The sequence below is a fragment of the Tinamus guttatus genome, unplaced genomic scaffold, assembly GCF_059628265.1.
Source record: "Tinamus guttatus ecotype Peru unplaced genomic scaffold, ASM5962826v1 Tinamus_guttatus_pri_ptg000004l, whole genome shotgun sequence".
NCBI lineage: Eukaryota > Metazoa > Chordata > Aves > Tinamiformes > Tinamidae > Tinamus > Tinamus guttatus.
In genome coordinates, this window is record NW_028288538.1 from 8,099,425 (window position 1) to 8,225,440 (window position 126,016).

A 126,016-nucleotide genomic window follows, 5' to 3' on the forward strand; every position below is an offset into this window, starting at 1 on the left:
CACCTGATTTACTGAGCAATGTATACAGACTGTGGAGAAGTACAAAGAACAGCATTTGCTCAAAGCCTTTAGGAGACATTTAAAATTTAAAAGCATAGTCTCCCCCCCCAAAAAAAACTATCTGCTTGGTCATTGCAATGAAAAATAAATATACTGTAAAATAAATATCGCGTTTAAGGAACAGACTAATAAATACCCAGTAAGCACAGGATTGTCATTGTGTTGTTGAGAAGGGAAGTGGCAGAGACTAAGAAGCAGTGTTGTGCATGATGATTTAACTGAAGAGTTTTTCCAAGCCAGCTGGAGAGTATATTATATTTGCAAACTGCAGTGGGAGAGAATTGCATTTTAACCTTCCTGCTAGGGAAATATAAAGGGTTTATGATTGACTCTGGTCATTAATATTGAAGAGAGCCATATACCACGAAGCGCTTGTCCGTGGGAAAAGTAAACGAGTTCACATATGAATTTCTGTTTATCATAAATATATTTATTTGCCATAAATATATAAAGATTTATATATGAGCAACATCGTTGTGTCAAGAACAGCATCCATAAGCTTGAAAGAATTTTGGAGCTGCTTTTGTGAGATTACTTAGGTTATGCTGCAGGATGGGTTTATTGTGGCTGCATTTAACAGCCCCAGTAGCAGTCAGAATACCTTGAGCTAGGTATGATACAGCAGGCAGAAAGACATGGCCTGGGCAGGGGCAACTGAGATGGAGGCTACTGTTTGAAGAAAGGGCATTGTATCCCTTGTGCTTTGTGAGGGGAATGGAAAAGTGGGGAGGAAAAGACTGAGCAAAACCTGCTCAAGTCACTTGGACTCTTCAGAGAAATCAGGGAGTACAATGCCAGGCTTTAAAAAAACGATGGGGAACTTCTGGGCTTCTTTCTAAAGAGCTAAGCAGAAGCCCCTCAGTTATTTAAATAATATAGTGCCTTTCCAATTTGAAATATTCTCTTGCTTCATTATCTTTGAGCTGGCTTTGTGGGCAGCTACTCATTGTGACCCACAGAAATAAAGCGCTGGAAAAAAGGCTGCCTTACTACGTAAACTCCGTCTTATGATGATAATTAGTGGAAAATCTGCCTGATATTGGGTCTCAGAGGAAAGTGATTATAAAATTTTGATATTTGCATATTAAGGCTTAGAACACTAATACCTTGTTTGATGTGTAAGATCAGATTTGCATACATACTGCATTAAATACTTATCATTCCAAAAATACAAATCTGAATATGAATTGCTCAGTTAACTGTGGATCTGGACCAAAGATTTCTGCCTGTTCCAGAAAACTGTCTTTAATAGAGAATAGGGATAAGTGATGATATTTTAATCACTAAACCAGGAAAGAAAGAAATGAAAAAGATTCAAATGGCAATTCCCAGTTCAGCAAGGTTTCTAAATGCTGTGATCTAACATCCAGGGAGAAGTAAAACAGATTAAAAACATCTGTAGCTTGGAACAGAGGAGGAAATACCTGTGTGGGTCAAAGTACTGCTGACTTTTAGTGTGTTTTAGGTTTGTAAAGTGAATGCTGGCTCAAAAATATTGCTGGAATATTACTGTAATAGCTGAGGCCAGAAATAATCAGCCTATTCTTCTCACCTGCCTTGAAGATAAATGGAGGTGGTCAGGTGAAATGGAGGTACCCTTCATCAGTAAAATCCTATTAATCTGTTTAGTCTTATTCCAAAATAATTTAAACTAAGTTGAATGAATGAAATCCGTTAATTTTTGACAAAAGCATCCGGCCACTAAGTACAAATTTAGTGCAATTTTTAGGAACCTATTTTGAATATAAGCCTTTAGTTATATCAGGCATTTTTTTTTTTTTGTGAATATCCCTATATAATAAGACATTAGAAAAATGAATGCACAGGAGTCCTGCCCATTCCCCGAATAGGAGACCCCCAAATCTTTCTTAAGTTGCCTTCATTCTAGCTCATTTGAAATTCTACAGCCTGTGGAAATGAGGAAGAAAATGAACCAAGTATTTAAGCAGCACAGTATCTCAGTTGAATTAGGGACATGCTTTTTAATTTATTTTTTTTTCTCTCAAATTAGAAGGTTGCATATTTTTCTATCTTCCGCTTTATTTTTTATTTTCTTGATAGTCAGTGCTGTTGCTTATGCTGATTGTTGGATAAAAATAAAATGCATCACTTAATCCACAATTATTCATCTTTGTAAAGTCATGGTTTCAATTTTTAATTTACTCTTTTTTACCCTTTCTACCTCATACCTCTCTCAAGCCAAGATCAAGGTGCAAATCCTTCTTTCTGTCACTGGAAAATCCAGGGATGTCCCCAGTTAAACAGAAATTAGAATCATGAAATGTGGTCTAGCTTAAAACATTTGAGATCATTCTACAAGAACTGTAGTCTCTGTGTCCAAAAATGTATTTGGCATTTCATAGGTGACGAAAGGTTTGTCCCAGCCCCAAAAAGCCTTCAGTTTGGCAAAGACATGTGCTTTGAGAGGAGGTACTACGGAGCTGTGGGAAGCTGAAGGTTTTGTATTTCAGTGTGGGGGAAGAAGAGCATGGAGTGTGACCAGTGGAAAAAAGATGATATGAACAGAAAGGTATGTAGACAGCCCAGCTTGTGCAAGAGATCAAAAAGTGTCTTTTCTCATTTTCCATTTGGATTTTTTCCTTTGGATTTTGCAGAAACTGATTGATATCAAATTATGAAGGCTTATGCCTTCATTTTGAAGGTGTTTTCTTCTTGAGGACCAGCTTCATAGGCTGAAGGATAGGTGAAGTGATGCAGCGTTGATCATGCCCTCAAGAAGACAAGAACTCGAGGAAGTTGTGGTAGAGGCAGGAGCTACCCAAACAGAAACAGGGGGGTGCTGTGTGTGTGCATTTCAGAATAGAGTATTTTAGCTGCCCTTTGCTTAGGCTGAAGGAAAAAAAGGAGTGTGAGATGTGAACAAACCGTAGCCACTGCTACCACATCTGCGCTTGGACAGAGGCTGAACGTTCCCAGCTCTGGTGCAGGTGATGGCTGGAGCAGCTCAATGAACAGTTACTCATTGCACAGCCATGAGAGAGAATGAAGTTCCTTTTTCATTTGAACAGAGTTAATTCTATCTATCAGACTTCCTTTGATATTGAAAACTCAGAGATAAAAAACAAAATACTTCAATGTAGTATGATCCCAAAAGGCCCCCAAGTACAAACTTGAAAAAAACTCTTTTGAGAAATATTTCTTTCATTTTTTTTTTCCTGTACCTCTGGGAAAATGCATGATTTCTGTTGAGCTCCTTATCTATGCATCTTTGTTCTAATTCTCTCCAGAGTTCAAGTCAAACACTGAAAAGCCTGGGTCAAGAGAAATCCAAGAGTAAGGAAAACAATCTGGCTGCAAATGAAGGATTTTTTTTTTTAAATGCACCAGCTTTCCTGCAAAGAGGAAGGCCCATGCAATCCTATTAATGTTCTTTAGGCCTGACCTGGAGGAGCTGGGAGGAGAGAGGAATTCCATTCTGAGGGTTCATAACACTCTCCAAGACTGACATTGGCAATGGGGGCTTTGAGCAAGCAATACTTAAAAGAACCTGCCATCAGGCACTCAAGGGTAATGCTCGTCGGTTATCTTAGTGATCTAGGATTTCTCCAGGAGAAAACTGGATTGTTTGTTGTCTTTACAGCTTTCATATGATGTGGCAGTGACCTTTAGTGGGAAAGGTAATTCAGTCCTCATGAAAGCAGATACATCCTGCTATTTCTTGGTGGAAGTGGCTCACTCAAAACACCTGGGGTTCCTGTTCTGGAGGGAAGGTGACCCCAGGACTTACTCTAAATGATATTGAGGGGCAAGCTTCTTCCTTTTCTTTCAGATGGCTTCAGTGATTTGATTCACCACATCGGTTCAGCTTATTGGCTGCATCTCTGGATGCATCAAATGGATAATAGTTGGGTGTGAATCTATTATTAATGATTTAAGCTAAGCAGTAACTAAAAATTTATGTATTAAGATGTCAGGGAACAAAATTAAATCAAGACATAATGATTTAGACTTCCTTAAAATATGGAGACATTTTCAGTCCAAAAATAGATAATTGTAGGGCGGGGGGTGATAAGTCCCATGGGTAATGCATGACCGCAGGCTTCTTTCAGAATTTTGCCACTAAGCGTGTATTCCTTGGAACAGTGTTCAGGTAAAAATGCCTAATATGTGGAATGTGTAAGACAGATTGAGGAATAACAACTGTGAAGGAGCTCATTCATCTGTGCATAATTCCCAGATTCTGTTGTTACTCAGTATCACAAGACATTTATGATTGAGAGAACCAGGATGAAAAATACGGACTTGGAACATGAATTGGTTCATTATGCCAAGTGGAAGTTTTTTTGTGTTGAGAACAAATTATGCCTTCTTACCATGGATGCTATGGGGTTTCTGTAAAAGAAAGAGGTCTCTGTTTTGCTGTGACAACGTTTTCCTCTATAGCATTTTTTTAGCCTTATGAAAGGCCAAAAAATTACCTGTCCCAACCTTTCTTTTCAGAAAAAAACATTTTCCAAGCTTAGCCTGCATTATTTCCAATGAGCATTGCAAAACAGCACGCTGAGCTCCATTTAGACAAGAACTATAATCTCTGAAGTTTTTTTTATCTGATGTACTTGTATTAGATGGTATTTAAATTGCACCTGTGGGCTTATTAACCAACAACATCACAAACCTTGCTATGGTCCTGAGATAGTCGTATGAATAGAACTTTTATTTTTATTTATTTATTTATTTTACCTTAGTCTGTGCTATAATCATTGCTTTATTTGGCACAAGTGATGAACTCTGATCAGAACTGTAGATGTTGAGGGAAGAGCACAGATACTCCTTTATCTTAATTTACCTACTTCATGTAGCTCCTTATAAACACCAGCATAGCTGTAAAAATTAAGAGGCAAGGGAGGGAAAGACTCATTCAGATAATTAGTTTTCTAAGAGACAGAATGGGTGCATTAGGATTTCATTCATTTCACTGTCATTGCACAAGGTGCAAGACAAGCTTCAGGTACCAATTTCAATAAAATTAGCTCTGTTCAGAGGGAAAATAAATCAACCTCAGGCCTCAGACATGACTAAAAATTCCACCATGACTAGCAACAATTTCAACTGAGACATCCACTTCTGTATGAGAAAAATATCAGATATTACAGAAAGATCATAAACACATATTTTCTATAAGCAAAAAACATTAGTTATAATATCTGCCATCTTATCTTCTATGCCTGGTATATATTAGCAATGAAAACTACTAAATGCCTTTCCTTGGGAGAGAAGGTAAAAGGTAAAGATAAAAATAATAGAACGTCATTTTCTATTTTCTACAGAGAAGAATCTGGTTCTATCGCATGCATGTTTATTCTGCTGCAAGCATCTTTTTGAATCGGAATAAATCTCCATTTCTCAGCAGCTTACAAAAAGCTTTACGCCAGCAAAGTTGAGCTCAGTTCTAACACTTCATTAGAGAAAACAAAGAGCCATTCCCCAGAGAGGAATAACATTAAGAATGACAAGTTATTTGTTGTTTTATGGTCAAATGTCTATGAAAAGTTAATTTTTGCTCATATGAAGATTATTTGTCCTTTTCTAGAGTTGTTTTTAAATCTTGGCTGCAAATTGAAAGCCTGGGAAAAAAATTCTCTACACCTCAGCCTTGTTACTGAAAAATGATGTATTTTAGGATCTCAAGCTTTTATTCTTTTTACAATGATCTACAGCTTCCCACATTAAAAAGTGAGAATTGCTATTTATTAAATGCTGCTTCATATTTTGATTTTATGAAAATACAGAAAAGCTGAGTCCTATCTCAGCTGAAGGTGGGCCTGTTCCCATTGACGTAACCATCTTTGTGTGACTGCTGGAGCTCTTCCTGGGAATCCCTTCCCAGCCCTTCTTATTCCTTATTTAGCAAGGACAGGAATCAGAGGTGGTTCTGTTCTTCTCTGAAAAGCCTTACCTGTTGATACTAGCACCTTTTTACTTCACTGTCCTATACAAACCATGTTGCTGGAGCTAGTGAAAGAAAATGGAGTCTTTGCAGTGAGTCCTGTTGGCAGGGGGAATCTGCAGATGTAAGGGCAGACTTCAGAAGGCCATCCCAATTCCACATTCTGCCCCAAAACGTGCTCAGTAGAAAGCCTTTATGTATCAGAAAAGCAGGACTTTGCCCTGCCGTGGTATCAGTGCACCGATCTGGTCCGGAGTGCAACCAAAGCTGTTTCCGAAGTGCTGAAGTTGCCCATATGGCTTTTTTTGCGTCACCTTCTCTCAAGACAGCGAAGCCGTCAACCACACAAGGCTTCCCACGATGCCGGTGCCAAAGGTTTTATAGGATGCAGCTGCTGGACTATGCAGGAGGCAGGAGGTGAGCAAGGCCTGGCAGTCGGCTGCCTCAAGAGCTGCTTCATTCCCCCACCAGCGCTGCCGCCAGCCACTCTGCACCACTGTGCTCACACGTTCACGCTGTCTCTCGCACTCACCCACTCACTCGGCAGTGGATTAACATTCACATTCTTCTTGGAAAGAATGTGCTCTTCACAAGCTCGTGACTGCAATGTGCAGCTATTTATAAATATCAGCATGTTGAGTAGTTTTCCTGCATTGCAAAGGAACATTTCCTAATTCTGCAGTGAGACAGTGCATTTTATATAACAGTTGGACGTTTTGTCTGGATGAATTTTGCAACAGCTCCAGGGGTTTCTTATAACGCACCAGGGAACTGGGGTGGCATTTGCAATTCCACCTGTAGCGATTCCACCTGGGTGCTGAATTAGAAGAAAACTATTCAGTCTTGCATTCAGCAAGAAGAGAGTGCTAGGTGTCATTAAGAGATGTTAATGCTAATTAACTTGTGAATCCAGTCTACTTCAGGAAGGTTTTGTTTCCCTTTCCTCTCACTGCTTCTGTTGGTAGCATGCCACCATGTTAGCAGTGACTGGGGACACGGGTATATCCAAGGTATCAGAAGACACTCAAAATTTTAGTACTGTGTTATGTAGACCTGATCAGGATAGAGGCAACAACAGCAATTGTTTGCAGCCCATCTCTACTGTTCCCACTGCAGTTTTGCATGGTGCTGTTGGCAGTGTTCATTGTACAGTTCAACTCAGCTGTTTTCATAGAATCGGATATTAAAACCTGGTAGTGATGGTGATTTAACCTGCATTCTTTTCTAGAAAACTGGAAAAAAGATTTGAAAATTCCTTTTCCAGGTATTTATGCCTGTCTTCTTGCACACTAAGCGCATCTTACTTTACTATTATTTGGCCAAAGGACTAGATAATGAAGTAGGATGCAGTGCTCTTTGCTTTCAGTGCATTTCTCTGTCCAGAAATAATGCATTTTAAGAGGTCTTGAAAAGCATTTTCCATTCTGTGCTGAAAGTGTTCTCCTGTGTTTGATTCTCCCCACCTTTCAAAACAACTCCATAAAAGTAAAAGCCTTGAGACGCTCTTGTAAAAATATTCTTGGCTTAAAATAGGTTATAAACAGAAGAAATAGTATCAAAATATTATCAGTCTGGGGGAAGAAAAGAGAGGAGGAGAAACAGTGAGAAGTGTTGGAAAAGTAGAAAATGTTAAGCAAGGGGGAAATTTTAGCATATAAATTTATACAGCGTGAAAGTTCTCGTTGCTAGGATTCTTTTAAAAGAAGATACCTGCTTATGCAATAACTCACCTTATGGCCTGCCAGCCTCCTCAGCCCTCTATTCCCAGGAATAGCAGAAGGTAGAGAAGACCTAGAAAGGAAAGCAAATGCAAGAGTTGGAGACCCTGCAGCACAAAAGTCTTGCTGCTGATCTAACCTATAAATCTGGGAATTGTTACCATAATATTCTAGATAGCTGATCTTAACTACTGTGGTTTGGAGAAGCAGGGGAATTAAACATGCTGCTTTTACGAAGAGACTGTATGCCTCAATCTGTGCATGTGGAGATTATTTATACAGTTAAGTCCAAGAAAGTTATTTAGTCTGGGAGAAGATGGAAGCCGGCAACAAAGCAATGGTTGAGACATGATACCTGGGGTAAACAACCTCAAGGGAGTTAAAATCACAACAACTCCATTATCAGTTGGGAAAAGGCTGTTTTCCAGGCCCCAGGCAGTAGCACAGCTGTCTTGCCAAGGCTGAAAAGCCAAGGATCAAAAAGAATATGAAATTTAAAAAGACCTTGTTGGAACAAGAAAGGAAGGAGTGGGCTGCTAGCAGCTGTCTGGGGATGAGAAGAAGAGTGTGAGAAAGGAAGAGAAGGCAGCTGAGCCCAAAGACACATAACAGGCTGGAAAACGTGGGTGGAAGCTCAAGGCTGCATAGTGCTCTTTTCAGCAGCAGGTGGAAGTAAATCCTAGTGCACCTGGGTGCATGGAAACTGGAAATAGCTGCCTTAGAAAGGGGCACTGATACCCAGGCTTCTGCTGGGCTTTGCTGCGCAGTGCACATCGAAAAGGACAAACTCTGAAACTGGATTGTGGAGCTGAGATTTCACTTTTTTTTTTTTTTTTTTTGGTGGGTGTGTATGTGTATGTCTGCTGATCTTACCCTGAATTAGTCTCACTCTTTCTTATACACAGAGCACTGAAGAAATTTCTTGTCAGCTTTACTCAGAAGGAACCATTACGTGCTAATATCTTTGCCCATCAAATCATCATTTTTGGTGCAGTGCAATTGCAGGGTAGGGACATTCTTTAAAGAGAGGAAGAGATGTCCAACCAAGAAAGTGAAGCTACCTGTTACTTACTTGAAAGGAACTAGAACTTACATTGAACTAAGCTAAACTATATCATTTTTTTCAGATGGTGCCTTTTTCTATATATTGAGTAAACAATTAATTCAAATTTGAAGAAAGCTGCTGGTGTCTACTGAATGAAAGAGAAGCCTTTGGGAACTGAAGGACAACTAGTTGCTTGGTCTGAGTCCATTCCTTGATCTTGTGAATATAAGCAACTTGGGATTTAGCAAAATTCTTCTGGCATGTTTTATTAAGAAATTAAAACAGATATCAGACCGACAAATGATTTGAAGAACAGAAAGAAAATCTCCTCGTGGAAGACTCACTGGAGTTTCTTAAAGTTCGCTTCCTCTAGGCTTGGTTCACTCAGACATCAGAGTAACACGATAAAATACGAGTGCCTTAAGACTGTCTGACTTAACCTTCCCAATAATGTCTATTTGCTCTAATGCCTTGCCAGTTCTTTGTTGCTTTTGTTTAGTTTTCTGCTTTCATTTTTCTGCTGTTACAGCTATAAACATAACTTTTACCAGGAGCTGGAAACCTACAGAATTTGCTGATTAGTCATCCTTTCTGCCTACTCATTATGAAACATCTTCTACTCACTTCTCTCATTTTCTTTGCTATATAGATCAGATGAGACGAGTCTGTTTTAGCCATCTGAATTACCAAGAATGAATGTGAAATCACAAAATATGTACTTGTCTCTCGCCAGGGACTTTAAACACCAGGAGTGCCTACGCTTTCTGACTCCATTTATGCTTTTCTTAATCAAAAAATGCTTTAGCAATTGTTTTGAAATTTTCCCTTTGTGAAACTAGGTGAAGGACCATGATAACTGTTAAGAGGCCTCCTGCTGTTATTCTGATGACCAGTAGACCTGTACTTTGTATTACTGAGTAGCCGGCCCCGTTCTTTGGATTTCAGAATGGATAGGAAATTTGTAGTAAATTTTGATGTTTATTTAAACTACACTTTAGCAAGTAATATTAGGGAAGAGCAGCTCTTAAATAATACCCTTGCGTTGAAAGCTCATGAATTTATTCAGTTTAACAGAAAGAGAAGCACTAACAGCAGCAAATCTATAACAATGAATTTGTGTGACTAGACTGAGAAATATAAAGAACTAATTAATAAGGCCAGTTGAGAAAATATTAGCAATTTGCCTTTAGAAAAAACTTGGTCTTTTAAAGTTCAAGATATAGAAGCCAGAAGGAATTCCATCATAAGGACAGAGAGAGACTTGCAGGAAGTGCTTTGACCCCATGTTGATAAGTAGTTCAAATAGTAGTGCAAGTAGCATAAATGAAAAGGGGAAAAAATATATGATCTAAAGAGCTATTTCTTGGAAACCAAGATATTTAGCAATAGAGTAGGAATGCAAAAATGTGAAACTGAACAGTTTACCCTCTGTAAATTATTTCATAAACCTGTAACAGGCTACTGCACGTTGCTTTATCTACAGTTTTTATTTGTTACTGTTTACTATTGGCCAGTGGAAAAAGCAAAGTCTTCAAGGTTAGGTTAAACTTTCAGTCGAACTACTCTGGAAAATGCACTGTGTTTGAACATGATTGTGATTTTTTAAATTTAATTTATTTATTTTTTTATTTTTAGAACTCTGATGCTAAACCATACAGGCTAGGACAAGCCATACTCAGCGTTTTGGCAAATTAACTGTGATATTCCACAGCAGCAGTTCTCTGCAGTCACCATCATGTGTGCAAATTCAACTCTCGGCAACTGTATTCAAATGCAGTAAGGTTTTCTACTGAAAACACAAACTCACTGAGACAACAGCATGTAAGTACAAGCGCTGACTGTGTGGGATGGTAGTTTATGTTTGGAAAGATTCTTTTATCTTTGAAGCCTTGAAAACCTTAATAAATATTTTGGAACTGCTTCCCTAAATGGTGTCTGTTTGGGATTTTTTGGAATCCCATCATGCCTGTCTCCTATCCAATCCCACACATTTGTCTCATCTGTCTGCCACGGCTTCCCAGCCTGGCCACAGACTCCAGGGACCAAGGAGAGTCATTTCCCTCCGTAGGTCTCAGTCAGTAGGTCATTACAGGCTACAAAAGTATTTCCTACAAAATAACAACAGCCTGACCAAGTGGGATTCAGCTAAGCATTCTATTATTGCTTTTCAATCAGGAATTTCTTGTTGAAATCTCGAAGAAAATATTATGTTTTCTGAGAGAAAGTACCCTCTGCAGTATAAGAGCCATAGCACACAGCAAATAGAGGTTATTTGAAAATGATTTCTGTGTTGGAGTCTGTGCAGTTGGGGCAAAATGTCATAAAAATGTTTCAAACCTGCAGCAAAAGGTCACCACTTTGGTTCAGATCCTGGAATACAGGTGGATACTGGAATAAATGTTGAATTTGTATGGATACATAATGTTCTCCTAGTGGGCCTCAATTATAACTCAGTTTTCTGAGCAGTTACTTACAGAACCTCGTGGCAAGATTGAGTCCATTCCTTCTCTCCTTAATAAAGTGAGCATGTGCCAGTCGTGTTATAGGCACACATCTGCACACATCTGCCCCAGTTTGCATCCATGGGCCCAGATGTCAAAGACCACACGGGGGCTAATGTCAGCATAGAGGATCAAGCAATGCAGCAGCTCAAATTTTTCCATCTCCGCTCAGAACCAGCCTGATATTTCCAGTGAACATAAAACTGTGATGGCCCATATGACAGTGGTTTATAAAGTCTATCAGAGATACTGTGCCATAAAGCTTTCAGAGTGACATATATCCTTGTTCATCTGTCTCTTCAATTTAAGGGCCACCTAAGTAACTCCCCGCATCTTGGCTAAGCATCAACAATGTTCTCAACCCAAGGCAGGAAAAATGAAGGCTCAATCTCACTCCCCAGAAACTACCACCACAAATCAGCCATTGACAGCCTTGTGAAGCCCATGGGAAGACCAGGTCTTAAAGTGTCACAGATTTACAGTTCCAGATCACTACTCAACAGCATCTTTGCTGGCAGGAATCTGTGGACTTGGGAAAAGTGAGTCTTGAAGGGGGATTTGAAAAAAAAGATGACATCAGTGGTTCTGGCTCTGCACAATACTCATAAGAGCTTTCTTTGCCAGCTTAGAGGGCATGCTCAGCGAGTGCATAGGGATGTTGTTGTGAGCATGGCACTTTGGTTCAGAGCATTTAAGAGCACTTAAGTACTAGAAATAACCCTCAGTTGCCTTTCTCTGGGAGGGCCTCTGTTCCTGGGCAAAAAGAGGTGCTACTTTGAGAGACTTATGTATGGCCTATAAACACCCGAACGCTGCTTTTTTGCAGCACCAGTGCATGGCAGTGAAGGGATGCAAGAACTCAGAGCACCACAACTGGTTCCAGAGAAGTAGTGATTTCCAGGATTCCTGTTACATTTTTCCTTTGGCTCCATCTCCAGTTCTTGACCCTTTCCCATGAATTCCCTTGTTTTTTTCTCCCTCTTATTTAGCAAAACAGGACTCTGCACTGTGTTTGGTTTTCAAATGCGATTAATTCTTTGAACTTTCTACTAAAAAGAAAATATCTAGGGAAAAAACAACTACAAATAAATAGTGAAACATTTTTAATGATCAAAAGCTCATCTCTTCTCTGGCTGACGTCAGTTAGAATTTTGAGTATAGATTAAAAATATATTTTTTAAATCTCTGCATTGTTGAAGAATGACAAAGAACCTTAGAGCCACTGAGATGAGTTTTAAGTAAGTAAATAGATGATTAATAGTGATATGTTCAAAATTGTAGTATGAGTTATCAAGAACTTCATAATAGCTTTCTGGAGGTATTTAAGTATCTCTGTCTACTTTGTCATATAGGAAATGTGCCATGGTGGCTCAGATATGTCAGTGTGTACCAGGAGGCAGTACACAAGTAGGATTAAGAGGGTCAGCTTTTGTATCTATTTCACAGTGTCTCACTGAACATAGCACCTTGACTTATATGAAATATAAATTTCTTAATTTGGATCTATAATTCCATAGAGGAAGAGGGCAGTCCACCCTATGTCCAGTAGTTGGAAAAGGTATTTTTACATAGACACCTACAACTAACATTTGTTAAATGCATTTGCTCTAGCTTCTGGCAGCCATTCATGAAGAATGAACTCCACAGAAATAAATTATTTTCATCTAATTACATCATTTTGGTTATCCAGCTCCCCATTTTACTTATCTAAATCATTTTAATACAATCCATATGATAGAAGCATGGTGTTTCTGTATCTGTCCATACATTGTTTCCTTCTTTCAACATGTATCCCAACAGTGATGTAGTGTCATACCTAGGTATATAAAACCAATAATGTATATTTTTATCTCTTAGTGCTATGCGTCTGCTATTCATTATTTCATAACCATCTATGTTTATCAGGGGGATTTTAAAGAGGCATTTCTGGAAATGTTGGTCAGAAGTAATTCCACGGGACTGAAGGAAATATTTATTGACTTTGTGCTGTTCTGTGTCAAAGCCAGCTTCATGTTTGGGTGGATATTGTTTCTTAATTTTGCCAATAAGACAATAATGCAACAATACCACTGTCTCTGCCATCCTTATACTTAGGGATCACCAGTTTAAAAGAACAAGATGTGTTATTTGTCTCTTAGAAATATATGAGAGAGATGAAATAGCCAATATCAGAATTTTATTTGTTTTGTGGATCCTAAATTCTTTTTTAATAGAGTAGACTTCGGACAAAAACAAATTATATTGTCCTAAGCACTGCAACCGTCTGCTGTACCAGACATGATGCTCCTTGATTAATTCACAGGCAAGATGGGAAATGCAGTCAGTCCCTCTCTGCTGCTTCTTCCTCTGTGATCTTTGTCCAAGAGCATGGGACGGCCAACAGCTGAGCCAGGAATTAGAACTTCATTTTCTCACATGCCTCCCCAGTGCCCCGGCTGCCCAACCTTGCTGTCTCCCACACACAGATGTAAAAAAACACTGAGTAAGGGCCAGCTCTGTAACTCATATTCATGTGAGAAGCCACGCTGAGGCAAACAGGACTCTTTGTGAAACTGTATGAGTCAGGCTTTCAGGACCAATGTCTCCTTAGCTGCAAGCAAGATCTCTAATGAAAATGAAAAATGTGATTAAGTAAGTCTTGATACCTAGAATATCCCAATGCCACACAGCCACCAGCCAAATACACCGTGTGTGTTAACTGTGGGAACAGAAAGCATAAACATTAAAGGAAGTAAGGAATTGATATTAATAGTGTAGTAATGTTGTGTATTGTTTAGATATTTTGCTCAGTTTTTGGTGCCTCATATAGCACAAGTCTTGTGCACTAGATAGAATTTTCTTTTGGTGATTTAAATTATATTCAGTACTTTAAACTCATTTTGCTTTACATATACACACATTCACAGTGAGAAAGACATCAGCATAGTCATTAAATCCTCAGCACTTGCTCATTAGGGCCAGAATTGCAGAATTTACCTAAAACTAACAAGAAGCAGAGAAGATATTTTACAAAATCTAATGTGAAATTCTCATTTTTGTAAAACTATCTTTGTAAACAAGCTTAAATGGCAGGTTTATAAACAATGCAATCACATCTTCCCTGTACGCTGGGCATATATATATCCTTTTAAGGTTCTTATTTTGCAGACCAGAAATCTTGAAACAGAGAGAGTAAGACTGAACAGTAAGTATGAACATTTTTTCTACCAATGTGATCATTTCTGTAGCACATTACTGTGCTCTTTACAGACAACTTAATGCAGGCTTGTCTACATACTTTAGTTTGTTCTACTCCAAGATAAGCAGCATACCTTTCCATGTGCCTGGGTGTTTCCAGGTAATTTATCCAAGACATCAGCCTAAATTATCTTTCATACTTGTCAAGAAGTTGGTGGTACCTGCTGAAAGGCAGTGCTAGATCAAACAGCAGCATTCCTCTGATATGCCAAAGTTTCAGTGAAAGGGCTGGGGAGAAAAGACAAAGTCTTGGCTGCACTCAAGTCAGTGGATGTTTGCCATTGACTTTGCTGGATTTGAGGCTTTCCTGTAAACTCTGGCACTTAATTCCAGAAGGAATGAACTGTGGACATAACGAACAGGCGATGTTGGGAGTGGCTGGGCAAGAAGTCCCACTGTGCCTTGTGTTTGTCTATACAATAAATGGCTTCTTGCTACAGAAGCAAAAAGTCAGCCTACACCAGGAGATTGTCCTGAGGCACAGGAGAGTGATCCCATGCACTCCCTGTGTGAGGAGAGAACCGTTGAGTAGTTACTAGTTTCATAGAAAGCAACTGCAGTGGACTCTTCAGCCAAACAGCATGGGGTTGCAAAAAGCCCGTGTCTAAGCTCAAATGTATTCTTAGCAGTTCAATGTCCAGTCCTCAATCTTTAAGCATGAATCATTTGCAAAAGAAGGCCCTATACTTTGCTTGTTCACTGTTTCTGCTTTTGATTTAGAGCTCTGCAAATAATCCAGCAGTGGAACAGTTTAGTCTCCTCAGAAGTCCCGCAAGTCCTATGGAACTGATCCTGCAAATCTGCTCTTTCATATGAGGAAGGGACGTGGGAGTCTAGCATTGCTGCCTATCCACTCTGGTCTGATCATGCTACAGTCCACAGGTGAGTGAATTTTGAGAGTGACATAGTTCCACCTGTAATGCTACAGCTTGGCATTGTCTCCTTATATTTTGTTTATAATGAAAATGTTCATCGCGTGTGATGGATGGTGCAATCTCTGAGCTCTGAGTCATCTTAGCCCATTAAATTAATACATGCAGGAGCTTTTCTGAGTACAGTTCTTCTATCTGTAGAGTTAAACCTTGATTTTGGAGTAATGCCATGGTTGCAGTCACTCAGCTGAAAGATGAGTGTACAATCCAACATGTGCAATGAAATAAGAATCTTGGCATCTATTTACATGTGTATGATAGTTGTGTTATTTAAATAACCTCTCAAGCCCCTTGTGTTCATGTAATTACAGATAAAAATGAACCTGGTTATCAACCAATCGAACTGTGTATAAACCCTGCATGTTAGGGAGAAGGATTTTGAAATGTACTTCATATACAGAAGGAATATAACATGCAGAAGAAGTTATTCCTGCCATAAAAAGGTTGATTCACTGAGCCCTATTTAGATTTTAATTTATAACAAACTTGCATAATCTCAGCTTCTGCACCTTCTGTTAAAACATTAAATAAAATTATATGAAACATATCCCCTGTGACATTAGAGGAAATGGAAAACTTAGCTGTACATTAATTATTTCGCAAAATGTGGCATATAGCTTAATAAACTTGAAGAACCTTAGAACAATGACATTTATGCTTTAATTAGATCAAATGAAAGCTGTGCTCACACTTTTAGACAAGTATTTTTTCCTGTGGAGCCAGGCCTTTCTGACAACGCATACGATTCCCTGCAGCATGTCAAGTGTCACTCTTATTACACAGGCTAAATTGGCTTCCTGGGGATGGAAACTGGCAAAACAAGCACAAGAATAAAAAGTATTATGAAAAGCAAATAGACAGTAAAGGCAGCTTTAAAACATGGCTTTCTCAAGAAGAGATTGGGTTTTCCCAGGAAAGCATGTTATTTATTTCTGTTTAGAGAGAACACATTAAAAGGACCAGATATGTCCCAAGAATAACAACAAGACAATAAATGTTATTTTAACGATCCCTATCTCCTTTGGTATTCTAATCACAGCACATATGTTAAAAAAGCAGAAAACATCAAAATCTACAGAGAAACAGTTGAGATAAGAACGCAATTCAAAATGAGAGATAGATTAATAGATATAATTTAATTTAAAGATATTCAAAGTTGTTATAAAGAAACAGATTGCTCATAAGACTTAAAATTTTTACCATATGCACCTCACAGATTCCACGTTATATTCCTTATGCTGCCAAACTGACTAATGATTTCAATACTGCTCCCCAGACAAGAACAGGACAATTTATGTTTTGCGCATTACAGCTCACTGTGCCCTGCAGTAAAATGAAGCAAATCTTGCAGAAGAATTTAGAAGTTCTTTGGTAAGCTGGTCTTGTAAAAAAGAGATTCTGTAGCAGTTTAATACATATATCAAACTGGGACTTTTGCTGAATGTAGTTGAATGACGTAATAAGCAAACTATACTTCTGTTTACTTTGATTTTCATTTTGCCTTTTCAACATCTCCATGATTTCAGTATTTTATTATCTTCATTATCTTATGTTTTTTATTTTGATGTCTTCTGTAGACCATTTGACTGTTATCTTAGGTGCATCTAGACTTTCCTGCCGTCAGACAGAATTTGGAGACGGTAGTGAGCAAAGGATAAGCAGGGCAGCTTGGTAACCTGTTGAAATAACAGCAATTGAATTGTTCACTCTGCAACACAATGATACTAATTAAAAATGTCAATGCTGTCAGCAGCCCAATAGCATTATCAGCACTCATCACAGTTAGTTAGAAATAAAACCAAAATATATCAGAAAAGAAAATTGCCATTTCTTCAGGATTTCTAGCATCTCAAGGATTTTCTTTGCTTTTGGTTGGAATAAAAATAGTAACTTTTAGTGAGCTTGATGTGGCCAAACCACACTCAGATCTAGACAAATGGAATGACTTGTTAATACTGAAATGGGTTTCCTAAATGAGATGGAAGTATTTGATGCTGTTGACTTTTACAATCAATCCTTCTTTAACTTTTATACTAGAATATTATTAAATGAAATATAATGAAATAATAAATAAAATATATTACTAAGTCTAAGCCAAATACATAGGGATGGTATATAAAGCTAAATGTTTTGGTGCAGTTGAAATGAACTACTTTGATATGACTGAAATGAAATACAAAAGAAAAAAATGGTTCCAGCTTTTTTTCCATATGTTTTTGGCAAAGAAAGTGTTTTCCAAAGGAACACCTTGATGAAGCTGCAGGTTCCAGAAAAAAAAAAAAACGTTCCATGTAAACAATGTCAGCTGCCTCTAATCTTGGGCCTCATTCAGGCAGTGTAAAGATCACGACAGCTAACACTTTTTTTTATCCTAGAGACATGTATTTGAAAGGATAGTAAGTTTGAGAAAACTGTAGAACTGCAGAAACATAAGATGTATAGGGCATCATGCCAAATACTCGATGTTAGCTGTTTACTAAAACTCATATTCTTACCCCCTTTTGTGGACATGTTTGCCTGCAAACTGATCAAACCAAAATAGTTCTACTCAGGGCTGTAAGCCACAGAAGTTCCATATAATCTTTTCTACCCCTGATCAGGCCTAGTTAGTGAGAGGTATTTATCTGATTTCCAAGTCTTATTAGAATTAAAATTTAGAGTTCTTGGGCTGGGAAAGTCCCAAACATGTTAACAGAAAGCCAGGCTGCCTAGAAAACTCCTCTGCACGAAAGACAGGATGCCAGTGAGATAAGCAAAGGATGTCAGACCATTCGGGAGTGAAGCTCTAACCTCATGTGATCAGCTGGGGAGGGAAAGTCATGAATTTACCAAGTATTTTTTCTTTTTCCTGGCAGTGAAAACAGGAATAAATGAGCAATTACCAGTGAGTTTTCCTCCTCTATTTTAATCCTGAGACATGCCCTGCAGCATCACACTTAAGAAAAGAATTTGAAAACATTGAATCATGCTATTTAATTGTGGGTACTTAAACCTCCCTTTGACTGTGCCAGAGTTTGATTGTTAAGATATGACACAGAAAAACGGGACATTTAATCTGTATTTACAATTATGGGGTAAATACAGCATGAACTCTATAAAAAAAAATAGCATTTTAAGAAATGTCTTTTCTTTCTAATCTTGCCACTATTCTGTTGTAACACAACTGGTGCAGTGTGCTGTGCATACGGCTGTGTACTGCCAAGTGATGGCTGGATGATTAGAAGTAAATCAACTTGACTTTGAATTCTGTCACTTGCAAGCTGCTAACTACATAGTTTGTCTGTTTTGCTATTGCTTTGTGAGCAGGAAAGGATAGAAGGATTTGTCTTCTCATTGAGTGTTTTAGCAGCAGGCCAAATCTGATTCCATATGGTATTAATATAATTTCACTTTTTTTTTTCCATTTTTAATAAGCCCAACAATGTCTGAGAATAGCATTTGTTGTGAATATGAAAATACTGTGTTCATATGTTTTTCCATGAAAAATATTGCAAGAAAAGATGTATTGTGCACATGCTAGTCTTCAAAACAGTTTCCTACTATTCTGTTACCTGTGTTCCTGGTGAAAACCAGTGTCTGTTATATTAAATACCCCAAACACATTGCAGAGAACAGGCTCATTGGGAATGAGAAGCAAATGGCCTTCACTGTGAAACTCTGTGTTGAGGGCAATACTTCCCTGTTGTTCCTCGCTACTACTTAGGCACTGGCTGATGTCATTTCACGTAACTCCCTCTCGCACTCGATCAATGCTCATCTTTCTCCTCTGTGTCACTGCTGCAGATCCCGGCAGTGTGATTGCAGAATGGGAGAACACCTATTGGCATGTCCACACGGATATAACTGCACACCTTAACATCCTCCCTAGAGAGGGTTGGGTATTAGAACCATCTCTGTGGTCCTGTACAGCTCTAATGCACTAAGAGCATTTTTTTGAAAATCCTCTTCTCTGATTTTGTCTTCCGTCATCATTCAATACTCTAATTGATAGACTGTGACTTTGATGTGAAGCACAATGTCTTTAGAAGGGGAAATCCATGACAAAATCTCTGCGCATCCCATTAAAAGGTGATGGCTTAGGCATTGAAGAATCAGTCATCAATCCACTCTTCTTCTAGTCTCTTTATGTGTCATTCTGCCTCATAAGCATGGTAAAATACAACATGGAAGAGGCAGTATGAAAAGCTGAAACACCCCAGGACAAAGGGGCCCTTCCTTTCCAAGCCTGTTGTGAGCAAGCTGCCCTGGGGCGAACTGCTGGCATGGTCAAGGACACATGTGGCTCTGGAGCAGTAGTGAGTGGGTCTCCCTGAAGTCTGAAAGGTCCATTTGCCAAACAGGAAGAGCCCAAAGCAGCACGGCAGCTTCACAACATGCTGACTGCAGTGCAAAGCAGACAACCACTTCTTCTTTTTTTTTTTTTTTCTGAAACAAAGAAGATGAGCGTGAAAAGCAAAGGGTTTATTTTCCTACTACCACCCATGAAAAATTTCCCTAATATTATCCAGGAGCCTCATCTTCCTTATCTCCAATAAAACTTTGTGGATGTGACACATTAAGATGCAGTGAACACAGATATGATGAACATAATACACTTCTCTATCGAGATACCCAGGATGTTCTGCGATAGATTTCCCTGGTACTTTATCCAATTCAAAGCACAGCATTTGGGCATTGGTATTCCAGAGTCTTTTTCTTACAAGCTTTCATCTCGATGTGCCTTTCAGTGCTATTTGCACTGTATTATTATCTCATACCCCAAAAGATGCAGCTGCAATACAACAGTCTGTGTACCAGATTGATTTAAACAGCGGAGACCTCTCTCCACTGTTTAAAATCCTGACATTGAGCCTCCTCTTTCAGGGGATTAATACATGACCTAGTCCACCTGGATGGAAACTAATTGATGTGACATTTTACAATTAATTCAGAACACTGGGCTAATACTAAGATGAATTTTAATCATGCAGATGCAACCTCTTGGTTCAGGAATTCCAGCAAACTGGAAGCTGTGGGAGTACGGCAGAGCGAAGTATAACTCAGTATTTGCCTTGTCTTTATGCTCTTTTCTTAGACGCTGCTAAATTAGTGGATGATATCAGAAGTAAAATACCTAGCTAGGTGAATCTTTGGTTTGATTAACTTATATATTTTACAGTTTTTTAAGACAGCTATACTCATATATATTTTTATGTCCTAAAAAATACTGTAAAAATAGGCTATGTTGGAGGTGATTTGGAAGGCTGGATTAAACAAAGAAAAATGACATGTGACTACATATTCGGCTATTAAAATATTCAAGATGGTTGTTCCTTCTTTTTAAATGCAAATACAGGAACTATAAAGCATATGGTAAGGGATGTTCCATCATTTTTAAATGATGTTTTTGTTAATGTAGAGATGAATTATGCAGCTTTTCATAATTCAGAGATTAGATTTTTTTTTAACATAATTAAAGATATATTGTCTGGTCTTTGAGACATAGGTTCACAAGTTCACTTTGACTATTTCAGAAATAAAATCAGATGGGAAGCTACCAAAATGTTTTGTGCAAGCTCTTAAATGAAAGAGTCTACTCAGGATTTGCATAATATTTTACTTGTGAAATGCAAAACTAGTCATAAATCATAATTCAATTTATAAGACAATGAAATGCATGTGTTTCTGTTCTCTTTTATGGTTCTTGGAAGTTAGTACTTTATATAGCTGGAGAAAGAGGGACTGAAAAAAAGCAGAGATTGAGCACATTAGAAGAGAGGGCAAATATCAGGCAGCCGCTTCATTGGCATATTTGCTTTTTTCAGTTGGCCTGTGTTCAAATGAAATAGTGAAGCATGCATCAGATTCATCATCATTTCTTCTTTTCTTTAGGACACAGATTGTCTTTTGTATCTCAGGAGACTCAGATTGTTTTGCTGCAATTAATTCCTAGAGATTTTCTACCATTTTACTGTTATTGCAACTTATGATCCTCAACAAATCTCCCTGATGAGATAAAGAAAATTCTCCGAAGTGGACAGAATGTTGTTTATAAAACCAAACTATTCTTCATAAATTTTTATTTCAAACTAGGCAAAGGCCTCAACTATGTTGGCAGCAGCATTTTTGTAATATATGATGGTCTTAAAGTATACTTTTCAAACAGCATTCCCATAAATGTAAATTTGTTCTAGCCCTACTGTTGGTTTTGCTGTTGCACCAAAACGTCTCCATGTTTTGTGGATTACAGACAGATCAATTCTGGAAATACCCTTATAGATCTAGAAATCCTGAAATAATAACAAAATACTTCTGTGAAAATGTGTGGAATCTTTACATTTTCTATGAAAATGTATTTCATACATTTCTACTTTACATTGTATTCATAGACTGCAATAGAGCAGATGGGATGCTGCGAATCTGGGAAATCTGGGAAACAAACTGGCAGTTTGGTCCTACCTTGAGCAGTGACTATGGAAAAAAATGACACTTTTCCACCCAAAAGATGCTTCTGTTTTTACTATTATTAAATGGACTAAAGTAAGTTGTGACACCAGCCAGCACTGTAGGACTAGTGAGTTAGACAGATGTCCCATCAACAGAGTTGTCCCTGAAAGACTGCTGAAGTTCATGGAATGTGCATATTTGATTCACTAAAAGCTACATCAGACCCTTATTTCTGAAGGCGAAAAGGAAGATGCTCAGGAATATCTAATGACCTGGAAATCTGCTTTTATGACTCCAACTTAACAGGTCTGGATCACAATGTCCTGCTCGTATTACCACAGAAACACTTTTTGTTTTTTCAAATGGATAAGCTTTTATTTTATTTTGCAGTGGGAAACATGGCATTTTGGGGGTAGGAGGAGCTGTATAGAAATGAGCATTTTTTTTATTCCAATGATTTAGCCTTAGTTTAGAGTGCAGGACTGGAAAGAGAAATTTACTGCCTGCGAGCACTACTCCTACACAAATCTAGGCTTCAGTTTTCTAGTTCTGACCTCTGTGTCAGGTTTGATTCAAACCCTGGTGTTATTCCTGGGGTATAAATTTACGTTCACGTTTTGGTGAGTAGAACGTTATTGTGTATAACTTTATTTTCTTTTTTATCCCGTTGCTTCACATATCTGTTTCAGGGATATAACTAAGTATTCACAGAGAGAATTACAGTCATATGTGGCCAGTTCTGAGGTAATCAGTTTAATGATGTCCCTTCTTGATGACAATGCTTCTACTCATTCCAGAGAGTGATGCTAATGTGTTAGAAAAGTAAAATCTCCTCAGCAAGCCTGGTAGAGAAAACATATTATGTGTCAATGTGTTTGCACCCTCTACTCCTCTCTTATTGTTTTTATTTTGGATTGTTGCCTCTTGTGTGGTCAAATTCATACAAATTATACATGTGAAGGTAGTGTGGAGTACAGAAATATTCGTTCAGTATCAGTTACATTTCTCAGGTAACAGGGCTTCTGTCGCAGACATTTCACCTTTAGGAAGATTTCTCTAATACTCAATGTCATTTTCCCTAAAGGAAAAGCACTGTGGGATTTAATAGCAATAACTACAGTGAAAATCATGCAAAATGCAGTTCTGCACCTCCAGGACTGAGTAGTGATTAACAACTTCCACATTCTTCTGTATGTATCTTATTGCATTTTATAGGAAGAACACAACTTTCTCATAAATTTGAAGAGGTAGTTTAAAGAACAAGGTTGTAACTTCCTCAGAAATGCTTGAAATCCTTCCCATGCCTTATTGGGATGAATCTTCATGGTTTCAGACCTTGATTGCCAATTCTTTAAAGTATTATTGTCAGAAAAAGGCAAGAAAAGCTAAAGTACTTTATCCTTTCATGACACGGATCACTTATTCTAATACTCTTAAATTTATTACTTGTTTCTGTGTGATTCAGTTTCTGGATTTTACTGATTCAGATGGAGTAAAGCGTAATGGAAAGACCTCAGTTTTTAAAAGAGATTTCCTCCTTTTAAAAGAAAAAAAGATCTTTTAGACATTATTAGTTTTTGTCATGGGATGAAAACACACACAAGAAAGGTACAAGTTTAGATTTTCTAAGTTGTTGGCCAGTGCAGAACTTCCAAAGGAAACATGTTAATGAAAAGCAATTGTAGTTTAATTCTATCGCATTAAACCAATCTGCTTCCCGTACTAGCATCAAGATGCAGAGGATACATGTGTACTGAGCACTAGTATCAGCGATTGCAGCCCTCTAAATTGAAAATAATAAATGTAAAGACATCTGACATGCTTGCTCTTTGGTATATAATAACAAAATTGGGGTAAAATCACTTTTGTTAATTCGTTTGCATCATGTCAACACTTGTTTATAATTATATTAATACGGTAAGCGAAGCACCCCCTGTTGTGCCACATGAACAGTAAAAATTCTGTGAATTGCTATCTTGCATACGTATTATGTTTTGCACTTGATATTGATAAGGTGCTATTTAATCTCTCAGCTAGGTCAAGGGCAGATTCCAGTGTTGTCACTGCTTTTGTTGTGAAGAACCTCCGTTCCCTAAGAATTACGGCTTCAACCTGCAAAGGTGGGCATGAATTTGCAGAAACAGGTATTCAATGACTGCTTTGGTTTTAGGCTGTACTGCACACGTATTCTTTGTATTACAGTGAAAATAAAACACACAGCATGCACTGCCACTGTTAGTACAACATATTTTAATGGCAGTGATGAATTTTTTTCATCAGTTGCCAATGTTATAGGTCTTAGCACAGATACTGACAGGCTCAAAATTAAAACAGCAAGGAAACAGTTTATTTCAGATTAATGCAGAGGAGCTGTATTCATTTACACATTGTTTTAGGGATTATAAAAGATGCTGCTAATGCTATCTATTAATATTGAGAAGATGGGGAAAAAATGAAATGAATCTTATTTCTCAGTCTACCTAAGTAAGCAAAGAATTGCCTTCAAAACTGAAATGCATCATAGCTGACCAAAAAGACAAAAAGGCTGATTTTGCACAACTGTGTCTGAATTGCTGTAGATTTGCTGGAATGTTTACCATTCCCTCTCAGCCCTAAAACCTTATTTACATGGAGCACCATATTAAATATACTGACTGATATGTGTTCTTTCTGGGGTAAGGTGTCCTGGGATACTATTGCAAGGGGAGAACTTAGTTGAAAGGCGTCACTGGTTTCTATTCAGTTGCTGTTCAGCCTACTGGCATCAAGAGCTATGATGCTGGACAGTCAGATCTCTTCATGTTTGTTTATTCTTCAGCAGCCTCCTCATCTCTCAGACAGAAATTAAAAATATTAATGTGTTTCTGATAAGAGAGCTATAAGGTTTAACTCAAGGATACACGTAAAGTGCTTCAGAGGACACCTCAAAATGGCTAACATCATAAATCACTGTTTTATATTGTATTTTGTGGAGATGTAACTTGACATGATGGAGGCTTGTGGTCAGGCTTTCATTAGTAATATTACCTGCACAATTTGAGGGCACCATTTCATAAACACCTAGAAGAATTGAGCCATACCCCATTTTCTTTAGTACAGCAAGCTACTCCAAGGTTGTATTTCCTCCTAAAGTATATGAATCTAGAAATATCATGACCTAGACTCTCTAAAAGAACAAATATGCAGCTTTAGCTGCATGAAAATACAAAGATTTATAGCATTTCCAATACTAATTAACACAGTCTATCTTCTAGCTATTGGCAAATTAGGGAATTAAGAATTAAGAATGCCCATAGAGCATCCAAAACTCTACAACACCAAGAGGCATTAAAGTTTAAGATGCTTGGAAAAACAGCTCAACTTCTCATAGCCAACAGCATAATAAATCAAACAGAAAGTTCAAACTTTCTAGATAAGCTGGATCTGATTAAACCCTTACACAGAAAATGAGGAAACACAGGCTCCATGCTTTCTCCATCTTTCCTTCCAGTTTGTATCTTAATGACTAAACTGTTTCAGGTTATTTATTCAGCAAAGGAGGAATTGATTTGCAACCTTTCATTTTGAGCGGTTCCATTAATTCTGTGGGACTGTTCAGGGCAACTGAGCACAGCAATTTTACGTTTAAAGATTAACAGACCTTTGCAACATTCTAATATATGTATTTTGCATGTCGTGAATGCAGTTATTGCACTGGTTGCTTATAACAAATCTTGCAGTTTATTAATTCTGTGCTTCTGATTTTTTTTCACTTAATGAGATTATCAGAAAAGAACCACAATTTCATCTAAAAATGTACTTTTAGTCCTTGTGTTTGTTAAAAGGCTTAAAAAGGGAGCTGAATGAACTGTAAAGGGTTGGCTGTACTGCTTAAGCTTGATAGTGAGCACAGCTTAGGGTAAGCCAGGCTTTTTTTAAAGGATAGGATACAACCGTATTTTCATATTCACATATATTCGACCCTCAAGGGCCAGCTTTGCCGCTAAATTCCTAAGGTTTTATGACTTTGACTCAAAGGATTGATACATTTTCGTTAGTAATACCAGGAAAACAGCATGATTAATGAAGTACTTGGAGAAAGGGTTTTTTCTAGTCAGCATCATCCTTTTGAAGCACCCACTCCTCCATCAGACCTACCCACGGTTTCGCAGTAACGCGGCTCACTACAGCCCACTGCACTGACCCCAGCCCATGGGCAGCGTGCGTCCCCCAAGCAGCACCATGACCCCATGGCCGCCCGGGTCCCCCTTCCTCCCTCAGAGCCCGTCCCGCCTCGGGGCCTCGCCGCTAACGGCGCTTAACGGCTGCAAGGCCACGCCCCAACCGCCACCCGGCGCGGGCGCCCTCCCGCGCGGGGTGCTGCGGCCGCGGGTTCGAGCCCCGCCGGGGGCAGCGGGCGCGGGGCCCTTTTCCAGCGCCACCGCCGAGAGCGGAGGCCGGAGCCGGGCGGCGGGTGGGGGGTCCCGCTCTGGCGCAGCGCACATGTGCGGCCGCCCGGCACATGCTCACTGCGCGCGGCGCATGAGCAGAAGCGGCGCGGGGCCATCGGACATCTTGGGCCGCCCCGCACGGAGCAGGCAGCGCCGCCGGGCCCCGGGGCGGGAGCAGCCGCCGCCGCTGCCCGCGCCTCCCGGCTCGCCCGCCCCGGCTCCCCTCCCCCGCCTCCCCAGCGCATCCCTCCTCCCCCTCTTGCATTTGTCTTAATTCCGCCCAGAGACAAGATGGCAACGCCGGCGGCGGTAAACCCTCCCGGTGAGTAGCTGCTGCTGCCGGCGCCGCAGGGAGCCCGCCTGGCCCCGCCGCACCACACGTTCCTCCCCGCCGCCTCCCGCGCCCCCTTCTCTCCCCAGCGGGGCGGGCTCGGGGCCCACGCGTGCCCTGGGGGGGCGGCGAGTTGTGCATAAGCATCACCCAGGCGGGGGGCGAGCGGGGCAGGAGCCGCGCTGGAGGGCGGCGGGGCGGCCGCAGAGCCCTCCCTGCCCCGGCCGCTCCCGGGGTTTTGGAGCCACCCGCCCTTAGCGTCGGCAGGTGCCACCCGCGGGACACGCAGCCGCCTTCACGACGCCTCGCGCAGCGCCTCGAAACCACCCCCGAGCCCGCGTGGGCTCTGTGCTGTGTTGGGGGTTTTGTTTCCCAAAAGATGAAATAAATGCTTCCCGCAGGCAGCCCGTTTCTAAAGGGAAGTAACCTGCCAAAGTTTCCCCCTTGAATTTCTCATGGGGGCGGTCGTTCCTGGAGGTGGCGTTCGCCATGTGTCTGTGAGATGCAACACCTGCCTTTGGGGCCACATGTGCATGGCCAAATAAAATAGGTTTGTATGAAGCACAGGAGTCTGTGTTCTGGAGATGTTCTTTGGTCAACGTTCAGTATCTAATACTAAAATTCACTGCGTTCAGTACCAATATGAAGAATATTTTTGCCACCAGTAGACTGCAGTTTTTAGCTGTTTTAATGTGTGGCCATGTTTTGTTGTTTTTCATACAGTCAGATTCATTTCTGTCAGCTGAGGACGTGTTGGAGTAAATGAGGACCGATGTTTAAAGGTTGTTCTTTAAATTAAATCCTGCTGTGCTTACTCCTGTGAGTTGTCGTGCTGAAGCAGGTGTAATGATGGGCACAATTAGTTTGGTTCAGTGAGTGCCAATGAAGTGAGCAAGACCAGACCACATTAAGTTTTAATATCCAAGTTCTGCATATTGAATGGCAAACAATTCAATGAGAGGTTATTTAGTGGATACAATTTGGCTTCTAGGCAACAATGTCATGTATGATAACAGAATTTCATTGCACACATGCATAACTGAAGTAAGTGAGCTGTTATGCCAGCAAAGTGGAAGAGAAACTGCTGGCTTTGGCTTGGGTCTGGGTTGCTTTGCTCCTATCTGCTCTTCCAAGCTATGTGCTAGAGGAATAGCCATGACCCTTAGAGATGTTTGCGGAAACCACTGAATTATAGGAAAGCCACTGCATTGGACCTTGTCCACCTTCTGTGTTGGCCTGGTGTCACAGAAAAATGTGGTTGTGGGAGATGTGCTATGGAGGCATCGTAGAGCATCCTCAGAGCAGTGCAACAGAGCTCTAACCTGTGAGCCTAGAAATACAGAAATAGGCTAGAAATAAATACTCATCTTGTGGATTTGAGGTGCAGTACATGGAGTTATTGGTGTGGCATTAAACACCTGAGGGAAGCAGGAGCTGAGTGTGCTGATGTAGGCATCACTGGGCAGAGATTTGCTACTGTTAAAGCTGATTTACAGTGTGGTCCTCAGACTCTCTTAAACACAGACTGCCAGACCAGCGCAAGGATGAGGAGATGTGGCGATTTCCTGAAGTGAACCGATACACACGTCTGCGGGGTTGAGGTTACAGAGCATCCTTCCTCTCCAGGCACTTGGAACAGATTTGAGCTGAAAAGCAAATTTGCTGTTAATGATCCTCCCACGTTCTCAGCGTGAGAACGTTGCTGTCAGACAAATGTAGCTAAGCTTGGACAAAGTCAAAATGAGGAGTTTTGGGGCTGTGAAGAGACGAGAAGGGTACCCCCTCAACCTGTATTGTAGCACTGTGCTTGCTCTACCAAGGACAGCAGTCAATGAAACTGTATGAAATATCTTGATTTATGCTGCATTTTTTAAATATGATTGTCTGTTGCTTTTGTTATTTTTTTGGAGTAACTGCAAAACAGTCCAGACCAAAAGAGGGGAAAAAAAAAAAAAAGGCAAATTTTAAGACTGCTTTCTTTTTCTTTTTCCTTTTGGGTCTGGATCATCAGTTGAAGTAAATGAAAATAGCTCTATTAGTATTGGTGAAGCCGTGCTGTCTTGTGCCACCTGACTTTCTGCTCCAGAATGTTAGGGGAGCACAATAAAGAGATTAACTTGTTAGGCATCTTTAATGATGATTAGAAGTTACAATATGATTAAATTTTTATTAAGCAATTGTCTGGGGTTCTAATAACATTTGATAATTTAGGCAGGACATTAACCTACAGCTACCACAATACAAATACATGAGATTTTAGTCATATTCTAGGTAGCCGAACGAGCAGTTTCAGAGACAGAAAAACTGGGTATTCTGTAATTATGGATGTGGAAGTCTTTTAAAGGCAGGAGGTTCTGCAGGACCAGGCAGGACCACAGCTGCCTGCGTGGGGCTGTGTTTGACCTAAACCCATAGATCTTTGTGGTTAATACTCCATCTGCAGCTGCAACTAAACGTTGCCCTGACAAAGATGGGGCCTCCATTAGATCATCGTCTTTCTTCCTCTTCCCTCACGTTTGACCCTGGGAATGGGATCTGGTGAGAGGTGCTTTGTTCGTTTGTCGTAATCTGGGTGACTAACTGCAGAGTGAAACACAATACAGGTGTGTGGGAAGCTCATCTGCATTGGCACAAAGCATCGGAGTTAACTTATTTCCTCCTGAAATAAGATTGGCATGTTAAATGGGATTTAAGAACAAAACAAGTGTGGAGGTGTAGCAAGCATTTCATAAATTACTGCTTGCAGCAAAGTAACTTGGCGCCATGTCTGTTTTAAATGTGTATATTTTTGGGATGCAAACTTGTCCAAAACTGCTACTTTTGGGTTGCTCCTTGCTTCATTTGCAGTGAAGTACATGGTATGGTGATGTTTATATGAACCGATTTAGGATGAAAACGTAAAACTGTTTAAGAAATCAGTATTTTATTTTCCTGAGACATTACTTGCTTGGTCCGACAGTCCCAAAGGGGCTGCTTTCTCTCATGAAAAGTGTTGTGAAATGAGCTAGTTTTATCACTGTAGTTCTTCCTGATGAAGTATCCCATGTGGATCAGCCATCCCAGGTAGTTCCCACAGCTGTATAGCCAAATACAGACAACTTGTAAGTCAGATCTGAAGAAATGGTGAGATTTAACAGTTAGAGGTTATCTAGAGTTATATTAGAAGGCAGACTGTGTTGGATGTCGTTTTGTGACTCATTGGGATTGTATTCTTGGATTTAATTAAAAAATAAACAGTGAGTTGTTTACATAATTTCAGCAGAGAGCCTAAGGTCTAAAAGTTTGGAGAATAACATGCTGGCCAGCAAAGGCATCCACTGGAGATGTGTTGAACATCAAAGGAGAAAAACATTTTTAGTTTAAACCTCTCCTTACTTAATGAGTGGACAGTCATTAAGGTGACTTCTTTTCTCTTTTGATGTTCTATCTTTCTTTCTGTAAAATTGGTCTTTATTTCAGTCAGACTGTGGTAGCACCTCTTGAATTGTTCTAGAATAATGTTCACTTCAGAAGTGTGTGCAAAACAGTAACTTGCATTAAAGAAATGTAATTTTCTAGTACTTCTAATATACAGGGTACAACAGATTTCATTTCAAAGTAGCTCTTCGATCACAGACTGTTTCTTTAGATTCTTCGTATGCGGCATGTGTTTTGTTTCAAATATTGCTTCAAACTGAATAATGTTTCTCTGTGCCTCTTAATAGAATCACAAAACAAAACAGAGATACTGCTGATTTCTGCAATACCAGATGGCATTGCTGATTTTTCTTTCCAGTAAGAAAAATTGCTCTAGATATTAGGTAGACAAAGAAAAAATAGACATTTCAAAACAATCAAGGCAAAATAGCACTATTGATGTGGTGATCATTGTTATTAAGAGGACACAAATGGGGCTGTCATTATGAAGATGAATTCAGAGATTATGCTTAAATGGCTTGTGAAGATCAGATATGTTCATAGTTTAGGGTAATTTTTTTAGACTTAAAACTTCATAGCTGCTAAATAAGAGTGAAAAATGCATTAACTCAGTGCTAACTGGAGACAGCATAATGCTATTAAAATCTGCAGTAGTAATGTAAAAGAGGGGCCTTGTGGCACAGGGATTTAGACACGGGGATCTGAGGTCTTAGATGTTGTTCTAGATCACTTCAGATTTTCCTATCTAGCTAGCAAGGTCTTTTTGATGACCAGCAGTATTTGGAGATAGAAGATTCCTCTCTGGACAAGTTATTCTGTCTATCCAACACTACAAGAGAGGCTGTCTTGGGTGCAGAAGGGGGTAGACACTGAATCAGCTGGATTCTTCTGTTGACTGCAGAGTAGGCAAAGGTGTTTGGGGGAAGAAATCAGAAAAGATAGAGGTGCTTCTGCACCCTTTTGTAAGATAACTTGTGCAAAAATATCAGGTTTATTAGGTCAAATAGGGAAAAAAATGTAATTTCCAAAATCTGGAATGGTTATTTGGTATATAAACAGTTGATTCAATTTACTTGTTGCTCACAGTGCTTGCTTTGTTCAGATGTAAAACATTTCCTGCCACTCCATGTGTATCCAGCATTCTATCTGATGAAGAAAAAAACAGTTCTGTAAAGCTGCTTTTCTTCATTTCAGATTTGATTTTAATCCAAAAAGATAGATGAATGTTGTGAGTAAATGCATAAAGTTAGTTGTTTATCATCTTCCATTGTTAAAACAAATATCAAAATAAATCTGTACTAAATTAAGTAACAATTTATCCAGATTATTTTATGGAGTGTTTACTTTATGAAATAAAAACAATTTCTATGTTTAGTCATCATGGTCTTGGAAGATTTTAAACCTCATAGCTCTTTCTTCAGCTAACTTTCTTTTCAGCTACAAATGCTTTTTCCTCTTGACAATCTAGTAATCAAACTGAATTGACTAAATAAGCTAATAAAATGATATAGAGTAAATACCCACTTCTTGTTTGCTCCAGAGGAGCTATTTTGTCATGAAGGCTTGCAGGATTTCAGCCAAATCTGACCTTAAAAGTAGTTAAGTTGCATGGTTTGGCATTTTAATACCAAACAGAATGCCTATCTTTTTAGCAAGTGCTGATTCAAGCTAATTTGGCTAGTCAGGATTTCCAATGGATTTATGTTTAAAAAGACAACATGAATAAACTTGCTGTTATCCATTTTGCTTCTGTTGTTTACATGGATTGTTGACTGTAGTCATGCAATGGGTAATGCATTAGGAGGAGTTCCCAGGGTAGATATAATTTCCTTTTTCATGCCCAAACCACACAGTGGGCAAAGCAGGCCTCACATGGAGAAAGAGAAATCCTTTGTTGCTATACTCTATATTGAAAACTCTTTCTTAACTTTTTGCTTTCCTTTTTGTCTGCTTTTATTTCCATTCTGCCTGTCTTCTGCTTGTATTTCTGTCCTTGCTCTCAGTTCGTGTTCCAGTTGAGCGCCTCTCCCTTTCTTACAGCTTCCGCAGCTACCTCTTTTCTGCGGTGGTGCTGGGCTGAGCTAAGTTTTGGCTTCTCGGTTCTTATTGTGTGAGTGTAGATGAATACTGTCATTGTACTGCTACTTTTCTCAAGTCTTTAAACAACTTGTAAATTCAATCTCTCTTCTATAGGTACTGAGCTCTTACTTAAAGAACAGTGGCACTTTTTTTCTGTTCTAAGTAACTGTGCAGCCTTCCATGAAACCCAACAGGTGCTGCAAGGTATAATTGCTTTCAAATTAGGAACATGTATTATTCTGCATGGGGCCTATATGTATATATGTTGCTATTTTGTTCAAGGACAGCTCATAGTTTTAAATGTTTAGATTGGGGATGCTGCTGTTTATCTCAACTTAATGTCAACTGCATGTGACAAATAGAATTATACAAAATAATTCCATATTTTTCTCTAATCAAGCAAAAGGGGTGTTGAACTGTTTAATTACTGACTTTGCCAACACAGAGATGCAAAGGGTTTTCAGGTAAGTTGCTCATACAGAATGCCTGAAATGGATAGTAATTAACAACAGGCTCTTCATTGGTATGTTAATTATGCTGCTGTTTGTCGAGGTCCCTGTTCTTGTTTAAATATTCAGTTACACTGAACTGGAGCGTTCACTTCCTGGCAAACATAGAATGTATCAGAACAGTTTGCCTCTCAGATACGTGCAAATATTTTATGGGAGAAGACATGCCAGTAAATCATTGAGCTGCAAAGAACAAAAACACTGGATATTTGTATTCCTCAGAGGTAAAAGCAAAATCTGCTTTTATGGAATATGCAGGCATGACTTTGAAAAATGTTCCCCACTACTTTCTCAGTAATAATCAAGAAGCACAATTTTATCAATTTTATACAAGGAGATAATTTTAGGGTCTTGTTACTTCTGACTCTGTTCATTATTAAAGGAAGGTAAAGGCAGGCAATATCTGGATGCTGTAAAATGCCCTTGCAATTCATGTACTTGTAAAACTCCATTCTCTCTTACTAACTGGATGGAAAATCAGACTGAATTGGAAATGTTTTTAAAGATGGGGTAAGACAGATTGTTTTGAATGTAAGCAGAAGTAAAGTTACTTCTTATGATTAGATCATAAGTTAGTAATTTCAGAGTGTATTAGATTTTCAGTTTAATTCCTTTGAGGCTGCAGATTCTCTCTTATTATTTGTATGATGGTTTACCCAATGCTGCCCCAATGTCCTGTGCAACGTGCTCTAGGTGACCCTGCTTATGCAGGGGGTTGGACTGGGTGACCTCCAAAGGTCTCTTCCAGCCTCTGTCATTCTGTGATTTTACAAACTCCAGATACTCCTGCAATAAGTACTAATACGTGGCACCTGGCTTTGTTCTTTAAGCTGTTCAATAATGTTCTGAAGAGGGAAGGGGTGGTGAAGTTATGTTACTAACCAGCATGTCAATATGGGGAAAATACGTTAATTTTCTAAGGCTCAGTTGCATGGAACGTGGTTAATCTTCCCAAGACACAGTGACCCTCATCACATGGCAGAAGTCAGCAACCCCTGAAACAAGGTGCCAGTTGTAATAGTAGCTGTAGGAAGAAGATTAATAGTCATAAAATTCTCAATAAAATGGCACTAGCTACTGTGTCAGTGCCCTCTGGGTCATGTTTGATCTGTTTATTGACAAAAACAAAAACTTTCATTGCTGTCAGTACTGCAGAGCCACTACAGCTGTGGAAATAAGAGTTGGATTTGCGTTTATTTTTGTTGTTGTTGTTTTTGTTGCTGTTCAACATGCAAAGTTTCTATCTCAGGTCTCGATCCAGCTTTGAAAACTCCAAGGGCTGTCAGCTAGACTGCTTGGTTTGGAAATGCTGAATTCTTGTGTTCCTAACCACTCAAAGGCAGCCTGCGGAGCTGGCCCTGTGTCAGAGCCCAGAAAAAGAGGTCAGTCTGATGACTGCTTGTGAGTCACGGTCACGGCCAGGGTACCTTGCCTGCCTCTCCCTTCAGCATTACGGTCTGCGGAGCTGGAAGAGCTGGACGGGTTATGCTCCATCTCGGCTGCTCCACAGCCCTCGTGTAGTTTAAAGGCTAGGAGAGGTGGGCTTTGAGACGTGTCTTGGAGTAGCCATCAGCAATTGAGGTGTGAGGACACGTTCTGTTTTCCTTCCTCTCCTATGGTGGTGGTCATCTCCAGCAGAGAACAGTGGACTTCTATATTCCTGTGGCCTGGAGACAGGCATTCAAGCCACATGGATGCTGTCATCCCAGCCAGCTTTCTCCTTTGTTACTTTTCTCCTTCCAGTTTCCCTGTATGATTTTAAAAAGGAGACTCTGTAAATGTTTAAGCCGAGTTTGAGGTTAGACAGCTGTGGGATATCGCTGTAAAACAAAATCGTAATGCCAGGGTACAATAACCAATTTGAAAGATATGTGGTTTTGTGGGTTGGCATTTTGGTTGGGTAGAATCAGTTGGAAATGTGTGGGTGGAAAGAACAACATTAACATGAAATTCACACTGAATTATGTTTTGCTTGAGGAAAATTGGTCGTTACTTTTAGAGCCGGTAGATACTTTTTTTTTTTTTTTTTATTCCTTAGCTAAAGAGGTCGTACTTTAGTACTCGGATGGAAAGGCTGATCTGTCATTAAGGAATTGGTTCTGCCTCATCTGCTGATGATATGCAAGAACTTCTCTGCCCTTGGCAGGAGTGAGTAAGAGACGGGCAGGGTGCCAGCCCTCGTGTCGCCCTAGGAAGGGCACCTGTGTTGCAGAAGATGCAGGGTCAGGGCTTTATCTCTTTGCCCGTATCGTGTGGAGGTTAATAACACTGCCTCCGAGGTCAGCTCCAGAGCTCGTTTGTGTCTCCACCTATGCCCCTGTGTTGGGATTAGTTTTTCATGGCAGACTAGGACAAAATGTTCTTTCATCATCGCTCAGTTTAAAATGACTGTGGTAATTTATGAATAAGAATATCCGAGACCAATAAATTCTCTCTCTGCAGGAAAATTCTTGGCTGTTACAAGCTGCCCGCATTTTTCAGTTTTATTGCTGGCGGGCCGTCTCATGTCTGAGGACTGACCAAGAATAGAGGACAGTCTTGTGACACAATTCAAATTCACCACAAAGATTTTCTGCTTAACCTCTGCTTAACAAGTCCTATAATGCCCCAATCTGCAGTTTCTAATCACCTGAGTTTTGTTTCCATTTCCCGTGCCTTCAGTTTGCCTGGCCTAAGATCCTGTATTCTGGAATGGACTTTCCATGTGGATCTTGTGCCTATTGCATCATATGCAATGAAATAGATACAATTACAAGAGGACTATGAAGTGACCTGTTTGTGATCAAGACACATTGGTGACCTATTTCGTGGTCACAAACAGGTGGAGGGCCTGTCCTGGGGCAAAGAATATATATATGTTTTTTTCGTTGTGATGTATAACTGATACTATGTTGAATTAGTAAAGACTGTTTCTCCCCATGGGAAGAAGCAGAGATATAGAAGCAGGATAGGCAGTTTATTACTCCTTGGAAACCACTGTTATTATTTATTCCATGCACATTAATAACTGTTAATTTGTCTTTGCTCTATACTGTAGGTATGGTTTTCGGATGATGTATTTTTTTTAGTGTCTTAGTAAAATATATATCTAAGCGTAGATGGATAGCTATTTAGATACTGAACTACCAATGTAACAAGATCTTAATACAGGTTTTAAAACTCGATCTTTACTCTCTTGATTTATGATCGCTTTTGATGCTTAATCTGCCTTTGAAAACATGTTAGTTTTGTTTCAGCTAGATACAGCTTGAATTAAAATGGAGAGCAAAATATTCATTGCTTCTTACACAAAAGAAATGCTCAAACCATATGAAAAATACAGTTCGCACTGAAAATGAGGAAACATTTTTCAAATGTTTGTTGTGTATTTGAGAGCTGAATTTAAAAAAGAGGAAAAAGCATTTTGTGGGTTTTTTGGGGGTAATATGTTAACTTAAACTGCTCTTTAAATCAAATCAATGAGCTGTCACTGAAGGTAAATACATTTTCAGAAATGTCGCTTATCAAATCATAATTCTTTCTAATGTTGAAGTGGAATGGTAAAGTATTTGTGGAAATTTCTTAGTAAGTGCATTTGGCTGCTGTTTGCTCAGGCATGTAGAGTTCAGTTCCTGTAGTAGCTGAAACCCGCGTGCCAGCTCTGGCACTCAGAGTAATTTTGTTTGTCCTTTGTACTTGTCTGTGTGGCTTTTTGGTAAGCAAATATAGATGTTTAAAATTTAGTTTGGTTAATATTTGTAGACAAATACTTAACATGTTTTTAACAAACATCCAGTTTGTTTGTAGTGAGTCTTTTTCACTGTTGTTGTTTTGTTTCATGTTTGACATATCTGCAGCATTATGTACTTTTGGGAATGAGTGATTGCAATGGATGTCTCCTCATTTTTAAGATGCATATAGAGACATGGAAAATAATATTCTGTTATTGCATATTTTCATTTATTTAGTTGTTTACAGATAAACCTCTAGTAAATTCTTATATTTTGTAATTCAAAAAAAGCAATAATAGCATGGTCTTAACAGCTGACCATTTCGTATTGAACATCTAGCAAAGCTTACCTGGAAATATAATTGCCTTTATTTTAAAATGGAAAATTTTGACATAGGCAAAGTATAAGTTAAAGTATTATGGAAAGTATTCAGGAAATAGGTGTTGGTGAAGAAGTTAAGCAGAAACAAGTGTTGCACAATTTGGATTGTTGGGTGTGTAGTAAACGAAGAATAAAACTAAAACAAATCTTCTGCAGCAAAGCAGTATTTCTTATTTACTATGTGTCTATAAAGATTTCCCTTGTGCCATTTTCCCAGGCTGTTCCCTTTGGAGCATGCTTGAGACTAACACATTTTAGAAAGTAATGTTGGGAAATGTAGCTACCTTGTGATTTTCCAGAGGCCTGTGGGCATTCATCTCGTTGTTGTTTGCAGACATGAAAGATGCAATGCTTGAAAGTACCCAACGGAAAGAATGTTCCTACCATTGGGATTAATGATTCCGGGGCCGCAAAGGGGAGGAAAATCATTAAGTCCTTTATTTGGAACTTTTTTTAAAATTATTTTTTACGTAGAGAAAAATTTCAGCTTAGGAGGAGCTCAGCTGCAAAGATGAGGATAGCCAGCAGTAGGGTCTGGTGTGTCGGAGCAGGCAGAACCTCCGGAGAGGTTCCTAGGGCTGCCTCTGCGGAGGGAGGCTGAACATACCCAGGTGGCTGGTAGGGTGGGGGAAGGTGTCCTGTTGAAGTCCCGCCAGATTTGAACCCGTCATTTTCTTTCTCCCTGTCCTGTGATCTGAGGGGAAGGCCGTAGTGCTTCATAAACTGCACCAAGAGTTCAGAAAAATATGGTTAAAATAATAGCTTACTCAGCCAGTCGATACATTCGTATGTCGCTCTTAGGTCGTATGGGGGTTTTGATCCTTATCGCTGTTATAGGAAAGTGAGGTTACAAATCTGGAAGCTCTGTAAGATGTAAAGGAACTTAATATGCAGGACATGAGCTGGATTTTCAAAATTGGAGTTTAACGCGTCCTTGCCCTACCTCTTCCACCGCCCCCACCCTATTTTAAGCAGAGAACATAAATTTAAAAACCTCAAGGAAAGGAAGAAATGAGGAACCGCACTTTATTTTTAGATTATCTGGTGATAACTGCATAGTAATTTATTTTCAGGAAATTTCATGTAAATATTCTTGGTGATAGACTGGGAGGTAGAAACACCTGAAAAGCCAGTTAATTACCATAACATCAAGTAAACATCACTTGCTTGTTGATCAAGCAGAACTGAAGTCCTCAGTGCTATCAATAAAATATTGTTTAATGAAAACAGGAGAACTCTGATTACCCAGCAGTGCCCAAGGACACAGTAAATATACCGATAATTAAGTATTTGGTAATACAGATTGCTGTTCTGAATGAAATTTTAAATTAACATACCCTTCTGAAGCACATTTAAAAAAAAATCTTTGGAATAAATAACACGGGCTGGGTGTGTCTGTATGTGCAGAGACGTCTCAAGGGGCTCGGAAAGCCACCCAGCAGGGCAGATTGGGCTCGCAGCTCAAGAGCAGGCATCTGTTTAGGTAGTTTGGCCGTCATCACTTCTTCAAAAATATTGTTCAGCTCTTTCACGATCTTCCTTAGAAGCCCCCCCTCCATAACCTGGATCAGTGAAATGACCCCTGGAAATGATTCGTCTAGGTAGTCAACCAATACTCTGATGTGTCAGACCATTTATCACAAGTTACCACTTATGTCTCGGTCTGGCAGGGAATAAAATCTTGTATTCTGGAGGGAATAAAAGTGAAGTTTAAAATGATGATATGATAATTCTTCAATAGTTTGTCTGCAATTTCTGTTCTTATTTATTAAAAAGTAGTTATGTAGGAATTTATAAAAGCACCTGAGCTCGTAAACACCTTTGGACAATTACCTTAAAGGTAAGAGCGTAGAAGAGAGAAATGAACTGAGGAGTTTGGGAAAAGTCAAATAGTGATAATGGCATGAAACTTGTAATTTGTCACCTAGAGCAAGGACATACTCTGACAAATGTTTATTCTGATTGTTAATGAAATAATGTATTTGTGGTGGTGATTTAATTTCTTACCTTTGTGGAAGGAACAAATTTGAGGAAGGTTTTATGTCGTGCTCGTTATGTAAAAGCCTCCCTGGCTCCCCTGGGCGAGACCAAAGTCTCCCAACAGTTTCCTTTTACTGTTGAGGAGCAGAGAAGCTTGGGATGGTTCTGAAGAGGGCACAGACAATGCAATGGGGGAAATACTCTAGGTTTAGCCGTTCTGTTTTATCCTGTAGTTGCAGAGAACGCCAATAAAGGACATCACAGTGGTAAGACAGGAAATAAGGAATGGTTGGATGAGAGGGTTTTTAACTTGTAGGCAAATATCTAGTCTTAGCAAGTTCAGCAGTGTGCAGGAAGACACAACAGACATTGGCCATAAATGTGAATCACATGTGCAGTGGGTGTTTTGCTTTGCTTTTTTGTTTTATTTTTTTTCCCCCTCTACTTGCTTTTGAATTTGAAACAAGTTCTGAGTTACCCAGCTGGTGCCTTATTTTTTTTTTTTTCCCCTCATTCTACTGAGCAGCAACTGTCAGATTCCTACCAAGTCTAACTAATAGCTAGCAGTAAACTTCTGGGGCATATGCAGGTGTTTCCTCTAATTCAGTGTTACCATCTTATTGGGTATGATTGTGCCCGGCCTTAATGTAGCTTTAGCTTGTCTGAGAGCTTCCACTGTTCCTCCTGGTGTTTTACGGCATGAAATACAGCAAGCTTTCTATTTTAAAAAAGGAATAGATATCCAGTGCATGACTGAATGCCAACCAAAACAAGCTAAATGAAATAGACTTGTTAAACGATGAGTTAATGGACTGAGCATGATCTGTCTCAGCAAAACTTGAAGGAAACTCATTCCACTTCATTATTTTTTCTTCTTAGTATTTGTTTGCCCAGGCTGGGCGTATGCTGCTTCATTTTTGGTGAGTTCATTAATGGATTAGCTTGGGTCTCTCTTGCATAGCAGAACCGCCATATATTCTATGTTCTAGTTTTGACACAGTAAGTAAAAATTATGAAAAATAACTTTGAATGTTACCTTCTGTTTCGTGCACACAACTTATAATTATGCAGTTATTTTTGGCGAATACAAAATGTCAGAGGAGGAGGGAGGATCACCATTCATTTTAAGTGGAAATGATGCGTTGTGTGGGAAGTCTAATTTTTTTTGTAATACAGCATCATTTAATTAGTACTGTTGCCACGTGCCACTAATATTAATAAAGTAATACCTATAAAGCTAGGCAAGATGAAGGCAGAAAATATCTAAGTGAAGAATCCTCTTTAATCGGTGCAATGACCTAAGACCGTGTAGGGTCAGATTTAAGCACAGATCTGAACAAGTGATGCTACTGCATATTTGCACAAAGTACAAATGATGCTGCTGCAGTTTTACTGTGACTTCATGCAAGCTAAGGATCTGCCTCTCTAAATTCTCCATTAATTCCAGGAACGGTCTTTCAAAGCCAGGATTTATCCTCTCTGCAAACTGGCCTAGCACAAGGGACTACCCTACTTTTCTGCCCAGTTTGCTTATACACTTCTGCACCTGCAGCTCTGCCTGGTGACTACACTGTCACCAAGTGTTTGAAGCTCAGGTAATGTTTTTAATACAGGGTTAGTCCAGGTCTCTGAATTTGCTTCTACCCTGGCTTTGGCACACCTGCAGACTGTTGGCATGAGAAGGGCTTTCCTTCTAAAATGTTGCTGCTTTATAATATAGGGTGAAAACCTCAGTGATGTTCAACTTGAGTCAAGTTCTGCAGTACTTCTGCAGTGAGGATGGAAATTTGAATAGGTAGGTGTTGGCAGCCCTGCAGTGCCTCCCCTCAGTTCCTTGAAAAAGATTTGTAAACTGTTTACTATGTTATTAGGAAGCATAAGATGGGTCACCAGGATGTTTTGGTGACCTGTAGCAAAAATATAGTACCCAGTGAGACCCTGGTAACTCAGGTATGGCTTTGCAATATTCCTACCAGAGGCAGGCCAACATGGGTGCCTAGGTTCAGGTGACAGTCTTCCAAGTTCATTCTGCAAGAAGATACAAGCCTAGTTTTAATTCTGAGGAGGTTTATTATTTTCAGAGACTGGAGGCGATCATTCTGAGCAGGAGCCATTAAGGCCACATTTTTAAATCTTTCCTCCTTATTTTGAAATCCAGAAACCTCTTTGTAGTTAAGGAAGAGGGTCAAAGTTAGTCAGGGCTTGTCAGCCTAGTTGGATGTATTGGCTTATTAGAGTGTGTACAAGAAATAGCTCATCTAAGTCAGAGGAAGATGCTGCAGAGAAGTAACAGGAAATTATGAATGAGAAATGGAAAAATAGCCAAGGGAAAAGAATGTGGGAATAAGTGAGAAGCTGAAGGTGAATTGGTGCCATGCCATTTGTCAGGGAGACAGGGATGGAGGAAGGAGCAGGTACCTTCCCCAGCTAGCCCTAGGTAGGAATGTGCATCTCTTGCGTGTGCTCCAAGATGGATATTTTAATCTTCAATGATCTCTGCGCTAGTTACAGAGGTTTGAGTTTGAGCCTCACTGTGTTTCATGCAAAAGGCTATTCTGAGTTTATATATATATGGACTGTTGATCTTTCTGGCTGCAAAGGCATAGGCAGCTAGATGTGAATGCAACGTCCTTTCCTTACACCTTTCCTTATCTATGGAAACTGCCATGCATTTGATCCCACGATAGAACTGGATGAATATGATTATCACGGCTAGAATGAAAAAAGTGAATAGCATAAAGTCTGGAAGGAAAAATAAGCAATATTTTCAAAGTTGCATTTAAAATCACCTAGGAGAACTGTATGCAATCATTTTCTGTGTTACAGATCGCAAGATTGACTTTTTCAGAACTGCATTTTGCATGTCATATTTTCTGCGTTCCTCATTTTGGATGCTTCAGAGAACCCTGATTTTCAGACAGCTTTGGCTGCCCATCCTGCAGAAATTTGGCTCCTGGGGTCTCTCAAGCTGAGCATTTAAAATGAGGATTTCCCTGAAGCAGACCACAACACTCTTGGTCAGGGTCCACTCTTAATCCTACCTCAGTATCCCAACTTCTCTTGTACATCCCCTTGATGCTGTTTAGCTACAAGTTGCACAAAAAAATGTGGTTTGTGCTGAGTTTCTAGGAGTCCACAAATGCATCTTGTGGACGCAACAGTAAAGAAGAGAGGCACTGTAGAAGTTTCCAGGTCTCTGGCTTTGCAAGCTGCTCTTGCCAGTGGGCAAGATAATCGGAACCCATGCTGGACCTGGCCTCTAAACCACCAGTTGAGCTGCTTCCTTAACCTAATTGCCAGTGATTCTGCTGATGAGGCACTCCCCCAGAATGGCCAGCTTAATTGCATTATTTCCTCCATTTCATATCTACTTAATATTCGCCTGTGATGCTACAAGGATGGTAAGCCTTGATTTTTGTTTTTGAAAGGCGAGCAATAATTGACAGTATGCTCTATTTTTTCCTTCAAGAAGCACCCCCCCATGCCAAAGTACAAGACATCTTTGTGGAGAAGAATTTTTTAAATTAAGTAGGATTTATATAGTATTAGTAAAAGCCCTATGTTAGTAGCTGTTTCCAGAACCTAAATGGTTAATGTAGAAAATGTTAGTAATTTTGCTGCAAATAAATTGATCAGTATGCAAGACGGTTGTCACTGCCTGAATCATGGTCCACAGTTAAGGTAAACAGATCTGTGATGACATTTTCTGAGCAGAATACCAATGCTGCTCCGTTTCTTCCCAGAGGTTTCTGACACTTCTTATATGCGGATAAAATTTCTCTCCAAGAAGGTTTTGCTCACAGGGAAGAAATAGCATCTCTGTAAGACTCCTCTTTTAAGGTGGGCTTTATTACATTTCCTGATTTATTTGTTACAATGGTTGTATTAAGAGTATCAAAAGGAATGTTTTTGCTTTTCTGCATATGCTGTCTGTACAGTAGATCTTTCTTATTAAAGGCTATTTAAAGTATCTGGCAATGGAATGCAAATATAACAGTAGTAATAGGGTTCTCGGGGCACAATGAAAATATTTTTTGTGATGTTCTCTTTTATAGTCTCCATAGTTAACATGCAAAAGTAATGACTAAATATGCAGTTAGGTTTCAGCATATGTGTTTCTGTGGAATATTTTTGGCTACATTACAGTGTCATGTTTTCATTGGTATATTTTAAAGTAAGAAATACAATTTCATTTATTTTCACATGTCCCAGTGCTAGGTTGAAAAACTCCTTTGCAATTGAATGCAATCAAAATCTTATTGCTGAGATGCATCTAACTCCTGCATGACTTCAGGCTATAGAAAAATACAGTGTCAAAAGAAGTTCTTGAAATCTGCTTCTTAGAGCATTTAAAGTGTTTGTGTAGGTTTCTCTTCACAGGAGGGGGAACATTCTCAATTCCGTATTTGCCTTTCGATCTACATTTACTTTGAGGTGACTGACGTCTCAATCGGTTTCTGGATTAGCAGTTAGAAATCTGTCGCATTTGTATTTATATAACTAGAATCTCATAGGTTTAATCAGATACTGATATCTGACTGTAATGCAGTTTATTACAGTAAATACTAGAGGATAAAGGAACCCTGGCAGGAACATGCTCAGTCCCTGACGTTCAATAGGAAATCTGGAACTGGTCATTAAACTTAATGTCAAAGAGATTCAAATTCCATTAAAGTCAGGGAAGGGATTTCTGTCAACTTAACGGGCTTGATACTTAAACCTGGCCCTGTTCATATTTTGCACGTGTTGATGTGAAGAACATAGTTTGGAATGACTGAATGGCTGAAAATAGTGTGGCTAATGGGTCCTTTTGTAAGACGGACTTACAAGTCTTGTCATGCACAGAGGCTTCTTGTATTTCAGAGCTTCGCAGCAAGGGCATGTACAGCTGCAATGTGCTTAAAGAAACAAAGCAAAAAAACCATCGTCTCCACAGCTAAATGATTCAAGCTGTGAAGGTACCTGGCAAAATAGCTGTACCTCTCTAAAGGGTGCCTAAGCAAGTGGGCTAGAGAAGAGTTAGAGCTGGGTTTTGGTCAGTGCTTTGGGCTTGAGATTTGAAGTGTGGGTTTAAGAGCTGTAGTTCATTAACCATCCGACTAAAAGGAGAAGTGCAGACGTATCCCTGCGTGCTGGGCCATCCAGTAGTTCTTGCTTTGATTGGGGCTCAGCCCGTTAGTTTTACCTCTGAATACAACCCCTCCAGTAGTAATGGCAATTTAAATACAGTTATTGCAATGCATGTGCATCTTCAAAAAGTGTTTTGTAATCCTTATAGCTAAGTTATATACAGAGCTTTATAACAAATTTGAGATAAATATGTGATTTATTGGGAATTAGAGGTTAGCCCTATATTTAATGTATATTTGCAGATTGTCTTTTATTGTATCAAAGCTTGAAGTGTTCAGCAGTCAATTTATTTCTAGACAGAAATGTAGGAGCTAATTTTGCTGCTTTTAAACAGAGCATTGACATTCTTCCAGGAACTCACTAAAAATGATAGTGTTTTGCTAGATTTTATTTAAGAGCATTTCTGTATTCTTTGGTAGGTATCTAAAGCTTTGTAACTTTGAAATTAAATACTGTGCATATTTTTTAGTAGAAAAGCAATTTATTTGTGATACAAGGGAACTTCTTTTAAATAGGTATTTTCAGATTGCTGCTGTCATGGTTCTAGATGACTTTCATGAGCCTTCAACCTGACCTTATTTTGTCATCCTTACTCCCTTATTCTTATGTTTTAATTTTGGATTAAGTAAGGAGCATTTGTCTTCTCCTGGCAAAAGGGAAGTCCTCTCAACCTGAGAAAGAGGAGAGCTTGTTTCATAATACACAATGCTGCTGAAACACTTGTGTGAGTATCAGGGTTAACATTTGTCTGGAATGTGGGTGTAAATGGGCCTGGAAACACAATCCTTATAATTCTTTGTTGACCAAGCAAGGTTGTGTCTTTATAACCAGCTTGACCCTTGCCTTTGCTGTGCTGGGCTTGCATTCTAGTTTATGCTGCAACAGAATAGCTTCATCTACCTGCAAGGGGTTGCACTAAATTTGTGCTATGTGATTTGAGATAATTGTATGTTAATCTTCTGATACATATGTAGATTATATATATATATTTTCCCCTTTAGGTCTGTTTATCTGATGCACATTGTATATATTTTTTATAGTACTAGGTTCTCTGGAGTACCTACCTACCACAACATTTCTACCTGAGATTCTGTTGATTTTTTTGTTTCTCTCTCTCCCCAAAGCGTGCACAGGTAGTTTACTTCCCTGCATCTTCAGCGCTCAGAGAAACAGCTGACTTTGCCCTTACATTTTCTTTTAGACTCTGCCTTCCTAGGTTGTGTTTGGATAGAACATGTTTCTACTTTTGTGACCAGCCCACCTTTTAGTCATCCTGCTCTATCTGTAAATTCCCTTTTGGAATGGGTAAAAATAACATCCAAAATCTGCTTCTTTTGGATACTCGATAATGAATAGAAATGGAAATAAATTGGGAAGCAGCTCAAATCTGGTCCATCTTCTCCCCAGACCGAAGCTGTTGGGAAAATAGGGTGCTGCTTGGTTTATGAGTAGATTTTTATAGCCCCAATCTAGCACTTTTATTTCTGTGAGTCTTAAGTTCAATGATGCGTCCTGCAGCACCCAGGAGATTGCAGCTGAGGGATGGGGTCGCTTTGGCTCTGTCCCTGAGGTCCCCCTTTAGTGCCCTGGTGTCACCGTTCGCACACCGCGGAGGGTGTGAGGTTGTGTGAAAGGGGATGTCTCTGGCTGCTGTCACCGCTGCTGCTCCTCGGCTCCTGGATGGTCCCACTGAAGGAGCTGGGAACTGCCTGCTGCCCTTGTCATTTCCTCGCTGTATGTGTCACATAGCAAGAAAGGGACCTAGTCCTCCTGGTTTCTCCATCTTCAGAGCTCAGAATAATTCTTTTTATACTAGGAGAGAATATTGGAAAGCTAACTGCCCTTGGTAGCAGCGCGTATCCTGCATGCTTGGATCTGGAAAGGTAAGTTGGGAGATTTGTGCATTGACGTGTGGACTGGCCTGTCACACCTTCAGGGTGCTCCAGCCTGGGCAGTATTCTGATTTTAAGGGCCTGAAACTTTCCTCCAAGTTCAGTTTACACATAGAGCAATGTGTGTGGAAACGCTGATTTTTCTTTCTGTGCTTATATCTTAGAAATGGAATTTTTTGAAGACTGGCTTTTAAAGCAGTCAGCTCGAAGAACTTGGCTTTGTTCCCCCAATTATGAGAATGTATGAAGGCTATTTTGTGTGCTCAAACTATTTCAGATGCAGCATACATGGAGTGTGTGGTTTTGCAAGGATGCCCTGCATTTTCCTTCCAGTGAACTATAAAGTTACCTTCAATAATGAGCTTTTTTGCCTTGTGGACTGCAAAATTTAGGGAGACTAATCTGCTCTTTGGCTTGTTTTTTTTTTCCTGTAGATTTTTGTTTTATACCTGAAGATATGTTCTGCTGCAAGAGTTCCTCATTACAATTACATTAGTACTTTTATTTTCTTAAAATGCAGCTTTGGGATCTTTTTATACTGTTTTAAAATTACTCTTTAAAGACTGATCCCTGTCATTATTTACACTGAAATTTGTTTCTGAGTGACGGGGATGCTTGGCAGGTAGATTTATTAGGGTTTATACTTAAATGAGTCAGCAAAGCATTTCAAAATGACCTTTAGTTATATGCATGAAATACTTCACTTAGAACATTTAAACTCATCTTAGCACTAGAATTCTAAGAGAGCTTATTTTGAAAATGGTGATTTACCAGCTGTTTGGATGTACATGCTTTTATTTGTTTGTAAATATGCCAATGGAGGTTAACATAGTGATGTACATAGCAGAAGCTTGAGCTGCAGCAGGACGCTCCGTTCTGTGGTGTTGTGGGCAGACGTCTCGTTGTTTGTCCTTGAACACTTTACTGAACAACGCTGGATGGTACTTTGCTCCCTCACTCTTGTTTGAAAAGGAGTTAGTAAAAATAAAAGTGCCAGAAGAAATTAATGAGACCAGTGAACAAAGAAAATATATTATGTAAAATGCACAGTATTACATAATGGATTTATATAAAGTATCGCAGAGATGAATACTCTTCAAAAATAATGAATGAACATGGATTCCTGTTTCCATAGTTGAAATTATTTTGCACTGATCTGTTGGGGAAGAAAAACAAAATTTTTGATCAGATTTGCTTTTCATTACTAAATATATTTATCTGTAGCTCCAAATATTCTGGCAGGCTTAATAAATAAACATTGGAAAGAAGACATAATTTCTTCATAATAATTAAATGCTGTGACTCTAGATTGTACCTCTAGAATGTGTAAAACTTATCTGCATTAAAATTTTAATTGGCTGCATTGTTTGAGTGTTGCACAGAGACAAAAATATGCCTAATCCGTGGGAAAGAAAAAAAAATTATATAAATGTATTAATTTATTAACAACCTGATTGAGTTTGTCAAATTACTTGCTGTTAGTGGTCTGAAAATTGTTGAGTAACTTGCAGTTCCTCAGATCTGATCAACCTGTGGTTGTCCCTGGAGCCCTGGCGGAATCGTGAATATCAATCTCTATTTCAGACACAGCTCCATTCTGCAAGGTGCAACACAAACATGTAGGAAGATTTGGGAGTTCTTATGTTCAGTCCAGTCTTTTGAATAGCACAAAATATAAATCACCTGAAAATGTGTCCCTGCGCTAAACTTTTGACCTCACTGGCCAGCTGCGAAAATTCTGAAGTGTTTTTTTTTTGGGGGGGGGGGGGTGGTACTTGAACTACTGCTTAATTTATCTGATAGCCCTTGTAAGAAGTAAAATTCTAACAAACTGATAGGTAAACTAGTACAGAGCTACCCCATCTATGAACTGTGGTTCTCATTCTCTCCCAAGACACTTTAGTGGCTATTGACAAAATTGGGCTTGCAAGAGAGCTGCGAGTTTGCTACCCTGTCTAGTCTTTGATAGGAAGCTTTACTTTTGCTTAGAAATGAAAAGGAAAACTTTCTTTACGCTGCTTATTTTGCAAAAGGACTGACTTTATTTTTCTCCTCATAGTTCCTCAGTTCCTCCTTTTGAAGATGGATTTAAAATCTTTTTTTTTTTTCCCTCGTCCTTCCTCTTCCACCCTCCGTCTTGTTACAGAAATGGCATCAGATATTCCTGGCTCAGTGGCCCTGCCAGTTGCGCCGATGGCAAGCGGACAAGTGAGAATGGCAGGATCGATGCCCTCCCGAGGAGGAAAGCGCCGTTCTGGGTAAGCCATTTCCTTTTCTTTTCAGGGATGAAACTGGAAATGGCTTGTATTGAAACAATGAAAAGATGCATATTTATATTGGTGATGTTTAATTATACATACTGCATTATGGCATTAATCAGTGATGTTTTGTTCTCCAAAATATATATTTTTCCTGCAAGATCAAATTTGCCAAAAATATATTGCATTTGTTATTTTGCCTGCTTCAAAACACTTTCAGAATTGGCAAAGCATCCACAGATGCACAGATCCAGAGTTTGGATCCTGTGGATGTCATTTCAAAGTGGGTGCATGTTACCTGTATCTTTTTAATCTCAAAAGAGCTCATCATGTGAATAAGGGTAGCAAGGTGCTTTCTTACCTGCACATGCAAATTTATCCAACTTCATCTGCAAATTGGACTTAGAACGTCTCAGATGTTGTCTGTTGAAAATATTTTCTTTATAATCCCAGGTACATAAATAGCATAAACAGTCTTTAGAGATTGTGGTTTATCATCTTCTAGGCTTAGCTGCACACGCAACACATTCTCTCAGGTTTTGGGAGAAAAGGCCTGAATCAAGCTTGCTTCCTTATATACCATTCAAAAGTTCTGCTAAGAAGAAAAAAAAAAAAGGTTTTATCCATTTATAGAGGTTCATATGATATAGAGTTAGTTTTTTTCATGTACAGATAGTTCAATACCTGCTTTTGTAAAAGCTTGGTCAAAAATATAATGGTCTTAAGGGGATCCTTTCACAGAGATATCTCTATTAAGAGAGCATCAGCAAAAGAGATTAATCTTATATTTAGCCATAAATATGGCAATGGTAGGACATGACAAGATCAATAATGTGAATAAAATCTTTGCTGATGAACTTCTAATGAGAGGTATTACTGCTCATAGGAGTTATTCTTGGAGTTGCTTGCCAAGGTGTATTGCCAATTTTAGGTGTATGGTCAAGTAATAGTAGCCAAGATGCTTGTCTCTCATTTTTGGAATGAGTTAAGAAAGGAGAACATGCACCTCATCTTGGATGTGGAATTAAATTGATGTGACATAAACAACTCTGAAATCTTTTTGACAGACATTACATTTTTACTTTGAAGACGTTTACTTAGAAGGCTTATCCAGACTTGTGTTCAAAAGAGAAAGCATTAACTTCTTTTCAGTGCTGTATAAAAGATACAGTTGTTTATACCTCAGAGCAACAGATTTTTTTTTGTGGGGGGGGTGTTTTTGCTTTTAATCATAAGCCAGGTCAACTCTAAATACAAGGCTTGATGCTGCTGACTGAAATCTCACGATTATATCAAGTGCAGACTTGAAATTAATTGAAGGCTAAGTGTTAAACATTACACTGTAAGCAGCATCTTCTGTTTGCAAGGAAGTGAACCGGGGGGAGGATGGGAGGAACATAAATTGAAGATATTTGAAGTGTATTCAATATGTAAAGTCATAGTGAATAGCACAGATTTGCACTTATATCCACAAGGTATATGCAGAAGTGCTCTTATACCCAGCAGTAAATAGTGTGTGCACCGTGGTTGTAAACTAGGAGTCCTTCAGGCTGAGGAGAGAGTGCGTTTGCTTCCTCCTGTGTGTTTGTATCCGGACCCTGGGGGAAGGAAAGCCTGCTGGGTCTGATTCACCGTCCATTCTCTTCGAACAAACTTGCAGCTAACACTTGGTCCTTTCATTATTGTCCTGCTGCTAAATCTTTGTACACCTAAATCCTTGGGCATTTTAGAAATGAATGCTTTGTATCAAACATAAAGGAATATAGCCAGTGAACAGAGTCTTCTCCTCCAGCTTCGGTTATCTTTGAAAATTGTTTCTTTTCCTCATAATTGCTGAGGCAAGCTGGCAGAATAATTGCTGTGTGCACTTGAATGTAGATCAGTTTAAACTCATTGGCTATCCCGAAGGTGTTTCTGTGGTATAGGCATGCAGCTTCACTGACAGCTCCGACAAATATTTTTCCTTTCTATAAATTATAGCAAGTGTTTTATAGAGGGGAAAAAAAAAGTGATAACCTGATTATGCTTAAAATAACACATTGCTGAGGTTATATTAACTACTTTAGAGAGATGTAAAGGCAATTCTTGATGTTTAAGGAGATTTTTCACTATTTTTAGAAGCTATTCTAGATAGGAACCATTTTTCCCCCCTTCCTCAGTTCTTACATTTAAGTTTCTCATTTATTTGCCCCTTAAATTCTTAGGTTTTGATTTACTTAGCCTTTGATTTACTTTAGCCTTTTACTTTAGCCTTTGCCCTTTCTCTGGTGCAAGATTGTAAGATCTGAGGGGGATACCGAGAACAAGAAGCTGTAGCTCAAAATTCTCCCTTCCCGGATGCAGTCCTGATATGGTGCAGCAGGAAGGGTGACAGGGCAGTTCTGGGTGCATCCCAGCTGTTCTGCTCCTGAGCATTCCTGCCTCCTGGCCCCTTCCTGCATTGCTCAGGCATGGCAAGCCAGCTTTTGCCATTTCTTTGCAATTTTATGTAACTGTTTTTGCTACAGTGTTCAAATCCTCATCTCAATTTTGTAAGCTGTGCAGGATAACCTTGTTTATTCCGCTGCTATGAAAATGTTTCTATGTGGATGAAAATGTTTTTAAAAAATAATTAAATATTTTTGTCATGTTGTCACACACCCTTTGAGGATTTTTTTTTCCATTTTACAAATACCTCATACATCAGCCCTTTTCTCGATTGACATGAGCAGTATGAAAGAAGAAAACAAGATTTATGTTGTCTCTTCAAAACAAAAGAGCATAGTGCAGCTCTTTATAAAAGTCTCTTCTTAATGGAAATTTTAAATGAAGACAAAAGATACTCGTTCTGAAATGATGTCATTTGTCTTCTGGGAGGCTGCTTTTACTGTTCTGCTAATGTGCAATATATTCTATCTGAATGGAAGATCTTATCTGTCAGAGGGTAAGGGGGTTGTTGGAATATTATTTTTATGTGCTCTGCTGTGTTCCGATGTTGGTGACAACTGATTGGTTGGTAACTGATTCCTTCTCTTTTGCTTTGCTTTACTGTAATGAACTTGAAATGGTTCAGGCAGGAATTGAGAGTCACTTGCTTTAAACTTGATTCTTTTTTTTCCAGTTTTGAGAGGTTTTTCTTCTCTTTTTGCACAATGAAGTATGAAAATAGGAAATTTACTTATTAACAAATGCATTTGCTGTTGTGTTTTTACAACTGTGAACATTTTCTGTAAACTTTATATTCAATTTTAATTTTTTTTTCACTTTTTGTCATAAAATCAAGATTTCTGGGTAGCTTACCAAAACAGAGATAAATATTTAAAGATTTTAGTCTGTCACAGGCAATTATTGCACACTAGCACTCTAATTCTACAGTGATGAGCCAAGTATACGTATGGTAGGTATTGCCTATGGATGTCAGCCTAAGGAATGTTATAAGACAAGAAGCTGATATCCAGCTGGATAAGGTAGATGCATTTAGTGCTACTCATCCCATTGGAACTATGTGTACAGTGCAGAATCAGCTCCTAAATTGTTAAGAGGTTCTGTGCTATATGTAATTTTGTGCATGTCAGTAATAAACTAGCCCAAACACAGCAGAGCCAACATTTGATTTCTCTGGGAAAATATTTCTCAGTGCCCAAGTGGAGAATTTGCCTGGAAACTAAGAAGTCAACCAAGGCACGGGATCGTAGTGCTCTGGATCAGAAAGGAGGGTTTAAAAAATTTATTTACTCTAAATTAAAAGCAATGTCTTAATAAATACCCTCCAAAGAAGGTTTCTCCTCTGGATATTTTCTCCTGTCCCTTATTGCCTGTTTGAAACTCAGGCTTTATTTCAATTGCTTTTCAGTTGCAGTGAGACCAGGATATTCCTGCTAGATTAAGATTTTGCAAGGGTTGGACACAGCTCTGTGCCAGCCTGGGTTTGTGCTCTGCTTGCAAACAAGCTATTCTTCTGTGACACTGATTTTCACATTTTGATGTAGGTAAAAATATGAGAATTGAAACAACACAGACATAATTTGGGGATGTCACACCATAGGCCCTTCATTATGTGGGGAGAAGCAGGTGGATAAAACAAGAGATGAGAATACCTAAGTGTTAAATTGCTAGGAATGCTCTGTATGGAGCAGCTCTGAGGAAATTCTGGGTGTTTGGAGATGGTAGCAGCGAAGGCCACGTTCTGGGAGATGGCAGCTGGGCTGGGTCCTGGTCAGCTGCAGGCGCCTCTGCAAGCAGCAGCCCGCCGGCCGCTGGAGGTCGGTGTTGCTCTACAACACACAGCTGAGAGGCCTCTGGCAAGTGAAGTGTTTTTAAAGCTGGATTTGGTGATAATTAGGCGAGCAAAATGTAATTTATAGTGTAAATTATGATTACATCCAACCTCAACCAAATTAAACACGTATCTTTTCTTAAAACCCTTTTGGGAAAATGGTTTTATCCCTCTTTCCTGCCGAAATGAATAATCACTGTTACCATCTGGAAAATATTATGATGTCTTATATGGATTCAAATTGCTGTGCTTATTTGCTGAACTGATTTGTCTGAGCTGATTGGAGGTCTGTGAGCAAGAAACATCTTTTATAGAATTCTGACTTCGATATCAAAATCAGCAAGCAGGACAGTGTTATCTGGCTTTCATATGCTCTATGATCTGCTCTTTACCTAATTTTAAGGAGCACTTTTACACCACTGCTCCTACACTCTTAACAAATAAACCTTCATTTTCAACTGGAAGGTGTTTTTTTTTTTTTTTTTTTTTTATAGTAATTAATATCCCCCCCTCAGCTGTCTCTTCTCCAGGCTAAACAATCCCAGCTCTCGCAGCCTCTCTTCATATGAGAGAAGCTCCTGTTCCTTCATCATCTTAGTAGCCCTTCACTCCAGCCCTTGCTCCAGTGTCTCCTGTCTAGCTATGCTATTGTACGATCTAATTATGGCCAGCCTTAGTTTGCATGGGTAATTAGTGAAGAAAGAAGTTCCTGCTTTTTGTGGCTCCCTGGAGGAGCCTAACTGGAGGGCTGTGACTTGGCCCAGGGAAGAGCTTCTTCTCTTCCACTGACTTAAGAAGAAGCACCAGGACACTAGCAGGTAAGTTAGGTGTGTGATGGACCCATGGCTGCTTTTGGTGAGGCCTTGGTTACCATACTGCAGTAATTGCTGTCTGCAGACTGGTCACTAACTTGTGTGAAATGATTAGGGTAAGTCTAGAAGAGGAATTGCAATTAAATAGAGGTGAAGGAAATACTTCTTTTCCCAGAGAGGATGGGAATGTGTTTCACTCTCCCTCTGGTGTGCTTTCTTAGTCTGGGGCAGTAACAGTTGCCTCTTATTTCTTATTTTCTTTAGCCTTGGTTTTAGTCATCTGACATGGAATCTTCACTGATTTCTCTGAACTTCTAAAAGCACTAAGGGATGTTACTCCTAACTGTTTCACAAGAACTGTGTTCATTTAGTGTTTCTGTTTGGTTGTTAATTTTAGCAGTTTAGGGTGATACACACATATATTTTTTAACTTGTGTTGTTTGGACTCCTGGCAGCTGATGAGCTGTTTTTTGGGGATCTGGAGAATGTGAGCAAGGCTGGGAACTAGGGTCATGAACATCTCCAATCAGTAACGTAGATCAAACAAGGTTGAGAACTTGTTTCACGTTCAAGTCATCATTGCTATCTTCATGATTAATGATTTGGAAATCCTGCTCTTACAGAATGGACTTCGACGATGAAGATGGAGAGGGTCCCAGCAAATTTTCAAGGTGAGCATTTATAAAGAGTTGATCAAGTTGCTAATCTTTGTTCAGTGGAAAAAAGACAACTGGTGGATGTCTACTGTTTTATAAGTCTGTATGAATGTGGGCTGGAAAATTGTCAGTGGTTTTACCTAAATTCTAGTTACCGTTTTTACCAGCTTCCACAGCAAACGAGGCATCCTGCCTAATGTAGTTATTGTCTTACAAAGCTGACTGTCTGTGTGTCATAATTTCATTTTGCAGCTATATCAAATTTGTGATTTTTACCTATGGTATTTCAACTTCTTTAAATGAATTGTGATTATCTCTTTTAACTGAAGTTGTCTTTTTGCAACTGAAAATCAATTTTATATTGAATTTTATTTAGATCTTAAAAATTTATTAAAAAGGTGACAGATCTTAGTTATGGATTTTTTTGTTTGTTTCATTGTTTTTTTTTTAGATTAAATTTGTTACATATCATTAGTTGTAACTGCAGAATAAAAATGGCCAAACTAAACTTTAGTTAAGGTATAATATTCCAGACTACGGATGCAAAGAAACATTGAAGTATCATTGCCATTGTTCACTCTTTCTTCTGTTCTAGTCACACTATTTGCATTTTTTTCCATCCAGAATCAATAGGCTACATAGGAGATACTTTGAGGCCTTCAGATTATTGTTGATTATTTAAACTCTAATTGCAAGTGTATAGCAGCAGCCATATTCAAACCCAGCTGTCACTGCAGGATTTTGATTTCATCTTTCCAGTTCAGCTGGAAGATGGTAGTATGCTGAGGATTTATCATAACACCATATCATAACCTATGCTACAATGCCAGCAGCACCCCTGTTTAGTTGATGATAATTGCAGTCTCTGGTTTCGAAATTGGTGGTCTTAAGTATATGTGTGTATAGTAAGGGAACAAGATTTATGAATAATGTGACCTGATTGTCTCTGCATAAGCATCAGGGCTTCTAGGCACAGTGATGTATGTGTAACCAGCCGTCTTGATCCTGGCTGCAGCCTTTGAAAATTTGGTTGTGGGAGGAGAAAGCCAATAGTTCCTTTATCTTTTTTTGGAGGAACATGCTGTACTGTGCTTAGAACCAGTTCATTTTAGATGTCAGATCAAAATCAGTAACTTAAAAGCTCTAAAGCCCCTAGATTGTTCAGCTTTTAGAGAGTGTACAGAAAAGCTATGCAGAGGTGCCTATGGCCTTGTTCAGACATCATCTCTGGGTTGTGGTTGTCCTACCAGGAGATGTTATTCCCAGTTGCGCCACCCTGTTAGAGCTTTTCCCTTCTCCACATTGCTCACTTGACTGATTCCTAACTTATCTTGGTCAAAATTTGGCAGTTAGCAAAGACCTCCTAAATGCTTAAGCCAGCCTAGCTTGCTTTGCCTGAAGGAACATGCACACAAAGAAGTCAGCCAGAAGATTGCAAGGGAGAAGTGAGTAGCAGGAGCAGCATCTTCAGCCCAGCCAACCAGGCTAGAGTGGATAAACAATCCCCAAGCTAGCACGGGCACCAAAAATCGAGGTGTTAGCGGGGTACTCCACATGAGTTTACACACCTGACTTCTCAGAGAGTTGCAAATCCAGCTCAGGTATCTCTGCATGGAATCTCATTGTCACACGCAGACATGTGCATGCACTTCGCATATGATGGTATGTGGCCATTTCTCGTTGAATCTGTCTCTTTTGGAGGGTCACACTTTGTTTGCAGGGCAGTCAGGTGGGGGAAAAAGGAGCATTTTCTCTTGGATGTTTTGAGAGTACTAATGTTAAACATAAGATAGAGATACAGTTTAAGTCTCCCAAGTTTTGTCTTGAGGGTTTGAATGAGGCTCGGTGAAGAAGACAAATATGAAGTCTTACAGAGGAATTTGCACAGTTGGGTTAAATAAAATTAGTTTTAATTGATTTCAGAGGAAAAAAAAAGTTAATTTGGAGCATTTTAGAAGAGAAAGATGTTTAATTATGCTGTATTGCCTTATTAGCTAATACATGGAAAGTTCACAGGATCTTTGTTGAAACAAATTACATCTTTTTGGAAAGGCATAATTCTAATAAAATCTCACTTGACTGTTCTTCAGCATTAATACACTTCAATTCTAGAAAAGTAATTAGTCCTACCTTTATATTCCCTGTAACCTATGCTTTTGTTTTGGAACAAACATTCTGAATTCTCAAAAAGCAAGGTGTTCTTTTTTTTATGTGTATTTTTGTAAACACGCATTTAGTGAAATCTAATTTCGAAGGATGAGAATGTTTATATGAAAGGAAAAGAAGCAGGAGGGTCTCCTATTTTAATAGAATGTCCCATTGCTTCCTGCCTTTGGGTCAGTGCTTCAGAAACAGTGAAGCTTCAATCCCATGGTCAAAAGTCCCATTCATCTGGATTTGCTCCAGAATGTAGCTCGTGATACCCTGTAAGTACCTATTTGGGTATCTAATTTCTATACATTTCAGTAGGAGTCGGGTATCTGCCTGCTTTTAGGGATTTAATCTAGTTTTAAATTCACTTTAATTTATCAAGCAGTTTCATGTGTCTGCTTGACTCCCGCCAGTGTTTCCAGCGGATGGTACGGTATATGTACCTATTGCACCTTTTTGTTTTTTCCTGAAGGAGTCCTTATATAATGTATTGCACTTAAGTGTGTGTCTTTGCCCTCCCGTATTATCTGTAGACCGTCAGTGCCCTCTACTGAAGGGAGTGGGTTGTGGGTGTGATGTGGAAAAGATGCAATTCTTCACTTTCAACATGGCCATGAAGATTTCATGAGCTTCTGTCGATAAAGTTCTGCTGTGTTTTCTGTAATGGTGCTGGTTGTTAAGCTTCCCAAGCAGTGAGTGTATGTCAAAGCCTTTGCATAAAGCCAGTGAAATGTCTTGAACTATTTTAAATACATGAAAATGAAGTTTTGAATTGGCATGGCTTGGAATTTTCATCAAACTACTATTTTCCTTCTTTATCATTCTCATGTCTTCATTTGTAATAATTTGTAGTTGCAAACCTCTCTGCTTTCTGTTGTTTGTTGACTTTCATGTGATGCATAAACCCTGTGAATTTACTTGCCATGTTTTCTTTGTAGGTATGATGCTGATCAAATCTCTGGTGATAAGGAAAAGTTTGCAAGGTAGGCGTGTTCCGTAGAGATCGTCTGCTGAGAGAAAAGAGGGAGATGGTCGTGTCCCAAAAGATCCCAGTATGTGACCTTAGTTTAGAAAGCTGGTTATTTTGTTTCTAGATGGGAAGATGATCAAAGTACTGCAGACACAGAAAGGATGGCCAGGTAGGATAAAGGAAAATCAAATACAGTTTCCCCCATTTTTGCTTTATATGGTGCTCTTCTGACTGACCAAAAGTCAGCAGAGTTGGCTGATCCGAAACTCCTCGGGACCCTGGATTCTTCCAAAATTTTCATTAAGAAAAAAAATGGCAAAATTAAGACATAATTCTGTCTACAAGTTTATGAATGACAGGGTTCCTATGACAGGCGTGAAAGAGGAGCACATTCCCTCTATTTCTTTACAGAGTTCAAATTTGAACTAGTTTTAGGATAGTGTGAGGTTTGTATTTGGGTGAATCTTTTCATGTCGTGATAAATATAGAATGCTTTTTTAGCCTTTATGATCATAACTGAAGGACTATTAGATATTCTTCTCTTTTTTCTCGGGAAGCTTTGCTCTATCTATTTACTTTTTTGTGATTCTGTTTCATGATTGGATGTACCAAGACGTTTTAGTAGCAGACAATGTAATATGTACTTATACATATAAAATATATGTTGTATATGTATGTTCTTTGTCTCTCTGCCCCTGCTTTGTCTCTCTTTCACTGGTTTTGTGAAAATTCCAAACTTAGAACAAACTTTTGTCATGTAAAAAGCATGTTTATTCCCTTTGCCCTTATTTCTATGCATGTGTATGCCAGTATACATGTTTTGGCACACATGTTCTTAGTGGATGTGCGTTGTCACACAGGTTCTTCTGCTTGTGTTTGTATATATGATCCAAATCCTGCAGACCTTGTCATCTCCCTAGCTGTACAGAATCACATAAGAGCTGCATGTTCAGCTGGTGATCAACCATTTGACATGGAAATGTTCAGTATTAGGATTTGATGAAAAACTTCAGGAGATGGTGCCTTGAGCCGTGGCACTGCATGTAATTTATTGAAACATCAGTGGCCATCATTGCAGGAAAGTGCAGCTGGATTTCCTGAATATTGGTACTTTACTCATGAAGTAGGTGTATATATCATTAGGAATAATAAAATTGTGTGTGTGGGCATAAAAGAAACAGTGGAAATAGTGCCTCATGGAGGCAACACCTCCATGTGCAGGGGACAGGACACACATTCTGAAATGGCTAGGCCAGTGATTTCAGCAGTTCATAAAATAGCATGCTACAACTTGAAGCCTTCCTTATATTTTAAGAAAAGGCTCTAGTGAGCCTTTAAAATAGCTGAAAAGTGTGTCAATCCTTGCTTTTACTTTCATGATCACTACGTATCATTCAGCCTCAAAGAACGCTGCAGTTCCTTTAATGTTGTGTGTATCGTGTCAGTCAACGCTAGTGGACTCTCCATGTGACCAGCTTTGCACATCTTGTTGGATCAGCCAGCAATCCCATAAGAAAATGCCATGCACAACTCATTGAAATCAGTGGAAGATGCTCCTTTGACATCTGAGGTATCATTTAACTGTTCTGTGCTTGTATTTAGCTGCCACCTGACAGGTATGGTATGTGGAAAATACATGCTAGGCACGTCAGTTTTCTAGGGTCCGTTTGGGCCATCTCTCTTCCTGTGTATGTTGGTGTGCCATACTGAAATGCTTAATATCTGATTTACCCTAGGGAAAAACTGAAATTCCAGACTTTCAGTTATGAAAGGTATTTGGTGACTGTCAATTTTGAGAACTCTCAAATTTGACTCACTAGTTCAGTGCTAGGTTTACTATAAAGGATGAGAATATTGGAGCTTGGCCTGAAATGGGGCAGCATCAAGCACTGTCATGGTTGTTTCCCTGCTTTGTTAGATTGCTCTCTTACGTAAATTACCTGACCTGTTTCTGACAAGCCAGATGTTTGCTTGATGTCTTTGTATTCATTTTACTTAGTGGGGTTTTGTTGTGTGTTTACTGTTGCATCATATATGGTCCCAGTCCTGTAATCTGATCCAGTAGGCATGTAGGGCTGCACAGGGATACAGCACTTGCCACACTATGTTACTGGCCTGGAGATCTAGGAGTGAGGGGTGGTTGTTGCCTACACCTTGAGCAAGTCCTGGAAGCTGTGAGATGTGTCACGTCTTTTGCAAATTTGGGGCTTGGACTGGTGTTGGCAGGTGTCAGCACCTGTGTGTCTCTTCTTCCATTTTCTGACCCTAACCCAAAGGAGACTTCACTGCTTAACGGTTTAAGGCCAGAAACAATACACTAGAAATAGGGGGTATCTTCACAGCTGGGGTAAATCGTGTTTTTCCTTCTGTGTACTGGATTCCTTGCCTACAAAATGAGGGATAAAAATAGCGCTTATGTTTGTAAATACTTTTTGCTCCTGGGATGAAAAATGCAAAATAAGTAGGAAGTATAAGGATTTATTACATCCCATGGAAATTCTGACGCTGATCATGTCTGCTTTTCTGTTGGTTTGGTGTTTCTTTAAATGTTTAGGGAGAATCATAGTGAAATTGAAAGACGCAGGAGAAACAAGATGACACAGTACATCACGGAGCTGTCGGATATGGTCCCCACTTGCAGCGCGTTGGCTCGGAAACCTGACAAGCTGACAATTCTCCGGATGGCCGTTTCACACATGAAATCAATGAGGGGTACTGGAAACAAATCTACTGATGGAGCTTATAAACCTTCATTTCTTACAGAGCAGGTAGATTTTTTTTTTTTTTTTTTTTTTTTTTTTTTTTTACAAATGTCAGTTTTCTCAGGTTTGGAGACCTGAGCAATGTGAGAAAGTGCTGAGAGGAACAGAGTGTGTTTGATCCTGCACTATTTTTATCACTTTGTGTTGTAACTGGTGTGAACTAAATCTTAAACAAAAACTGTCTGTATTCATAACTTTGTTTTTCTTTTATTCTGACTGCTTGGAGTCGATTTTAATTGTGTGACAAATTCCTGTTTCTGAAGCAGCTAACTGGGCACTTTTGTCCTGAGTAGGGGATTCTTATCACTGAAACCTGTCTATCTGAAGAGATGTCACCTGCTGGCTCTTGCTGTGGAGAGAGATAATCACCTCCAGAAAATGGTTATTTCCATCCTAACATAGATTCTCTAAAATAGAAGTGGATCTGTAAAAAACTTGTATCTTCCTCCTGAGTTTTTAGAGGAAGAATAAAAAACATGTTTATTCTCAATGTGAAAGGTCTAGACAGCTGAACTGAGGTGACATGAACTATATCTGCACTGGCTGAGAAAATTCTCTGTCCACATTTTTGGTGGAAGGAGAAAGATGCACCCAGTGCTTGAAGAAAGACTAGGTTCAACTGAGCACACTGAAAATTCCTACTACCTTCATAGTTTTTGAAGTCCTATGGGTGTAATGTGCATTTTTGTGGCTGGAACAATTTAAGTACTTACACATGTAAGTTATGGCTAGAGGCAGAGCTTCTTTCAAACAGACAAACAGCAGCTGCTGCTCCCCTCTCTGTTCACATCTCCTGTGCTCTGGTCCATGCTTCTTCAGGGATGCTGTCATTCAATTCCCTTTCTGTAGGGCACCCTAGTCACTTCTCATTGCGTCTTGCTTTTTGAACCTTGCAGTGCAGAAATGGCTTTTTTTCTTTTATCTTCCATGTAGCAGCAGTGTACTCAGTGGAGAGAACGGTCAGAAAAAAAAGCTAAAGAAAGGAATATTTCAAACCGTGTCTCTGAAGCTTCATATTGAGAGGTTGGAAAAGGAAAGCAAGAAATGATACAACTTCCCTGTTTAGTGGCCTGAGTCCTCTGATGGGAGAGGAGACTTGGGATTCCTGTCCTCATTCCCATTGCAGTTTCTTTCTTCTACCCAGTGCCTGTTTCATCTGCAAACAGAGCTAGTCCAGGGATGCGGATTAAAGGAAAGGCTAGTTGATTTCTTTCCAGCGAAATTATCCAGAAAGTTTAATTAAGCCATGGGTTTGCCATACGATTTATTGCTTTTCATTTCCTTTGTTTGTATTCTTAGATTACTTTTTTTTTTTTAATATTAGATACCCGTCACACAATATGCCATGAATTTTAATTACTTAATTTTCCTAAAGTGCATCGAGATCGCCAGATGAAAGATAATAAAGGAAAACAAAGTGGTGTTTGTTATTGGGGTTGGTAATTTATGTCTTGCTGCAAGATTGGATGTGTAGTTACATCAATACTGCATGAAAAAAGTCTGCCCACATTGTGATCAGTTACTAAAATCACAACAAAGTTCTGTTGCATCCGGGTGGCAAATGTGTTATTTTATTCCCTTACCTTGCTGGCATTCTAATCAAATCCTTTCTTTGCAAGGAACTGAAACATCTTATCCTGGAGGCTGCAGATGGGTTCCTGTTTGTAGTTGCAGCTGAAACGGGGAGAGTGATCTATGTGTCAGATTCTGTGACTCCTGTGCTGAACCAGCCCCAGTCCGAGTGGTTTGGCAGCACCCTCTATGAGCAGGTTCATCCGGATGATGTGGAGAAGCTGCGGGAGCAACTGTGCACGTCTGAAAACTCCATGACAGGTCAGATATGTGATATGGGGGTCTTTGTATTTATGGGCCTCTCCTGAGTTTGTCTGACATCCAAAATATCTCTTTTAAAAATCTGATAAAAGTAAAGGTTGGCAAGATTAGACTGTCTTTTTCTTGCAGGCAGTGCAGGAAAGCCAGTTAGGACCCATTTTACATAACTGTGTTCTGCCAGTTACTACTAAAGCTACTTCAGCTGGTGTGTAAACCACCTGAGCATAGCTCCACCTTCAGACTGCTGATTTGCCTAGATTTGGAATATGGATTGTTTTCAGGATTAGTCTAGAAAAAGGGATTGTTTCTTTTCATCCTTAGTGAACTTGTGACTTCTTAATGAATACTTGTTTCTTAAAACAGCGTTAATTTTGAAGGCAAAAAAAAATTATTTTAGACTTTCTCCATTTTTATAAAGTTTCCTTGCAGTTTGGTAAGGGGAATCCTGGAGAGGAGGAAAAAAAAATTGTTTGGCAGCTGAAAAGTTGATGTGGGTTTTAAACAGTAGATTTTCTCCTGAGCAGGGGTGTAAATCATTTGCAATTGCTTTATGTTTCAAATGAAACATAAAACTTATTTACAGCTTCATATTGTAACTGTGGTTTTTACATTTATCCAAGCTCAAGAATGCAAATGGGAAACCACCCTGTCTTTAATAGAATATATGTTAGAGCTGTGAGAATTACCAAAATCCCCTTTTAACGCCAACTTGGAGAAAATTTCTCATCTTATTCTTCCACATTGTGGTTATAATTAGAGGAAAAAAAATAGGGGAAAATATATATAACAAAATCCTCTACCATGAAAAAGTAACATATTTTTTTCTTTAGTAACTCAGAATTTTGACCTATTTTGTTGGAAGTTTTGTTATGTTTCATAACTCAAATGAGAGTAGTTCAGTTCTGAGTGAACCTGCACACTGTTTACAGCTTCCATATCAAAACAGTGCCAAATTCATGGTTTCCTGTGGTTTGGATGTGATGTGGTTTTGGCAGAGCTTTCTTTTATTCAAATCGGGACAGTCAAAGCAAGATTCTGTGGTGAAAATCCAAACGAATTAAAACCAAGTGAGCAGTTAGGAGAACCCGTGCAGAGCAAAACAGCTGAGTTTCATATCACTTTAAAATGTATGTGCCCAACTGAACAAAAACAGTGATCGTGCTCTTTAGTAGACGGCATTCACATGCACGTGCCATCTTCCTTTAAGAAGTCGTGACTCCAGAGCATCAGTGAACCAACCTTATTTAGTGCTCAGTTAATAAACTTAACCTGCTCAAGCAAGAGCAAAACTAGACAAATGCAGATAATTTCCTGCTCTGCCTGTATTTCTTTCAGTTTTAACTGTGTGCTTTTACACTGAATTTGTCATTAGCTAGCGGAAAGAGAAGTTGAAATAATAACATTGGTAGGGTGAAATCTTTCCTCCTGCCTGAGTCTTTTGGAGTTGTCAGACTGACAGAAGGCTTTTAAATCTGCCATATATGGCAGCTGAAAATCTTCCCAGTGTAAGGAAAGCATCAGCCTGTGTTGCTTGCTTAACTGCACTCCTTATGGTGCATAGGCTGGATATAGGAATATGCTTTCAAAGGGTTGAAGAGCGTGTGGAGCTACAACCATTTCAAGCAAGCAGAAACACAAAAGGTTGATAGTCACTCCTAACTGTAGCAGGAAAACCCTCTTAGGGACCTCCAGCAGTTGAGCACTGGGGCCACTTAGGGATAAAGAGGGACTTTCAGGTGAAAGTGTAATAAAATATTACAACTTTTAGTTTTCTTCTCGTCCTCACCTTCTCAGGATCCATTTTCTCAACCATGCAATCTTAAGTTAGAGCAGCAATGACAGCATCTTGTCAAAGAGGAAACAACACTTGCCCTGTATCACATCAGGGCAGAGGCTGGGATTTTCCCAGCACCTTTGAGCAAACCCACTGCACAGAGAAGCTGCTCCAGACGCTGAGGGCTTGTGACACTGCCATTGCCAGAGGGAGCTGTCAGGGAGCAAGCTAGTGGAGAAAGCAGGTTTTCTCTTGCATTCCTGCCCCCAGGAATGAGCCTGGGCTGTGGTTGCATGAGTGTTTCTTTGGCAGTCGCACCAGCTGATGCAATCCTCACCTCATCTCACCCTCTTCTCCTGTGGCATTGGTGTGGTACTACGGTGTGTCACGTGAAGGGTGCTGAACCAGCTGAAAACTAACTAAGCAGGAAGAAAAGCTTGACTTCAGTAGAGACACCTTCCTGGCCTACCTTCATACAGGGTTGCATGTACAAGAGAGGAGGGGGAGATGAAGAGTAAGGAGAGGATGGGACTTCAATAACTGTAGAAGTATATGCCAAATCGGAGTGACTGTTCAACCATGGCTTAAAATACATGGTGTGTTTGGGGAGTTAATTGCATGCTCTATTTTTAGCTTTCTGGATATGGGGAGGAATTGTTGATTCCTAATTTGTTTTATATCCTTGTAGATTTTATTCCTTGGATATGGTACAATTGTCTACTTGTTTATTCTTTCTAATTGCTAACACATTGTAACAATGGGAAGGCCGAACTGTGAAGTGTAAGTGTGGCTCAAAATACTCTAGAATAAAGACAGCAGCTGAGAATTGACGATAGCAATGAATGGTGTTCCCAGGAAGACTTTATGTGCGTCATGGGCATGATTAATCAGAATGGGGTGCATATTCACAGTAATAAATTATTTTCCTTCTTTGTTCTTGGACATCTCCAGAGGGAAAAACATATCACACTAAATATGTTTGAGGATCAGATCCCACAGTAGGATCCTTTAGTAAAGACCTCTTTGCTCTGAGGATGCGCTGAGGAAACTTGATGCATGTGGGGTTCTTGGTGCAGGTTCAGAGGGTGAGAGTTGCAGAGCAGCTGAATAACAGAGTTGAATTCTAGTGCCAGTGAGAGCTCTAAGCAGCTGCAAGCAACAAACCTTAAAGAGAAAAAGGATGGAAAGAGCTAGGAAAGAATTATGGGGGGGGGGGGGGGGGGGGACTTCTGCAGAAGACCTCAGTTACAATTACTCTCCAAAAATGATAAGCAGGTTTTTTAGTAAACTCTCATTTACTCTCCTTTAATTAAAATATCCAGAACACTTTGCCAAATTGATTTCTGCTGATAAAATTTTCCACGGGCAGTTCATGAAGGAGTAGAGTGAGGAATATAGATACCTCTGTATGGTTCCATGGGGTATCCAATTCAAAGATGTGAGGCCAGTGACTCCAGTGGTGTAAAGGAGAAACCCTGAAGTTTAAATCCAGCTCTCTGTGCTCCAGGCAACATGACTCACAGGAACCCAGCTCTGCTGCCTTCCTTCAGACGTGCTGCCTATAGCTGAGAGCAGTCGCAGAGCAGCATCCAGGGTCCTGCTTCTGGCACTCAGCCTCCTGGGACCCTCGTGTTCAGAAGGATTCTTGCAAACTGCTTTAACCAAGCAGTTAATGGGGGGATGACTCTAAACTCATGACTGCAAGAAAGTGATGAAAACCAGAACACCTTCTTTAAAAATAACTAAGTCAAGTTAGTTTGCTAACTGAAAAAGATGAATTGAGGTTACTTCTGGACAGAACTTGTGTGCCAAGTTTAGTCTTGGCGCAGTATTTTATTGCCAGATTTTATAAGTACAAAAAAGTAGGACTTTACAATGGAAATGGTGACTGACCACTGTAAGAGTTGAGCTGATAGGTAGCTTTCTAGAAGAAAAAGCCATTGTGTGACAATTTACTGTGGTTCCTTGGCATTATGGAAACGTCACTTCATGTTATGCACGCAGAGATTTGGGTTGTGGAACCGGTCTCGCAGAACATTCAAGAATATATTGTTCTGTGATGATGGTTTCAGTATTTTCCTTCACATAGAGTTTCCTGTCCAAAGCTTTCTGTTACCAGGCAGAGCTTGTACACACAGCTACAAAATCCAAATGCTGGAGATGGTCAGATTGTCGGTAAAAATGAGGAAAATAGTGTTAAACTTGAGAGCAATGCCAGAGAGCCAAGGAGAAAAAGAGCTTTCCACAGCATTGAACAAATGAGGAGTGCTCAAGAAATAGAAAATAACCATGTGAGAGGGGAAACTCTTTTCAATAAACTTTTATAATAAGTTTTCAATAAAAGCAGGATTTTTGTATGCTGTCAGTTATTTTGCACCTCCATGTCATTGTTCCAAACATGATTTCTGCATGATCTTTTTTAAGAATTTTTTTTTAAAACACATAACCAGTCTGTGAATGTGATTGCTATTCATAATTACTGTTAACTGACTTGAACTAATAATTCAAGAGAGATTACAACTGAAGCAATCTTCTAAACCTAAGCAGAATTAGAGTATTCAGAGATTTAGCTTGAGGTTGCCCAAAAATTCAGCTCTGGTAAATTATACTTTAGATGTTGTCATCAGCAGTAACAGTTAAAACTCATGATTAATGAAAAAAGTAATGCATTATGAAGACAGTTTATTAATAAGGTGATATCTGCAATATATGGGCAAATCTGGGAGCTGCTTCAAATCCAGTGTCAGATGAAAATTGGGTCAGCTTCACTGATATCATTAAAAATGAGCAAACAAAACAACTTCTCTAAATATTGGTGTGTGATTATTATTGGTGTATAATGTTATACCAAAAAGTGTGATCTGTTAGCTGCCCTTTCTTCTTTGTGTATTTTGTGAAAATTAAGATACTTGCTAAAAGTGGATCCCTTCTTCCCCAAAACTGTTAAGACTCCTTGAAAAAGGGAAGTTCCCTTTGGTTCGGATACGCGTCTTCTTGGTGAGACGGTCGGCAGAACTAAGAGCTGCGGCAGAGCTCCTTTGGGCTTCTTTTCTCTGGCCTTTGGTGCTGAAGAGCACGTTTACCAGAGGTTTACGTGTCAGAAAGTGCACTCTGCATGTGGAGGGCTACTTCAAGTGACAGCGTTTTCTTTCTTCCTTGTTTTTTATTTCTGTGAATTCTTTTAAGTACGTGAACCCTAAAAAACCATCTGCCTCTGAAATGTGCCCAGCCCAGCAGCATAGGAAGTCAGAGTACAGAGAATTAAAACCAGATCTCCATATTTTGCATTTTTATGTCTTAGCACAGACTGTCTGACCTGACCTAATATGACTGTTTGCCTCTGGACAGGTAGGGAAGGAGCTATAATATTTTTCTGTTTATAGACAGAGAGCTGATGGCTACATGTGGCTTTTATTGCAAGGTAAAGCAGAGGTTCAGCAGTAGCTGTTTTCAGTGAGTGTCCATGAAAAGTAATAACCTGTAGAGCGAAAAGCAGCAGACATCTAGTAAACAACATGGAGCGTAGCGGGCAGGAGCGTGATGGGGAGAGAAAGTTTCCATATCCATCATGCGAGATGTCCAGAGGTCTTTTATGTCCCTGTAGGGTTTCTGAACCTTGGCTCTTAAAAATGACATGTGATTTTTATTTTATTTTCCCCCCTGAACACGCAGACCACTTCATTCCTTGGAAGGGTGGAGGCCTGAGCTTGCTGTGCCAGGGTTCCTGCACCTGCAAGGAGGGAACAGAGAGGGTTTTGAGAACAGCAGCTCTCTCACTGGGTTTGTCCCATCTCGATCAGGACATGAATTCTGGGAACATATTGTTGCCATGTTCTTTTATAAGATGCATAAAAATGATTCATGTGAACAGAGTAGTTCAGACTTCGACCTGGTTTTGCTGTAGAAAAAGGCGAATCTGGCAAGACATCTTTTCCTATTTTGAGTGTGAAATCTTGGGAGAGATTTGGCTCGCTGTTGACAACCACCAAATCACCATGTGATACCTGTTTTTCAGTGGAGTTATGTGTCCTACTGGCACTGTTGGGAAAGAAGATGCAATGGTTTCCATACACAGCAGCCTCTTGACATGCTGTTGTTCCAAAATAAAAATGTGCCTATGGCTTCATGGACCATTTGCAGCAGAAAGGTTGCGGTGCCAGCCTGAGATGGCCTTTGAACACGGGCAGTGCTGAAGTGCTGATATTTCGGCTTCGAGCTGTTCAGCAGTTGGGGTTTTTAAGCATAGGTTGGAGAAAATGAGTGTGTTGTTTCCCCCAGCCCCAATCTGTTTTCAAGCAAACGAATTAGTACAGTCAATACTCAGGTGCAGAGAACAAGTTTGACATGAGCATCTTGGGCATCCCACTGGTATTTGCTTAGAAGTGATGCCTGGAGCCCGGGTGTTTTCAGGTTCTCTTTTGACCGCACTGTGACAGCTCCGCACTGCTGAACTGAAAAGTTATTGGGCGAGTGGGCTGCCTGTGCCGGAATGTGCCGAGGAGCAGCAGGAAGGCAAGGAAAGTTGTAAATATTCTGTGTGTTAAATTACATCGACTGGATTAAATGTTTCCTTTCCAAGTGAGTTGCCCTGTTTTTTCCCTTGAAGTGCATGAAACAAGTCCTTCCTTTGGTTGTGTCCTTGTGACCAGTGGCAGAGGTCCAGTAAACTCACAGGGGTAAAAACAGAGGGTGGAATTTGGCTTTTTTGTGTTGGTTGTGTGAGAAAGAGGACTTAAGTCTTAGAGGGGCCATTCCTACCCTATGAGACACTGAGCGTTACTACAGCAGTGAAGAAAACCTAGTCTGCTCTCAAAAGCTAGGCATTTTCAAATGATCCTATTTTAAATGTATGGTACATTTAATCTCTTTAACTTATTCCAAGAGAATTTTGTTTTGCTTCAATCTCCAGGGCTTTTTCTGGAGAGGGAAAAAAAAAATAGTTGAGCGAAGCCAGCTATGTATAAAACAGTTCATAAAGCAACTCCTACACACACAGTGATCCAGTGGTCTCCCTGCTGCTGAGGCCCTCTGTTTGGGTGGGTAGTCCTGGCAGGAAAATCAGTGATAATAAATGGAATTTCTAAGTGACTTTGCTAATTGTCACAGCTGTTTAAAGAGGTTAGTACATTTTTTCACCAAAATAAGGAAGCAGCCATAGCTTAGACCTACTGCACCTGAACAGCTTTAGGGGATGTTTTTAAGGTGGCTTTTCAGGGGTGTGGGCACACATGTGCAGGTGAGTAGTGCAGTGGTTATTTCTCTTTAGTCTTCAGTGAATTCCTCGCTTGGAAAGTGTAGAGTACTGAAGTCTGTTATCGCAGATGTTTCACTGGATCAGTTTCAGTCACTGGGTTTCAGGGAGTTTTGGGGGTGTTTCTTGTAATGTTCAATATTTATTCAACCTGCTCTGTTTTGTTATCCTGTATTCATGCATGATGAAATATACACAGTTCAGCATTTTTCCCCCTCTTAAAAAAATTCTAGTGTTCCACAAATGCCTAACAAAAATATTCAAACTTTTTGGTTAACATATTTCCAAAAAAGCGGCAGAGTGTGCCTCAAAGCCTCGTGACCATGGCCTGCTTGCAGCCTTCTGTCAATATCTTGTGCTTCCCCGCTTGCGAGGGGAGCTCTGCACATGCTGGTAGGGTGCGATATTGGCCTGAACATCCATCCTGTGGAGAAGCAACTCTCTTCAACCTGCTTTAAATTGAGCTAGTTCTTTGTTCCTCTGTTCCCAGCGTGCTGGGACCATGGCTCCTGCTTGCTCCTACCCAATACCCTGCACAGAGCCACGTGGAAGGAAGTGCTTGCCATGCGTAAGCACGTAACCAGGGTTGTCGTATGGCCGTTGTCACCTTTCTGTGATTTGCTGTGTTTTTCTTCATACCATTTATATTTAGTCAAGGGTGTTTACAGGCTGATGGCACATTCAACAGCAAACGAGCAAAAAACCTAAGCAGCAGGCTTCAGGTAGAAGGCATGATCTCCAGGAAAGCTTGATGCGTGAGACAGCTTCTGCCCATTGAGCTTTTGGTGATGACCTGGAGTGGGATAGAGCTCAGGATAGAGCTGGTGTGTGGTTGTCTCCAGAAACACAGATTCCTGTCCAGACGTAGTTAATTATTCCAGGGCTAGCTGTGAGCTTGGCTCTACGGTTTAGGCATCAATAAGAAGTGGCAGCACCACACTGTGAATTTTTCAACCCTTATTTAACACTCACTGAGAATGTGGGTGATCAGGTTCAGTTTCCTTCTTTGCCTGGAGGGACTTGAAAATGTTCTTCAACTTCCCAGCGGGAGCCTAAATACCAATTTGTGGGATACTCTGTAAGGTGAAAGAGAAGGGAGGGTAAACTTTTAGTCTCTCCTATATTATGCCATCCAACTTCATCAAAGCAAAAATTACTGTACCCTATTTTTTTATTGTGTATTGAGCTAGACATATGCCACAGATCTAATCAAGAGCAAAATGTGTCTTGTCATATTAAATTTATCAGCCTTTCCTCAACAAAATATAGTTACCCTTATGTTCCTAACTGTTACATATAATTCTACATGTAGGTGAGTAGGCAAACAATTAGTTGAGTATTAAGATCTTGAAAATATGGTTTATAGCAAAGATAAATTAACATCTACATCAGCTAAAAATCAATAGAAATAGTTTTTTTTTTTTTTTCTTTCTATTCTTACAGCTTTGAGTGCATTTCAAAGGGAAATGATGATTGGTACCTATTGTGGGAATTCTTCCCACTGCTGCTAACGCAAAATTGGTTAGTTCACCAACTGTAGCTAAACCTTCAGTTTAATAAGTGGATTGTCTTTGGGAACCAATTATAGTTATATCTTAGAATTGAAAGCTTTCCTCACCATTCATGGTGTGTTACTGGCTCACATGGAGTAGAGCACAGCAAAATTTTGGAGTCAGGTGATACTTACCCACAAATAAGACATATAAACATGAGAGTTGCCCATTACTGGAATATAGTGAGGCACAAGTGATTCGGAACGCAAGGAGCGGAAGCTTTTTTTGGCAGCAGTGTTTTTCAGTAAAGCTTCCTGCTGAACATTTGAGTGAAAAAAAATAAGTTTAATTTAAAAGCTACTTACAGCCTTTATGTATTTATTTATTATGCAGCTGTGAATGGTAAAAAATTGAATTACATTATTATAGAGTTTGTTTGGATGGCGATGCTGTCTTGGGAGTCTCTGACAGTACTTGGAGTAACTGTTTTAGGGGGCTGTAGATCCTTTTTTTAGCTAAAGAATCTCTGCCCTCTCTTTTGAGGAAGTATTCCTATCTTGGACCCTTGACAGGCCAGAATATTATAATCTTTCCAGTTCAGGTTTTCCTTCAAGTGCATCTGATCAGTTATCAGCTCTGTTACAACTAACTGCTGTTATGTGGAATCATGGGCTCGGTGATGTTTGTTTACTAGTGACTGAACCTAAAAGTGCCTGCAGAGGCCACAGTATGTTACGCTGCTGTATTATCCCTTATGCATTACACATTTATGTATTTATACATCCCTTATACATTTATTAACATAAAGCTGCTGCTGCCAAAAGGGTCGAGGGACGGTGCAAAGATGAAAACAGAGAGGATCCTCTCCCACTCCCCCCATAGGGATTTGGGAGTAAGTATAAGGCTGTTGCATTTATGTCTAATGAGTGCTTATGCATCTGTGTGCTCTTGTCAAAGCTGTTTTATTTATTATACTGAATTTTTCCCATATGTAACATAACCACTGTAGAGAGTTCTGAATGCATTTAGTCTTTTTTAATATTATAACTTTAAGCATGTGCTTTAAATTATTTGCTTCTTTATTTTGTCCGGTTTTTCCAGATCCGTCGAGAGAAACTTGCATGTGATCTGTAACACTATCCCTTCAGATAGTCCCTCAAAATTAACTGAGGCTCTAAAGCCTACATAATTTCCTCTTAAATTATAATGATGCATATTTGCCCAGCACTGTGGAGAATTTTACATGATGCAAACTGGTTAGTCAAACATGAAGGCAGACACAACAGAGACCTTTTGGCCTTATGAGCTTTTATAAGAACAATTTGTATTAAGCAAGCAGCTGTGTAATGTGGGGGTTTACTTCTTATTAAAAGTAAGGAAAGGAAGAAAGCTTTTCAATTCCCTCCTTGCTAGTCAGTGTCTCCGGTTGGTAAGCAGGGGACAGACAGATTTTTAAAAATAGCAGCATTTCAATTGCATTACTTTTTCTTTTTATAACTTAGATTGCTCTTGATTGGATCAACTCTTCATTCTATTGCAAGAATGTCATAACTTGATGCTAGTGCTTATACAACGCCTGTTGCAATTACATGATGTAAACCTTGACACCACTGGGGAGGTTAAAATAGTTCCCCTGAGAAGGTAGGCCAGTGAGGGGAGCCAGCTTTGGTGGTTTATATTTGTAAGAGGAACATTATCCATCATTAAGTGGTAGGTAGTTCAGGAATTTTTTTCATGAGTGCTGAGAAAAAAATGAGCTACATGAGCTTGTGCTGGTTCTGGGTAGCATTGAGAAAGTGGGGGTGTTTGGTTCAAGTGAAATCTCCTTGTTTCGACTAATTCATTACAGGTTCAACACTCAAACAGAAGGTTTTAGATGGTTGTACAAAAGGATAAACCAGCAGCCCAGGCCGTATGCTTTCTGTTGGAAGTGTAATCATGCATATTTCTCGTTTATGCTGATAATGTCCTGATAAGCATATAGTTCATCCTGAGATGTTGCGGACTTTGAGAATCCCTAAAGGTTGTGTTGCTGAGAATTATTATCTACAGCTTCAGTACGCTGAGAGCCCTTACTGCTTACGTGAGGCTCTGCTCCTGACTGCACCTCCCACCTGCTGGCCAACCACAGGCAAGTCGAATCCTTCCTTTATGCTTCAGTTTCCTCGCTTTTTAAATAGGAATAAAGATACAGATTCCTTTGAAAGTTGCTTTGCTAACAGGAAGTGCATTCCTGGAGCTGGCTGTTGTTGATTGATGTATTAGCAATGCTTTGTAGTATAGGAATATGTAGAGTAGGATCTGTATGTGGTCCTGCTTACTACTACACCACAAAGAGCAGTAGTAAGAGCACTCGAGAGCAGTGGAGCCCTGTGCAAATTTTGCAGTCATACTGTGTTCTCATGGGATGTTGCTGTGTCACTGTCCTGGTGCCTTCACTCTTCTGGATGTCTGTGTTTAGTGCTGGGCTGGTGAGCCCATGCAGTGCTGCTGCACACTGTAGCCACATCCCAACTTGATGCTGGAAGAGCATCTCCCAGCACAGAGTGTTCTTTGTGGAATGAGAAGTGGGCACAGCACGAAGGAGCTGCAACCTGTTCCTTTAGGTCCCCTGCTGTGAGATTTCCCACACACCTTCCTTGTGTACATGCATCCAAAACCACTGAATGCTGGAAGCACAGCTGTGGTTGTGGCATTTGTGCCCCATTTGGCTTGCTTGGCCCAACACAGTTCCTCTTTGTGCTCCAGTCCTGCTGGGCCATAGCCATGTCCCCTTTGCCTGGGCTTTTGAGGCACCACTTCCAGATCTGCCCAGCCCAGCTGTGGGGACAGGGAGAGACTGGAAGGAACATGTATTTCCTCTCCCACATCCTCCTGCTGGTATCACTCCTCTTTTCCGGAAAGTGTGAGGATTGAAACTGCTGTGTGCTGACTTCACTGCGGATCCGGAGCTCCCAGGGGAAGGTTGTGCAGGGGCAGGAAGTCCTGTGCTGCAGAGGAAAGGGCTGTGAATGCAGCACTACCCTGCAGCCTTCCTGGTAGGGTGAAGTCTCCATGGGCAGGTCCCATCCTCTCTGCATGGTCCGACTAGATGGGAAGCAAGGGTGGGCAGTGTGTGTGGAGAGACCTTGTTCCCACCAGCAGCCCTGCCTCTCTCAAGGTTGTGCTTTTGCGCTCTTTGAAAGGTTTAATAGGGTTGTGATTTTAATCTTAGGAAAAAATTGAATGGTATGAGCCATCCCTGCATGATCAAGAACAAATTTTCCCCCACCATGTCCTGAGCTTCCCATAAGCAGGACTTGAAATTGTGATTAAGGCTCATCAAGGCTGTGGTAGCAGCAAGAGATGATCTCTGCTACCAGGCATCTTCCAGGCAGAACCCAAGGGCTTCTGCACCCACAGGAGCGATTCTGGAGAACAACTTCCAGCGCCACCCAGACCCTCAGTTATTTCCACATTTCAATGAAAAATATGTGTACACTGTTAACTGTGCAGCTGCAGGACATATTTTGCATAAATCTGAAGTGTGAAAGAAAAAAAGCCTCCTGCCTGTTAGGAGCCCATCTGTTCTGCATCACGGTGGGTTGCAAGGAGTGCTGGCAGGAGGCCCGCACGGCGCTGCGGCATCGCATCCGACAGAGTGAGTGCTCAGGAATGCCAGTGCCTGTGCACCGGGGTTGTTCGGGCAGTTAAGCATCACAAGATAGCTAAACCACCTTCTTTTTTCTTTTTTTTTTTCTTTTTTTTTCTTTTTTTTTTTTTTTTAGAACTCTGCATTTTTTCATGGCTTCTCCATATATTCTAAATGCTATCAATAACTGTTATCTTTTTTTTTGTCATAGATTTAAAAAATCATTAACTACTGAGGAAATAGAAAGCAGTGGTATTAAAATAAACAACCAATTAGCAGGCATTGCCTGAGAGCCGCACTGTAACCTCTGACCTGTGTGTGAGAGAAATGCTGTGAAAACAGGTTTGCTATTTGGGTGCACAGTGTAACTGGTGCCAGTTTTGTGATTATATCCTTAGCTAGTTTGTAATTTCAAGTTAGAATGGTCTTAAGCTTCACTAAATACAATGCGTGTCCAGGCTTTTCTTATTACTCGTGTTAGTTTTGCCCTCAATGAGGGAGCGAGGAGATGCATTTTTCATGGATAGATTTTTCATGGGTATATTTTTATTAGGTTTGTTCCATGTGCTTACTCCACATATTTCCTGTCTTTGGTGTTAAGATACTGAAGAAAAACTCCCTTTCTGGAAAGTAATTGAATGGCTACAGCACATTTCTGTGTGCTTAATCGTACCAACCCTACAACAGATACCCTGTCATTTGTAGGGCAATGTTGGGGGATTGTTTTTTCTGGGCAGTGTGTACTCCAGTGTGTATATGTGCATGGTAGGTAGTATCTGTCCCTGTGAGCTTTAAATTCATGTAAATAATAAAACTCAGAGTGCTAAGAGTGAAGCTGTGGGAGTGGAATTTCATTTTTATGTGTATATGGCTTTATTTATATATCATGAGCCGTTTCTTGTTTTCATAAACTTGACTTCCAGGAAGGAGAACCCTCAAATATTGTGTTTGCATCTCAGTTTTGATTTTTAACATATTCTTATATCATCTGGAAAAAAACATTTATTTTTGGATCCATGGGGAGAGTGTGTATTTATTAAACTTAATAGTGCTTAAACACTTGCTGAGCTGCATTAAATGTGAGATAGCCTTCCCTTACAGCTGTAAGGGTCAATCTGTTTAAAACTTTTTTTTTTCTTTTTATCGTTGAATTAATAAATAACAATTGCCTTGCTCTTGCGTGAGTTTATTATCAGTTAGCAAGAGCAACTTGATCTGAATTGATCAAATGTATTTAATCTTCTTACTGAAGACATTTTATGTATCCTTAGTGTATCCCTTGCTTTCAAGAGGAACTCGGCCAGTCGAGCACCTCAGTCAGTGTAAAGCTGAATGTTCACCCACAGACAGTGCATACACTTGAACTGGTAAACAAAAAATAAGCAAAAAAAAAAAAAAGACTTTAGTTTTCTGCAGCTTCATTGTTTATGCCAGAGCAGCAGCCAGCAGCTGGTATCAGTTGGCACTGCAGGGGGGTATGAGGACTACAACCACTCATGCTGCATTCACACACATATTTTACATCCTGAGGTACTCTCATGACTGACGGGGATGCTTTTGCTTTATGGGATAGCAGCTAGAAGTTTTGGTTAAGAGCGTACATCCTGAAGATGATCTCTCCTGCTGCTTTTTAAAGGTTTAATATACTAATAAAGAGCATCACCACAGTGTAAGCCCTTTGTTCGTTGACCCTTCCATTTGAGGGTCAGCAACCGTCACTTTGCTTTTATTTTTAATTATTTCCTCTTGTGTGTTTTTTATGCATCCTTGCCTTTTTTTTTTAATACTAAAATTAGGATGTTTTTGGTTTTCATAAGGATTTTTGTTGCAGTATTCCTGTGTTCTGTTTCTCTTCCCCAAGTAGCCTGTGGAGTATTTTTGATGAGCACAAAGTCATCTTTTGTTATCCTGTCCAAACCAAACTTTTAGTTTATCATTTATTTTGTTTTGCCTGGAAAGAAATATGTAGACAATCCAGTGTGTGAGAATAATTATAAAATATCTAACTTGTTCTTTGTAAGGCAAGGCACTATCCTGTATAGCATAAAGCTTGATGAGTTGCTAGAGGTTATAGTATTGAAGGCATCGTGAGACTCTTCATTAGTTCAGACAGTTTTCTCATCAAGTCTGAGATTCTGTGCAAGACAGCAGTCAGCCTGCTGGTAGGTGAGAGGAAAATGGAGAATTTTCTGTGTACTTGGCAAACTGTATTTCAGGGTGTATGAGACTAAAATAAATGTCTGGATTTTTTTTCCTAAAGAAACTAGAAGATGAAAGAGAAAAAAGTCTCAATTGCACTAGTCAGTTGTAAGAATTTGTCATAGCATCCTAAAATATTTCTTATTAATCAGAATGTAATTGCCAGTGATAACATCAAAGGTATTCCGTGCCTGTTTCCTGGGAGAAACCGCAATGTCCACTTGTCAGCAAGGAAGCGGCAGTAGTGTAAGAGCTGCCGCTTTTACACACAGATGTGAGTGTTGCAGGGTCCTGTTACAGAGCTCACATCACAGTAACCATCTCCTGTGTTCGGCTGTGCCCGTGACGTGGAGCTGACAGTTATTTCCGCGTGCATGATTGTGGTGCGGGATCCGCTTGGGCGCGTGGCAGGAGCAGCGGCCGTGAAGCGTCGCTCGAGGCTGTGAAAGCAGCTCCTGAGCTCTGCTGCTAACTCACGGGGCCTGGCTCAGGAGCAGCTCTTAGGACTCCTGCGTGCAACCTGCTGAGACCTCCCAGGCAGTAACTTCCCAGCAAGAACCAAAGCAGCAGCAGTGGCCAGGACTCTGCCGCGTTGGTGTGTGCCGAGCAACCACACGCTGCAATCCAGGCTGGGAGGAGGTGACTTCTCCCGGTGGAGTAGTATGGGCCAGTCCGTTCCCCAGTCTGGCATGGAGTGGTCAGTAGTGCAGGGAGCAGTTAAGACTGTGATTTTTGTTTCAGTACCAGATGACATTGTATTATTGCTGCACTTGTGGATTTTCACAGCAAAAAGAAGTCATGGCAAATGTTGTGATACAGCTTCAGCTTGTGACTTCCCTGTTTTGGGTCTGCCTTTCAGTAGAAGTACTTAGTAAAAGCTAAGTGCCATAAGTCTAGACCAAGAAATCTAGATCCAGAAAGTGTGTTTTGTTTGTTTGTTTTCGAGACATTCATATGAAAATAAATAAGAGGGGAGGAATGAGGAGGAATGACACTGTTTCAGATTTGCCATCATTAAACAGCAGAACAGAGAAAACTGTAGTTAGTTTATATGCCATCCTGTGGACAAGAGGGTGCAGGGCCCAGCACGAGCTGTGTGGCTGCCGCCTCCACAGGTGGCCTGTCTGCTATGCCGTGTCCTAGGCGGTCCCACGGAGTGCACTGGCAGGTGGGTTTGAGCTATATTGAAAGCTTTGTCATCAATTTATTCATCTCTAATTCTTCCTCTCTTTGCTGTAATGTGATCATTAAATAACGAACAAGTCCCAAATGGCTTTTCTGTCTGCAAAGCTGCAGGGTGTTGTTAGAGCTCTGCGAGGTTAGAGCGCCCATATGATGGACTCTGCTGCGATGCTTTCCTAACACCTTCATTGCAGACCGCGTCCTGACTCACTTGTGCCACCCCCTGCAAGTTATTCTGTAAGTCAGGGCAAAATTTAGGCCACTCATTTTGTTATCTGGTGCATCTGTTTAAGACTTTGCCAAACAAAAAGCTAACTTTAAAAAATATGACTTTTGCTGTTTTGGGGTTGGAATTCCAAGCTTGCCAAAGGAACATGTGTCAGCAATTTTAAGCTTAGCAGCCGTGTAATTTTGAAATGCACTTCTATTTATACTTGGTCCTTGATGATCAAAATTGAGAAATTTCCATTAGCTGTTTGAATTACACTTTGGTCGCTGCTTTTTGATCAGTAATGTCACGCCAGGAATTTCTATTGGTATGGAAAAAATTCATAGCAAACAACTCTTTTGTTTATATGACAACATTGTTATGTTCAAAGAGAAAAATGTTTTTAGTGGTTTGATTTGGCTAACTTTTATGGATTGTCACTGGGTTCTGCATAGATATTCTGTCTTTACTTGCACTGTCATATGTTATCTTTAGCTATGTGTCACCTCTTGTAAATAGCCACAATTTAGAGAAATGAAAGGCTGTTAATTAAGGGACTGGGAAAATGGTCTGTGGTTCAGGAGACAGGATGCTGCCTTTGTGCAAGGTTTTCTCCCATGCAGGTAAGTGGAGTGAATTTGAATCTCAACTCTATCCACAGCGCCAGCATAACTGAACTGAGAAATATTGTATTGTGACTTCCTTCCAGCTCACACCTGAATTGTACATTAATACATACATCTACAATAAAATGCTGCTGCTGCAAAGCTCTTTATTTAAAAATTTTAATCTTTAAAGGACTTTGTAGTCCTTTTATTCCCATTTTATTATTTTTATTCCCATTTGTGGATGGTGGTAAATATTTTCAGTTAATTCTGAAATGCAGAAGTTTGGCAGTAGAACAACTTCAGAACTTAATATTTTTGGACAGAGGCTTTTGATTAAATCTAATGAAAAAGGCTTTAAGTATATTCTAGGATATTTCATTTCATACAAACATGTATCTTGTATTGCTGCAAATATAGTTATTGTTGTATCATAATGAAGGCTTTAATGTCAAGGTTTCTATAGCCCCAGTTACTGAAAGATACTGTTCCCATCCTAAACATGGGCCTTGCATGGCTGGGTGAGGGGGTCTAAGACAGAAGGCTCTGTGTCCCATCAGTGCTGCTGGCTGGCTGTTGATTGTATAACTGTTGTCCTACTGGCTGCCTCTTGCCCTATCACTTTGTGACTGTATCCAGCCCTGAAGCACAGTATATGTAGGTCAAGGGGTCGTTTTATTCTGTGCAAGATTCTGTACTTGATGCAGGTGACTTGTAAACGCAGAAGTCAAATCCATCTGTCCTTTGCTGATAAGCAACAGGATTCTAGGCAATACCTCTACTCTGATCTGAAGTTTTCTGTAACTGTCTTCTGTTCCCTCTCAGGAGTATGGAGAGACTAATCTGTGCTACTGCTTTGCTACCTTTTTGGTGATTTATGTTTGTTGGATCGTCCCCTGTTTACTGTAGGAATGTCAGTGCCCTCCATCACATCCTCTCTTGAGATGCCTTGTCATGGTCACTGTCATCTCTCTCCAACTTTGTGTTTTTGGAGTGAGGTTCAGAGGTCCAGGGTCAGCTTGCACTGATCTGCAGTGTGACCTTGCGTAGATCCAAGGTTGCTGTGCGGTGAGTCAGGTCTTCTCACTGATTCAGCTGAAGATTAATCTTTAAAAACCGCTAGCGTGTCATACTCAGTCTGATCAGCTCTGCAAGGGCCTCAGCACTGGTGCTGCTGTCACATATGTATGTCATTGGCAAGAAGAGAGCTTGCTCTGATGTATTCCTGGCCATCGCCGCAAGAGGTTCTGCTATGGTGAGGGCATCCTCCTGTGTGAGGTGGACATGAGAGCAGCAAAGAAAAACAACTCTCAAGGAAATGATGCTTTATCTGCAGTTTTGATAAGGAATGGAGAAAAAAAACACAAGTTTAAAGCTATTTTTTCTGTCGCTGACTCCTCTGCCTTCAGGCATTTTGACCCAGCCTTAGAAATTGGCCTTGAGCCAACATGAGTAAGAAAAGAGCAGTTTTATGACTCACTTAAATTATGTACTGGTTTAAATAATGATTTATCTGAGAAGAGCAAGATCAGTCGTTTTTTTGTTGTTTTCTTTTTTCTCCTAAATGGACTGATGACATTTAGTTTATAAAGATATTGTCATCTTGTATCTGCTACATCTTGCTGTATATGATATTAAATGCATGTGCTACACAGTCCCTCTGGCTTTTTTTAGGACGAATACTGGACTTGAAGACTGGCACAGTAAAGAAGGAGGGTCAGCAGTCCTCAATGAGAATGTGCATGGGATCGAGGCGCTCTTTCATTTGCAGAATGAGGTAGGCATTTACTTTGTGTTCCTGCAGTGTTTCCAACTCCTTCCCAGATTATAAACTTCAGACATTTTGTTGATTGACTGTTTAAAAACTGAAACTGTCATGACACACTCCTATTAAGCATGTCCAGAATGCTTGTTTTTTAACTCAAGTATACCCGAAACCTGCTTTTCCTTGTGATTGATGACTAAAGCAGTACACCCTATACGTGCAGCAGTTATTTTTATCAGTGGGGTATGTTGTGCGCTTTCCCCAGAAAATTGCATGACAACTTTGTCCCTGGAACGCAAACTGTTGTCTCCTCAAGTCAGATTATTCGAATCAATGCTTTGGGACCAACACTTTCACAAGTGTAACGAGAGCCCAATGCTGTGTATTTTTTCAGCAAACCAATAATATTAAAAGAATCTTAAACAGGAATTCAGTTGCAAACTTGCCAGCAGGGTAAGAAACTAACCTAAGCCTGCTGTGAATTAACCAGATGTCAGCTGGTCTATTCTGGGCTACATGAGTAATTGTTAAAGGGTTTGTTTTGCAGTTTTCTGACTTTTCCTGCATTTCTTGGACTTCTTAGGTATGTGTCTGCCTAGTGTTTCTGACTAGGACTTGTGGGTATTTGTGTTTTTAGATAAAAAGGTCTATCATTATTGCAATAAGTTGCTCTCCGTGTGGTTAATAGGGAAAGTACGTATTGCATCTGTATCCTGTATCCAATACACGTGGTGAGAACAGATGATGCAAAATTTGATATGGAGCAAAACACACAAACCAAAACATTTCATACTTTTACAGCAGATGCCCATGCTTCTGCTTATGTGGCTCTTCCAGCCACAGGAGGAGGCTGAATATATATGACTCCTGGGTGCCCTTGTTAAGGGCTTTGTGTAGTTTACCATGCCTGCAAGATCAGGCTTCAAAGCTGTAGATCCTGCTATGCCTAGTCAATGCAAAGGTTCATCTTTGGTCTGCACAGAGAAGCCCTGTGCTCTCATCTTCACTGTTTTGTGTCGATACATGCAGGAGAGTGGCCATAATTTAACCAAATTATCAGTGCAGGAGAGTGTAGTAACGCGCTGGCTCTGGGTAGGGTTCATCAGACAAGGACATGCCAAAATGGCAGCAAAGGGTGGTATTCACGAGGTATTCCGGTATCTTTCCCCCCAGTTGTAGTGGTCTGGTTTTAAGGAGGGAGAACCTCTTTTCAAATAGCCCCTTTTTGCAGCGTTCCACAGTGTTGAGGTTATAATCTGCAGAAATGGAAAATAATATGCCTGTTAAAATCCAGTATCATGCATACATCCCCTCAAGTAATGTTAAAAATATTTTTTCTGTTGCCATTTATCAATAAATATAATGTGATATTCAGAGATTTCTCTAGAAAGCAGAGATTTCTATAGAAAAATGAGGTTTGGTGTTTGCTATCAGCAGGCTTCTCTTCCTCTGACAAGGAGTCAGCAACCCCCTGCCATTGCCAAGCATGGCCTGGAGTTAGATGTTCGGTTGTCACCTAGCCAGGTTGATACAGGGACAGGAGCTTGATGCATTTGTAGGCAGAGCAGCTCCCAGTGAGTAGCCAGCACAGGAAAGATGCTACTGACTGACAGCAGTTTGTCTCCGAAAGACAGAAGTGCCTGTCTCCTGTAGGGTTACTGCTCTTAATTACTGATTTCAGGGAATAATAAATACAGCCAAGAGAGAAGCACTTGCAACACGGCGTCCTCCTATCTGCACTTAGTGATCATGTGAGGGGGACTTGTCTGTGCAAAGAAAACAGGTTTAATGTCTTGTTTACAGAGGTTTTCCAGCTTTTGAAACAACAACTCAAATCACAGTTTTTTCCTGAGGCTCTGATTCTGTAAACTCCAGCGCATGAGATTGATTTTGTACATGCCAGTAGCTCCATTGTTCTAATTGTAAATCTTATTGTAGTTGTTCCTTCTCCTTGGCTGTGGCTGGTGTAAGAAAAAAAAAAAAAAAACAACCCTGTGGGAAAAATTACTTCAAATAATGTGAAACTAATTTGAAACTTTCCTTGTGATTACTCTTCATTGTTATTGTTCTTTTTCTATTGAGAATAAACTCTTGTTTTCTTACTTTGAACTATTTACTTGGCTACAAGTAGGTTGCTGTGCAGTTAAGCACAACTAGAAATATCACAAAATATACAAGAAAAAAAGCATTGAAGTTACTTAAGTGTGTACATAGTCCATTCTTGCAAAAACTACATTAGTGTATGACATGCATAATTTCTCTGTTTAGGGAGGTTACACTGACATTGTTTTGTGTGGATACCTTATTTTGGGGACTGATTTGTATTCTTGTCTAGTTTTCACTCTTGTTTTATAATATTTTGAGGTCTCCAGTTATCTTTAAGTTTGGGGGGGATTCTTTATATAGTTATCATGAAAATTATTATTATTATATGATTTCATGAAATATCATGAAAATGTTTGTGATACACACAAGAAACTCAGACTGTGGAAGCGGCAAGTTCTAAGGAAACATCTGTCTAGGATTTCCTTTCAGAAATAATCTATTGCTGTGTGCTTGTGTCTACCAATAAAGCTGTTAAAATGCATTTTTATCCAAGGCATTTATATTCATTTTTGAGCCCTTTCAACTATCAATTTACTTATAGGTGTGGAAATGCTCCCCTGGATCATTTACCTCTGAACAGAATAACCACCATGAGAAAAAGATACAGGTACTATTACTTAATTTACTATCAAAGTTAGTTACTCGACACACGCTCATTTTTCCCTGGGCTAATGCTCATTTGAGCAGCACTAGCTCATACAGCTAGTACTGTAACATACAGCGTATAAATAGCACTGGGTCTCAGGAGAGAAGAACTTGCCACTAAATTCAGCTGTGGCAGTGCCACAAGCCCCTGGTGCAGGCCATGAGGAAGTCACTGAACTTCTTTGTCTTAACCATCTCCATCAAAATAGAACTAATTATCTTCTTCCCAGAGATGCTGTGGATGGCAGGTGAGTCTTGCATAGCACTATAATGGAGCTGACTGCAAAACTCTGGGTGAGGGTGGCTGTTTCCATCATAACTTACAAGTATCTAAATCTTCAGTAGAAGTTTAAAATCATAAAGTTTTTCTGTGGATCAATCAGTGTTTTTTTTTTTTGTTTGTTTGTTTCCTTTTCATTTAGGAATGGCCTTGGCCCAGTAAAAGAAGGTGAAGCACAATATGCTGTTGTCCATTGCACTGGTTATATCAAGGCTTGGCCACCAGCAGGTATGTATCTGTGCTATACTGTCTACAAGATTAAGCATTCCCTTACTAATGGAGAATAAGGCTGAATTTATATGGAGTAATCCTGTCTGTCTCATCTTGAGAAGCTTTTGTATCAAGAATCAATTATTTTACATACTCATGGTCTCCCAGGCTTTATGTATGAAATCATTTTCAATTTCATTAGCCCAGACAGCTTTAAGAGTTGTTTTGAGGAATGAAATGCAGCAGCTGAGACCAAAGGTTTTCAGTCTGATAACCTATGTAAAAATGGCCTGATTTTAAGAAGTTAAATACAGAGCTCTTGTACCTCTAAGCAAAAGCAACTAGTGGTTTTGTATTTAAGTTCTGAGTTGCAAACACTGATGTTTGAGAACATTTAATTTCAACTTAATTACACGTATCCACTTCAAAGTGGTGGTGTTAATGGGGAATGCTCAGCCTTTGTGGTAAGTTCTGTTTCGAGCCTGTTTTTCTGGGAAATGAATCTTGGCATCTTGCTTTGAACTACAAGCATTTACCTCTGTAACTCAACATTACAGATGGGAATATTTCCATTAGGAAATTCATGAACAAGGAGACAGTAGAGTTCATCCAGGCATCATCATGGGCTGGGGTGGCTGACCTTGGCGTTTGCAGTAGTTGAATAAGTTGTTTTTAATATGACTGTGCCTCCTGGCATGAAAGAGACCATGAGTTGTCCTGTTCTTTTGTGGTTGTATACCACAAACATAAATCATATTTATGCAGAGATTCAGAATGCTAAGTTCACTTATTCTAGATGTATACAGCGCTGTATAGATTTCAGATTTCAGCATACAGACGTAAACTTCTTGATTTCCTGCTGAATTGCAGTTTCAAAGGTTAGATAATAGTTTTTTACCAGTGTTTTCTCATCTCATGCACAAGCACGCACGTGTGTACACACGTGCATGCCCATGCAATACAGACAAAACCAAACCTTGGGAATGTTGCTATAGTTTGTGCAGCCAAGCAGAATAAGGGTAATTTGTTTCATATGTGATTGGTGGTTCAGAACCACATTGCAGACAGCAAAAAACCTTCCTTCATTTTGCTAATAAACTTCATATACTTCAGTGTGCTTTAGAAGTCAAAATGTTTCAATTTCATTTCAATTTCAGATGAGAGAGCAGAACAGTATGTGTAAATTGCTCTGTCAAAATGAAACCAAACATTTTATATCTTTCACAAAGATATTAATTTTTTACTATTATGGTCAGATATAAGTGAATTCAGCCATCCTACAGAATGCCTCTTCAGAAAAAAAGTGCAGGTGGAATGAGATGCTTCAGTTCCTGGCTCAGCTGAAATGGAAAAGCTGCTGCATGGGATAACATGTATTCCCACGTATGTGTCAGCAGTACAGCCACTCGTGGTTGTTTTTATAGCGGAGTGGGTATCTGCAGTAAAGGAGCACAGGTTCAAAAGGAGCTCCTGGATCTTCAGGAGCCCTGTGGTTGTGTATCACCCTGTAAGTGTCAGTTTAAATAGCGAGGTTCCTCGCTCCAGCTCTTTCCAAACCTCACTGCTATTTCATGGTTAGAAACCTCTCTAATTTCTGGTCTTCATTACTTTATGTGCAGTTTATGCCAGTGTATTCTTGGCCTAGTATTTTGCTTAAGGTCAAACAGGAGTTTTTCTGTCTTGTTTCTCTGTCTATCAAATATTCTGTTGTATTTCCAGATAGAAGTCATGTCCTGTCAGCCTAAACTTTGCTCAGTTATAGAAGCCTGCTTCTTCTAATTTACTCTATTATGATGCATTGTCTTTTCCTCTCTTTATCCTTGTATCTTTTCTCTGCACTTATCCTGTTTTAATTTAACCTTTCAAAGTCTGAGTGACTAAAACTATATACTGTGTTCCAGATGAGATTGTAGTGGTAGAGAATTGAGTGTAGAGAATTTTCTGTCTTTCCTGTTGGTATAGGATATTGCATATTTTGTATGGTGCATCCTACTGCATCCTGAATCACCTGCTGTACATACAAGGCTACCTTCATCTCAGTTTTTCTCAGCACAATTCATCCAGTGCATCGTTTTCAGCTACATTTTGTAATATAAACTTTCATCCTGTTTGTATTGCTATAGTTTATGGTAATTGTTGGTCCCAAAGTGCATGCTTGTGCATTTAGTAATGTTGAAGTTCATTCCATTTCTATTACTCTACTAGATCACATGGTGAGCCCCTTATGATATCCCAGAGCTCCTCCAGAATGTTAATGCCTCCAAACTATATCACACTCATAAGGGATGTTACATTTTTTGAACTCTTGTGTGGAATTTCAGTGGTCTTATATGTTCTTATCCAAACTGTTACTCATCACAGTCATGCTTGGCTTAACTTCCGTTCGCTTAACGTGGGGAACTGAATGTGGATATCTAAAGGTTGAATTGGTCCCCACTACATTTGAGTAAAGCAGTGGCAAATATCACTGCATTTGCTCCTGTTTCTGATGGTAATTCAGCCATAACTTGCAATAAAAATGAAATAACCATGGGAGTAATTGAATTTGTTAAAGCTCTTCTACAGTGTAATAAAATTACTTCTGTTCAAATCAGGTAGAGAGTAGTAAACCCCTGGGCTTTGCGTGGTCTTTGGGAGCAAATAGGTTTATGCCAGATCACATATGCTTTAAAAACCAGCCAGGGAAAGGATCATTATCATTTATTTTTCAATTGCCAAGTGAATACTCTATATTCCATATCCTTTTCTTTCAGAGCGTGCAGTGTGTCACTTGAGTTATGCAGCTAAGATACAGCTTAAAACAGTCATACATACTTTTATAAAAACAAGTAACAAATATTTATCAAATGCATTCAATCTGCCTTTGTTTAGCGCCTCTATTTTCTCTTCCTGGGTTATGTTGCATTGTCTGTGGCCAATGTGTTACATTTCTGTTTAGTCCCAGAGTGGGTGTAACACAATCAATAGTGATACAGAAGGACCAAGACAAGAACTGCTCTGCGATTGATATTAATATGATACCGTCTGATTTGAATATATAACGTAACAGACCAAGATTTGAAGATGCTTCTGCTGTCAGTTGTCCCTGCTAAATCAATCTTAATATTTAAACTGGGTAAAAACAAACCAGCTAGACTGGCTGGCATCAGTATGGCATTGCATTTTTAGGACTGGATTTTCTTCGTTTTGTTTCAATGGCCTGCACAGAAATGAACACGGAGTATGTAGGGCTGATGAGCAGCACCTACCTTGCTCGTATTTCACTCATCTTTGAGGAGCAGGTCTGTTCTGGCTCGGTTTGTTAATGCCTGGGGTTAGACTTTGTGGAGGAGATGAATGAAAAAGAGGCTGGTTATTGCAGCTCACCTTTCCAGACACCATTTGTTTCCTACGTGGCGGATATGTGAGGATAAACCCTGATGGTGCCATGCTGGCTTATTCTGAATGGGATAGAAAAGATGCTTTATTTGAAATGGGCCAAGTACCACTTCCAGCCTTTGCTCCTCTTTTCCGTGGAGCAGAACAGCTAAAAGATCTCATGATGCTTAATCTAGAGACTGCTTCAACCTTGTAACCAGTCACAGAACCTACAAATGGCAACTTATTCCTTATCATTTAGTTTCAAACTTAAGCAAACAGTTCTACCCCCCAGCCCCCCCACCTCAGAGAATCTGATTTCTGGAAGGAAATGAATCTTATGTGCTCCATATGGTATTTTCCTAATAGATTTCTTCATGCCATAACAATTGATGGAAAATATTTGGTTGAGGGAGAAGCTACAGTCTGTCAGGATGTTGCTTGTTTTTTGTAAATCAATGCCAGGACCTGAAGGGGGGAAAAATAAGAGGAAAAGGCTTGAATGGATACTTATTTCAAAAACTTAACAAAAAGAATAATAATATTCGTGAACTCAAATGTTGAGAATCTTTCTTTCTCTTCCTTTTTTCCCCGTAGTTTTTTTTTTTATCTTAAAAAAAGAAACATCTTAGTTTTCCAAGTCAGACTTACGGTAACATCTTAACCACAACATGCCAAAGTTGTTAGATTATTTTAAATCTTTTGCCAGAATCTGGACGTTTGCGCAGAGTATTCCTATTTCCAATACAAAACAAAATAGTTGCTCGAATATTCGTGGCAGTGCTGTCATCTTTAAAGTTTTATTTTAAAATAAAAGAGCATCCTATTTTTTTACGGGTTTTTTTGCACGAGATTTGCTCCTTGGTATGCTGTAAACATCCATAGAACTGTTTTGGAAATCCTTTTTTCACTGCTGTGTAGGAGAAGCTTCTTCAGGAGGTGGCATCGTGCAGCTTGGCGCTATCAGTAAGTGTTCGAAAGGAGATCAGCAATTTCAGGGGGTTGCTAGTGGCTGCTGTGGATTTAGTTCTGCCTTTATAAACACTTGTAAATAATGTATTTTTCGCTATAGTGAAGTGAAACCACAAACCCACTAAAACTATTCTGTATCTCACCGAAAATTAAAGGTAAAGGGATGGAGATGGAAGGCAGAAGATGAAGCTGTTCTGCTGGTAGGGCCAACTGGAAGCTCAGTGGGGAAAACTAAAAAGTAACAATAATAATTTCCTTATGTCCACCCGAACACATTCCATTGCCCTGTGGGATACTCCTTGCTGGCGTCCCATGGACATTAGGAAATTAAATATAACCTCTAACTGCACAGTGTTTTATTTGTGATGTTCAGTTGCAGCCTTAGCCTTCAGGTTCATAGTAACCTGAACAAGCATAGAACTATGTTTGTTATCCAAGAGGAGCATATAGTTGGTGTTCAGAAAGAAAGTCTCTCTCAGGGTTACATGCAAAGAATATGAATAACTCGTGTTTATTTTGCTTATACTTTCTAAAAGGTCATTTTCATGGCCTTGCTCCTAGATGAACTTTTTTTTTTTTTTTTTGGAAATACTGATGTCTTGATGAACTTGCAGGGCAATATTAGGTTCTGTCAAGAGCTGGACAAATCAGCCTTAGGTGCAGTGCACATATCTGTATTTATCTGTCCTTTCTGGAGTACATTCATTAGGAAGTATGTTAAAACAAAAGTAAATCTCTTCTGCAACTTCATCCTCATATATAAGGATACGCACAGTAGAATCTTTGTAGCTATCAGAGAGACAGTAAAAAAAAAAATCCATCTAGGGAATACTCTCAATAAGAGCAGGCCTAAATTGCAGGCAAGCAGGCAGTCGTTCTGGCATCTTTTGCCCTAGACACTTAGGGAAGGGTTAGCAATTCACTGGGTCAGGTACTGATTAATTCCAGGCAGATTGTTTTTTATTCATAGTGTGCCTTGTGGCATAACGCAACTAATAAATTTTCCAGTGTGTTATAAAGGCTTAATGTAATCCATCTTGAAGAAGGAGCTGGAGGGGCGGGGGGAGAGTGAAATTTAGAACAACAGCTTCCCTTGCCAACATTGAGTTCCATCAGGAATGGTGTTTCTTAGCTAGGTTTAATTTTGGAGATTGTTTATGTTGCTTTGAGTTTATTTGGGCAGTAGCAAGCCTGAACCAAGTTCCTAAAAAGGAAAGTGTTGTTGAAAACTGTAGCAAAAAAGATTTTGCAAGGTGGAAGCCATCCAGCTGAGTATCTGTGCTGTCCTTTGCAATATACTGTGCCACTAAGGAAGTGGCTGAAAAAGGTTTTGAAATGAAGGGAAAATACTCTGAACTTGTCCCTTTCAGATAGAAAATCTCTATTTAAAAGGAGAAAAAGGGGGAATTCTGGTTAGCATTACCCCAAAAAAATAAAATGTAGACAATAGAGTGCCTAAAGTTATTTTCTTAAAATCACTCTTGGGCCTCTGTGTTGAAGTAGCCCAATTCCTAGAGGCGCCAGCCATGCACTCAGAAGAACTTTCAAAGTTGCCTGAACTGGGATCACTCACCGTCTTTCACATCGGGCCACTGAGCTGTCTGCATGTAAATGTGGTTATTTCAGGCACCAGCTTCTCCTATGCATCTTTTTTTGGCTAGTTAAGTTGCATGTTTGCCATGGTGCAGGGTTCAAGGCTGGAGGAGTGATTGGAGGAGATGCCTCCCCAGGGGATGGAGCCCCTACGGCCCCCTTCCAGCCAAAGCGTTACAGTCATTTCTGCCATTCTCCAATTCGTTCTTTCCTCTTTTCTTTAGTGTCCTCTGCTGCATTTCTCTCATGTCAGAGTCAGTCCTCCTCTCAAAACTGCAACGTCACTTAATTCATGCTTCTGTTCACAGCTTTGTAAAGTGAAACTGTGTTGGATTCCATTTAACATGCCCTGAAAACTGCACATAATTGTTAACCATTTTTTACCCCTTTGAGATGAAAATTGCTCATGTGCTCATTGCTTCCTCTCTGCAGCTCACACCCACACACATATATGTGAGCAGATACCCATGTGTCTGCCAAATTTATGCCATATGTGGGCACTTTCCAGGAGATACTTTTGCTGCTGTTTTTCCAGGCTAATTCTGTCCCTCTGTCTTGTCAAGAGGCAGCCAGATTCTCTTTCTTTGTACACTGTACTTGTCATTAGCTGCTTATTAGGCCTTAGAAATGCTGAAGAAATAACTGTGTGTGTAAACACAGCAAGGAAAATAAAAAAATACTTATGTAAAATTAATCCCTTAGTTCCAGTTTCGTGTTGGTGTTTTATAGTCAGTAGTACACTGATGTCTCGGAGCATGAGACCTGTTTGTGTTTGGAGTCTATTTTATTGTTTGTCTTGTATGTAACAGAAGAGGCTGGAACAGTGATGTGTGAAAAATAAAACACCACTTTGTAATCTAACTGCTTGAGGACCCTTGTTCTTGCTAACTGCAGACCATGCAGGACAGCCCCGTGTGTGACTGCAACCTGTGCTCTTGTAGGGGATATTTTATATGGCCCAAGTTGGGCGAAGGCTCTTCAGTAAAAGCTTTGGTCCCTCAAAACTCAGGGAGGGGCATTTAGCAGAAACAAAAAAGGAAAAGTTCAGTTGAAAAATGACCTGCATGGACTCAGCCCAGTGTTATTCTTAACTTCCATGCTTAATGAGCAATTGCTTAAAATAAACTCCCAGCATCATACAGCACGACCTCAAACTTTTCATAGGGCTTCCATGAAAGCATTTCAAAGGAAGTATCCTGGCTTTTACTGAGAAGAATCACTAGGATTTAGAAGTTAAAAAGCAAAGTTCTAGTGTAAAAAACAAAAATTCTGTTCACAGCTCTGTTACTGCATGTGACAGTGAAATTCTTACTCACTTCAGGTCCTCACTTGTAAGGGACAGTAATGTTCTTTGCTTATAAAGCTCTTGAGATCCCTTGATAAAACCCTGATTACCTCTTGTTGGCTGTGAATGAGGTAAGGTCCCCAAAATTGTGAATTCCACTGAAAATATATAGCTTACTTCGTTATATAGCTTGGTAAAAAGTGAAAGATGCCTGTAGAATGATAATTAGAAACTGATCATCAGAAAAGATTGAATTATTTTGGTAGAAAATAGTTCATTAAGAAACTACTTCCGTTCATTTATCAGCATTTATAGTAGTTTTTTCAGAGGCATCATTCAAAGAAGATGCATGCTGTCATCTTCTGCCTGGTCAAAGATTGACTTGTACTGGGAGTTATGAATTTTATGGGGAAAAATAAGTTGCTTTTGCTTTGTAATTGATTGCCTCTTTGCAATTAAATTCATTAGTGTCTTGAAATGTGTTTTAAATGATTCACTGCCTGTTGTGACTGAATTCCTTGGAAAACCTTGTAAAAGAGTTTGCAAATCCCTTAAAATCAGTCAGCAGTGTTAACTATTGGTAGATGTTTTTTGAAATGTCTCATAGGAAATGGCTATCTTAAAGCTTTGGTTGGGAAATAGCCTTGCTAAAGACTTAGCTGACTAACGAGTAAACAGAACTAGTCTCCTGAATGCTCCTATTAGTGAAGCACTGGGATGGAAAACAGTGCACATGTATGTTTTGAAATTATTCATTTGTTTGTGACAACTACTCCTGTTACACAACTGAAATGACCACTTAGTAAAACATCCACATTTTTTCAATCTTTCAACATATTGACCCAGATTTAATCCTTATAGAAAAAAAAAAAAAAAAAAAGTGCACTTGGCTGTTAAGTGCAAGCACAAAACTAATGAATAATCTGAGCCGTGCCTTCTTTAAGAATGATTTTAATATATCTATTCACAAAAGAAAACTGAGCTTAGTGTGTATTGACATAAAGTATTAAATGACACTGTGGTTCCTGTAAGTGCTGTAGAGCAGCGGGCCCGGGAATGTTCCTGTCCATGGGCCGCTCTAATGGAATTTGTGCATCTGCTTCCTCTTCAGCAGCCAGGGTTGCTCTGTATGTCTGCAGGGTGTGTAGGAGAGAATCTAACTAAGAAAGATCTGATATGAACCCAGAGGTAATGTTTGAATCCTAGAGAAAATGAGGTTATTTCATATGATTCAAAATACATGGAATTAGATAAAACCAAGGCAGAAGCATATGTTTTCATTCTGTTTTCCTAAGTGTAATGGTGTTTGTTTTCTTTAGGAATGACTATACCAGAAGAAGATGCTGATGTTGGACAAGGTAGTAAATATTGCCTCGTGGCAATAGGAAGGCTTCAGGTAATGGAAGTGCTTCATTATATGAACTATTTTGAAGGCATCATCAGTGCTGTGGTTTAGCTGTAACCAATTTGTTCAGAGCTTTGTGTTTTTTACATTTCTCCAAAATAAAGGCTCCTGATGCCTGTGTACAGCCAGTGACTTTTTTAGAAACTGCTGGTAAAGCAAACTGAAAATGTTATTTTGGCCTATATTGCTATTCAACCCAACAACAGTAGTGAAGATGCTTCTAATTATCACACATGCCATCCTCAAAGTTAGTGTAGGCTGGGATCTGCTAGACAGTGATAAACTTGGGGGTACAGGTGATGTAGGTGGTAGGTTCCGGTAGCTGCCAATGTTGATGTGCTGCCCACTTTGCTCTCCAGCATGCTCTCTTTCTCTCTGTAATTGATTGCTTGGAAAACTGTGGTTGTAGAGGTTGTTTTGGAAATAATAGATAAGACAGTCAAGAGTGAATCACAAATTACAGCTTTGTTCTCAATATGTAATCTGTTGTACATTCAGATATGGTGTCAGTGGGCGAAACTGGAAATAAAATTTTACTTCCTTTTTGTCATGATTATTCTAAATGATTTATTTTCTTCCTTTTTCTTTGCTGATAAGAGTTCTGAGCTAAAACCAGAGCAGTTGAGGTGAATCTCTGTTGTCACAGCAGTGAACAGGCCAATTTTTATTTCCCTGACCTAGCAATTCAGCCGTTAGTGAAAATCTTTGAGCCTGCTGCGGGATTTCTTGTTGGCCTGCACTCATTGCCATCTGTTAGGATGACATCAGTTCTCACAAGGTACCCAACCAGTTTTGTTTGACGTGAACAACCTGCACGTTAACGACAGTGCTATCACTTCTGCAGCGTTTGTCTCCTCTGTGACAGCGCCACAGAAATATTGCATGATGTTTTTTGACTTAATTATACTTTTGTAATCAAGAAAAAAATATTCCACTAATGGAAAGAAGCAAGTTACAGTGATTCGGATGTCGTATGTGCCAAAAAAGATGATTTCCCAGAAAATTGCATTAGTAACATGGAGTGTCAAAACATCTGTTACCTAAGAGAAGCCAGAAGGCGCTATGAAAGAGAGGACAAGAAGAGGCTCTGGCCTTGGGTTTAATCATAAAGGAGTCAAAGTGCACAAATTAAAAACCAAGCTCTATAACAGAAAATTGAAATCCTGCATACAAGTTATTACACTTCAAGGCAAGACTTAAAAAAAAAAATGTTTTATTCTTCTTGCACTTGTGTCTGGTTAAGAGAGATGGCCCTGAAGAAAAGGATAGTCTCATTTGTAGTCCCACTAGGAAAGGAGATGAAAAGTCCCAGTTGCACAGGTGTCAGGTAGATAGTTGGAAATGCTTCATTCACTCTGATGAGCTTTCAGGAGCATTAGACAATGATAGATAAAAATGTTAGATAGAGCTGCCAATGAAGTAGCGAGTGGACCTTTTCTAGAGGGCAGCCTGCACGTTCTGGAGGCTGGTTGACGTGTTCTCTGGAAATATCTCACTTCTAGTTGGCATCGAGATGTCCAGCTTTTTAAGGTGCTTCCAGCATGTGAGGTGAACACAGCCTTGTTGGAATCTTCTCCTAAGTGCCATAAGGAGGCTTATTTGCACTGCAAACTAAACTGTAACCACTCCTGTGTCATATATCCGTGTTGTTTTATTTGTTACTTCCTTCAGCAGTTAACAGTCTGCCAACAGATTTCCTTCTTTCCTGGAACAGAATAAGCAAATTTGATTTACAATGACTATTCTGTGAAGTAAATGCTGTGGACTTGATTGCTTGGTCTTAGGTAACCAGCTCTCCAGTGTGCATGGACATGAATGGCATGTCAGTCCCAACCGAGTTCTTGTCCAGACACAACTCCGATGGAGTCATCACCTTTGTCGACCCCAGATGCATCAGTGTCATTGGCTACCAGCCCCAGGTCAGTAAATGGCTGTGAATGCAGAGACAGCTTAGAAATAATGAAAAAAAAATATTTGCACATGAAGAACAAAAGCAGCAAAATATGAAATATTTCCAGCTTGTCATTCATAGATCAGATGCTGAATGCTATTTGCTTTTCTTTGCTATTCATGCCTTTAAAATTTAGGGATTTTTCTTTGTCATGTGGGAAATCACTTTATCCCTTTTAAGTCTATTCTCAATTCTAACAATAAATTGCTTTAGATCTCACATTGCTTTCCAGTGAAGACTTGTCTGTGATAGAAAGTTATCAGAGCTTGGAGTGGGTCTTAGTCCTGTAGACCTTAACATCCAAACAATTTAATGGACAGTAAACAAACACCTTTTTATAGCATCTATCTTCCTTTAGGCCTGCATCTGCTCCTTTGAATAAAGGCTAGTCATGACTGAATATGACTAATTACCTCCTAATAACAACACCACCATCAACATTTAACCTTAAGCCCAACAATAACTGTTTTCTGGTCTCAAGAGTTGCAGTTTACAGGCAAAAGTCATTTCTCTTCTAGCTCATTTGTTTTTCACATTTATATCAATTTTAGGTAGCTTTATAGCAACTGTTCTTACAAATAATAGTGCTGTAAAATGAACTTTAATAGAGAATGTTAGTCTCTTCAAGACACCATTTTCAGGTATTAAAAATTCGATTAAAATCTACTTGTAAAATATATATGTCTATGCAACAGTAGGCAACAATGTGGACCATGATACCCATAAAATTTGTTTGGAGGCCTTGTTCCTGGTTAAGTGAGTATTCCCATTGAGGGTGGTGGATCTGGTGTTTGCAAGGCTTACTTACACATATGCAATATGGATTTGCACTGTGATTTGTTTTTTTCTTTTACAAAGCTTTGTTTTATATTTCTAGGATCTTTTGGGGAAAGACATTTTAGAATTCTGCCATCCTGAAGATCAAAGCCATTTGAGAGAGAGTTTCCAACAGGTGCTGCAACCTGCTGCCTTTCTTCTGCTATTTATTTATTCATTTATTTATTATCTTTTTTTTTGTCTGGGGAAGTTGCTTTTATTTTTCTTTTCAGGGTACTTATTCTGTTATGCAGGAGTAGCAGCAAGGTATGAATTAATTTCTTAATAAACTAATGATCAGTTAAACCGCATAAATGATAAAACTACAGCAACTGTTAGCTGTATTTTCAAAAATGTCAGTTATACATTTTATTTTACTAATAATTAAATGAGTGTTCACTGCTAAGTTAAGCTGTTCTAGAAATTATTGTTTAAGAGATGCCTGTGTAGATCACACTAGGTGAATGGGAACCCAAAGTATTTACCTTCAACAAGATGGGCTATTGCTTTGGAAATAGTTACACTCCGTTGTAATGCTGGATATTTTAAGAAGGGAATATCCACATATGCAAAGTTTAGCATTCTCAAACTTGCCTAACACTGGACCTTACTGTGTTCTTTCTGAGGCTGCTTAAAATTTTACAAGTGGCCTCAGAGAGAATAGGGTTAGCTGAAACTCACTGAGTTTTAAAATGGCACCTGTAGTATAGTCTGTGACCTAAATTCTTTGCTGGTGTAGGCAACGACATGTCCCATAAGCTTTGAGGGATTTGCACCACTTCACATCAACAGAAAATTTGGCCCTTTTCCCTATTGGGGAACTGAAATGCAGACAGATTTAAGAACAGAAAGGTAAGAACATAAGGAAAATTACTGCTCTGCATTTTTGCAGTAGGCCACCGTTACCTCAAGTATAGCAGAGGAGTTCAGTGTGTTGCAGAGGTGACTGTTTCAAACTGATACAGGATGTACAAGGAGAGATTTCCCCAACATTTCTGTCTGTTACTGGTCTTTTCAGTGCCTTCCATTCTGCACAAGAAAGCATCATGTGGCATGTTTAAGTGATTACTGAAGTTCAGATATTTTAACAACAGCCTTTAGATCAAGCAAGTTTTGTTAATGCATCGTGTTGGATGTTGAGATTTTCATGGATATGAAGTGGATTTTAAAATAATTTGTATAATAATTATTTATTCAGGAAAAACTTGCAAAAGTAGAGCTGCAAAAACCTCTCTGGGGAAAGCAAAAAATGTTTTTCTGTGTTCATAGAATAGGTTATGAAATTGAGGGTTATGGTCCCTACAGAACTGAGATATCACTGACTTTGGGACCATGCTGTGTCTGTGTCAGTGCCACATCAGTGGATTGTGTTCAAATGGCAGCTGAAAACCTTTTGAATTTAAGATGTTGATTCCCAGGCAGAGGCAGAGCGATGTTAGATGCTCCTGATGTAGGTTATGGCACCCTGTCACTTTTCCAGCCCTGCCTTGCTGGGGATGTGATGCTGGAGCTAAACCTGCCTGATGGTTACCTGTCACCAAGAGCGAGGTCCTGCTCCCTTTTTTCCCTCATGCCTGACCTCTTCCCCGCCCTTCGTGCTCTCCTGACACTAACACAGATGGACTTGCTGGGTGAGCTAGCTAAGAGATTAATCACTTTTCTATGGGGCTGGTTTTCGGGTGGTTCAGCTCCCTGACTTGCTGCCTGACCCCACCAGTGGTGTGAGAAGCGCAGCCAGAACACACTGTTTATTCACTAATGCTCAAGTGATTCATTGCACTGATTTATGTGAGAGACAGTGACAGAAAGCTGCTGGGCAATAACCTGTCAAACATCCATCCCTAAAGTGATTGTCTTAACAGAGCTGGTAGCTCACGAGGGCTGGCTAACGAACATTCAAATTAATGACTCGATACTCACTGTGTTCAGTTGAGAGTGAGATCAGGCCATAAGAGGCTGCTGTTGTATCCCTGAAACCAGTAAGTACTTGTTATTAGGCATATGCATAAATGTTTTACTGGATCAGGGACCTACATGATTTGCTCAAGGTCACAAAACAAGACAGTGGAAAAAGCGCAGGAGTGAAAAGTTCCTGTTCCCTGGACCAGAGTTCAATATGAAAATACCACACTGTTTCTTCAGCAGGCAGCTCCTCCTTTGTATATTTTTGTTCCGTACAGTAGCAACGTGATCAGGGCTGTGATTTTGTTCATGGAATAAGACTGAAGTAAATGGGTTAGCTATGTACCAGGTGGTTTTTATTCCTGAAGAATGTTAAAAAGTAAAGGTTAAACATAAGCTTTTATTTTTTTGTGTGTGTGTGTATGTTATCCTGTTTGTGTGCACTGCTTTAAGACAGTTCACAATTTTCCCACCAGAGATTTGTGTGCTTTATATTATTATTACAGAATTAGTGTTTGTTTAATTCATACTTCAGGACAATAGATTGTTGCAGTTTGTTTTATTATTGTTAGTTTGGCCATAGAAATCTTTTCGCTGAAAGGTAACTGTGATTTCCAGTAAACTGCTCTTTTTTTTTTTCTCAAACCCGCTGAAAACTTGACATTCCTATTTTGCTGACAGTATCAGGTTGGTGCATAACCGTAAGAGGGAGGGAGGGTTTTGCAGTTTTTGGTCTGTTGCCAGCCTCTATTTCAAAGCTTTTTCTTCCTTGGGAAGATAAATTCATTCATCAGGCAGGGTGGGAAAATCAAGCCAGAATGCGATATTCTCAAGGCCAAGATCAACAAATAGAGTTTAGTATCAAAGGTTCCAGAAAGCAGTTATCTGATATCCAGTGGATGCTGTTCAGATTGGACATTTCTACACAAGTTCAGTTGGTATTCTTTTCTCTGGGTGTGGTGGTAGAAAATTGCTGATAACTGAGTGTGGCTCACTGAACTCAAACTACAAAAGCATTTATTTAGAAAAAGCTATTTACTTCAGTTATTATTTTGATTTTTTTTCTGGGCATTACTGAAGATATTGTGTCTCCTGTTGGCCTTCTTTCATTTAATCCTGTATCCAGCTCATCAATATGAAATACAGCCCTTTGGTGATGGGGAAAAGGGCTGGAGCACATCTTCAAACCCCACTATTGTTCATAAAGACACAGGGTAAATACTTTTTTTTTTTTTTTTTTTTTTTTTTTTTGCTAAAGTAACACTTTTAGGGAAAACACTAGGCTCTAGGTAGCTAATAAAAATGAATTCCAGGGGTTAAGTGTTAAGAGTCTGCAATGAGATATGGCATTTATTTGCAGTAGACCTTCCCAATGCATCCCTGAGGCACCTCGGATACAGCTTGGTGAAAAAGCAATAAAAAAATGAATACCAATAGTCCAGGTTAGTGCCAGCCAAATGCCTTTAAACCTTTTAGGTCTTCCTCTGACCTAAACTAATATTAGCTAACATGTGCTATAATAATTAGATAATCTAATATTAGATAGCATGTGCAATGTAGTTGAGTGGCAGTGTGGAAGTATTTATTTGAGCATACTACTTTGGTTGACTGCTGCTTAAATTCATCCAGGGTTTTGCATAGAGGGGACGGATTTAGGTCTCCAAGCCTGGAGTAGGCCGTGGATTGGCAGAGTCTGTGGAGCCCAGGACCTGTTTGTTCAGTTTGAGACAGCCCAGGGTCGCATCGTCATCCTTGCCCTCAGAGCCCTGGTTCTGCCCATGGCGGTGACAAGCTGGGGGTAAAATTCCTTCCTGGATACTCAACTGTTGCCTTCAATGAAAATTTGGCAATCAAAGACAAAATCTAAACTGGATATTACCAGACATCTGAATTCTGACTTAGCTCTAAACAAATCGGCCCAAGGGACAAATTCTCTCTCTTTTAATTAACACTTTAAAAATAGACCTTACCTTATTGGTGCTGTCTGCATTCACAAAGTGGTGCCTCCTTCTTTCACTTATAAGAGATAGAAGCATTTTTGTCAGCACTCTGCCATTCTAAATAATCCTTCATTTGATTTAACTGTGGCCTATTTTTAGTGCAAAGATGCTAGATTTTCTCAATTACTGCCTTTACTTGTGATGCATAACCTTTGCCTAGCTTTGTAAAATCACTGAAACTGTTTTTAAGTGGATATTCTTATTTATTTATCAGCTTCAGCTTAGCTCTTTGGAATGGAGTGCTTTAACTTTGGCAGGTATTGCACACACAATTTTCAAGGCTCATTTCAGCAAAGCACTGCAGCATGTACCTAAATATAAGCATGTGGTAGGTTCATTTATATTCAATTATGCCCTTAAGAGCTGTTTAATTTAAGCACATGCTAAATTCCCATTAGATGATAAGCTTAGCACACAAGCATTTTGCTGAATCTGAGACAAAGCACTTGTGACTTTCTTCATCTACAATTATCTCTTTAGTTATTTATCTTGTGTATATGTATCTTGTTTCCATCTAACATAATTGCTAGATTTTGTGTATTTTTGTGACTTCATACTCTATGATCTAATTGTTCCCTGCAAGACCTGGCTGGGTTTATGCAACATTGAAAAACTCACCTACACATCAGAGACAGACCGGGGCTATTTCTTTTTCCACTGTTTGTCTTTCCCATTAACTATTGTCTAAATAATTGATCTGTCCCATTTTTATTTATATTCTTCTTCTTTCATTCTTTTAATTATTAATGTTTTCCTTTCTCTGATTTCTTTTTCTTCTGGTTTCTCACTTATTTTTTCTTGAGGAAATTTAGTGAAGTGGTTCTTTATTCATTCTCCCATCTGCTTGTGGTATCTTGGGCAGCTTAAACACTACTTCTGGTTTTCCCGTCCAAATCTTGTGGTGTTTTGCTCCTCTCCTCCCACCCCTAGCAATTGCCTCATTGCTTGCAGGGGGCTGAGGGGGCCTCCATCTTACATCATTGTATAAATATATATTGTGTATAATAAATATTCTTCTGTTTTTGGCTTGATCCGCACATTGGTGTTTGGGTTCCCTTTCTTGATATTCCCTCAGAGCTCTGAACTATTCTAGGGAGACTTTTATAGGGCAGTATAACAGAGTTGGGGAGAGTTGGTTATACTTGCCTTTAGGCAAGAAAGGTTGTTTTAAAGGAACAAATGAACAAGGGTGTTGTTTTAAAGCACTTGGTCTCAGTAGAAGGAGCTGGTGAAAGACAGTTAGAAGGGGGAGGTGCTCAGCAGAGCTCTATCTAGGTATGACACCAAGGAACTGAGCAGAAACTCTAGAAATGGCTTTATTGAATAGTCTTCCTTATAACCAGTGGTCTGTGTGAGCTGTGTCCGCTGACATTCCCATAAAGCCTCTTTTCTTAATCTTCAGGGGCATATTTGTAATGTCTTCTCAAGTGGAGATAAGAGCAGACGCTTTCTAAGAGAGCGGAGTTCTGAGTAATTCGCAGTGTGATGTTGCTTGAGAAACCATGTCAGGATGCAACATCGGGTCCCCAAGGTCCAGCTACTACCTCTTACTATGATGGCAGGAGAGACATGCAGCTCAGAAGCTGGACTGATGCATCGTGGCTGTCCTGGCAGCAGAAAGCACAGCTGCCCTGAGCAGTGCTTGGGGTCTTTCATCTTGGAGAGATTCTGCCTTTAAGCTGCGTTTGAGAGAGATGTCTCATGAGTTCTTCCAAATTGTGCTGGGAGAAGGGGCCCCAGGCTGCCTTCCCCAGCCCTCTGGCAAACCTGGCTGCCCTGTGATCAAAAGCGCTGAGCTGGCACAAGTATTTCCTCCTCAGCTGTCACCGTTTTCCAGCCATGTTAATAAGCTCGACTAAAAATTTTGGTGATGGAGCACGTCTGGATTTGCCTGCAAGGGCTGTCAGCACCCTGTGGAGAGAAGTGCCAGAGGTTAATCCATCAGGGACATATGAATCAGAATCCCCAAGGATGCAGCAGGCTTTCGCTGCAAGGAGGTAGAATGAACACCTCTAGTCACAGGATAGGCAGCGTTCAGAGCATTACAGGAAATGATATTAGTAATCTGCAAACAGATTTTGGCACTAGGATAAAGACTGTCAGACTTCTAGTGTCTTTGGGGAAAAAAAGCCAGATACAGTTTCTAAAATAAATAAATATATATATATCATTCTAAACTTTGATTCTAATGTATGATTTTGGATGTCATGTATGTGAAATGGATAACTATCCAAGAAGACAGGCAACCTCATAAAATGTGTTTTAGGTTTTTGTTTCAGGTGCTGCAAAGTTTGCGTCAGGATGTACATATATTTAAAGGATGCCTCAGTTTGGTTTCTGTCAATGCCTCTTGACAAACATTCCACACTAAAATTTTCTTAAAGCTTCCCTGTTGGGGTAATAACACAACCTGTTGTTTCCTGAGTCTGTATTAGTCTTGTATGCAAATTGGGAGAGGACATTTTCAGCAGCAAAGCATGAAGCTTTCATTCTGAATGAATTCAAAAATTAATTTTGTTAATTCTCATTGTATTAATAATATCCCTACTGTTTCCATATCTTTCTCTAATGAAATCACACACCAGTTACGTGGTTTACTGTTAATTTTCACCGCAGGTAGCAATCTGCTGTCAGTAACCTTTCCAAATGGTTTTGCAGGTTGTGAAACTGAAAGGTCAAGTCCTGTCTGTGATGTATCGTTTTCGTACCAAAAACCGGGAATGGATGTTGATCAGAACCAGCAGCTTCACATTTCAGAATCCTTATTCTGATGAGATTGAATACATCATCTGCACCAACACTAACGTCAAGTATGTGCCTTTCCAGATGCTCACGTACATGGTGTTGAAAGAACATAAACATTGCTTTTTTTTGTAAGCAGTGTAAATGTACATTCAGATTTTTGTGGTAGACTGTTTCCAGTTGCATTTCTTTCCGCTATAGCAGTACAGTCCCTAACAGAGGGTTTCTGTATCAGAAGTACTTGCAGCTACAGCTGTTTCTCTGTCCTTATCTTGTGGTGCTCCCAGGGCTTGGCTGTCCCAGAGATAACTGTCACGTATCTGTTATGTCACTAGCCGAGCCCGTTGAGCTCAGTGCAGGCTGTAATAACTAGCACAGGCCTCCAGCAGAAGAGCAGCCGTCACAGCATTGGGGAAAGGTTAGCCTGGTTCTTCAGCCAAAGAACAAACTGCAGATCTGTCCTCATAAGTTTCACATGTGTAGGCAAGACTGCTGCTGCTTTTGAACTGAGGTCATAGGGTGTCATAGTCCTGGTTATGTTGAGCTAAGTCTACTCTTAGAGCATATAGAAGCAGCAAAAGTGATTTTCTAGAAAACTTGAAGAAGGGCTCCCAATACTCAGTCAAGATCTCGTGGGCTCTCCTCAAGTCTGAGGATAGATCCAAACTCCTATTAAGCGAGGAATGAAATCATCTTTGAGTAATACTTGAAAAAAAAATCTGTCATTAAGCCTGTTAGAAGGAGGTTAAAAGAGGTGTTTAGGTCGGCAATTCATGGGGCTGCTTCTAAAAGCAAAGTTACCCTAGCACTGTAGTGAGCCTTCGTCTGTACAGAACAGAATAGAGAAACATTTGGTGCCACCTGAACACTGAGCCAGCAACTGCAGAAGCTAATCTGGATTTGATAAAAATATATATATATGTATAGATATATTTTTTTAATATTTATTCTTTCCAATATAAACTTAAATATCTTTCTAAAGCAAAATCTGCCTCGGATCTGACCAGAGGTTTTTGTGCCAAGTTTTTAACCCGGAGGAAATCATTGGATTTAAGATTAAGAGTGCGTAATGGAAATGCTGAATGAGCAGTCTGCTAGGGGAGATGCTCCCTTGCAAAACCAAATCCCTGGGGCTTCAGCGTTTGAACTAGCTAGTAAGTGCTTCTCTTTAGGAGTAAGCTAGAGAATAGTAAAGCTGTCTGGCTGTGACGCATACCTGGGCTATAAGGGTCTTGGTTTTAGTCACTTGAAAGGCAGCCTAACCCTCAGTTTGTACATTTTTCCCCATATACCCTAACAAGTGGACTTAAACAACTGAATAGTTCAGTTCCTTGAAACAAGCCAATGTGTCTTGAAGTCAAATAGCTGATTATCTCTCTGTCAAAAGATGTCTGTGCATTTCTACTATTCCATATTTCTTTTCATAATGATTTGTTAATGAGAAAACAGGCCTGCAAAATAAGAGACTACTGATGAAATTTATCCCATGCTGGTTTCATTGTGCTTGATTCCCAGGAGCCCAGAGGTCAGAAACTCTGACTTAGACTGTTACATTCACCCTGGGAATGTTTTTTTTTTTTTTTTTTCTTCTTCTAAGACTTGACTATACCGTTCAGCTTGGCATCGCAGCATTTACTGTAATAAATAGGATTGTGCCAACTTCTGTCTCTTATTATATCTGTTTTAATATGTTTGAATAACAACCCAGAAATGTTGCCCTAATATGGAAGTTGCCTGCTGCTACTTTGACAGAGGACGTTCCTTCCTTTCTATCATGTTCAAAATGTTCTAGCCTTATGGCAAGATACAAACTATTGTTTGTTTTTAAATAGCAGAAAGAATGCTTTATTCAAACTTTTCACTCTTTTTTCCTCTGTTCTCTCCCACTTCTCTAACAGATGTCCAAAGAGGACTTACTATAATGCAGGGCTGTTCCTGTCTCTCTCTGGATTTTGAGGGGGGCAGTTGCTAAATTCGCATTGCCTCTATGCCCTGGGGAGGTGCATAACCTGGGAGCTGTGGATTTCTGCCTCCTCGTTCAGCCTCTGCCAGGACTGGTCACTCGGTGCCAACCCCAGTGTTTGGGACCACCTCTGTGTGGCAGCGAGTGTGAGGTGCCATGAACCCAGCAAAGTGCTGCCCCCAGGGACCAGGCAGAAGGGTGACTTCTGTTGGGCATTCATAGGCAGTTTTGCGTGAGGCAAATACTGGTTTGCCTGGTGACTTGGAGCATGTATCCAGCACCACAAAATACAGGTTTGAGTCAGTTAAAATTCACCATGAATTTTAAAGATGGGGTCCCTGATAATCTATGTTTAAACTCATTTTTATCTTAGCATACTTCAAAGCCACAAGTGCACACATCTGTGTGTCTGCCTGTTAAGGGGGAAGCTCTCAAATTTTGCATTGATCAGTGAAGAATGTTTTTTTGAAAAGACTGTAGAGGGCAGTGGTGGTTCCAGTTGCAGGAGAGGGTAATTGATTTTTGTTCTTTGTTTTGTTTTGACTTTCTTTTAAGGATATTCCTTTGGAGCTTCAAACAGTCAACTTTCCAAATTTGCCTTTGGTACGGAAGGATAGCGAAACATCAGGTTCAAATGTTCACTTAGTTCCTTACAAAAAAAAGAAAAGAAAACTTCTCTCAGTTTCTCTTGGGTGCAGTCATCCAAGAGAAACTTCCTGGAGAAATGAACCATTTAATGTTTAGCATTTGTGCTCTGTTCTGCTGAAAAGAAGAGTCCCCAGTTAGACCACATCTTCCTGTTTAATTGGGGTTGAGTTCCCGAAAGAAGCAATAATTATGATTAACATTTATGTAAGAAACATAAAAAGTAGCATTTGAATAAAACCATCCATCATGGTGACGAATGAATGATTTCTTAAAGGCTTTGTATACATGGAAGAAAAATCTTTTCCTGGTCTCTTAGAAACTTTGATGCCTTCACTTTTATAAGCCCCAAAGGCCTGTGTTCCACTGATTCAGGTTAGGAATTCTCCAGTTGTGCTGGGTCTCAAGATTTTCATCACCAATTGAGCTGGCATAGGTCACTACTGAGGTAAGACTGAGGGATGAATCAGGCAGCGCTTGTGGCAGGGGTGTTTTCTGGTTCTCAAGGGCCCGAGTACCAGTGATCAGTTATTTGGATAAAATTCCAGTCTGTGGTAGTGGAGTTACTTTCTCATGATATCTCTGCCATCTGTGAGCAATCTGACCTCTTAAGGCCCAATATGGACCATTTATAGAGGTTAATCTAAAAGAGAGAAATTTTAAGAGTAACTGTAAGAGAACTTTAAAAGCCTTTGTTGCAGCCATTGCATTTGTCCCATTTTGTCCAAACTAGATACAAAAGAGTATGTGTGCTGATATTAGATTAAAAAATGCTTGGTAAGGATACAGTAGTGTTTGTTTCTCACTAAAGAGTCTGTGAAAAGTTCAGATTTTTGGGTTACTTTGATTCATGGTCCAGTTCTGGGCTCCACAGTTTAAGACGGATGTGGAGCTGCTGGAGAGAGTCCAGCGCAGGGCCACAAGGATGATCAGGGGCCTGGAACATCTGCCCTATGAGGAGAGGCTGAGGGAGCTGGGCCTGTTCAGCCTGGAGAAGAGAAGGCTGAAAGGGGATCTAATCAGTGTCTATAAGTACCTCAAGGGAGGTAGTGAGGAAGATGGTGCTGGTCTCTTTGGTGGTGGCTACTGACAGAACTAGAGGTAATGGCCACAAACTGAAACACCAAAAGTTCCACAGGAACTTAAGGAAAAATTTCTTAACAGTGAGGATGACAGAGCGCTGGAACAGGCTGCCCAGAGAGGTTGTGGAGTCTTGTTCTCTGGAGATCTTCAAAAAACCTGCTTGGACACAGCCCTGTGCCACGTGCTCTAGGTGACCCTGCGTGTGCAGGGGGGTTGGACTAGATGATCTCTAGAGGTCCTTCCAACCTTAAGCATTCTGTGATGCTATGATTCTATGGGAAACAAGCAGGTGACTTCAGTGTTTAGGCAGAGGGAGAGAATTCAGCTAAATCTCTCCAAAGTCAAAAAGAACTTTTGCAGTGTCTTCCCTTCTCCTCCAAATACATTTACATGAATAAACTTGAATTAACTATTGAAACCTTCCACTTCAGTGAAGCATTCCTTGTTTCAGCCAGGGGTTTCCTGCTTTTCCTACTGAACTTCCGAAGGAGCCAGGCATTGTTGCAGAGCGCATAGAATCCAGTGTCGACCCAGGCAAACTTATTTGCTGGGCTGGGTATTGCCTGTAGAGTCTGGAGGTTTCACTTTCTTTTATTTGTTTAAGCTGTGAATTGGAAATGAAAAGTAGGGGCGATTGGGCTTTGATCTGAAAGTCAGAATGCAGTTTGTGTTTTGCCCAAACTTGTTTTGTGCCATCTTTATGAAAACAATCTAGAAATTGAATGATTGAAGGGATTTTCCTGTATTTTTGGGTTAGAAGGGCTGATCAGATAGCAGTGTTAGAAGTGACCACGCAACAGTGTTGAGCTCCCCCTGCTCACCTGTGTCCTGAATTCACACATGGCTCAAGCATTATTTGGACCATTTCTACAGCAGCAGCAATCAAGAGCTGAAAATGTTAACCTGGTTTTGCATTTCAATCAGAATTGAGTGCAGTTTACATACAGTCCAGTGAAGATATGCTTAACTATTTGATTTTCATAAGGAGTGGATTTGGTAGGTTGCTCCCTAATTTCACTGCTGTTGACACAATGATATTTTTATTGTATTGTAGCTTAACGAGTATTACCATTGGTAGAGAAGGGTGAAGGAGCACAGAGTTAGAGAAGTGCCTACAAAACAAATAACGATAAGTATGCTATTTTATTTGGCTCATTTGTATGTATATGGCTGAATCAAGAAAACATACTTTATACGGAACAGAAGAGACCTAATGTGCTGTTTATTGACACACGCACAGAGTCACTGGTAATAAAAACAAATGAAATAGTGCAATTAGCGTTCACGTTAACAACAGGATTTAATGGGTGTTTATCGTCCACAGGGTGGTATTTAGGAAAACTTCCCCCTAGATTTGTTGTGATTAAATTACCTCCCATAGTTCTGTTGAAAAAGTAAGCAGTTCATGCTTGCAGAACAAAGAATTTCTTTGCGTTCCAGAGGTAATTTGGGGGTATTTTTTCTACCAGTTAAAATAATATGGAAAATCCATGGCATTCTAATAACATGGAGGGTTGGCTTTTTTTTAATGTTTTACTCATGATACAAAGTAAGGCTTGGAGAAGGTCTTTGGCTGTCTACACTGATTCTTCGTGCGTGTTGCCAGTTGCAGAATTTTCCAGCTTGCCATGAAGCCCGATAACAAGTGCCTGACTAAAGTGTCTTCTAGAAAGGCACCAAGTTTTGGTTGAAAGGCATGAAAGGATGAAAAAATCTTAAGTAGCGTGTTCTAGTAGCCCCTCACCTTCACACCAGCTTGTGCTAATTTGTCATTTGAGACTGTCTGGAAGTTAGTCTTGCAGTCGCTTGCAGTCTGAATCTATCTCATTCAGAATTTGAAGGGCAGTTTTGATAAGAAACTAAAGCTAGTGATCAGGAATATATCCTGATTATCTAGAGTTCTGAGATCTGCAATCTTGGTATTTTGAAACATCTCCTCTACTGTTACCATCTATCATACCATAGTATTTCTTTCAAGGAAAAACCTATGGGGTGAGTAATTCCTGTCTGTTAGCTGACTTACTCCTTCAGAAAGAGGCCAGAGGCATCTGGAAACTGTGACAACTGTCAGATCTTACAGACAGTTTATTTTCTTCCCCCTGTTTCACCATAGGGTTTGGGTCAGTGCCCTTCATGGTCTTGGCATCTGCCACTCTGTGGCAGTGATGCTGCTTCACAGGAGGACCCTGGAGGGACTTGTCTTTTCTCAGGGCGATCAGCTTGTTGTGCGTGACACCAGCACAAATCAAGGCTATTTCAAGGATCCTCAGAGTTGTCAATACTGAACTACTTCATTCTGGCAGGCTTCCCCTAAAGTTTATTGTCTTTTCCAGTTTGCTTTAGAGTATTTTTCTATTTCTGTTGCACATTTAATTTTTCCTAAGTTCTAGTAATTGGATTAAGGCTGTTACTTCCTGTGGTTCTTATGTTATTTAAAGATTGATTTTTTTCGTATCTTATCAAGAGGAAAAGTAGACTTCTGTTTTCTCTACCATTTGTCAGCACAAATTGATTCTATGTAATGTCTTGAAATTAGGTAATGCTACAGTTTGTTTCTGGAGATCTGCTGCCTTTAAAACCTTTCAAAAATTAAATAGAAATCTGGACTCTGGTCCCGAGGGGAATGAGCCCAAATCGTGTTACAATGAAGAAGGACTTATATGCAGTCCTGTCTCCTTCTCCCGTTTTCTTCTAGCTCACCAGGTTGTTGCATTTAGTCTGACATGCTTCACACAGATCTGTAATCAGTTTTTCTTGATGATTGGCATGATTCTGCATTAATATTACTAAGAGTTTTTCTGTTTACTTTAGTAGGATCAGGGAAAGTGGCTGACATATCCATCTTTAACATGCAGAAGATGATGTTGGCATCTTAACAGTGAATCCTTATATCTTTTATGAGGATGTTGTATTCCATCCTTCATTACTTACCCACCCATATTTCTGTGCTATTACAGAACAACTTTCTATGGGCGCTGTTACCTTCCTGTGGTGTAAGCCTTCTCAGTTAGAAATCTTTAAAACAGGTGAATCTTGCAAGAAAGGACTTAGTAAATCATCTGACAGACATTTCCCTCTGAGTATAAAAGAGAAGGCCATGGTTGTTCCTTTTTGTATTTTAACTTTTTTTGTAACTGAAGTAATTTTCTCTCTTTTGCAGACAACTTCAGCAACAGCAAGCAGAACTTGAAGTACATCAAAGAGATGGGTTGTCATCCTATGACTTATCTCAGGTGAAATTTCTCAATAGTTCTTTATTTTTGTGCCTCTGATCTTTTGAAATGCAAAGCAATGGCAGATCTCAGCAGAGTTAAAACGCATTTTGATTATCCCTGAATTTTTCTGTCAAATATGATGGAGGGTATTAGATTCCTCTGCATATCTCAACAGGTGCCTGTTCCAAGTATACCAGCTAATGTTCATGAGGGTGGAAAGTCTGTCGAAAAGCCAGATGCTATCTTCTCCCAAGAGAGAGATCCTAGATTTGCTGAGATGTTTGCTGGAATTGCTGCTTGTAAGTGAATGTCTCTGCTATGTAATTTTTAATATTATGCTAAACATGGTTATATGATGTGAAACACAGCTTGAAGACAAGGTACTATGTGGCAGAGAAATTTCCAGGTAAAGTCAGTTTTTCAAGACTGTTTCCTAGAATTTGTCTTAAGTTGATATTTCCCTTAAGGATGATGAGCAAAACTGCAGGAGGGAAGTGCTATATTCTCGATGGAGCTGCTTGGTTTTGGTTCTCTTTTCCTTTCACAAGAGCAGCTTATGCAGTGCAGCTCAGAGATAGTAAACCTGAAGCAGAATTTGAAGAATCTGCATATGTATTTTCTTAAACAGCAAATGTCACTTCATCTCAGTAAGTAGATGTGGATTAAGAACACTGCTAAGAAGTCTTAAGATGGGGTACTTTATCTTAAATCACTTGCTTTGGCCTTGAAGTTTTCAGGTGCATGTGCTGCTCTGAAGTGTTCCTTGTTTCTTAGGGAGATGAGGCATCTCCAGTTATTCTATCTGTCCAGCTCTCTCTAAGTCCCATATCCTTTTCCCCACAGTATTTTTAACCTGCTTACAAATATTTAGAAGAATGATCAGAGTCTCAGAAATAGTAAGTTCTTACACATTTCATGGAGATTACTGTGAGGATAAGGAGTCCTCGCTGAGTGCCCTTACTGAAGGATTTCTCAGCCCTGTTCCAAGAAGTAGCAGTAAATTTGTCAGTTGGATAGCTGTGGCCTCAAAGTAGCCCCAGCTTAGCTGCCTGTTGCCTGCACAGACAGGAATCATTCAGAAAACTGTCAGCTGAATGGGTCATCCAAAATGTATCTGTAGGAAACTAAGCTTTTGGAAGTACTTGTTTGTTGCTCTTCACCTTCCTGACCAAAAGAGAAAAGTTTTTACATTTGTTTTAAATAAATCAATGCTCAAGGCTCACACAGTGCATGAAGGAAACAACCCACAGGGTTTGAGTTTGGGGATGTTGAGAGATGACCTCACTGCGTTGGTTTCTTATGTATAACTTGACCTTTTCAAATGGAGAAGGCAGTATAGCTGCAGGAGAGACTTGATATTCTGTCTTCCTGTTGCTGGGACCTTTGTTATTCCTGTTCATCATTGTCTGTCTAGTCTAACAGTGAAGTCAACAGTTGAGGCTGTAAAAGGGGTCCATTAGAAGGTAGCAAGACTCCAACCCTAAACAACAGCATATGTTTTTCCAAGCAATAACATCTTACTTTTTGGCTGCCTTATTGGATCATTTTCAGGCAGCTCTCAACTGTTTGTGGGGATGGGTTAGGGTTAAGGGTCTAGCAAGCTGTGAGGTTATGTTCTTGGAAATACCATTACTCTTTTCAGTCTTATCAATTTACAGGCTGTGCTTTTTTTGGGCCATTCACCCTTCCTGAATTTCTCATGAGAGCTGTGATCAAGGTCTTCTCTGAATGAAAAAAGGGATAGCTCTCAGTTAGAAGGGAGATAAACAGTCCAAAGCCAATATTGACAAACCTACATGCTGCCTGCAAGACATTTGCATTATGTTGATACCAGATCCAATTCTTGGCTGTTTTTTCTTTCTTTCTTTCTTTGTTCTTTTTAATAAAAATGATCTGACAAATACAGGTTTGACACAAGGAGATTGACTCCCTAATCACATGCGGTGGCTACATGTAGTTAAGCAAAGAAAGAGGGGAGAAGTCCAGCTTCACCCATGAATGCAGGTAGCTTGAGGCACAGGATGATGTTTCTAAGAATATTCTCATTCTGTAGGTAGAAACGCTGGTTCTACTGAGAGAACAGTACATTATTGACAGTAATGGGGACAGTACCATAGTACAGGGAGGAATTTTAGAGAGAAAAACAGACTGAGGAACCTGATAACACCAAAACACAAACACCAAAACACAATAGCTTTTCAGTGCTGTAACAAAGGTGAAAAAGGTGCATAACCCTAAGTGTAGAGGCCCCAACCAACTGCCCAGAAGAATCAGGTACTTGGCTCCTGCCATCCTCGAGGGAAGGAGACTGTCAGCAAGTTCAGATGGGTTCTTTGATACTGTTCTTGTGGAGGGCTTCGTTTGACAAGGTCTGGGCTCGTACCTCGGTACAAACAGGCTGCAATAACAGCAGCAGCACTTCCATCTGTGCTCCGGAAAAACTGCATTCCCCTTTCCAGTCTACTGCTGGGACTTGCACACCCATCACTTCTCCTGTCATCCCGGGATGCTGTTTCTGGCTCATTCCCTGCCCCCGCCTACATGGTCCGGAGCAGCTCCCAGCAGGGACACAAAAGCAAACTGTTTCAAGGTGGCATTTGATCCTTTCATGTAGCTTTGGATTTAGCATCTGCATTGAGGGGCTCAGAGGACACATACCAGTGCTGTTCTCCATGCAAACAACAGCCTAAATTAAGCACCTTCTGGGAAGGAGGTGTGACAAACACAGAAGAGCTGTGACTTAGGGTGATGTACTGAATTGTCATATCGCCCTTTCACGTATTCCATAGGGCTTTTTCATAAATATTTACAAAGAGAAGAACAATTCCTGTTGGCTATATACTTTGCAATTTCTATTAAATATTTATGCCTTCGTTTTATCATTCCTAATTTTTTTTCTTTTTGTGATTTGTTTTTCTTTTATAGCAGATAAAAAAATGATGGCCTCAGCATCCACAGCAGGAAACCAGCAGCTTTATTCGCAAGGAAGTCCGTTTCAGCCAGGACATTCAGGAAAGACTTTCAGGTACTGTAGTCCAGATCCTGGAACTATAAGCTTCTGAAAAATGGGGACAATTCCACTTTGACAGAGTAGGCACAAAATTAAGCCTAGGCTGTAGGGCTTTCTTTACAATGTGATTTTTTTTCTTTATGTATATTTAACTCTTACATGACATTTCAGCATTTGGGCTAGAAATATTTGGATTTTTCTATTAAAAAAAAATTAAAATCTCTCTGTTAGATTTGCCTCAGTATCCCAGTTCTAGGACTGCAATAAGTTTGTTCTTTTGTTTTAGATGAAGCCAAGGTTTTGAAAGCAAAGGAACAGCCATTCAGCTAACAACAGTTAGCATTGTCAATTCCAAGAATTAGAAATCATCTTCTATCTATAATTTTGCTTAAATGATTGTGTTCTTCAAGTTGTAATTGCTTATAATCTCAGTGGGAAGAAATAAAATGTCTGCATTTATGTTTTGTCCAAGTAAAACCAAGAGTAACTTTGGGGGGAGCAATGTAACAGTAAATGAAAATGGCTCTTAATTAGATATCATACATTCCTGGGTGCTTGACTTGCCACCTGGGGGGTTGGCATATGCTTTATTGTTAATTTTCCTGTTGCTCAACAGTAGGATTTTTTTTTTAATGCTACTGTTCCATTACATCAAGCATCTGCCAGCATTACTACCCTCGACTACTGCATTCGTTTATGTTTCCAGGTGTGTGTGCTAGAGGCCTGGGCCTGGGCAGGCTTCAGACTCTGCTTTGCAGACTCCTGGTCTGCCCGTTAGGCAGGGAACCCCCCAGCGTCACTGAGGAGGTGCTGGGACCTTTAGATTCCAATCGCCCCTTTTGAAAATAGAAACAGCAATAATAGTACAGACTCTGCAAAGAATTTCTAAACAAACATTTCATTTTGGGGCAATGGGAGAAGCACAAAATAGCAAACTCTATATTCAGATGCCTGTCACATTTTGTTTGCTGCTCTGGAGAGATTCTATCAGTCTCCTTGGAGGATTCAGGATTCCTGCTTCCTCTCTGCTCAACTTTATTTATTCTTTTTCCCAAGTGGATCTCCTCTTTCTCTTTAAAATGGTGGTGAAAATAGATAGTTGGGATGGGATTGGAGGAAGGGTGAGCTATTTCAATTACATTTGTACATTCTTTTTAATGTATAATTAATCTATTTTAAATATATTTGTACTGGTTGTGTTTTTATATATGCATATATGCACATTCACAATGTGAGGTTGCATGTGTTCAGTAGGACAGAAGAATTCCATGAGAAGAAAATGGTAAACTGAAGCAGTCCCTCATTTAATTTTCCCTCTAATGAGGAATTTCAGGGGAATTTCTCTGTAGTAAAACTCAGTAATTAGGGAACAGCTAACACACAGACAAATTCCTTTGGAAATATTTTTTCTTTCTAATTCTGAAGCTTTAACCCTAGTTTGTTTTTGTTCTTTTTTATTCTTTTGACCGGATATGTAATTTATGCTATTTCTTAGCATGAGATGATGAAAACAGGAATTAAAACCCTGAATTTTTAATATATAGCACACATTTCTCCATTTCCCTAGTGAAAAGTAGTAATGTATATCATCCTGTGCATCTTAATTGAGGAATGGTGTTTAAGCAAATGGTCTGTTGACTATAAGCACAAGTTTAAAATGAAATAGTAGCTTGAATATTTTCTACACACTATTTCTTTAATGTATTAGCTAATAAATTAGTACTAAGAACTAAGTGTTTATGTGTTAGGCTAATTTTATCCTTGCAGGTCCTTTCAAAGAGATGATTATAGAAGTCTAGTTCAAAAGAATTTTGCTCTCTGTGTTGATTTGAATAGCCATTTTAGTACACCAAAATATTTGATAGTTTTTTGATGATCTTGAGTAATTTTTAATTAAGACAAATTGAACATACAAATGTGATTGCAGTATCTGGAATACAGTAGACTCTGTTTCTGCTTCTTTAGTTCATCCGTGGTACATGTGCCTGGCGTGAACGACATCCAGTCATCCTCATCCACAGGCCAGAATCTGACACAGATATCTCGCCAGCTAAATCAGAGTCAGGTTGCCTGGACAGGAAATCGTCCACCTTTTCCAGGACAGGTATTGATTAAAAGTCTTTTATTTTCATGGTTGTTAGAGGTCTGTAATGTGTGCTTTTTATTAAAAAAAAAATCACATATTCCATTTATAATGCAATTACGTACGTTTTGTAATTATCATTTATTCTTGTAAAGAAATAATTTCCCTACTTCTGTTCCTTGACAGATTATAAAGCTTGAGATGGCTGCCCCATGCATACCTGCATTTGGTTTGTAATATGTTTGTAGCAGTGGCACTTGCTACGTAAATCCCAAGAGAAGGTCTCAGTCTTATTTTTTTGTATGCAGTGAAGTGAAATAAAGAGGACAGCTGTTAGGCTTTAGTATTAAGTCTGTGCATTAAATCTTTCTTGGACCACAGCCTAACACCCAGCAACTGTTAGCACTGTTATCAGAAAGTGGAGCACGCAAATCCAGGCAGGAATTCACAGCCTGTTGCCCTTCCATGAGCACTGCCCTGTGCAACTCCTGCAGTTTGTGGGCCACGGAGCAAGGCACCCTCTGCTCAACAGCACAGGGCTCTGCTAGCCCTGAAATCCCCTCTGGTCCCGGGGAATGGGAAACACCCTGTTCTGAAAGTGCTTTGAAGACTGAGAACATAAAATAACATGTTTAATCTAGCATCAGTGCTGTTCTTAATCACTCTTGGTTTCTAGTGGTCTCTAGGCAGAATGGCACACTACTGATGGCAAGTAATAATATTTTTCAGCATTTGAATTATTTGCATGGTAGTCAGATTGGTGCTGCTTAGCCCTTACGGTACCATGGTTATTCTGCATGGATATTCACACCTGTTTAAAGAAATCCAAATCCAAATTGGCAAATTACCCATTTTTGAAAAATATGGAAAGGTTGCTAGTAATGAATTTTAGAAAATTACTCATCCCTCTGATTGTCCAGGTGCTGCCCCAGTCCACGGAATTTGTGTGTGAACATAAGGAATCTGGAATTCCTTCATCCATCCTAAATATAATAAAGCAAGAGCTAAGCTTTTCAGAATAACCTGCACCCATTGCCATTGTGGGAGCCTTCAGAAAGGCACAATGGCTTAGCCAGGATTAGAGCTGAGGACTTCATAGCATCTTCCTCATGCTACATCCAGCTACATCCAACACACTGTTGGGATCTGTTCCCTGACTCCCCAACCCCACAACTCCCCTGTGTTTGGCCGAGGGAATCGCTGTGCTTGAGTGCACTGGTTGCCAGTAGCAGTGCACATCATTAAACGTATCCAGAGATGTAACCACTTTTCATTTCTGTTTGTGGAACTGATTAGACAGTGAGTTTTTCTTGGAACTGCACAATTTGTTCATACTAGGAGAACTGGGAAATAACTTGCAAGGAGAGTCTCTCTGTAGCATTGTGTGTTATTGTAGTACATGATTTGGGGTGAGACACTTCACCTCTCCATCTCCGTGTGCCTGTATTAAAGCAGTCCTGAAGTGTTTAATCACTTGTGAAACATTCTTGGAGATCCTATGACAAAGCTGTTATACAGACAAAAGTGTCAGCAAGGTGTTTTTTTAATACCATTGAATTGACTCAGCTGCCCACTTAAAGTAAAGTTAGACTGTTTCCTCCTGCCTCCCAGGGTTGGTGATTCACACTCCTTCCCAAGCCCTTTACAAGGCAAAATAACTTTGCTCCCTCTGCTTGTTAGTGGGGAGAAAAAGCAGCTTACTAACTTTGAAAATTCTTTGGCCATTTCCCAAGCACTGCAGACTCTGATCATCTGAAAACAGGACCCATACTCTGGGAATTTGGTAACTGTGACTTTACCAGGTTTTTGCAGTGCCACCGTAAATGGAGATAAATTCTTTTCAGTTGTTCTGTTTGGGCTTAATTCTTCAAATAGAGGTGAAAGAAGTCAGGCTGTTGCAAAAAGCTCTGACACTGAGTACATGTGAGTTGGCCAGTGGGAGAGCTGTAAGTATTGGTTTATAATTGGCTGCAATAAGTTGGTTTTGTCAGAAGTTAAATACTGCTGAAATAGGGATAATGTGCCTGCTCTCATCTGCTGAGTTTATTTAGCTTTTACGTTATTAAAATTAGAACCTGCTAGGCTGCTCTTTAACAGTAAAATTCATTCCTCCATTCCAACCCTTTTTCCTCAGCAAATTCCGTCTCAGTCTGGCAAGGCTCAGTCATCACCCTTCGGAATTGGAACAAGTCACACTTATCCAGCTGATCCATCATCATACAGCCCTCTTTCTAGCCCCGCCACCTCTTCTCCAAGTGGGAATGCCTACTCCAGCTTAGCAAACCGAAGTGCAGGGTTTGGTAAGTTTTAGATGACCGGCACACAGGTACACATACACGTGGTTGTTGTGAAACCCAGAGCGTAAAGGGGTTTTGCTTTCTCTTGTTCAGCACAGTGGTCTGGGGTGGCCTGTTTCTTCAGTGCTACGTCTCCACCACATCCAGCGGACTTCAGAATCTTGTTATTTTTTGTGATACTGTAGTATTTTTTTTTGTTAAATAACATCACAAAAGATTCAAAGGTTGCTTACACCCCTAGTGCATGCCCTCCCCGGCTGGACTAGAAGATTCGGTGCCTTTCCACTTCTCAGAACACTTAAATGGTGTGGGCCAATTTTTGTATTTATTTTTCACATTCCTAACACCACAAGGTTGTCCTTTTGTCCAGAGATGATTTACTGGAGCTTGGCAGGACACAGGATTTTCTGCACTCACACGGTGTCTAACCAGAGAAGGTGGCATCTCTTAAGCTGTATTTCCCATTATTTGGTCATTTAGTAGCTTTCAGACTATGACTCAAGGAGAGAACCAGAAAGCCTTGGCAGGTTTTCGGTACTGCACTTGCAGAATCATATTCCAGAGTAAAAAATCATGGATCAGTCAGTGATAAACACATTTGGAGTCCAAAAAAGTTTCTAGTAGATAATAATCTGCAATTTCAAGAAGCTTAAGTAGTATTTCACTTATTTATGTAGTTTCTCCCTTATCTATTGAGAACAAAATTGAAGTTGTGTTGCCGATTAACCTCACTTAAAAGTGCAGACTTGTGTTGCACTGCCTGGACTAAGTGCATTGGAATGGAATGCTTCCCACAGAGCTTATTCACTCCATTTCCACTAGGCTTTGTGCATTTGTTTATGAGACAGCCTGCATTTCAGGCCTAAACTGCTTGGCAAGAACCTTTTCACCTAATGAGAAACATCTCCTGACCTATAGCACTTTAGATTCTATTGATATCACAGCCTTTACAACAAATGTCTTGAATCTCCATATGGCAAAACTGTTTTGCTGAAAAGAAGCATCATTTGCCTCACTGAGTTAATTTCAGTATGTTGTATGAAAAAAAAAAAATGTCGCAGCAATCATTTAAAGGGTAATTTAGTTTAATTTTATTTTGACCAGCAAAATGGCTACAGGATTTCTGAGTCAACTGAATTATTTGTTGTGGTAAGGTCAGTAAGGAAGAGACGTAATTATCTACCTCAGATGTATTAGAAATAAGCCACTGTAGCCTGTTTATTTTTTGTGAAAAAATGTTCACTTTGTTTTGCTTGCTTTAGCTGGTAGTCAGATTGGATTAAAGCTGTGTTGGTAAGTTTTCTGCAGGAATGGTTATGGAGTGGTGCCTAATTCTTCCATTCCTCTATCATTCTTTGTGAAAACTGTAGATTCTGGTTATCAGAGATCAGACATAATGTAGCAGGTCAAAGCATCTCTGTGGAGTAACTGTTACAGAGATCTCAGCTCTTGGTGGAGGGTGCTGATAATCTGGGAGAACCAGATCAACCAACCTTGGTTATCTGCATGGAGAAAAATAGACAAAGATATTATTGGAAAAAAAAAAAAAAAAAAAGCTGGAGGGGAAGGGGGAGAAGAGAAAATGTTTGGCAGGAAAGCAAGTTTCCCTGCTTGCCTAGCAGCGTGTTTTTTAAAATGCCAACTCTTAGATGATGATATTATGAGTAATTCAAGTAGAAAGAGAGCTACCTCATTGTTTTATATGTTTGGGGGCAGTCTGTAGAAGTACAGGGTAGAATCACACAATCCAGTTTAATGTGAGTGGAGACTTCATAAAATTGTATGTGCAATAGGTGATTGAACAGGTGATGAATACCTACACACGGCATCGTGTTGTTTTCCAGTAGACTATTTGAAAAAATGCCTTTCCTTGAAATGGCTGTTAAAAATGTATTGATCATCAAGCCTTGCTGTTCTCATTACTTGCTGTGATCCTTAAATGGCATCATGCTTTTAAGAAACCATCAGCATGCAAACAGGATAATAATTTAGCTATAAGTTGCACATTATAAATAAATCATTTTGCTGCTGTAATGTTGAAAGAAAAGATTTCCCTGCAAACAGCACCCTAAATGAGTTAACATCTGCATTTAAGACAGCAGGGCAGTTGGCTGTTAATACTGTTTTTATATCCTTTTGCAAAGTTTGAAATCCTGCGTCTTAGGTGAATAGATAATATTGCTCCCACTGCTCTAGCAAGGAGTGTTTAAAGAAAAGGAGCATTCAGAGTTTGTATTCTGTTTGTTTTGGGGTTGTTTCCTTGTTTTCTGTTTTTACAAAACCTCCTGTTGCTACATGAGGTCTGCATTTTGAAGGAGCTGCTCTCTGACACCCGCCTTTTCCCCCGTGCAGCCGAAGGCGCTCAGAGCAGCGGCCAGTTCCAGGGGAGACCCTCTGAAGTCTGGTCCCAGTGGCAGAGCCAGCATCACAACCAGCAAAGCGGCGACCAGCACTCGCACCCGCAGCCCAGTCAGACCGAGGTGTTCCAGGTGAGCAGAGGCCGTTGAGCCCAACGTCCCTGTAAGAAGCTCTCACTGCTGACTCAGAAACACTGGCCCACAATGAGCTGGGATGTTAGCAGGGCTCGTCACAGGAACCTTTTGCTGTGTACTGTCGTGGGTCTGCACTGATAATAACTGATGTTAGCTAGAACTGAGTTTTGTTTTCTGCCAAAACACAGCAACATTACTGGTTTAAACTGCTGTGTTCACTTCTTTTTGGTCCCTTTACTTAAGGCTTCAGCATTTTGTAGAGAAGCCACAGACTCTTCCTGACTACAGTCTTTCTTATACTGGTACTGACCTCCAAAATCCCAATCAAGTCCAATTAGAAATTAGTCTAATTCTCTTCAACAGTTCAGTCAGGAAATGTTTCTGCTACTGTGTAGATGATAGTGTCCAATAATTTTTTAATGCCAAGCACAATCAGATATAATACAGCTGGCAAATAATCCTCTTCAGCTACTTTTTTAATGCTAAGTGTACTTTTAGGCCTTTACTACAGATGGAGCAGGGTTTTCTATGTTAGCTAATAAGGTCCCTGTCCATGTATAGTTCATTTTTCAGTTAGATTAAGAAGACATTTTGCAACAAAACAATGCAGATAAATGCAAAAAAGCAAGGCTCAGGCCCCAAGCAAGGTTTAGAAGTGGGGCACCTTATTCTCTTTCACTCTTTTTAAAGATTAAATTTGCCTGCATGATAAGGCTCATGCTCAGTGGTTGTCAAGAAAGCTGCAGAAGAGACATCACCCTGAAAATGTACCTGCATGAACCACTCTTTTTGCCTAGGAATGAGTAAGATCACAACATCTGAAATAACTACCTGCCTGCTTTTGCCCTATGATAAGATAAAGTTGCTTTTCTCTCTATAAGCAAAATGTAGTCATTTTGCACATACGTTAACCCAAAAGCATATGTAGGCTGATTCCAGCGGAACCAGTGGCAGCGTGGTCCAGAGCTCATAGAACCAGAGAGCCCCAAGGAATATCTTGTTTTTATTTAAGGCAAATGCTGTGGCCCAGTGGACATCTTAGGAAATCAGTGGAAGGGAAAGAAAGGAAGAGTTGGACTTCACCTGCAGAGTTCTTGGACGTGAATTTGCATTTGGAGGGAATTACACTAATAGCTGGATGTGGTGAGAAAGTTGGATGAGCTCAGTTCAAAGGCCTCCAAAAAGTTTCTTGGAGTATTTGTGCTGAAGCCAGGCCTGGATTAGCTGGACATGAGGAAGGAGGAAAGTGCAGAAGGGCAGCTACCATGTTGAGTCGTTACCTGGGGAGACCTTGGCACAGAGACCCCAGCTGCACAAATGCCTTCAAAGATGCAGAAATTTAAACAGGCAGAGGCAGCTACAACTTCTCCTTAGCTGGTGAGGAATGTGGGAAAATATAAGAAGTGCTAGATTTAGACTGAAAATGCAGGCTGATCCTGCAGCTCGGAAACTGTGCCAGCTCTGTTCATTGCCTCTTTTATCACCATTGACAGGGGTGCTAAAGATCAGATGGATTTTAAGTTTTCTTTATTTTGGGACAACTCTTCAGCTGCTCTTGCTGGTTATTCCTTCATGGAGAGGTCCTGTGGGCTTTCTTACTTGCTCTTTAGGTTTTGCTTTGTTGTAAGCTTAATTATCCTTCTCTAGAAACCCTTGGTTTTGCAGTAAGAGCTTATTATTGTAGGGGTTGACAGGAAAAGCAAGTATAAATTCCGGTTTTCTCAGCAAGGGATGTCTTTACCCTGTGGCTTCGATCTCTGGCTGGGAAGGAAGGTTGAGTATTTTTGAAGCCTCCTGCAAGGACCTCACTTGGCTTAAGACACGTGGGAGCAATTACCATGAAATCCCCTTTCTGCCAAGGATTCCTCCATTGCTTCTGCCTTTGTGAAGCACATGAGGGCTGTTTGGTCAGCTTGTTACCACGGGGAATGTCCAGTCTTTAGCATTTTTTCAGAGGACAAAGAGCAGTCATACGCTTACTTAGAGAGTGCTTGTGAGAAGGTTAGACCCTCCACAAATTCGTGCTGATACCAGGGAGCTCCTTTCAGTGCAAGCTGGGTAGTTCTCCAAAACCAGCTCCTTAACTCAAACAGAAAAGGGGAGGGAGCAGTGCTGGTAGGGTTCAGGAAATGAGCTGCTTTTAGGGCTTAGTTGTATGAGCCGTTGTGTTCTTCCCATATAGCACTGCCCTCAGTGAGATCAGAGGGTTGTCTTCAGCTCTCAGAAGGATTTCAGAGCACATGAGGAAAAGGGGCAGAGGAATAACAAGTCTTTCCTAGTAAGCCCGCTAACTTTGTGATCGTAGATGGGACACTTTCCCCTTGTTCAACTTCTGCACAGGCTCAAAGATGGTTTGGCACGCTTTGCCCTGAGGATAAGTGAGATGCAGAGGCAGAATTATCAAGTGTCTGTTTAATGTCTTCATGTCATCAAAAGATTTTATTTCCTATGCTGAAGAAAAAAATCACTGGGAGAGTAAAAGCAGCTTCTGCCTTGCCCCCATCCCTATGGCTTTGAAGTTTCCGTTTCAGTATTAGTTGCATAGCTCCGCAGCCTCTGTTAAGCACTTGTCACTCCAGACAACTTGAAGTTATCACATCCAGTGATTGTCCCATATCTTAGCCTGTTGTCACAGAATTCTTTCATTACGTTTGGGAATTGCTTCAGCCTGGGAAAGTTGCTGAAATCTGCTTTACTGAGAAGAGCAAACCAAAACCTCTGCACTGCTGAAGCCCCATGTCCCTTTCGGAAAGGCTAAAGCAACACATAAGCAGTGCATAAACCTTAATTCAGCTGCCTTTCCAGGTCTGTTTTTCAACTTACTTAGCTAGCTTTTGGTCTTTTCTGTTTTTACAATGAAAAGATGAACAGGAAACAGTCTGTGTCTGGATAACATGTTTGAAAGTGACACTTGCTTTGATTTTCCTTATCACACAGGACATGCTGCCAATGCCGGGGGATCCAACGCAGGGTACTGGCAATTACAACATTGAAGATTTTGCTGATCTGGGCATGTTTCCACCATTTTCTGAGTAGCTTGTGAAGCAAAATGAAGTTCTTCTCCAAGGCCATTTTGGTGTAATTTTGGCTCTGCTTTTTCTATGTTGCATTTCTGTAGAAGCTACTAAAACAGAAGGCACATTTCTCATAAATCAGATAGTGGTGTAGGGCTTGCTCTCTCCTCCTTGGGTGCATAAGTGCCAAAAGAGGAGTTCCAGCATTTGTTGGTGTTCATTGACAGCTCCTTTTTTCATTTTTTTTTTTATTTTATTGTCATCTACCTCAGAGATGAGAAAACTTTGCCTGATTAAAAAAAAAAAAAAAGAAAGAAAAAAGAAAAGAAAAAGGTCTCTGAGTCTTAAACATTTGAATGTGAATGATACCTAATATTCCCTTTAATAATTTTTAAGTAGATAAAGAAATAACAAGACTAACAGAGAAAAGGTAAGGTAATGTCCTGTTGCAGTGCCTACCATTCAATTTTGATGCCTTGTGTTGAACTTAAGTTTGTGGAAGCAGACAGAGTATGCTGTTTTCTTTGATCCTTGTAGTTTTTAGATCAGTTCAAATGTGAGATTAAATAACGGAACGTAGGCCTCTGACCAGAAGATTCAGCTCTGCCTTTTCTAACTGAAACTTGAATGTGTGTACATTTTGGTACTTTATGTATATCTTGTGCTGTATGAAGTGTTTTCCTGTACTGGTTTCTTTTGCCTTTAAAAAGGGTCCATTCTGGAGCATACCGAAACGGTTTGCAATATATGTGGAGGATTTAGATGTGGGAGGATTCTCCATCACTTCACATAGTTCTTACTTTTAATTCAGGTCGTTCTCTATTAAGAACAAACATTTACTTACATAAGCTATTAGTCTGTTTTTGCACTGAACTGAGGCCTATAATTTCTCTCTGACTGCATTCATTTCTATTGCTCTTGATTTCCCCAAATGATTGCCTCATAAAAATGACTGTAAACACATCCAGATCACTATTTCTATTTTAGCTGCATCTCTTTTGTGTGTGAAATACTTTTTTATACTGTGAAAGCTCATGTTTTAACAGTGCAAGTTGGTGGCCTATTACAAGAAAATCATCAGAGCTCACTTGCTGCAAGCAGTGAGATGGTTTTGTAGTGTACAATGTTTTTAGAGCAAGTTGATAATAGATATCAATCATACTGTTGTCCTCTGTGTACACAGTGATGATAGCCTGATTTTTGCTTGAATTCCCAAGCACTCCCTTCTGTTACATCTACTACATGAGACTTTCAGCTTACCAAGTGCTTGGGGGCTCTGACTATTCTGAATGCTCCATGCTTTTCCACAGAGATAAGTTAATTACATTCCTCTTTGGCTAATTATCTACCTTATATATTTGTGCAAATTTGTTAAAAAGATTTAATTTGATCTTACTTATGCATGATGAGTTACACGAGTTCTCTTAGGATGAGGGAGGAGGAGTCACCCTTAAATGACTAGCAGCCCAGGAATTTTAATAAAATTTGGGGTATGGAAAGTTGTAGACAGAATTTGCAGAAGAGGGAAAGTGGCAGCTTTTCTAAGAATTTGTGTGTGCAAGTCTGTCAACACAGACCTTGAAATAGCCACAGTAGGGCTGAGCTCGCCACCTAAAACACCTCAGATTCTGCAGCAGTTCCTAGGCTTTATGGTCTCACTTCTCACAGCTCCTCTTCAAATCTGAGGTGTCCTTCAACGGAAGGGTCACACACACGTTATTGCAGCCCTTACTGCCAGGATAACATCTTGAAAAGCCACCAGGCCCTTGTCCTGCAGCCTGCTCTGGCCACACAGAGTCCGTGCAGAAATGTGGCACAGGCCAAGGAGACACTGCCCTGACCACAGCCACTGCTTTAACTTTATGGTGCCCTTCCTTCCCACTTGGCTTTCCTGGCCGCTCGTAGAGCAGCATGGAGTTTCAGCATCCAAAAGGAGTCTTTCCGACCGTTTTGCTTGCTATATCTGGAACCAGTTTCTTAACCTACATGAAAGTGGGGCTGGAAATTTTTTTGGGAAAATTAAATCTCCTGTGAGACTAGGTGTATTACTGCAGAGATCCCATATTTTCTGGCCTCTCATGGCCTCATCAAAATCACACTGACAAAAAGAATTTAAATCTCTTCTCTTCCAGAGATAGGGAAAATACCGTCTTAGATGAGAAAACCATGCACTTAAGCATTAATCACTTAAATACATGGATGTTTATTCTCCTGGCGTCTCCTCCTTTTCTGCTCATGATGCTTTGACAAATGACTGTGCATTGAATTAGAGGAACAAATCTCTGCTTTCCGTAGCATGAAATTCTGTCTGTAAAAGATGCCTGGATGCCTACGGGCTGGGGGGAGACAGACTGCATCTGCACAAGGGGCACACTTGTAAAAGGAGCAGCTGGTTACAAGGGAGAGAGCAGTAATGAACCGTTTGCATCTCTGTGCAGAGGACACTTGACATGATGAATTTCAGTTCTCCTAAAAGGTTTCAAAAACATTGCTCTGTGAGTGGAAAAAAAAAAAAAGAGAAATGGTGTTCTTCTGTTTCAATCTACCTGACAAGTTGCTCTAAGTACATTTATATTTTACCTTCGTTCCCGAATCCAGTAATGTAATATAATTTTGTACAAAAAAAGGTACTTTTTTTCTCCCAATATCAGTGCACATACTCTCCTCATCATGCCATTTTTGTACTCCTGTAAAGGGTTTTCATATACAGAATTCCACTGTGCAGCTGGTAGGGCACTGTTAGCAGGGATTCAAGCACATCTTTCTTTTCCTCTAATACAGTGTTCCTGTTTGGAAGCCAGAGGCATCCGAGCATGGACCGCTTCTCACCTTGTAGCTCACTCCTGCCTTTCCACTTGGGAGAGGGGATGGCTGCTAAGCGCAAGGACAGTCCGGGATAGTGCCAGGTTTGGGACTGTCCTTCCTCATTTCCATTTGGAGCATCCCGAGCCAGTGCTTTCTTCCCACTCATCCCTGCATCCCCTCCAGCCCCAGCCATCGCTCCTCCACGGCACTTTCCCCTTTGGAGCCAGCGAGGAGCGAGCGCTCCAAGCCCTGGGCAGCTTCAGTGCTGGAGAGCAAGCGGCGAGGCCCCTTCGCCCGCCCCGTCCCCGCGTTGTGGCAGGCAGAGCTGTCACCTCTGCTGTGCAGTAGCTTCCGTCGCGTGCCTGCTTACTAGAGCCGCTTAGCTGCGTTATTGCTGAAGTTACAAGTGCATCTGAAATGCTGATATTTTTATTACGTGCCATTAGTGTAGCTCCGCTGGCACTTGGGCTGCCAGCTTGCAGAATTTTACAGCTGCTGAGTTTCTTGGTTCTTGTTTCTTTTTTAACTTGGAAATAAAGCTGTGATTTTTTTTGGTCAAACTGTGTGGCAAACACGAGGTTTCCAGAAACTGGACTTCCTGATTTTTGTACCGTTGGAGCAAGAAGCTGCAAATATTTATGGTCTGGGTGAGTTATTTCAATTAGTGGGCATGTAGACTGGGATTTTTTTAGATGCTGTAGTATTTGCATTCATTCATCCACACTGCAAATCCTGTTTAAGCAGAGGGACTCCATCACACTCCGTGTTAAAAGCGCTACCGTAACGGCGTACGGCGATGCTTCAGCCAGGTAGTTCCGTTAGTAGCTTTGTTGCCTTTTTCTTTTTTTCTTTTGAAGTACAGTGTGAAACTGTAAATACTTCTTGCAGTACTGCCTTTTTAATTCTTAATTACTTTTGGCACAGTGTTAAATAGTGTTGGATTTACCCAATTGCTATGACATATATTTTTATACATAGGTGTACTCTTTTTTCGAGAATAATACAGCAGTTTTGTCATTAATGCCTTATGAGTGTCATTCTGCTGTTGCTCTTTCTTTGCAAGGTATCAAGTGGACTAATTTCTAGTTCAGATATTTTCCTTTTCCCTGGTTGTGCTCAAGTTTGGATTCAGGTGATTATTTGCCAGATTCCCATTTTTCATGGTTGCTCACTTTCAGAAGAGAAGAATGAGAGTTTTGGGGGGGTTTTTTGCTTTTACTAATGAAGAAAAGAAAACGTGATAGCATCTAATTGTCTATAAAAGGTCAGTCTTTTCCTACTCCGAACCAGAGTGTATTTGATGGAATTGATGACTATAGATGCTGATTACTTTGTGTAGATGAATGGTCTTTTTTAATAAGAGATTAAAAAAAAATCCAAAAATGGGCTTCTGTCGTTGTTAGGCATTTGGTTACTTATCTGTTTAAACTCTTAATATTGATGTGAAATTGTGCTGTGGATAAAGTGTATTTTGTACTTCTGGATGTTCTATATTTATGACTAACAAGTACAGAATCAGTTGTGTGTATGTATAACTAATAACTGCCTTTTTAAATTTCATTCAAATAAAAATGTCATGAGCTGTTGTTAATTCTTGCCCTTCTGTAAATAGCTGGGATATGCTGCTGTGAAACATCAAGTAGGAGAAAACCCTGAGTGATGAAAGTCATGCCAAAAATCAGGAGGTCGGGCTTGGCCTCCCCCCTGTCTGTGAGACCTCGGGCAAGTTCCTCCTGCTCTGCAGAGTGGCTGAGCCCTGAAGTTCCCGTTCCACCTTTCGGATACAAGGGCTGTCCAGAGCAAGAGGAATGGCAGCTCGAGAACTCAACTCCTAACAGAAGTTCCCAAAAAGCATCCATCGCCCACCCTGTTCTGCTCATCACGCTGCAGCGCGTGAGTCGCTATCTCTGTTGCATAGCGCTCATCCCCGCACACATGGTTGAAAATTCATTTATGGTCTGTGGCAATTTATGTTCACTTTCTGAGGCAGCAGCACAGTGGTTCCTTTGTACACCACTTAGTCTCATTGCACAAATGGAAAAAAGATGCAAGTTTTCTTCCCACAAATATTTTGGTGACCTTTCCACGTTCTCGTATGTAAAGTGCATTTGCTTTTCAGAGTGACTCTTCATGTACTTAAACTGATTTTCTGTGTCTACTGGTGCTTGATAGTAAATCCAAAAGGCTGGAGCCTGAACTGCTGCAGGAGCTGACAGCACCGTGCTGCAGGGCGCGCGTTCCTGGTGCGAGGTAGGTGGTGTTCATTTGCACTGCTTTGCTAGGAAAATTAAACAAACTGATGTGTTTTTGTTTGTGTGTGTGTGTTTTGTCTGTTTGTGGTGTTGCTGTGTGTGTGTGTTTGTTTGTTGCAAATGTTTTTGGAAATACCAATTTTTGCAAATGGTCATGCCCCAAACCTTAAGCTCCATTTTGGAACTGTGGCATGTCTACACCGTTGGAGTCCTTCAACACTTGTATTTATGCGTTTTCATAGGTTTTGGGTTGCTTTTGAAGGCCATTATCGAGACAGGAGTGCACAAAGCAGGTGGACTGATGCTGAGCAAAATATGTTGTGGTCAGGCTGGGTCAGGACCCCTCCAAGCACTCCTTTCTCATTTGTACTCATTACCTTGCGCTCTTAGGTGGTAAATCAA

General features: G+C 39.9%; 1 protein-coding gene across 3 annotated transcripts; it reads left to right on the forward strand.

The window, feature by feature from the left end:
* The first annotated feature begins 26,464 nt into the window (after window positions 1-26,464).
* ARNT2 (aryl hydrocarbon receptor nuclear translocator 2) lies at window positions 26,465-121,667 on the forward strand. Of its 3 annotated transcripts, none has more exons than XM_088540057.1 (20): window positions 26,465-26,579; window positions 47,833-47,944; window positions 53,635-53,682; window positions 56,757-56,801; window positions 59,343-59,556; window positions 61,170-61,383; window positions 79,401-79,503; window positions 82,139-82,204; window positions 82,665-82,750; window positions 91,259-91,335; window positions 93,129-93,263; window positions 94,173-94,247; window positions 100,672-100,823; window positions 107,607-107,679; window positions 107,837-107,960; window positions 110,587-110,686; window positions 112,637-112,775; window positions 114,889-115,054; window positions 117,404-117,540; window positions 120,481-121,667. In XM_088540057.1, exons 1-20 carry the CDS (start codon window positions 26,549-26,551, stop codon window positions 120,577-120,579), a joined length of 2,196 nt encoding a protein of 731 aa, XP_088396183.1. In that variant the 5' UTR covers window positions 26,465-26,548; the 3' UTR covers window positions 120,580-121,667. The 3 variants fall into 3 exon arrangements, with proteins under 3 accessions (XP_088396183.1, XP_088396197.1, XP_088396189.1); XM_088540063.1 differs by lacking the exon at window positions 26,465-26,579 and adding an exon at window positions 42,359-42,504; XM_088540071.1 differs by lacking the exon at window positions 56,757-56,801.
* Window positions 121,668-126,016: the final 4,349 nt, after the last annotated feature.

Coding starts and splice junctions, on each gene's coding strand:
- ARNT2 (XM_088540057.1), top strand. CDS start 26,549: ATGGCAACGCCGGCGGCGGTAAACCCTCCCG. Junction 82,205..82,664: donor ACCATGAGAAAAAGATACAG/GTACTATTACTT, acceptor CTTTTCATTTAG/GAATGGCCTTGGCCCAGTAA. Junction 93,264..94,172: donor TCATTGGCTACCAGCCCCAG/GTCAGTAAATGG, acceptor TTATATTTCTAG/GATCTTTTGGGGAAAGACAT.